The sequence below is a fragment of the Eleutherodactylus coqui genome, chromosome 1 (assembly GCF_035609145.1).
Source record: "Eleutherodactylus coqui strain aEleCoq1 chromosome 1, aEleCoq1.hap1, whole genome shotgun sequence".
Taxonomy (NCBI): domain Eukaryota; kingdom Metazoa; phylum Chordata; class Amphibia; order Anura; family Eleutherodactylidae; genus Eleutherodactylus; species Eleutherodactylus coqui.
The window spans coordinates 361283642-361403015 of NC_089837.1; the positions used below are offsets into that span (position 1 = coordinate 361283642).

Below are 119374 nucleotides of genomic sequence, written 5' to 3' on the forward strand. Positions count from 1 at the left end.
GGGTTGGACAGCAATGCCAGCATGTAACCCAGGAGAAAAGGGAGCGGTGTGACCCGCAGGCAGTGATTGTCCTTGTTTGCAGGTAGTGTGGTGCTTAGCTAAGGTGTGCCCTGCTAATGAGGATTTGTCCGAAGTTAAAAATTGTTAGGGGGGTGACGCCAGACTCTTGCCCCCATTTTGGCTTAATAGTGGGATTTGGGAGCCTGAGATGCAGCCATGCATGCTGCCCCTCCCCTTCCCTATCTGGTTCTGTGGTGTTTTCATGACTTTCTGAGGTTTTCCAGTGTTTCACAAGTCATGCAGAGCATCGGTCCCATACAAAAATGCTTACGTCGCCCATTGACTTCAATGGGGTTCGTTACTCGAAACGAGCTCTCGAGCATTGCGAAAAGTTCGACTCAAGCAACAAGCACCCGAGCATTTTGGTGCTCGTTCATCTCTAAATGCAACATAACTGAGTGTGCATATCTCAGAAGTATAATAGAGCTGTAAGAGAGTTCTAGACTGTGTTGCAGCATTCTAAACTGTGTGTTTAGTTCAAATGAATGTACTATTGTGTCCCATTAAATGACTGTATTACTGAATCAGCTACCAAGTAAAGTTATTAATTTTTGAATTCCCTGCTACCTCTTTTTTTTCACCTGCTTGTTGGAGTCACCCACAAGCTATCTAAGTTGACAGCTTTAAGCCTCCATAGCCCATTGTATTAAACTAGTGCTTCCCAAACTTTTTCAGCCATGGAGCCCTTTTTGAAGCAAAAGTTTCTTGTGGAGCCCCATGGAGGGTGTGGTCAAGGGAGGAGTTTAGAGGTGGGGCTTATCATGACATATCATTTTTTACCTCCGACATTATAAAAAGGTCAGGGTCGCTTAAAAAAAAGCAGGGAGGAACGCTGGAGCAATGGATGGGCAATTGATATACTTTATATTTTAAATAAACATTCTGTAGAATTAAATCCCATAGCACATGTCAATGTCCACACGAGTTTGTGCAGATTTTTTCCACGGCATGTGGATGAGATTTTCAAAATCTCATTCACTTTGCTGCTACAGCTACTGTAAACTCTGCAGCAAATCGACTCCGAGTAGTAATAGTGACCCTTTATGTTGGTGGCCCCGGTAGTAATAGCGTTCCCTATATTGATGGCTCCAGTAGTAATAGTGACTCCCCATATTGGTGGCCCCGGTAGTAATAGCGTTACCTATATTGGCCTCAGTAGTAATACAGTCCCCTGTATTGGCCCCAGTAGTAATAGTGAACCCCTATATTGGTGGCCCCAGTAGTAATAGCGTCTCCTATAATAGCCTCATTAGTAATAACGTCTCCTATATTGGCCTCAGTAGTAATAGCATCCCCATTATTGATAAATTCAAAAAAGGGATTCCACCAGCGATGATGTAGAAACTTTCAACTCTTTTCGATTAGTGTCACAGCTTCATTAGGCACAGCAAGGGATGCGTTTCGGTCGCAAGACCTTGGTCACTCAATAAACTATAGAGCACTGAGACTCCTTGTAACACAAGTGCAATTAAAAACAATTAATAGTGGTCCAGCTATCACGTCACTAAGTTCCCTTAGAACCCTTGGGTGTATTCCATCTGGGTCCGCCAATTTATCGATTTTAATCCTCTCTAACTGTTTTAGTGGTGGGTGCATTTTATTCCCCTGCATCTCATGTGACATTTTTTTTGTCATTCATGAATACATTTGAAAATAAACTATTTAATAGATTTGCCTTTCTCCCATCAACTTCTATGGTTTCTCCTGCATTATTTGTTAGAGGGCCAGTGCTCTCAATGCAAACCCTTTTACTGTTAATATAACTGAAGAATAGTTTAGGGTTGTTCTCTTTGGTGATCAGTCTTTCTGCCTCCTCCTTAGCAATCTTGATCTTTCCTTTACATATTTTGTTCTTTTCCCTGTATGATTTTAGCGCTTCTTCACTGCCTTCATGTTTTAGTAGTTTAACCCTTTCCCGCTCCAGGGCATAAGTTTATGTCTTGGCAGTGGGGTACTTCCTGCAACAGGGCGTAAACTTACCTCCTGGGGATAGCCGACCTCCCGCTGCAACAGCAGGGGTGCATCAGAGATTCGACCCCGCTGTTAACCCCTTCCCTGCCGCGATCTATGTAGATCGCGGCATAGGAGGGGTTCACAGAGGGAGCTCGCTCCCTCTGTGACATCACCGGGCTCTCGCGATATAATCCCAGAGAGCCCGGCTGGTTGCCATGGCAACAGGACACCAGACGCTCGCGTTCTGTATTGACATAGCCTGTGATCACAGCTTTCATCAGTTCTGTACTGTAAGTGCCCAAGAGGGACACAAATAGTGTAAAAAAAGAAAAAAAAATGAATAAAAAAGAAAAATGTAAAAAAAAAAAGTAAAAAACCCTATTTTATGCTTTTTCTCATATTAGCATAAAAAAAGGTTTAAAAAAATTAAAACCCCACATATTTGGTATTGCTGTGTCCGTAACGATGCATACAATAAGTTGCACATGCTTTTGACTGTGCAGAGAAAAAAATGTAAAAAAACAGCTAAAAAACTGAGGCAAAATGCTAATTTTTAGCATTTTGCCTCCCTAAAGATGCAAATACCCAAGCGAGTGCTGGCTCAGTGAGCAGCAAACTCCTTTCTATGTTGTCAGTGGATCCCAGTGTTTTCAGTTGCTCATTTAGATCCAGGATTTGGGCTTCCAAATGTGCGACGTGCATGCATCTTGCCCAACTGTATGCACCCTTGATTGGCTAATCAAGAACCACATACATTGCACAAGTAGCACACTACTCTAGCTCATCCTGGGGATCTACAATTTGCTTATGGAAGTAGTGAAGATTGACCAGATCACACTCCAAACATGCCTCTAGGTGCAGTGAAGTGGAAAAAAGTGCAATTCTGCCATCTTTGTAAATTCTGCAGCAAATAGTGTGTAAATTCTGCATGTATTGATAGAGACCCCCGATATTGGTGGCCTCAGTAGTAATAGCGTACCCTATATTGGCCCCAGCAGTAATAGTGACCCCCTATATTGGTGGCCCAAAATCTCCTATATTAGCCTCAGTAGTATTAGTGTCCCCTACATTTACCCCAGTAGTAATAGTGACCCCCCCTATATTGGTGGCCCCAGTAGTTATAGCGTCTCCTATATTAGCTTCAGTAGTAATAATGCACCCTATATAGACTGAAGTAGTAATAGTGACCTCCATTGTGGCACCAGTAGTAATGGACTCCCCCATTGCGGCCACAGTAGTGATAGTGCTCCCCATTGTTTCCCCATTAGTAATAGGGTCCAACATTGCTACCCCAATAGCGATAGGGTCCCCCGTTGCCACCGCAGTACTAATAGGGTCTCACATTGTGGCCTCAGTAGTATTAGGGTCCCTCATTGCTGCCCCAGTTATGATAGGGTCCCTCATTGCTGACCCAGTTATGATAGGGTCCCCCATTACTGCCCCAGTAGTACTAGCGTCCCCTATATTATCCCCAGAAGTGATAGTGAACACTATTGTGGCCCCAGTAGTAATGGGCTCCCCATTGTGGCCCCAGAAGTATTAGGGTTCCACATTGCGACTCTAGTAGTAATAGAATCCCCTTTAGTGGCTCCAACAGTAATAGCATTCCCTATGTTGGCCCCAGTAGTAATAGTGACCCCTAGTCCGCATCTGGACTCTACAGCAAATACCACCCCAAAGCATGCAATGGCAAAACACCATTTCACCTCCACGAGCGGAAATTGATTGCGATTTACCGCTCGTGGAGAAGAAATCGCAGCATGAAGCTTGAAGTCAGTAGAAGCCGTCTGTCCCGCGGCACTTCCGCAGTGAGCACTGCAAAAGTATCGCAGGATCCGCGTCATCACAGAGCGTCGGAGCCTACTGCACATGCTCGACAGAGTGCCATCCGGCACATCTGCAGCGCTGAACACAAGACACCAGACAGGGGTCACCGGCCAGGCACCAGGTCGAACTCTGTTGTGGGAACCCCGTATGCGGGGTCCAACCCGCCCGTGTGCAGGAGGCCTCATAACATCATTTTCATTACATGTTTCTGTGTTATCCATTTGTTTACCATTACTAAGCAGTCTCTTGCTCTTGTACATAGTATCTTGACGATATTAGGCAACCTCCTATTGTTTTTAGTATGCTATTTTTATATAATATAAACTTACATATTTGCTTGACTATATTTGTTGTTATACCTTTTAGGTGTGAAATAGTATTACTTTATTTGCATAAATGGTTTTAGTTTTAATTATTTTTATGATCCAAACATCTTATTATTGTACAAATGCATTTGCGTATTATTTTGTACATACATAAAATTTTTAGCCTTGTATTTATATGTTTTTTTAGTCCTTGCAATAAATTTATTAGGAAATGCATCTTTTTAACTATGAATTAGGCCGCATGCACTTGGGCGGGTCGGATTCTGCATGCAGGAGCCCACAGCGGAATCGGACCCTGCGCCCAGCCGACATCCTGTTCTTCTTTTTCTGTACTGTGGATGGTCTGCTCTCCTCACCATCAGACATGCGCAGTACAGATTTTGTTTTAAACTCCTGCTTTTCCCATGGAATCCGCAATGGAGCATGCTGCAATTTTTCCTCTGCAAGCGGAAATCGCAAGTGATTTCCACCTCTACATAGGAAGCAGTGGCTCTCCATAGGAAGTAACGGGCAGTATTTGGTGTGGATTTGCGGTGCGGACGCCAATCGTGGATTCTGCAGCAAAAACCTACCCGTGTGCATTCAGCCTTAACGAGAGTGCTTGGTCCTGTAGAGGACACTAGCCCAGCCCCAAAACATATTGAAATTTCTACATCTAATAAAGGAAGGTTTATACTTTTCAAAAGAGTAATTGGACTAGAGGCAGAACAAATATCCCAGTTTTCTTTTAAATTGTGCGTGCCTTTAAATTTATTGAGAGGGGAATCAGCACTCCTTAAGGAGAGCACCTAGAAGGGGAGTGAGGAGACTTATAAAGCCATGCATGCTCCTCTAGGCAATATATGCAAATAGGGAAGATGGAACAATACCTCTGTAGCGCCACCTATTGGATGACAGCATTCCTGCAAATCAATGTCCGACCCTTTATACAGGTCTTTAGAACAATGATTGTTAATTGAAATCCTTGCCAATCATTGTTTAAAGAGCTGTATAAAAGGTCAGACATTGATTTGTAGCAATGCTGTCATCCAATAGGTGGCGCTGCAGAGGTATTGTTCATCTTCATTATTTGTTTAAATTTATTAGGATGCACTACATCTTGTTACCCTGTAGATGTCACTGTGGAAACACGTGTAAGTGAGCTCATATCAGCCAAGCCAGAGACTCCTATGGATGAGTTCCTCTTCCTTTTTGATGGGCTGCTGGCTTGGCTGACATGAACTAATTTACATACAATTTAATTATAATGCTTTGGTAAAACTGTATTAATAGTAACAAATGGGAAATTAGAGATGAATCACAGCATGGAATGAATACGTGTCATCTGCTACATTTCATCCTTGTTAGTAAAAGAAAAAAAATTCCCACAGTAAAAAAAAAAAAGAAAAAAAAAAGAAGCAGCAGTGGTTGTGTAATTGCTTCCTCATATGTAAATGTATGCTCTGTAGCTTGAGGTTGAACCCGGAAACCAATCTAACACCAGAGGAGGTTAAATGCCACAGTATAGTATTCTACCGGAATGACAGATCTCTGACAAGATCACGGACTCTGTTAGCGTGTAATATAATGTATAAAGGAAGAGTAGGCAGCTACTTTTTAGGTTTTACCTATTTGCTTAAATTGGGTAAGTCATGTTTATTTTTCTATTGTCACAGGAGTTGAGAATTATGGACTAACACAACAATGAAGCTTTCTTAAGTTGCTTATGTTACATTAACATATGCAGAGAAATGCTCTAAATATGTATCTGTTAGATAATTGTATAGCACCAACGTTTCTTTAATGCTCTCTTCTTCAAACAGCATTTTTATAAGTAAGAGCACTAACTTGAAAAGAGTAGGGAAAACAAAGTTTGGTGCTTTGTTTTCCCATTCATGTTTTTAAATCATGCAGAGTCCAGTAATAATTGAACATTAGTGACATTGTATATGAATGTAGATATAATATAACCGTAACACGTAAACCATTGCTAGGTGCTTATTGTATCTCTAATATGTTTGTTGCTGCTGTGTTTTATATCTCTGACCTTGTTATGAGGTTGCCTGTTGAATAAGGGCTTGGCCAGATCATAACCTTCAGTTATTAAAGGGATAAGGAATCAAGGGAGGCAGGAGGGGCGGGAGGGAGGGGTTTCATCTCCCGTAGAGTCACAATGTACAAAGTATTGTCAGCTTTACTAATGCGGAAATGTATTGGGAAATTAATATGTTTTGTGAAGGAAACCTGTAGTTTACCGTTGGCATCCAGACCCTCAGAAGTGTCTTGTGGCGGTGAAGGATTATTGATGGCAGTTTTTCGTTTATTATAAATACCAGTTTAGTCACCTTTTTATTTTCGAAATGTCCAAGGAGTCGATAAGAAAAAGAATGAGATCAATGTGCTTCATCCTGGAGCGATATTTGCAATTTTTTGATTTAATAAGGCTTCCCACTGATTTTTTTTGGATGTTGCAACCTGTAACTTATTGAGTAAATCATTGAGTAGACTCTTTTCCAAAGTCGTTTGACTCGGAGACAAGACTAACATATGTGTATCATGTCACCCGGAGACTGACAGCCGCAAACGCAATTCGATGGGTATCCCGGTACTGCATCAGCTATTTTGGTATGTACCAGTGGAATAGCCCTTTAAGGGAGGTTGCTAACATCAGCATATTGCAGGTGCTTTTATTAGTTGATTCCCAGATCTGAGACCAATCATCTTCGTTGAGTGTGTTTCCAATATCTGGTTCCCAGTGGGATATATATGATAATTGAGTGTGGTAAGAGGAGTGGACTTGTCTAGAGTAGATTTGAGAGATGAGACTTCTGGTATCAGGGTATTTTAGGCAAAAGATTTCGAAGGGCGTTGATGTCAATGGGGAGTCCATATTTTTCATGAAGTTTGGTGCTTTAGGTATACAATATATTCACACATAAAAGATTTGTTGCAGAAATTTCTCCAAGTGTCCCACACATCTGAATGGGGATGTCAGAAATCCATGTACATGCTACAAAAGCAACACATTCAAAAGTAGGAAAAAGATTTTCAGTTTCAGACATTTTTTCAACAAATCAGCAACATGTGATCCCATTTTGTAGATTCTCTGTGCAGAATTTTTTGCGGGGTAAATCCACTGTGCTTGCAGTAGATATGTAGTGGATTTAGCGCTGCAGAATAAGTTAACGCTATACAAATAAAGATTATCATTATTATTATAGTGGATTCAATTTTAAGAAATCTCATACATGCAGAAAATTGTGTAAAAATTCCATGATATGTCAATTTATTTAGGAGATTTTCAGCATGGATTTCACCCTTTGAAATTCCTGTACTGAAATCCATGACAAAATCCATGTCACTTCATATTTTCTGCAGATCCTATGGAAGATTGGCAGTGCATCTGCCTCATGTGGTTGTACATAATTTGATCTGCTTCAGTAACAGTATGATACCTGATCTGCTCTGTTTTCTGTATAGGGGTATACTTTATTCCAATCAGCAGGTGGATCATAACTATGTTCCAAGCATGCCAAAAGAACCCCCATGGTTTCAGCATTATGGATTACCATGAACATAAGGTCGTGGGCAAGAAGTGACCATAATGCTGGTCAAAACTGAATCATCGGCTTTATGTTTTATCAACCAATGTACACTTAGTACATGCATTTAAAGGTGTAAATATGGCTTCAAATGTTGCTACCATTTGGTACATTTTAAAGTGAACCTGGGACAGACATGTCCATTCGGCCCTTGTATGTTTTATTCTAAAATGTTGCTGTGTGTTAGAAAAAAACAGAAGTTTGACTCTGAGCTCTCAAAGAGTCGTTCAGCATTGGGCTCTCTCAAGACCTACAGACGTCTCCCTATACACAAGCAGGGTGAGAAGCTGTCACTCTTGATGCTAAGGCAGGGAGTCCCCACTGTGGTCCACCCCTTCATCTTGTGACCTCTGAGAGCTCTGAGTCCAAATTCTAAGTAATGCAGCAGAGTTTCAGTATAAAACATACATGGGCTGAATGGGTATATCTGTCCTGGGTTCATGCTGCCCGTGGTTTGGACAGCATGAACTTGGTGACAGGTTCCCTTTAAATATTTTCCTAATTAAAAAAATTATTTATCTTTAGGATCGCATAATTTGTAAATTACATCTCTATAAATTTTACTCATTTTATTACGTTTCTGTATAAGTTCACTACATTTTATATTTTTAGTATGTGTTTTGTATTTTTTAAAATATATATAATTTGAAAACTTGTTGGAAATTTTGGGGTCAACTTACCTCCAATCTGACCATAGTACTAATATTTTTCATCATCTAAACTTTGACCATTAAAGAAGTCTACACTAAAACATCTGCAATGATTTCCCAAATTTGACCTGTTCCCACTGTATCAAATATCATTCATGTGCATTGTTAATTGTACACTATAATCAAAGGTTTCATCTGTAAATATGTAATGTTCAAGAAAACTGACAATCTCCATTCTGCTCAACCGATGAAGCATGCATATAGTGAAAATATTTAAAGGGATCTTATCATCAGGATTCTGGAGCTTAAACTCTCACCACAGTGCTGACAATCACATTTACTACACTCCACAGATATCTTTGTATGAAACAGATGAATGCTCATCAGCCTAAAAACTTACAATTATAATGTGGCACCTAGTATGTAAATACCTTTTATTTCTAGTCATTTGAGTGGTCTGCTGGAGCCCCAAGTCATGGTGCCATTACGTTATGCACTCACCCTCCACTGGATGCCCCACATTCCCTTGGCGCTGATGTCAGTGCAAGTTGCACTGTGTGGCTCCCTGCCGGAAACGGACATCTATAGTGGGTTGAGGTGTCTACACCCAAAATTTACTGGCACATGGCACATATGCCTTGAGCAGAGTTAAGCAGATTCTTGAGTCTGGTGGCACACTGGCTCTGAGTTGACTGCAGGAGGATCCATTTACAATTGGCAAGGGTAACAGAGGAAAAACTGTGGAATAAAAGCAAACACTCTTTACTGGTCTTGAAAAAATTCTATCATCAGCCATATACATTTACAATCTCTATAAGCTCAGTGCATGTGTGTTGCTGGCTTAGAGAACTGCCTAACTGGGCTTCTGGTGCATGCACAATGCATAGTGAAGCCAAGCTCTAAACACCTTGACCCACTGCGCATGCCTGTTTCCGGTGGGGTCAGATGCAAACGTACGATTCAGTTTGCACTGAAGTCAGCAGCAGGGGAAGGCAACCATCTGGTGGAGAAGTGGAAAATGTAATGACGCCAAGAGTTAGACTTCGGAGGAACACACCTGCAACTTGAAATAATGGCATTTGCACACTAGGTGCCACATTATAAATGTAAGCTTTTAGGCTGACAAGTGCTCTTCTATTCCATACAAACATAATTCTGGGGTGCATTAAATGTGATTCTGCACTATGGTACCACTTTAACTCCTTAAAGATACAGGATGTACAGTTACGTCCTGCACATTCGGGGCATGTATGAAGGGAGATGGCAGGACGATCTCACTCCATACAATGCAGGTACCAGCTGTTTCTTACAGCCGACACCTGCCCGCAACAGCTCCAATAAACCACGCCGCTCATTGGAGCTGTTAACCCATTACATTCTGCCATCAATGCTGACAGTGGCATTTAAATTCTCCGACTGATGTTCCAGGGTACTATATGGCCCCCCGTGATCAGATCGCGGGTTGCCGTGTGGGTGTAATGGCAGCCAGGGGCCTTCTGAAAGCCATACCTGTGGTGTGGTTTAATAGAATGCCTGTCACATTGTGGTATAACATAATGCTATGGCATTACATCATACTGCAGGAGCGATCAAAGCATTGCATATTCTTGTCCCCTCTGGGGACAAAAAAAAAAAAAGTAAAAATGAGTTTTAAAAATTTTTATTAATTATTAGAGATGAGCGAGTATACTCGCTAAGACTAACTACTCGAGTGAGTAGTGCCTTAGTCGAGTATCTGCCCGCTCGTGTCTAAAGATTCGGCTGCCGGCGCGAGGGAGAGAGGGATCTCCCCTCCGTTCCTCCCCGCTCTCCCCTGCCACTCCCCCCTGCGCGCTGCCGGCACCTGAATCTTTACATACGAGTGGTTAGATACTCGACTAAGGCACTACTCGCTCATCTCTACTAATTATTTAAAAAAAAATAAAAGGTAATAAAAGTTTAAACCCCTTCCCCCTTTCACCATATTTCTAATAAAAAAATCGAAATCATAAAACAAAAAGACATATTTGGTATCGCTGCGTTCGTAAAAGTCTGATCTATCAAAATAATGCATTATTTACCCCACACAGTGAATGTAGTCAGAAAAAAAAACCTGCCAGAATTGCATTTTTTTTAGTCACCTCCATCTTCAAGGAAAAATGTAATAAAAAAAACTATCAAAAAGTTGCATATCTTTCCAGAATGGTACCAATGGAAACTACAGGATGTTGAGCCATCGCACAACTATGTCGACGTAAAAGTAAAAAAGTTATGGTGGAAAAAAATAATTTAAAAAAATGTAAATGTCTCTGAAAAAAAAAATAAAAGTAGTACAACAAAAAAACTAAAACACTATATAAATTTGGTATCTTAGCAATCGTACTGACCCATAGAATAAACATATTGGGTCATTTTTGTTGCAGTGTGTACGCCGCAGAAACAAAACGCACCCAAGGATGGCGGAATTTCGTTTTTTACACAGTTCTTTTTACAAAAACAGGATAACAAATAATATAAGATCAATTAAAGCACAGAAACAGGGAGGGCAGGAGCACCCCAGCTACACACAGACCTCAGCATTTGAGTGCTGTGATTGGCTGCAGCAGCCTGTGACATCCCACATACAGGCTGCAGCAGCCTCAAAGCTTTGTGTCACAGGGAAGACTGGAGCTGCAAGCGAGGAAGATGCTGGGACCCAGGATGGATGAGTATAAATTCGTGAGGAACCTGTTTTTTTTTTTAATGTATCTGACTACTCTCTTAACTGTGCAACCACCTACCCACCCATCTATATTCCTTACACTCCATACAGACTGCTGCTGAGAATGCTCATGCCATCCTAATAACACCTAATCTCTGATATTTTACTTGGCATGAATTCTGTAAATTAGCTTAACCCTGTTGTCCAAATCCCTTGAAATTTCATTTCACGTCTCACATTCATTTCTTTTGTGTTTATATCTTTCTAGCATCTCTGCATTGTTTTGAGGATGAGCATTGCATTTCTCATGGTCCCTGGAACAACAACATAAAAATGGATCCAACATTTTCAAAAGATCAAGCAAATATTTCTGATGACAAAAAACATATTAGGAAAAGAAATCTACCTGAATTATCACTGTTGTCATCAAATCATTCTGTCCAATATCTCTGCACAGCACTGTAAGTGAACCATTTGTTATCTTAAAGCGCCACTCGGGTGATTTTCTAAAATTAATTTCTTATGCAGCTATCTCCCCCAATATATATGTGAGCTCTTTATCCTCAGCCTTTCATTTGATCTCAATTCTGGCCAGCTCAGATCTACTTGGGGTTATGTATTCAGTTTCTAGTCAGATTCTCAGTTTGTGTGATGCTGTTACATGGATCTACCACTGAAACTGTGTGCAGGGGGACACAGGCAGTCCTGTCACAGTTACTGATGATGATCATACAGCTTCTGTCACACAACTATAATAAAGGAGATCACAGCTCATCCCATACTTATGTACTTTAGGATACATTGGTGAATACAGGTAAAAATAATTAAAGTGTCCCCCCAGCAGGCAGAATGTTTTTAGCTAATGCTGTGCTAATGTATCATGAGATAGATGTGAAACTGAAAGTAAAAAAATCTCAGTCTCGAGATGGTGGCTGGTAAGCATCAGACAGGGGGCTGCACAACATGGAAGTGGCTGGAATACACAGAGGAGACCTCCGGAATCAGATGAGGGGGCAGGCATAAAAAATGTGTTTAACTCATGTGGCTGTTTAATAGACTAGGTATGACCAATGCAACCATTATGTACATCTATGTTGTTGTCTGCACCATATAAAAGCAAAAAAATCCCCCGTGCTCGCAGACTCCAGGGATTCAGGAAAGGACGCAGCGGTCCTTACAATGTAATTTTATTATCAATATCAAATGCAACGCGTTTCGGCGATATTCGTTAATCACCCTTTCAAGCATAAAATTCTAATATCATTATCTTATATTTATATAAAATCTTTAACTCACAATTTCATACAGACGCTGCTGGCAGGGGCCATCTTTGAATGATGATGTTAGAATTTTATGCTTGAAAAGGATGATTAACGAATATCACCGAAACGCGTTGTATTTGATATTGCTAATAAAATTACATTTTACGGACCGCTGCGTCTTTTTCTGAATCCCTGGAGTCTGCGAGTGCGGGGATTTTTTTGCTTTTATATGGTGCTTCATATCACAGCCGGTTTGAAGGCTGTAAACCCACTGACGACTCTGTGGTGATCCGGATTCAAGACCCAGGGTGGTGTGATAGACGAACGTGAATAGAAGGTGCCGGTGGACTCTCGGGGCAGGGAGTTCCACTGGGCACCAGGTGAGTCCATTCTATATTCACCAATATTGAAACCATCGTGAAATAGTAGGCGCTGATTTTGTTTTTTCATATGTTGCTGTCTATTTGTGGCAATATGAGTTGCAAGCCACAAATGGGAGGGTCATTGTGGTTACCATTAAATGTCTTCCCCTGGCTAACATCTTGGTGGCTCTATAGCACTGTGTAAGGTTTATGAACAGAGGGTACAGCTCTATCCAAATGTTCGCTAAGTGAACAAAAAGTGTTTAGAAAAATTGTTGCAAATGTTTTAAGAACTGATTATTTTAATTGGCAAGGACTTCAGGATAAACTACATTTTCAGTGTTCCAACTTCCATCTGAGCGTACTCTTTGAACTGTTCGCCGCCCACGGCTTGGTCTTCCACGTTTTGGGGACATGGCAACAGTCAAACTGGTAAGCACTAGATATGAACTTCGCTTAGCAATTCTTGACTCTCCCTAGAAGCACTGCTGGCTGAAGCACAACAGCATCGCTAGACTTAACATAGGAACTTTTACCTTGCCTGACAGTCACTCAATATATCATACTCAAATTTTATGATTTTACGGTGGTGGTGAGGATGTCACAAATCTAATGACTCCAAAATCATCCACCAAAGGTGACGCAAAGGGGTCAAATTGTGGTTCAAGAAAAAGCCTGTAGGCTTTTTTATATTAGATTTACTATTTTTCAAAGTTAGCTCTTTTAGGTTGCAGTCAGAGGAGTGATTTCGTAGTGCATGTATAGGCGCACTAAAAAAATTCTTAGCTTAGCTCCGCCGCCCGTCCTGCCCCTTGTCCGCAGCCAGCAATGGGAGGAGGCGGGATAGGGTGACACTTAGCCCCGCCCTCTCCTATTGCAATCAGCTGGAAGGGAGGAGAGAAGAGGGAGGGAGTTTAGCAGTCACGCTGCTAAACTCCCTCCCACCTCTCTTCTCCAGACACTGTCATTAGCTCCCAAAGGAGCCCATGCAGCACCCGACTGATTCCGAACCAAAAGATAGTTCCAGGACTATCTTATAGGCCCGACCTAAAAGCACCCGGCGCTATATTGGCTGGCCAGGTGCTTTTACGTCGCAGGAATATGGCCATGTGATCTGATGCATATATTGTAATAACTATAACATTATCTCATTAGGTGTCATAGAGCATGGCATCACTGTGTACCTCCATTTCTATTTATTTTAATGTAGTAATTGTGATACTTTGTCAGCCATATGCTTTATCTAGGATTGGAGCTTTATAGTTTTCTAGAAAGCAATTTTTTTCCCCCAGTCTTTAACCCCTTTGACCTGGGGATTTCTTTTGTTACATTGACATACAGTAACTGTAACATACTTTAAAAGCAGGTATAGGAAGCTCAAAGCCTTGTACAATGAATAGATAAGGGGTGCATACATATGTATTTGTGGTACCTGATGCTCCATTTTCTCTTTTCATTGGTACCTCCTTTAAATACTGTTTTGTTTTGTTAGACAGGACAGAACATACGAAGCCATGAATTTGACACAGATAGAGAAGAGTGTTCTCCACTGTATTAACTCCTCCTCACCAGAATCATTAACAAAAACTTTGGGAGAATCTGTGACAATCTCTATACCTAATCTGTATAAAAGCTCTAACTACTCCACGAGTTGGTATAAGGTATGTAAACTATTATTCATGGCATACTGTAAAGTGTAACATAGCTCTAAACCAGTGATCTCCAACCTGTGGCTCTAGAGCTGTTAGTACATTACAGCTACCAGCTTTGGGTCCAGGTTTAACCCTTTCCAATCCACTGTCTGACGTCTAAAGACATTCTGATTGAAGGCTGTGCAGCTCCGATGTCGGAAGACGTCCGGCAAGGTATTCTTACTGTATATTACTGGCCGCTGTGTTGTCGGGGGCCTCTCAAGCATGTCCCATACCGCAGTACTGGCTCTAACCAGCAAATGGTGCTGTTGTATAATGGCAGAAAGAAACCCCTCTAGGAAACCCTGAATCCAAAATTGGATTGCAAAGGGTTAAGCATAGGGCAAATAGATCACTTGTATCGGGCCCGCTGGTGATGACTATGCATCGCTTTCAACTATGTTTGCGTCCTCTAGACAAAGTTGAAAATTTTAAGTAGTAAGGAGTCTTCCCTGCAGCAAAAAAGAAGCTTGCTAACTCCTTGTCCCTGCCAGCATTGAAGAGGAAGCCTTCAATGTGGGCAAGAGTATGCTGTTTGTAGACAGATCCAACCTATTGTAGAGACTGCAAATTCAGCCCATCGTAACTACCAGCTCTGTGTCTTTCGGGGATGCAGCTGTCGTGCCGCCACAAAGCGCTATGGTGAGCGCTAATTTTATCATCATTATTTGTGGCTGGCAATTAATTGTTATTTGCTTTGCTCGGACGCCAGCGCTCTTGGGCACAATTTGTAGTCGTGAGTGGTTAGGTGTGGAATAATACAGAGACACAGATATTTTGCTTAAATTGTTGCAACCACGATATTATTAAATAAGGCAGTGAGATGAGGTCGTTTTCTTCATCACATTAAGTGCATAATAACTGATACACAAATTGCAACAATGTAGACACCTTTGTCTAACTCATCCATATACTGTGAGCTTACTCTGGATTTCTTTTCTCTATACCTCTATGTATTTACATCTCTTTATTTCTTTATCTCCCTCTCTTCATATTTACATCTCTTTTACTTTTGTTTTTTAATTCACTGTCAAAGCTGTCTCTCCTCATGTATTTTTCTCTTGTTTCTCTCTTTCTCTCACTCTCACATCTGTTCTTTGTTTCTTTTCACTTCTCTCTCCTGCCTGGCACTTTCTTTTCTCCTGTAGGGAGCTTTTTTTCTGGCGCTCTCTCTGCCTGGCACTCCCCTCTTCTTGGCGCTCCTCTGCCTGTCACCTCTCTTTTCTCACTACTCTTTACTCTCTTTACTTATTGCTTAAACTTATTCCGCCTCTACTCTCTGGCACTTGCTTTGCCTGGTGCGTCTCACTCACTACTGTGACCGTTTCCCACTATTTATCACCTCTGTACCCTGACCAGTTTGTCTGCAGCCAATCACAACCTATCTGGTTGCTAGGCTACCTGCCTCATCTGAGTCTCTATTCATTTTTTCTATTTTGTGCAGCTGGCTAATAAACGTCCTAACTGGTTGCTTGGTTACCTGCATCCCTTGTGTAAACTGACTCAGCTTAACCCTTTCCAATCCAATTATTTTTTCTCAGCCATTCTCCCCAGCTCCAAATAAATTGGAGCTGGTGAGAATTGATGAGAAAAAATACATTTCCCTGCACCCTCCTGAACTGACAGAGTTCAGGAGGGTGCAGGTGCTCACTGCACCGTGGGGGGGAGCTGCTTACCTCTCCGGCGTCTTCCGCATTCTCCCTTCTGCTTCCCGTTTCGGCGATCATGTGACCGCTGGGGTCAGGTGGCACCCAGCGGTCACATGATCGCCGAGCCGGGAGACAGAAGGGAGAATGCGGAAGATGCTGGACAGGTAAGCAGCCCCCCCCCCCCCCCCCCCCACGGTGCAGGCTCCCGGCTCAGCGTTCATGTGACCGCTGGGGGACAGGTGACATCGGCGGTCGCATGATCGCCGGCGGAATCTCCTGCATTACATAGCGCTAATTGAGCGCTATGTAATGTGTAAAGGAGAAGGCAGAAAGGGTTAAAAACCCTTTCTGCCTTCTCCTCGGGGCTCCTCAGTGAGGACCAGTGCAGGAGTGTATCTGCACCCGATGTGTCTGACAATTGGGTGCAGATGCACTCCTGTACTGCACTGTCTGTGGAGGGAAATTATGATGTTGGTGGCAGGCCCGACATTGGATTGGAAAGGGTTAAACCATAGGGCCAGTTATTATATTACCGATCCCCATCACTAAACAGTGCTCTGTAGTGCCTGTTTTCCAGGTCACTACACGGCCACACTCACTCTTAAAAGGTTCTGGGCGGCTTGCAGCAGACCTCTACTTTTCTGGTAAAAGGAAGAATGATGTCAGCCCCTTAGGAGAAGAAAGACCGACTCCGCAGGACATTCAGAAGTAGTTATAAAAGAGACTAATGTGCACCCTGCAATGACCACCCAGCTGGACAAAGTGAGGACCTTGACCAGCGTTTCTTTCTAAAATTAAGTCCAACTGATCACATTTTGAGCATCTCCTATAGTAAGAACACCTGTGGCAATGTCTGGGGCACTGATATTAATTAGCTCTCCTGTGCAATCCTGAAAACATGAGCTGTTGGGGTGCCTTGGGGACTGGAGTTGGAAAACACTGGCCTCGACACACTGCTGCTGTCTTATACAGCAAGAAGTCTCTGAATGAGGTGAAATAGTGTTCAACCAAGGACCCTTTGTCTGTTCTTCCCAAAGAAATGCTAAATATAATTCAGTCATATTAATGAATGTCCTGAATTACCCATTACCATATATAAAAACATGTTAGGGCTCATTCACACCTACTTTTACTATTTTTATTTGAATTCTGTCTGGCTGTTCCATTTTGGGAGCAGAAAAATAGAACTGAAACGAAAAAACTGCATCAAACTATAGCGGCTCATGTAAAGTTACGGCTAAATTAAAGAACATGTATTTATGATAATTGCATTAAAAACAACTTGACTGCACTATCTGATTCAGGATTTGTAACTATGGGCCGCAGTCTAGGTTGGTACTGTAGGTTGATTGTTATTGAAGTGAATGAGACTCAGCCTGCAGTACCAACCTGAACCACTGAGCAATGTATGGAGTGGTTTGCTTCCTGCAGCCAAAACTGCTAGAAGTAGGGCAACGCAGTAAGGGCTCAGTAACACAGGCGCATCGGTGCCCGTGTTACTGCAGATAGCAGACGGCCGTACCTGAAGACGGACGTCTCTGCAGCGCCGGGAGAAAGAACATGTGTTCTTTCATCAGCGCTGCAGAGAGACGTCCGTCTTCAGGTACGGCTGTCTTCTAACTGTCAGTCACACGGGCGCATCGGCGCCGGTGTACGGGTGCCGATGCGCCGTGTGACTGAGCCCTTAAGGTAAAATTGAGAGTAGTCATTAGTTATCCAGGGAGTATTAAGAATCTTGTTATTTTTCTTAATAAAAATTATTCATTTTAATGATACAGTGCTTTTTTGGAAGAGGAGTTTTTCACTTTTTGTTGCATCCCTACATTCTCACAGCCATTCTTTTTTTACTTCTCAATTGACAAAGGAGTTTGATAGTTAATTTTTTGTGGAATGAGTGGAGGGATTACGGTACTTTCACACTTAGGGTGCGGGCAGACGAGCGTAGGCGTATTTACGTTCGCACGAGCGCAACGTATAATCGCCCGAGCGATCGTTTTTCACCGATCACGACCAGAGCTAGAAAGCGTATTTTCGTTTGTTCCTACTTTGCAAACGGTCTTTTCGGCGATCGAATATGCGTTGGCGCGTATTTCGGTCGCATATATTCCGTTTTTTTTCGAATTGCCGTTTTTACGCGCCGTAAAATTGCCCATGTGAATGAATACATTCGAAACCATTGCCTCAGATGGTCACGTATATACGTTTGGTCGCAAAAACGCGCCGTTTATGCGCTCGTCTGCCCGCACCCTTAGGGTGCGTTCACATGAACGTATATCGGCTCGGTTTTCACGCCAAGCCGATATACGTTGTCCTCATGTGCAGGGAGGGAGGCTGGAAGAGCCCAGGAGCAGAAACTCAGCTCCCGCCCCCTCTCTGCCTCCTCTCCACCCCTCTGCACTATTTCCAATGGGGAGAGGCGGGACGGGGGCAGGGCTAATTCACGGAACTTAGCCCCGCCCCCCACCTCCTCTCATTGCAAATAGTACAGAGGGGCGGAGAGGAGGCAGAGAGGGGGCGGGAGCTCAGTTCCTGCTCCTGGGCTCTTCCAGCCTCCCCCCCTGCACACGAGGACAACGTATATCGGCTCGGCGTGAAAACCGAGCCGATATACGTTCGTGTGAATGCACCCTTAGGTCCCGGCGGCCATCTTAGCAAGGTAAGTAAGAAGTCGCCACAGCGCGGGGATTCGGGTAAGTACTATCCGTTTTTTTTTTACCCCTGCATCGGGTTTGTCTCGCGCCGAACGGGGAGCCTATTGAAAAAAAAAACCCGTTTCGGCGCGGGACAACCCCCTTTAACCTGGGAATCCTCATGGTCAAACTGCGAACTGTTCCATCTCTGGACTAAATCGAACAGCGCCGGGCAGACCCCATTGAGTATAATGGCGTCTGCCTGCTTTCCACCCAGTTGCCTGGTTTTAGGGATGGAAGAAAAAGTGCTGCATGCTCCCGCTGTAGGTTCCAACGCAGATGTGAAACCACCCTTAGGACTCGGTCAGATGAGCGGTTTTTTTTTTTTGCGTGTCTATGTGTGCAAAAGAATGCGCTACACGGATGTGCGAAATGCGCGTGACCAAAGCTCTGTGCTTTTTTTTACACATGCCCAAAAGCAGGCTTTCAACGGGTAAAGTTACAGATCCCCTTTTACTTGAGCGGCTGTGCTTGCAAAAGTGCAGCTGCTCCACAAAGGTCACCTCATCATTGAACTCTGTGACAGCACTGCCACGGTGTACAGTGATGATGGGACTCCCTTCGGGCACAAAAGATTCCAGTGCCACAGCAGTGGCAGAGGACTGTGATGCTATCTCATTGCTTTTCAAAGCAATGGGAAGAAGGCAACCCCCTGCAGCGATGATTTTCAGGGGGTGATCATCCCTAACTGTTAAGAAAAAAATTGAACCCACCTAGAAGCGCTGTCCGGCTCTTCTCCCCCGTCCCCGGCAATCTTCATCTGTATTCTGGTGGCTGGGGACTGAAAAATGTGAGGGAGTGTGATAATTATATCAGGAAATTTTGTTAAATATCAATTCTTGAATAGAATCTCGTGAGACTACCATTAAACAGACTATCATCTACACCAGTGTTTCCCAACTGCAGTCCTCATGACTTCCAACAGGTCATGTTTTCAGGATTTCCTCAGTTTTGCACATGTGATGTAATTATTGCTGGTGCCTCAGACATTGCCATAGGTGTTCTTACTACAGGATATCCTGAAAACATGACCTGTTGGGGGCCGCTGAGGACTGGAGTTGAAAATCTCTGATCTAGGCTATGTTGGAAGGTTATTGGCAATATATTGCACATTTTAACAATCAATGTGATAAAATACATACTGTTTGTTTTTTAGGACTGTAAAGAATATGTAAAGAATAGAAGTGAAATATCATTCGAATCCCTAAAGCAAGCGGACTCAGCTGTATACATGTACACTATCACTCATATGTACAATGCAAAAAACTACAGTGCATGTGGAAAGAAAAGGCTTATAGTGAAAGGTAACCCAACTATTCTATACCATAGTATAATAACTTTCAAGATTTCATAATTTATGTAAATTCTGTTCCAGCAGCAGCAGTATGAAGGACATTATACAGCATTAACGAGCAGTGTTGCTGTTAATTTATCTCTGGGGTCAAACAGTAGAACAGTTATCAGAAGCTGCTGCAGTATCTCTATGTTCCTCTGCAGCTGCTCCCCCATCCCTCCACTCCTCTACTTTGACTTGTGTAGGAAACACTGTAACTGGCTCTTTCATTAAAAATAAATGCTACAAATCTGTCTCCTTCTGATCTGTCTCCTTTCCACTCCAAGTATAAATTTTATCAATTAATTGATTGATCAGTAGAAAAGGCAGTGGGCAGAGGAGTAAGTAAAGATAACAAAAAACAACATTTTTTCTGTGATAGGATATATAACCATGTTTCTTCATCCTGTTGTACAATTGGTGTATGAAAAAAAAGTTAAATAATCATCCTTAAATATCAACACTTTGATTTTGAGGGCTTATACCGATGTGCGTATATCGGTTGGGTTTTCACGCCCGGCCGATATACGCTGTTTCTCTCTGCAGGGGGAGGAGTTGGACCGGGCCGAAAGCAGTGCACTGAGCTCCTGCCCCCTCTGCCCTTCACCACTATTTGTAAGGGGAGGGGCGGAACCTAGCTCCGCCCCACCCCTCCCATTGCAAATCATGACAAGGGGCGGAGATGGGGCGGGAGCTCAGTGCACTGCTCCAGGCCTGTCTCCTCCCCCTGCAGAGAGGGACAGTATATATCGGCCGGGCGTGAAAACCCAACCGATATACGCACATAGGAATAAGCCCTCAACCTGTGCTGTACATATGACTGCTGGAATCTGATTGCTGTTATGGAAAGCTCCTCTAGTTTTGAGCTGTAGTAGCGTACATCATTTAGGGTGGATTCGCACATGGCAGATTTGTTGCAGAAATTTCTGCAACCATCCCAATTGTCCCATTCATCTGAAGGGTTCTTGCAGAAATCCCTGTACTTGCCACCAAAACAATCTGACAGGTTCCCCAAGCCATTATATGCACAGAAAGTCCTTGTTGTGTGGCTGCTGATGTCCCACTAGGCCAATGCGCAGTACCAGATGGTGTGTACAGGAGTGTAGTGGAAAGACTGGCTTGAATCAGTACTGGCAGCACAGGTGCATTAACTAATATGCATTTGTGGGATTCATACATTTACATTGATTACATTTGCAGATGTGGTCACTGCAGTAAATAAAAAACATTTTTTTCTAGTGAAATACAAATGAGCACAGCAAATATACTGTCACTAAATTCTCTTCTTAACAACTTTAAGAGTCACTGTCAGTTTTTCCTATAATAGTCATAAAAAATAATTTTTGTATAAAAATAAAAAATATTCATTTTTAGTATTTTACTGATTGAGCATCATTAAAATGACCCTCCAGGCCTGCAGGAGAAACAAAGATGGCCAAACCCGATGCACACTGTGCATATTATCGATCGGTAATCTAAGACACTACATTCTGCCCTGACTAGCCAGCACTGGGTAATTAAAGGAGGTGTAGAAGCTAAAGGCCCTTTTAGACGGGATGATATCGTTGGTAGTTGTTCACAATTCCATGCTGCTGTGGGATTTTGAACACTAGTCGTCCCATGTAAAAGCATTCAGAGACTGCAGAGAGTCCTCCAGTTTCAGCATGCTTGAAAACCAAACAACAAGCCATTCAGTGTTAAAGGAGATGTCCCGAGGCAGCAAGTGGGTCTATACACTTCTGTATGGCCATAATAATGCACTTTGTAATGTACATTGTGCATTAATTATGAGCCATACAGAAGTTATAAGAAGTTTTATACTTACCTGCTCCGTTGCTGGCGTCCTCGTCTCCATGGTGCCGACTAATTTTTGGCCTCCGATGGCCAAATTAGCCGCGCTTGCGCAGTCCGGGTCTTCAGCTTTCTTCTATGGAGCCGCTCGTGCCAGAGAGGGGCTCCGTGTAGCTCCGCCCCGTCACGTGCCGATTCCAGCCAATCAGGAGGCTGGAATCGGCAGTGGACCGCACAGAAGAGCTGCGGTCCACGAAGGTAGAAGATCCCGGCGGCCATCTTCAGCGGTAAGTATTGAAGTCACCGGACCGCCGGGATTCAGGTAAGCGCTGTGCGGGTGGTTTTTTTAACCCCTGCATCGGGGTTGTCTCGCGCCGAACGGGGGGGGGGGTTAAAAAAAAAAAAACCCGTTTCGGCGCGGGACATCTCCTTTAACAGCAGTCGTTCAGTACTTAACGGTCGCTGCTTACCGTGAATGGAGAGGGGCGGGGGAAAGTGGGGAAAGAACTCTCCTCCAGCCACTCCACCTCCATGGTGGCCGCACTGTGATCGATCTAGCGATACTTGTTCCTGTGTAACAGCACAGAAGCAAGTATACATGGAAACGAGTGTCAGGCATCGCTTGCCCGACACTTGCCCCGTGTAAATTGGCGCCTTTAGCCTAATGATGTACAGTGTGCATCAGGTAGTCAGAGAAGCTGGTGAAACAATCTTTGTTTTTGGACCAGAGGGTCGTTTTGACTCAAGCTGTGCTTGGGTAAAAGGAAAAAGCCCTTACCTGAGCACAGCTGTAAATTGAATGTGGGGAATGTGGCTTCCCCTGCAACTACCCCCTGCTGCGAGGACTGGGATTGGAGTTCTTAAGGAAATGTTTTTTTTATTTCATATTTTCTCTTCTCTGCTCTCAAAAAATCATGCCTTTTTTATTTTTCTGTGAACGTAGCTGTCCGAGTGCTTGTTTTTTGCAGGACAAGTTGTATTTCTCAGAGGTATCATATAATGTACTGAAAAACGTTTGCATATTTTGAAGAGGATTGAAATATAAAAAAATCACAATTATGCCATTTGGGGAGGGGGGGGTCTTATTTTTACAGCATACATATCTTGGTAAAAATGATATGATACATTTATTTAGTAGGTCACAATGAGGGCTTATTCACAGGAGCGTATATCGGCTGCCGTTTTCACAGTCGACCTATATACGCTACCATATGAGCTGTCTACCCCCTTCTCTCCCCCTCACCGGCTCTCTGCCTCTCTCCTCTCCTCCGGCTGTTTGAAATGGGAGGGGACGGGGCGGAGATAAATCCCACCCTGTCCCGCCCCCTCCCATTGCTGGCTGTAGGGAGGGGGTGGGAGGTTATCTCTGCCCCAGCCCCACCCCCTCCCATTGCAAATAGCTGGAGGGGAGGAGAGTGGCAGAGAGTGGGCGAGGGGGAGGGAAGGGGATAGACAGCTCAGATGGTAGCTTATATCGGCTGGTCGTGAAAACAGTGGCCGATTTACGCTCCTGTGAATAAGCCCTCACAAAGATACTAAATTTATTTAAACATTTTTTTTTGTTTTTATTAAAAATAAAATTCTATTGCTATCTTCTGAATACCATAACTTTTTTATTTTTCTGCCAATGTAGCGGTGTGAAGGCTTGGTTTTTGAGAAACCACCCATGGTTTCAGTTGGTATCATTTTGAGTTACATACGTCTTTTGGATGTTTTTTTTAAATTAAATTTTACATTGCAGATGAGATTACCAAAAATGCAATTCTGTTTTTATTTTGAACGGCGTTCAGCATGCAGACTAAATATGTTTATATTTTTTTTATTATAAATATAGGAAAAGTAAGATTTTTTTCTAAACATTTTAATATTTATTTTTAATAATAAAGAAACTTTATTTCACCTTTTTACATTGATGCTGCAAGGTAAAAATCCCTGCATGCTCTATTTTTTTGCGTCCCTCGGAACGCATCACCCATTATTTTCAATGGGACAGTCAAAAACATTGCATACTATACGATGTGCACGTGAGTGCAATGTGATGTTTACTATTGAATAAACTCGGACTCACTTGCCGATCCTCCAGTGCATGTGAAGCAAGAGGCGGAGGATTGGAATTTAGCTGAATTGATGCGGGGTGTTATTGTATCAAAAACATCTCATGCCCGTTGACTAGTGCGATATCGGGCTGTATTTCTCAACCCAATATTGCGCACACTCGTGTGAATGTAGCCTCACTAAGCAGGAAAAATAAGGCTCCTACATAATCAACTTTTCCTGGTTAATGGGACTATTATGGTTGTTACTTGTTTATTACTATTTGGCTAGTAAGGTATTTATTTACTAATATAATTCAGAATTACCTGTATTCTGTTTTTAACAATTATAGGTAATAGAGAAAATACAAGACCGATAATTCTAGGTGGTGAGATTGTAACAACAATAGTAGAACTTGGTAAGTATCATCTAATAACTTAGTGTGAATTTGAATAATATGGATGCAGTGCAGCATAATATTAAAACCTAGGGCTAACAAAACACACATAAATCCCACAAGGTCCCACCATGTAAGGTGTAGAGCCGTGGGTAGAGAGCAGAACACACTATAATAGAAGCATACTCCAAAGGTATCAACTAGGACAAGTGTCACTGCAGCCTGATTGTTCGTTTACAGACCCCAATGACTCGATCAAAAGTGTGCAATTAGCATCATCAATTAGATAATATTCTATTAGTTACATCACTACTACATTGACTACAGCATTCAAAGGGTTAATAGCTGCAATATGCTGTGGTGCTGACTGGAGCTGTTGCGGGCAGGTGTCGGCTGTAAGAGACAGCCAGCATCGGCATTGTATGGAGCGAGATTGCTCCTTGATCCTCCTCCATACAATCCCCGAACCTCAATGATGTAAATGTACATCCTTCAACCAGGAGATTGTTTCAGAAAACATTGACATATTTATGATAATCTAAAGTGGTAATCTAAAAAAAAAACAAGAAAAGAGGTGAAAGTGGAGTCATCACATTTCTGGGAAAAGGAGGAACCCAGCTAAATAGCTGTCCAATTGAAGTCAGGATTATACAGACTGAGCAAAGGCAGCACTCATAAAACTGTTTGGGTGGCAGATAGGGTGGCCATGTTTGTCACCGAAAAATCCCCGCCTGCTGAATGATCTGCCTCTGATTGGTCACAGCCCTGACCAATCAGAGGCAGGTTTCACTCACACACCCATTCATGAATTCATGAATGGGTGAGTGACTGCTGCCTCTCAGCGCTGAGCCAATCAGGGACAGGTCTGACTCACATCCATTCATGAATTCATGAATGGGTGTGAGTGAGACATGCCTCTGATTGGCTCAGCGCTGAGCCAATCAGGGGGCAGGTCTGACTCACACCCCCTTCACACCCACTGCAGGACGGCCGCGCGGAGCTCCGGCTGCCGGGAGAAGGTGAGTATATATATATTTTTTATTTTTACACATTTTAGGATGAATTGCAGGGAAGGGCTTATATATTTAAGCCCTTCCCGACAATTCATCCCGAGCTCGCCCGCAGCGCATTGCTTTCAATGGAGCCGGGTCTATTGCCGTCTCCATTGAATGCAATGCGCTGGACAGCTCCGGCCCGTTTCTAATGAAACGCGGCTAGAAGCAGATTTTAGGGCGATTTGCGGGCGATTTGTGCGCACCGATCACGCGATTTGCGGATGCGCATCCGTCATGCGATCCGCAAATCGCGTGAAAAAACGCCCGTGTGACTAAGGCCTTAGTGTTGCCTGCGTAGCCCCACAAAGTAATAGTGTCACCTCTTAGTAACAATGCCCTTCATGTGGCACTTCTTAGTAGCAGTGTTCCCTACATGGCCTCTCTTAGAAATAATGCCGCCTTCTGTGGTTCCACAAAGTAATAGGGCCCCACTTAGATATCATGGCCTCTTCTGTGGCCCCCTTCGGATATAGTGCCCCCCCTCCCTCATTTGCCTTCCATCAATATAGTGTTCTACCTCTATTGCCTCCCTTTAAATATAGTTCCCCCCTCTGTGGTTCTTCTTATATATAGTTCCTCATTCTGTCTTCCCCTTTTTACATATTGCTCCCTGCTTGCAAATCTCTGCCAGCAGTAGGAACTCCTCACTTTGTCACACACAAATCTGTTGCAGCCAGACCTCACTCTGTTCTGCACAACATAGCCAACTTCTCCCCTCAGTGTCTTACACACACTGTACTCTTAAAGAGGATAAATTAATATCGACACCAGCCTTTGGATCGAATTACCAGCCAAGCCGGAAACTTACCAGCCATGTGGCACCTGTATTGGCAGATGGTAGAGACAGAAACTAAACTTCATGATGCAAAAGATTAACCTGCAGCAGAACAGGTTGGGTGCAGAAGCATACAAGGCCTTCTTGAATAGGAGAGCTATTTGCAGACAGGCCTAAGGTGATCTCTCAGTCAAGCTTAGACTGGGGAGTTTCCTGGTCTAGAAAGAAAGATGAGACAATTCAGGTGGAGATGGTTCTTCTACCCCAGTAAAGGCATAGATCCTTAAGCAATGTCCTTGACCTCTCCTCTAAGGACAGAACAGTATTGCCTATTTGCATCAGAGATAGGCAGGGCGGTGGATACTGAAGGTATGGGTGAGCTGTTAAACACAGGTGGCAGATGTGGAAAGTGAAGGGAATCCTCTATCTCCTGGGCCCTTTACCTGAAATGGATATCAACCCAAGTGGCAAGAGTGATGATGTCATCCAAGAAACAGGGCATATCTGGTCAGTTTATTCTCAATATGGCCTGCCAGACGCTTCTAGCAGGCAGCCACTAAAGTTTGATTGTTCCAGGATAAATCTGAAGCCGCAACAAGAACTTGATGCCATATTGGCCTATGGAAGAATATCTTTACTTGAGGCAGAAAATTGCAGAAGTAGCTGTCGAAATGTGCACAGGATCCTTCAGAAGGTTATTGGGAAAATTTGTAATGAGAAGAATATAGGGTTATTCATAGCCAGAGAGGTGTTTCCAAGGGCTCTTCAGTGAGTAAGAAAACAGTGCAAGTGATTTTAGTCTGATCAGAGTTCGCAAAGTTCATGTGAATAGAACGCTGGTTCAGAAATCCTGAGTGTTTTAGAATCACCATCATATCTCTGGGGAGGTGAGGAGGAAGATGTGGGATGTGTCCCATAGCAGATGGAGCAGGTGCTTGCTGGAAGCCATCTAGGTTAAACATGATCCTTTGAAGGAATTCAATGATTTCTCTGTAACATTTTCCTTGTTGGACTAGGGAACTAGAGAGCAGTCAGACAGAGCTGTGGGCCAGAAATAGAATATCATTCAGGAATGACAAATCAAAATGGCACCACTGAGGCAAACTCAGAAAACCAGAGGGCAGAAGGTGACAAATGCACAAGACAAAAGGCAAGATACAGTCCAAAATAGGGTCAGGCAGACAGCTATAAGAATATGCAACCTAGAGGCAAGGGACTAATACTCCGGCAAAGATCAGGGGGCCTTGCCTTATCATGTTATTTTACCAAATGGTGAACGCTGTAAAAACAATGGTGGAATTTCTGGACGTTTTTTCCATCCCCTTTTCATTCCTGAAAAATGTAATAAAAGTTATACAACACATTATAGGTACACAACACTAGCATTTGTAATAAGAACACTAATATGTGTCCATATATTTCTCTCTCACCAGATAACTCTCAGTACGACCTTTACAATTCATCTTATTCAGTGTCAGAAAAAGAAAGTATCTTCAAAAGAAAGTCTGTTCATTAAATTATCTGCTTTCACCACCACAATTTGGCTTAGTTCATATATAACATATTAAGTTGAAAAAAACTGAAATGGAAATATTTTCTATTTCATTAATCACCATAGTGCTATTTCTCCAATGATATCAACACACTTCTTACATCGGTATTCCAAGTTCTGTAAGCCTTGCAAAAAGAAGGATTTTGGTTGTGTCTCAAACTAGTCATCCATAGCAGCCATGGCATCAGAAATGGTGTGAAATTTGGTACCCTTGAGGTGTTTCTTCAGGTTTAGAAACAGATGATAGTCAGAGGGAGCTAGATCTGGTGAATAAGGGTGGTCAACCAGCTGGAAGCCTAGCTCCACCAGTTTTGCCATAGTCGCTTGGGCAGTGTGAGCAGAGGCGTTGTCTTGCAGGAACAATATTCCTTTGGACAGCTTGCTGCGCCTTTTGGCCTTCAGAGGTGCCTTCAATTGATCCAAAAGTTCAATGTAATACCTTGCATTGATGGTGGAACTATTTTGAAGGTAGTCCACTAGCAGCATGCCCTCCTTATCCCGGAACACAGATGCCATCACCTTAGTGGCTGATTCTTGTACCCTGAACTACTTTGGGTGGGGAGAACCACTGTGCCTCCACTCTTTTGACTGCTCCTTGGTTTCAGGGTCATACAAATAAATCCAGGTCTCATCTATAGTGTCATGTCTCATCTGTGTCTTGCTTCTTCATGTCCGTTTGTACGTTTAAATTCTGTACACATGCGCGGTTTTCATATGTATGCTAGACACAGATCACACAGCAAGCTTGCAACAGACAAGGATTCATGACTGCTTACCCTTAACACTAGACACATACTGACCAGGAGCTGGGTTTATATGTGAGCACAGACCCAGGAGATTGGCTAGCAGGAAGTACCACACCCAGCCAGCTCAATTAACACTCAACCACCTGTAGCTGTGCTGCTAGGAAGCCTAGAACTACAGATCCCAGCAGCACACGTAACACAAACATTCGGGAACCCACTTTGCAGATAGCTTCTTCATGTTCAAATGTTCATGGATAATGACACAAACACGTTCATGAGAAATCCCCATGATGTCTGCTATTCCTTTAGCTGAAATTGGCCGATTCTCCAGTATGAGGTTGTGCACAGCATGGACGATCTCCGGAACAACAATCTCTCTCGGTCGTCCAGGACGTTCCTCATCATTGGTGCTGAAGTGGCTTGTTTTAAATTGGCAACCCAGTTCTTAACTGTAGAATATGAAGGGCATTGATCTCCCAATGTCTGTGACATATCACCATGAATATCCTTTCGCGGACTTTCCTTGCACAAACAAGAATTGTATCACTCCTCTGCTCTCATTTGCTGTGAATATCGCCTTAGACTCTGCCATTTTGTTTTCCCGCGTGCCTTGCCATAAGCTACAAACTCAAAATTTTGAAAACATATATTAGACAGATAAGGCTTTCATGTGATGTAACATTCATTACCATAGAAACAAAAAAAAACACAAAGCCAAAGACTTATCAGCAGCCCCTCGTAATAATAATAATCTTTATTTATCTTTTGTATAGTGCCAACGTATTCTGCAGCACCTAGTCCTTAAGGGGTTAAAGTAGACCACAGTTCTAAGCATAAGTAAAGTGGGAATGAATAGATTAACCTCTTAGTGACCACCCTATAGTGTTTTTACGTTCTGCCGATCTCCCTCCATACATCATAAATGTCAGCTGTTTATTACAGCTGACACATGTGGGCAACAGATCCCACAAGCCGCATGGTCGACTGGGGCTGTTAACCCTTTAAATGCCGCTGTAAATTCTTACAGCAGTATTTAAATCCCCTGACCGATGTCCGGGGGTCCCGTACAGTTCCCCCGTGATGAGATTTCAGGGAGATTGGAAAGGCCCCAGGGCTGTCTTGGCAGTATGCCTATCAAGCCATCCCCGTGGGGTGGCCTGATAGGCTGCCTGTCAGATTGTAGTATGATGTAATGCTGTGGCATTACATTATACTTTAGGAACGATCAAAGCATCGCAAGTTGTGATCCCCTTTAGGACTAAAATAAAAAGCAAAAATCATAACAATAAAGTTTTACTAATTAAAAAAAGTAATAAAAGTTAAAAAAAAAAATCTTTTGTTATATTTATAATAAAATTATCCAAATAATAAATGTTTTTTAGTAGATTATAAGGTACATTAAATAGTACCATTGAAAAATACAACTCATCCTGCGAAAAGCAAGCCCTCATACGGCTATGTCGATGGATAAAAAAGGGAGTTATGATTTTTTAAAATGGGGGAGAAAAAAACTAAAATGGAAAAAAACAAAAAAACTTGGTCACTAAGGGGTTAAAGTGATTAAACTTCACAGAAGAAAAGGGATTATATTATGGGTAACAGAAGACTATCCACTCATGAAATTAGGTTAATATGGACTGAACTGTACATACATGTCAGGAACTTTCCATACATGGTTGGGCAAATCATGGACAAAATGTAAATGAACAATACTTGATAAAGATAATAAGTAATCAAAATTACTGATATGAATACATTATCAGCATTTAGCGTGAGCTGTAAAATAAGTACATTCACAATAAGGCTCTGTTCATATCATGTTAGAGCCCTACATTTTCCATATATGCCAGAAAACACACCAGAACGTGCTCTCACACAGTAATGGTGTCTACTGTCTACCTTTGTGTCACATACAGTAATGCTGCCCGTTAGTACCACTGGTGACATATTGAAGTGTGGAGCTGTCAGCTCCGCACTTTACCATGTCACAGATTGCATTAAGGGGCACCATTACTGTATGTTGCATGAAGGAAGACACAATTACTGTGTGGGAGGCACAAAGGAGACCGGGTCAGATTGGGTGCAGTTAATATTAAAAAAATGTGCACACGATAAAAGGATTGTCCCTCTCTTCATTCTTTGAAAGTTGTGTATGGGTAGACAACTGGCAGTCTAGGTGATACAGGCCCATACCTCTACTCCCTTATCAGGGCTGATAGCTGTTGGTTTAACAATGGTCTTTTAAACAGCTATCATGCTAAGCATAGGGGTAATGGGGGGCTTATTCTGAAACCTTTATCTTGGAAACCAAAAGGACTGGATCATTCTTCAAACTAGCCATAATTGGCCATCCATAGAGGGCTTTTGATGTTTCAGGTTGATTGCTGCCATCTTCATTTCACACCTTCTAAAGACTGAAAGATTTAGCAGGCATATAGACAGCTAAAGCAGCTAACAGCATAAAGACCCCACTAAATAATTTCCAGAGCTCGGGCTCCAGGATCCCTGTGAGAATGACATTTAGATGAATAGGAGTTACCTACACGCCTGAATATTTTTTTAAGTGGGGTTGGGCTTTAAAACTGTATTGTAAAACTATCATCTTATATGACCTGAGCTATGTGCTACAACTCTGCATATTAACTACTAGCTTTGTTCCCATGTTTTCTTCGGGTTCATTCTAGCAGAATATCACTGTTAAAAAAATATGCTGAAAGTTTTGTATGGATTTCATTTTTCTTAGGAAAAAATTACACCTTAACATGTGAGGCTTTTGGTGATACGCGTTTCCCTTCACTTTACTGGATAAGAACAAACAAGAGTAACACTGAAGATCTTGATGACATTTTGGATCCATGCAATCCAGCCATGAACAAAACCTGCATGGGGAATATGTAAGTGCTAAGAGTTCAATAATTTCATACCTTCGTGAGTAATCCTCACTCATTTGTCTGTAAAAGGAAAATATATATATACTTTACAAACAAATCACTCTGTTTACTTGGAATGTCTAGCTATGCAATGCATAAATCAATATGTGTATATACATATACGCACAATATATTTATGTATTGCATAGCTAGACATTCAAGGTAAACAGAGTGTTTGCAACACATCCCTAACAAAACCACGTGGCTCAGCTTCATAATGGATTATTACCTGAATTAAAGTAAGGTTAAAGGCTAACATCATCTTGATCATCATATATACAGTAGGTCTTTTCTTAAAGTGGCAGCAGTGGCATTCCTTAGGCCTCATGTCCACAGGGAAAATCAGGCCCACCGGGGATTCTTCATGTAGAATCCACAGCGGGTCCCTCCTGCCCCGCGGACATGAGGCCTAAAAATCAGAATAAACTCACCTTCTCCGGACGATGCAGATCTTCCTTCCTTCGCGGCCGGATCTTCTTTCTTCGGCGTGGTGGATGTGCTCGACACGCCAGCAGCGTGCCGCGCGCATGCGCCGGGCACATCCGCCAGGCCGAAGAAAGAAGATCCGGCCGCGAAGTAAGGAAGATCTGCATCGTCTGGAGCAAGTAAGTTTAATTCTGGTACGGGTCTCCCGCGGATCCGGACTGCTTCTATAGGCTTCAATGGAAGCCTGCGGGAGCTGTCCCCGTGGGAGAACCGCACGAAAATGGAGCATGTCCTTTATCTTTCCCGTACGCGGATCTGCGCCTGACAGAAAAAATGACATCCGCAGGTATTGAACTCCCTGCTGGTGTCTAATGCATCCCTATGGGGCGCAGATCCGCGTGCGGGAAAAACGCTGCGGATTTAAAATAAAAATTATCCCGTGGCCATGAGGCCTTAAATTGTGCCCCATAAAAAATCAGTGACATAAAAATATCATAAAACTGCAGCATTTTTAAATCCTTTACTGTAACTAATGACCCGAAAAGTGCTCCATATAAAAATACGTCCCCAAAATACAATGTTTTAACAGTGCCCCACATAAACTGGCACAGTCCTGTGTGCACTAGTGCTCATCTGCCCTTGTCTCTGATTCCTCTGTATTGTGGCTGCAACCCCCCTAGGGCAGTACCAAGGCAATATATGGCTTTGCTGCAATCCTTTGTTTTAATCAGGCTTCCAGTGGTTTTCTGGGCTACCGTGTGCCTTTGAGACTGTCCCCATAACTTGCCTCCCACTTACTGCTGCACCAAGAATGAACTTCCCTGTACTATGAGGAGAGTTATGATGCCCTTGTTCGGCAGTAGTGTGACGCCCTTGCAGGGCGCTGGCTGTTATAGGGGTCTCTCCCCGTAATGGCAAAATAGAGCCTAGCTCAGTCGCACGCAGAGGCTGTTTGTTAATAAATTGTCGTTGATGTCAGTATTTTATCTGAAAACGCAAGATTTCTTGTATGTTGGTATATGAATACGAAAATGCAAGACTATGTCTTTAGCTACATTGTTAAATGAAAATATTTTGAATAAAAAGGGATTTAACAAATTGTCACGTGATGCCATTATATTTTGAGGGGTGAACCCGGATGGATGGTAGATAAATAATTGACACGAGTCCACGTAGCTTTTGTGGTAAACCGAAGGTACACAGTTTACTGAATGCTTATTGAACAAATGAGGAAATACAGTTCACTGTTTTGCAGATTTTCAGTTTGCATTCACAATTACTCTAGAAACATGAATAGCACATTTCTTTTTCTTCAACGCTCACTCTCTCTTTTGGTTACCAAAGATAAACCCACCAGTCTCAGTTATCTGGGGATTTTCCTAAGAATTACTTTCTAGAGGTAGAAGGTGATTAAGACCCAACCACCTGTGCTTTTACTGAATTGTTTCAGGGGGTAGATCACACTCACTGTTGTGAACACTGTAATTTAATCCTCGCTTCCACTCTGTGCTTATTCCAATTTGTTTTCTCTCAACTTCACTCTGGTAAACTTGTCCACCTCCCGATGATGACTCCTCTTAACTCCTCCTTCACTTCCCGTATTTTCCTGCACTTTTCCGCCTGACTCCAACTCATTTCCTACCTCACCCTGCTCACTTTCCTGGGCTTCTCACAACTCCTTCCCCTCAACCAATCAGGGCAATTACTGACAAGCAGCCAATCCAAAGCAAGCTGTTGTCGGGTAGAATAGCTTTAACCTGTGCATTAGGGAAAGACAGGGTCTCTCTCCTGTATGATACCTTCTATGTCTCCTGAGGAGCTCATAGACAGATATTCAATTTTCTGAGTGTCTGATTACCCTGTTGTACCCTCTGGGTCACTACATTAGGTGCTAATAATATGGATTGAAGAAGAGGTATTAATATGGCACTCACCAAGTCTTCTTGAGCATTTATTTGTATAGATTCAGGTAAACATATATAGTTATGATACTAAAGCTTTATCTGGATAAAGCATCATGTGTGAGGTAAATGTTTGCTATACCAATGCTTAAGAGAATGCACCCTGCTTCTGTCCTAGCACTGTCACAATATATGTCTACATGACATATATTGAATTTTGGTGAGTGCTATGTTGTTTTCTCATCTTTGATTCATATTGATTATATTCATCTATATCTGTGTTATACACACTGAGCTTTATTAAGTTCTGCACTGAATCAACTGAGATTCCATGTAATATAAAGTACAATGCTAATTGACATTCTCTGTATAGGTAAAGCTATTCTTGTTCCATTGACCTTACTAGCTCTACTATTGAGATGGTTTCCGAGTCCCAAAAGACCTCCTTACTGTCATCACAAAAGATACACTGTTGGTTTAGGAAGGCACAACAAGACTGCAGGATTGCATCTAAATTTTGTGTCTGAACTGCTTGATCTGGAATACACAGAAGGCCAGCATTTATGGACTGCAATTCTATTGCAGGAAGTAGTTGAATGCTGCCTGGCTTAAATTTTTATGCATCATTTTATGCACTTCATTTTTATACATTTTTCTTCACTCTCTAAACGCACGCCATTTATCGGATGCATTTAAAAAGTCTGGTAAATAAAATGAATATCATAGGAAGCCCAAGTAGTCAATTTTCAAGCATAGCAGAGTGACAAATCTTTATGTGCAATACTTTTATTTGGCACCTCTTGCACAGTTTGCACATATGGTGAGATCTTATAGTGGCTGTAAAGTGATAATAGCTTCCCATGAAAAAACTTATTTATTATTTAAATTTATAAAATTCTTAATATTACAAATTTATGGTTTCCCAATTTTCTTTAGTTCAAAAAAATGCAAAAATTCGAATCTGTGTAGAGATTTGCACTTAATAAATGTAAGTGACGACGATATCAAGTATCCATATAAGTGCCAACTTCGCACTGCTATCGGCAGCGACATCAAGCTATTTGTTCTGAAACTGAAAGGTAAGAAACTAAATTTTATCAAGCCAATGTATGCTATCAAAGTCCAAAGTGTAGCTTGTATCTGATATTCCCTTATTGCTAAGACAGAATGACAAGCAGAAGTGTAACTTTAACATTCGGGGCACCAATACAAAACTTGTAATGTGGCCCATAAGCATTTATAATATTGTACCATTGTGTAGCAGATCCATGCCTTCCTATTTAACAATGCTATTGTCATTTCAATATAGAGCACCGCTATTGAGTAAAATATAGTCCTGGATCAGTCTATTTGACTACATTCTGTATATAATTGTAGCCATACTATGAGAAATAATATGAAGTACAGATCCAGAATTTTCTAAATTAAATTTTGCAGCATGCTATGCCGTTAATGTAGCATGCCTTTACTGTTTTGCTATATTGCTAGTATGTCTGTTTTAGCCTAAAGATGAGTAGGCGAAGCTGTGTTAACCATCCAATTTTTTGCTACATTTGTGGTAAATATTAGAGATAAGCGAGCACACTCGTCCGAGCTTGATGCTTGTTCAAGCATTAGGGTGCTCAAGATGCTCGTTACTCGAGTCAATTCCATTTCCTTCCCTGCATGTTTAGCACCATTTTCTAGCCAATAGACATGCAGGGAAGGCATTACCACTTCCTCCTGTGACGTGCCAGCCCTATCCCACCCCCCTGCAGTAAGTGGCTGGCGAGATCAAGTGACTGCCGAGTATTTAAAGCGGTCCCGCCCGTGGCTCGCCTCAGACACACACTGGGAGAGTATAGTGCTGCTGCTTATTCGGGGATAGTGTAGGATCCTGTCTTCAAGAGCCCCAATGGTCCTTCTTAGGGCCACATCTAACCGTGTGCATTACTGTTGTGGCTGGCTGGGAGCAGTTTTGCACAATTTTTTTTTCCATCTCGGGCTGTGCAGGCCATTACAGCTATAGCATTTTCAGTCTGCAGTCTATCATACAGAGTATAGGAAAAAAACTGCTGCTGAGATAGGGAAAGTGGTAGTGGTAGTTCCTGTCTTCAAGAACTGCAACGGTCCTTCTTAGGGCTACATCTGACTGTGTGCATTTTACTGGGTGAATGCTGGGAGTTGTAGTGCTTCAGTATTACGCAGCTAGGACTGTTTGCAGCCTTCCGTAATTATTTTTTCTGTCTGGAGTTTGCATTACCATACCGCTCTCAGCGTGAAAGTGTATGCAAATAATTCCATAATTATTTACACCGGTCTGTGTCTGCAGTGTATTAGACGCACAGCGTAGGGCCAACACAGCCACTTTTAGAGGGAAAGTGATATACACTATACAGCCTGTATCCTCTGTTAAAAAAAACAAAAGCTCCTTCGTTGGACTACATCTGACCGTGTGTATTTTACTGGGTAGCTGCTGGGAGTTGTAGTGCTTCAGTATTATGCAGCTAGGCCTGTTTGCAGCCTTCCGTAATTTTTTTTTTCTGGCTGGAGTTTGCGTTAAAATACCGCTCTCAGCACGAAAGTGTACGCAAATAATTTCATACTTATTTATACCGTTCTCTGTCTGTAGTACATTAGACGCAGAGCGTTGGGGCCACAGCCACTTCTAGAGGGAAAGTGATATACACTATACAGCCTGTATCCTCTATCCAAAAAAAACAAAAGCTCCTTTGCTGGGCTACATCTGACCGTGTGCATTTTACTGGTTGGCTGCTGGGAGTTGTAGTGCTTCCATTATAGTATTACGCAGCTAGGCCTGTTTGCAGCCTTCCGTAATATTTTTTTCTGGCTGGAGTTTGTGTTAAAATACCGCTCTCAGCGTGAAAGTGTATGCAAATAATTCCATACTTATTTATACTGTTCTCTGTCTGGAGTAAATTAGACGCACAGCGTAGGGCCAGAGGCACTTCTAGAGGGAAAGTGATATACACTATACAGCCTGTATCCTCTGTCCAAAAAAAAAATAAAGCTCCTTCTTAGGGCAACATCTGAACGTGTGCATTTTACTGGGTGGCTGCTGGGAGTTGTAGTGCCTCTATTATATTATTACGCAGCTAGGCCTGCTTGCAGCCTTCCGTAATTTTTTTTTTCTTGCTGGAGTTTGCGTTAAAATACCGCTCAGCGTGAAAGTGCACGCAAATAATTCCATACTTATTTATACCGTTCTCTGTCTGCAGTGAATTAGACAGCGGTCTCACCGCTAAACAGTACTGTAATATTACTGGGGCCACTGCAAAGTATTTCAGCTCAGCCGCTGTGCAGAGCGTCTCACAATACCATTTCTGTTTTTGGGGTTGAGATCGCCGCAGTTACTAGCACTATCCACTGGCTTTACAGTCTTCTCCCACTCCACACAGCCTCTATAATCTACAAGTCTCTGCAAGCAGTAAATTACCCCTAGGTATCAGCGCAAGACAGTGGGTTACTTTTTTCCTGGTCACAGCATAAAGCCTCTGCTATCTACATGTCTCTGTGTGCGGTGAATTAAGGCTCAGTTGTCAGTGCTGTACAGTGGGGTAATTTATTTGGCCCCTGCTCTATTCGTAATCCGCCATGATGAGGAGTAGGGGTAAGGGTCAAGGACGTGGACGCGGACGTCCAAGTGAGGGTGTGGGCACAGGCCGAGTTCCTGGTCCAGGTGAATCACAGCTGACTGCTGCAGGATTAGGAGAGAGGCAAGTTTCTGGGGTCCCCAGCTTCATATCACAATTTATGGGTCCACGTGGCAGACCTTTATTACAAACAGAGCAGTGTGAGCAGGTCATGTCGTGGATGGCAGAAAATGCATCCAGCAATGCATCTGCCACCCAGTCTTCTACGCAGTCCACTACTCCCGGCCTAGGGACTGCAACTCTGAATCCTCTGGCTGCTGCTCCTCCTTCCTCCCAGCCTCCTCACTCCATGAAAATGACATATTCTGATGAGTAGGGAGACTCCCAGGAACTGTTCTCGGATCCCTGCCATGAGTGGGAAAAAATGGTTCCTCTCCCACCTGAGGAGTTTGTCGTGACTGATGCCCAACCTTTGAAAAGTTCCCGGGGTCCGGGTGATGAGGCTGGGGACTTCCAGCAACTGTCTCAAGAGCTTTCATTGGGTGAGGAGGATGATGATGATGGGACACAGTTGTCTATCAGTAAGGTAGTAGTAAGGGCAGTAAGTCCGAGGGAGGAACGCACAGAGGATTCAGAGGAAGAGCAGCTGGACGATGAAGTGACTGACCCCACCTGGTTAGCTAAGCCTACTGAGAACAGGGCTTCAGAGTGGGAGGCAAGTGCAGCAGTAGGACAGGTTGAAAGAGGCAGTGGGGTGGCCAGGGTTAGAGGCAGGGCCACAGCGAAGAATCTCCCAACTGTTTCCCAAAGCACCCCCTCGTGCCAAGCCTCCGTGCAGAGGGCTAGGCGTTCAAAGGTGTGGATATTTTTCAGTGAGAGCGCGGACGACCGACGAACAGTGGTGTGCAACCTGTGTTGCACCAAGATTAGCCAGGGAGTGACCACTACCAGCCTCACCACCACCAGCATGCACAGGCATATGATGGCCAAGCACCCCACAAGGTGGGATGAAGGCCGATCACCGCCTCCGGTCACACCACTGCCTCTTCCCCTGTGCCCCAACCTGCCACTCAGATCCAAACCCCCTCTCAGGACACAGGCATGAGCGCCTCCTGGCCTGCACCCACACCCTCACCTCCACTGTCCTCGACCCCATCCAGCAATGTTTCAGCTGTCGCTAGCACAAGCGTTGGAGCGAAAGTGCAAATAGGCCACCACGCACCCACACGCACAAGCTTTAAACATGCACATTGCCAAATTAATCAGCCTGGAGATGCTGCCGTACAGGCTTGTGGAAACGGAGGCTTTCCAGAAACATGATGGCAGCAGCGGTTCCGCGCTACTCGGTCCCCAGTCGCCACTATTTTTCCCGGTGTGCCATCCCAGCCTACACCAGCACGTCTCCCGCAACATAAATCGTGCCCTCACCAATGCGGTTACTGGGAAGGTCCACTTAACCACAGACACGTGGACAAGTACTGGCGGGCAGGGCCACTATATCTCCCTGACGGCACATTGGGTGAATTTGGTGGAGGCTGTGACCGAGTCAGAGCCTGGAACTGCTCACGTCCTACCCACACCCAGAATAGCGGGTCCTACCTCGGTGCTGGTATCTGCGAAGGTCTATGCAACCTCCTCTAAACCCTCCCCCTCTTCCTCCTCCTACGCAACCTCTACCTCTCAATTAAGAAGTGTGAGCAGCACATCGACAGCAGTCGGTGTGGCGTGGCGCGGCAACACAGCGGTGGGCAAGCGTCAGCAGGCCATGCTGAAACTACTCAGCTTAGGGGACAAGAGACACACGGCCCCCGAACTGTTGCAGGGTCTGACAGAGCAGACCGACCTCTGGCTTTCGCCGCTGAGCCTCCAACCGGGCATGGTCGTGTTTGACAAAGGCCGTAACCTGGTGATGGCTCTGCAGCTCGGCAGCCTCACACACGTGCCATGCCTGGCCCACGTCTTCAATCTGGTGGTTCAGCGGTTTCTGAAAAACCACCCGCACTTGTCTGACCTGCTCGGCAAGGTGCGCTGCGTTTGCACACATTTCCGCAAGTCCCCCACGGATGCTGCCACCCTGAGGACCCTGCAACATCGGTTTCAGCTGCCAGAGCACCGACTGCTGTGCAATGTGCCCACACGCTGGAATTCTACGCTGCACATGTTGGCCAGGCTCTATGAGCAGCGTAGAGCAATAGTGGAATACCAACTCCAACAGGGGCGGCGTAGTAGTAGTCAGCCTCCCCAATTCTTTACTGAGGAGTGGGCCTGTATGGCAGACATCTGCCAGGTCCTCGGAAACTTTGAGGAGTCTATCCAGATGGTGAGTGGCGATGTGGCAATCATTAGCGTTAACATCCTGCTGCTATGCCTGCTGAGAAGCTCCCTGCAAGGCATAAAGGCCAACGCTTTGTGGTTGAAACAGGAGACGGGGGATGACAGTATGTCGCTTGATAGCCAGACCACCCTTATGTCTATATCTCAGCGCGTTTTGGAGGAGGAGGAGGAAGGGGAGGAGCAGGAGGAGGAGGAGGGGGAAGAGACAGCTGGGCACACTGCAGAGGGTACCCACGCTGCTTGCCTCCCATCTGTTCAGCGTGTATTGGCTGTGGAGGAGGAGAAGAAGGAGGAGGATCCTGAAAGTCATCTTCCTAGTGAGGACAGCCATGTCTTGCGTACTGGTACCTTGGCACACATGGCTGACTTCATTTTAGGCTGCCTTTCTCGTGACCCTCACGTTAGACGCATTCTGGCCAACACGGATTACTGGGTGTACACCCTTCTCGACCCACGGTACAAGGAGAACCTTTCCACTCTCATTCCTGAAGAGGAAAGGGGTACAAGAGTGATGCAATACCACAGGGCCCTGGTGGAAAAAGTGATGCTAAACTTCCCATCTGACAGCGCTAGCAGCAGAAGGCGCAGTTCCAAGGGCCAAGTAGCAGGGGAGGCGCGGAGATAACGCAGCATGTACAGCGCAGGCAGGGGAACACTCTCCAAGGCCTTTGCCAGATTTATGGCTCCCCAGCAAGACTGTGTCACCACTCCCCTGTCAAGGCTAAGTCAGAGGGAGCACTGTAAAAAGAAGGTGAGGGAGTACGTAGCCGATCATACCACCGGCGTACGTGATGCCTCTGCTCTAACAACTATTGGGTGTCAAAGCTGGACACGTGGCACGAACTTGTGCTGTATGTCCTGGAGGTGCTGGTTTGCCCTGCCGCTAGCGTTTTGTCAGAGAGGGTGTTTAGTGCAGCTGGGGGAATCATAACGGATAAGCGTACCCGCCTGTCAACTGCCAGTGCCAACATGCTTACACTCATAAAGATAAATGAAGCCTGGATTTCCCCAGACTTCTCTTCTCCACCGGCGGAAAGCAGCGGTACCTAAAGATTCTTTTCGCTGCAACCGGATAAATAAGCATTCTCTATCACCGGAAAAAAAGGGGGAATTAGCTTTGTCAATCACTATCTGATATTAGTCCTCCACCTACTCCTCCTGAAACAACATGTCATCACGCTGAACTGCCAATTTTTCTGCAGCCCAAAAGGCTCCATTAAAAATTTTTTTACAATTTTTCAAAGTTTCAAAAGTGTTGATACTTTACCAGAAACCAATTTTTTTCACTGGGCTGCCTCCAGGCTCTGTTGCAAATTAAGGCACAGCAAGCTGTATCTTTAAGAAATATTTCTGGGTTTCACCTGCCCTCTCGGTTGATACATTTTTCACAAGTACACTTGTACTCTTGGTACACTAATTTTTCTGGCCCTCGCCTATACTGTTATCTAACTAATTTTTCCAGACTTCACCTACACTAATGGTACACCAATGTTTCAGGGGTTCGCATATACTCTTGCTACAGAAATGTTACAGGGGTCTGCCTATACTTGTGCTACAGAAATGTTACAGGGGTCTGCCTATATTCTGCTACAGAAATGTTACAGGGGTCTGGTTATACTTCTACTACAGAAATGGTACTGGGGTCTGCCTATACTGCTGCTACAGAAATGTTACAGGGGTCTGCCAATACTGCTGCTACAGAAATGTTACAGGGGTCTGCCTATACTGCTGCTACAGAAATGTTACAGGGGTCTGCCTATACTGCTGCTACAAAGATGTTACAGGGGTCTGCCTATACTGCTGCTTCAGAAATGTTACAGGGGTCTGCCTATACTTCTGCTACAGAAATGTTACAGGGGTCTGCCTATACTTCTACTACACAAATGGTACTGGGGTCTGCCTATACTGCTGCTACAGAAATGTTACAGGGGTCTGCCTATACTTCTACTACAGAAATGGTACTGGGGTCTGCCTATACTGCTGCTACAGAAATGTTACAGGGGTCTGCCTATACTTCTACTACAGAAATGGTACTGGGGTCTGCCTATACTTCTACTACAAAAATGGTACTGGGGTGTGTCTATACTGCTGCTACAGAAATGTTACAGGGCTCTGCCTATACTTCTGCTACAGAAATGTTACAGGGGTCTGCCTATACTTCTACTACACAAATGGTACTGGGGTCTGCCTATACTGCTGCTACAGAAATGTTACAGGGGTCTGCCTATACTGCTGCTACAGAAATGGTACTGGGGTGTGCCTATACTGCTGCTACAGAAATGTTACAGGGCTCTGCCTATACTTCTGCTACAGAAATGTTACAGGGGTCTGCCTATACTTCTACTACACAAATGGTACTGGGGTCTGACTGTACTGCTGCTACAGAGATGTTACAGTGGTCTGCCTCTACTGCTGCTGCAGAAATGTTACAGGGGTCTGCCTATACTGCTGCTACAGAAATGTCACAGGGGTCTGCCTATACTGCTGCTACAGAAATGTTACAGGGGTCTGCCTGTACTTTTACAACAGAAATGTCACTGGGGTCTGCCTATACTTCTACTACAGAAATGTTACCTGGGTCTGCCTATACTGCTCCTACAGAAATGCTACAGGGGTCTGCCTATACGTCTGCTGCAGAAATGTTACAGGGGTCTGCCTATACTTCTACTACAGAAATAGTGCTGGGGTCTGCCTATACTGCTGCTACAGTAACGTTACAGGGGTCAGCCTATACTGCTGCTACAGAAATGTTACAGGGGTCTGCCTGTACTTTTACAACAGAAATGTTACTGGGGTCTGCCTATACTTCTGCTACAGAAATGTTTCAGGGGTCTGCCTATACTTGTGCTACAGAAATGTTACAGGGGCTCTGCCTATACTTCTGCTACGGAAATGTTACTGGGGTCTGCTTATACCTTTACTACTGGAATGTTACAGGGGTCTGTCTGTACTATGGGTGCACAAAGTCTTACCAACGCGGTGTTTTACCTATCTGGCCCAAAAACACTGACTGACTAGGACATGAATTGTGGGCCGAGGCCAACATGTATTTTCTCTCGCGTTACCACAGTTATCCGCGCCACTGGTTTGGGCCAAACAAGAGGAGCGATACTGCAGAAATGAGACGTTCATAGCTGCACTAGCATCGGAGTCCGCTCTATGCCCGCGATTGCTGAGGGTTTGTGCAGAGGCCTATGTCCTCACCACAGTGAAAGTCTGCCATGTTTGGGCACTCTGATTTCTTTATGGTTCATGTCATGGGTTGCCTAGGACCCACCTATGCTGTGGGTGCACACAGACTTCCCATCACGGTGTTTTACCTATCTGGGCCAAAAACACTGACTGACCAAGGCATGAATTGTGGGCCGAGGCCAACATGTATTTTCTCTCGTGCTATCACAGTTATGCGCGGCACTGGTTTGGGCCAGACAAGAGGAGCGATACTGCAGAAATGAGACGTTCATAGCTGCACTAGCATCGGAGTCTGCTCTATGCCCCCGATTGCTGAGGGTTTGTGCAGAGGCCTATGTCTTTGGCGCAGTGAAAGTCTGCCATGTTTGGGCATCTGATTACTTTGTGGTTCATGTCTTGGGTTGCCTAGGACCCACCTATGCTGTGGGTGCACACAGACTTCCCATCGCGGTGTTTTACCTGTCTGGCACAAATACACTGACTGACTTGGGTAGAGTGCAGAGTGCAGATGGCTTTCCCCTTGCGTTGTCGATGAGGTATACGGCACCCAAATAGAATGAGTAGTGTGTGGACACATGAATTCCCCATTGCTATGTCTCTCACGGCACCTTGGCCCACACAAGGTGTTTGCTGGGACCAAGCCTGACCCAGGGCCCGCTCACATACTTCCCACACAGACTACAGCGGGTCCTGGTCATGGTTTCTTGGCCTTGTAATGCCACCTCCTCCTCCAGCTTGGGGTCATGGGATCAGCACTGGGCAACATGCATTTTCTGTTGTGTTACCACAGTTATCTGAGACACTAGTTTGGGCCAAACAAGAGGAGCATTACTGCATTCATGAGACAGTCACAGTTGTACTAGCATCGTAGTCTGCTCTATGCCCGCGATTTCTAAGGGTGTGGGCAGAGGCCTATGTCCTCAGCGCAGTGAAAGTCTGCCATGTTTGGGCACTGTGCTTTCTTCATGTTTAATGTCTTTGGGTTCTTTGTTGGACCCGCCTATGCTGTGGGTGCACACAGACTTCCCATCACAGTGTTTTACCTGTCTGGCACAAAGTCACTGACTGACTTGGGAAGGGTGCAGATGGCTTTCCCCTTTGCATTGTCGATGAGGTATCCGGCACCCAAACAGAATGAGTAGTGTGTGGACACATGGATTCCCCATTGCTATGTCACTCGCAGCACCTTGGGCCACACAAGGTGTTTGCTGGGACCGAGCCTGACCCAGGGCCCACTCACATACTTCCCACACAGAGTCTTGCTATATTGTGGAGATGTGTAGAAGTGCTGGGCTGGCACCTGAGTCCCCTTTATGCCCATGTTTGCGGCTCCTGGCAATTTTGCGACGGAGGTGCCATGGGATTGGAATGATGATCGTAAGTCAATTTATCATCGATTCTCAACAGCATTGTGGGCTATCGCCCCCACCTTTCAAAGAGGGTTGCTGCCTGGCCCTGCCAACCCTCTGCAGTGTGTGCCTCTGGTTCCTCCTCATCACAGACGCACTTAGAAATAGACATGAGGGTGGTGTAGCTATGAAGCGAGCGTGTGGCATGAGGGCAGCTGAAGGCTGCGCAGGGAAACCTTTGTGTGCGCTGTGAACGCAGGGTCGTGCGGGGGGGGGGGGGGTTGGGCAGCATGTAACATATGGAGAAGAGGCAGCAGTGTGACCCGCAGGCAGTGATTGTGCTTGGTTGCAGGTAGTGTGGTGCTTAGCTAAGGTGTGCCTTGCTAATGAGGGTTTGTCCGAAGTTAAAATTGTTAGGGGGGGGGGGGGGCAGACTGTTGCCCCTATTGTGGCTTAATAGTGGGACCTGGGAGCCTAAGATGCAGCCCTGCATGCTGCCCCTGCCCTTCCCTATCCGTTTCTGTGGTGTTTCCATGACTTTCGGATGTTTTCCAGAGTTTCACAAGTGAAGACCTATGCGGAGCATCGGTCATATACAAAAATGCTCGAGTCCCCCATTCAATGGGGTTTGTTACTCAAAACAAGCTCTCGAGCATTGCGAAAAGTTTGAGTTGAGCAACAAGCACCCGAGCATTTTGGTGCTCGCTCATCTCTAGTAAATATGTAGTGAACTGGACTGGCACTACAGAATAGATGTATTTTATTTGCAAGATAAGAGCAACTGTTCTAACTACCAGTTCGTTTACCAAAGGGTAGTTATGCTGGACTTCATTTAATAAGAAAAGAGAGTCAGGATAGGAACTAAGGATGTAAGGTTGTTTAGGCAGTTCCCCATTGTAAATACCGTAAGAGCTGAGCTCTGACAAGCCCCCTCCGGAGAGAGGGAAAAAAAAAGGAGGGGGCTTCTTCCGTCTCATTTCATATTGCCCAGATAGAAATTGATAACAGTGTTAGAAGACAGAAGTCAAGGGGGAGTATGGAGTGAGGCAGTGAGTAGTTCAGTTGAAGGAGAGGGATGAGGTGAGATGGACAGGGAGGAAACTGACAGTCATGAAGAACCCAGCTTCTCCTTCCTCTCTGTCCTGCTGTAATTAGAGATGGTGTTATGTAAAATTTAGAGCAATCTTGTGTGCAGCAGCTAATAAATTACACAGAAGCTGAGAAGCTGCTTGCTTTCCCAAACCCAAGTCCATTCAAGCCAGCGTTGCTTTCTATCGGACAGAAAGACAGACTCAAAGCTTCAGACAAGCAGTAGAGAATCTTCATAGGAATTTTGTGAGTACTGAAGGAAACCTGAGCACAGTGTTTCATGGTGGGAAATTTAATGTTAATTGGAAGAAAGGGGTATTTTCTCATCAGTTCTCTCTCTATATATAGCTCCTCCTTTAGCTCAGATGCACCTGAGCTAAGGGGGAAGGTTTGTTTATCTGCGCTTAAACTGTGTATATGCAAGGTGTATATTTGCTGGTGCCTGAAAGTAAATAGTGTGCTTGTCATTTGCTTAAATACATGGGTACATCTTATTTAGCTACCAAGCGCTTTTAATCCAGGCACTGGCGTCACGATCACCTAATTCCATTTGTCATCCAGATCCTGGTGTATACCTTCAATGGTGTGCGAGATTACAAAGAGCGTGCGGCATGCATTGCCACTGTGACATGGCTCCTCAGCCACATGTTAGAAACCACTCAGCAAGTGCAGGCCTCTTTCCGCTTGTCACACGTTGCAAAAATACCACATGTGTTCAGTGCAAAAAACAGACAGAGAGTGAAGATTCCTTACAAATATTATTTTAGATGTAAAGTTGGAGATAAAGACATAAGATGGTCACCTCACATCTGCTGCACCATGTTCTACTCTGACCTCAGACACAGTGGCTCAATGGCAATGGCAAGAGGAAGGCAATGCCGTTTGCTGTGCCTATGACATGAACAGAAATAGCAGTCATTACTTGGACTGCTATTTCTCGATTTTCAAATAAGAACAAGTAAAAAATTGTTTCTCCTGATTGTGAGCAATTATTACAAAGTGACCCAGTGGCCATCCAGAGTTGAGCATGCTGTTGACAGATACAATGTGTTACATGTATCACTAGTTGATCCAATGTCAGTGTACCTTCCACCACTTCACGTTAAGCTGGGCATGATGAAAACCTGTTGTTGCTATGGATCATAATGGAAATGGTTTCCTGTATCGGGAGGACAAGTTAGGAAAAGCCAAAACTAAAAGCAGGAATTTTGTTTTTGTCCTGAAATCCACAAATTAATGCATTATGACACATTCAGATCTAAATTGAACACGCTTGAACTCTCTGTTTGGGATGCATATGTGCAAGTTGTGCAAAACTTTATTGGCAACCATCGGGCTGACAACCATGCTGAACTTGTAAGCAACACATTAGTTTTTACATTAGTGTATCAGCAACTCGGCTGCCAAATGTCGCTCAAAGTTCATTTCTTACATTCTCATCTGGATTTGTTGGGTGACGTGAGTGATGAACATGGCGAAAGATTCCACCAGGATATTGCCACCATGGAAAAACAATATCAAGGCCATTTCAACCCCAACATGATGGGCGACTACACCTGGCTTCTGCAGTGGTCAACAACAAACACTCACAAGCACAAAAGCAAGTACCTAAAGTACTTTTGGACTATGTATGTGCATTGTGTAAAGACTCAAGTAAACTTTTTATTTACATGTTTGTTAACGCGAACAAGTTTTGTAATCTCTCACAGTTTTGAAGGACAATTTAGTTACGTATTGTGGCTGTATAATCAACATAAAATCAGTTCCTCGCATCTGTATGAATAGCCAATGATACCGTGTATAACTTTAGAATCTGACGTCCGAGGCACAATCCGACCACAACATTGGACTTTACACACTCGGTTTAGTATAATACACATGAAATACCTCAAGTAGCAGTCAATTTCTTTTTCTGTGATCCAGTGATATTGCTCAAAATTCATTCAAATGAATAAAATTGAGCAATAATTATCTGTGTAAATGCAAAAAAAAATCATTTACTATTCGTTCACTTCTCTTTATCACTGACTTTCAGTAAGCATTAAAAACATTGCTGGATCGTGGGATTCTGGCTGAGTATAAATGCTCCCCGCTCAGCACTTTACATAGAACTGTGCCTGTCCAAATGCTCTGCATGAGCGCTAATGACCTTGGTGGTGACGTTGGCGCTCGTGCAGTTGTTGAAGATTATATAAACTGATCCTAACCTTCTCTTTTCTATGCTAGAATGGCACAATAAAAAAGTTGTCCAAACTGAGCCAGTTTTGGTCAGATTAGGCAACTGTTGAATGTATATGAGGGCGTCACAACTTTCTACTACAAATGACATCGGGGAGGAAAAAAATGATCAACCACAATAAATTTCAGTGCACAATCCTTTTGTTCTTCCTGGAGATAAGCTGCCAGCTGAGCAGTCTGGCTGTGGCTTTTTCCACTTTCCCTGTATAAAGGACGTTAATACTCATGCACCATGCAGAAGGAGACCTTTGGATGTCATGTATCTGGGTAACACGTTGGGATGTGGTTTATTTATGCTAGGGTGCAACAGGGATCTGTGTAGGTGACAGCTGCCATGGAGTGGGGATGCCCTTATCAGGGCGAGTGTCCCACAGATAGGAGTTTAACAGCAGACAGACCAGGGATACCGTTTTCCTGACCTCTTGCCTCTTTATTATGAGATGCCATCCTAATATACTGTCATATGGCAACTCCATGGTATAACAGTATTTGTGTAACAGAACTCTACTGGCTGTCTTGTCATCATAACTTTGGTTGTGAGGTTTTACAGTACAAACTGTAAGTTACACTGGTCTGCATATGATGTTTTTTTTTTGTGCTGACCTAACTGTACTGATCCTATACAATTTGAAGGTGCTGATTCCAAATATGATGCCAGAAATGATGCATCAGGTTAAAATTTTTTACAAATGAGAAATATTTGTTTACACATACCTCAGTATCATGTTGCATATTAGCATGTAAGACATACCCATATGTATGACGAGATGGTACGTTAGTGTCAGAATGTGTAGCAATGAACTTACAACTATTAAAAAAATAGTATTTGGTATCTAGTCTAATCAATCAAACGTTATTGTTACAGTACTAGTAGTGTGCACAGGTACGCACGGCCCGGAGCTCCCTGACCCTCACCCACGCCAATGTCCCATCCTGGAGATAGCCGCAAAGGTAGACAGGTCCAGGTCGCCAACACTGACCCTACGCTGCCTAGTGGCAGGACAGGAAGGAACCGCCGTACTTATGCAGATGACAACTTACTAGTATGGACAGGTTAGGCTGATAGAATAAACCAACACAACAGGAAGACCCCAGAACACAGGCAGAGCTGGATCGAGACAAGGTAACTTTCACTGGAGCAGGACCGAAGTCAGACACACAGGGAATGGAACCAATAACTGGCAACTGCTATCAGCAGCTGCCAGACTATATTCAGGAGTCTCCCCCCCTTGGGTGGAGACCAATCAGGCTAGCTGACTGGAGCTCCCAGCCAGCCACTAGAACTCACAGAGGTAGAGAGTGCACGCCTCTAATAGCAGGCACGCACGCGCACGGATGCGCGCTCCTCACACTGCGCCAGCACACCGGTGCACGGTGCTGTCACTTGCCAACCCGAATGTGGGCGCAACACCATCCCAGAACGCTGCAGCGAACTGCACCACTGCCACCCGTGGTCCGTGACCGGCCTCATGGTAACAGTTATTGAATGGTGTAAAGTGAAAAGTGTCACATAGCATTTACCGCTGGTTTCTTCTTTGCATAATGATGATCTCGTGTAGAAACTCAATGCAGTCCATGACTTAAATCTGCAGGCTTCTACTTTGTAGGACTATTTATATTGTCCAGTTTCTTGCACTCCCTCCTCGCACCTTCTTTCACAAGTAATGTCTGTTGAATTAATTGGATGTTAACTGTCTATTGACGTAATTATATTGCAATAAGATTAATGTATAATACCTCATTTATTCATATGCTGGAATCATGAAAGATAACAATATTATTTATCAGTTCTAGCTCTGTTTATGTAATGTTGTTTGAAGGGATCCATCATGGATATCTCTTTTAGTCAATCTTCAGATTCTAGCTCATGTATTTAATATGTCAATCATATAGATATGTGATATGTGTTTAATAGACACATGATGAACAGTAGACCTAGTTGGAATAAACAAATGTGATATTTGAATTCAGCACATATAAATCTACAAAGATCAAATATTATCATGCAGTCAGCAAATTTGATGTAGAGTCAACAGTTTGCGTCATCTGCGCCTCACAGTATAAAATCCTCAAGCACGTCTTCATGTAGTAAAAAATACTGTAGCAAAAATTTTTTGACTGTGATGAAGAGACATCTATCTGCTGGTTTGACAGGCAGAGTATCAGTAAGAAAGCCCCTGCTAAGATCCCCACAAGAAAAAAAAAAAAAAAGATTTGCTTGGCCGAGCAGCACCTCCAGCAAACTACTGATGGACTGATGAATCTAAATTTGACATCTTTGATACATCATGCAGAGTTTTTGTACATCATTGAGTAGGTGAGAGGATGGTTCCTGAGTGTGTGACACCAACTGTCAAACATGGAGGAGGATGTGCGATGGTCTGGGCCTCTCTTGTTGGATCCAGAGTTGGCAACTCACACAGGGTGACTGGCACACTGGACAAAAAAGCTAACACAGCCTTTTGATATGCCGTGCAATACCCTCTGGTGTGCACCTAGTTGGTCAGAGGTTCACATTAAAACAAGACAGTGATCCAAAACATACTTCTAGGTTATGTCAGAACTATGTAAGATGACAAGAAGAAGCCAATAGCTTCAAAAATGGAATGGCCTGCGCAGTCTCCAGACAAACCCCACTGAGCTTGTTTGGGATGAACTGGACAATAAGGTGAAATCAAAGCAACCTACAAGTACAGCACATTTGTGCGAACCTCTGAAACAATGTTGGGAAGAATTTTCTAAACAATACCTGAATTGTAGAAAGAATGCTTGATTGTGTAAAGCTGTTGCATCAACTAGAGGTAGCTACTTTGAAGAGTCAAAAATCTAGATTTAATTTGGTGAAATATAGTTAATTTATTATTTTTATTAATCTTATTCATTCCCAATGTACTGCAGCAGAAGATTTGAGCCCTAAAATGTGGAAAAAGGAGGGGAAAAGAATGATAAAACATCGGATTCAGCAGGTCAGCTACTTTCAGCCCATAAACTTAGTTTATAGGGCTAAAACTAGTTGACAGATTCCCTTTAATTTGTTTATTTGCTCTATGCTTTCATTTCAAAGTACCGTATATACCGGCGTATAAGGCGACGGGGCGTATAAGACGACCCCCCAACTGTCACCTTATACGCCGGTATTCAGTGGAGAAAAAAAAAAAATTTTATTACTCACCTCCCACGGCGTTCTGTCGCGCTCCGGCAGGATGTCGCTCGCTCCGGCAGGCTGTCGCTCGCTCCTTGTCCCCGCCGCAGCATAGCTTTCTGAATGTGGGGCTTGAAATCCCCGCTTCCAGAAAGCTAATACACACGCCGGCAGCCATGACATCATTGAATGGCTGTGATTGGCTAAAGCACACGTGGCTTCAGCCAATCACACTATTCAATGACATCATTGAATGGGTGTGATTGCTAACACGTGCGCCTTCAGCCAATCACAGCCATTCAATGATGTCATTGAATAGTGTGATTGGCTGAAGCCACGTGTGCTTTAGCCAATCACAGCCATTCAATGCTGTCATGGCTGCCGGCGTGTGTATTAGCTTTCTGGAAGCGGGGATTTCAAGCCCCGCATTCAGAAAGCTATGCTGCGGCGGGGACGAGGAGCGAGCGACAGCCTGCCGGAGCGAGCGACATCCTGCCGGAGCGCGACAGAACGCCGTGGGAGGTGAGTAATAAATTTTTTTTCTTTTACACTTTTTTTTTTTTTGTATTACCGGCGCATAAGACGACCCCCGACTGCAGAGCAGATTTTTCGGGGTTCAAAAGTCGTCTTATACGCCGGTATATACGGTACATGTGGGACATTAAACTGTGTAATTATTAATAAAAACTGAAAAAATTGAGGTGTTCTAAAACTTTTTACTGGTAGTATATGTTGTTAAGCCATTTTGTAATATTTACTTAATCAGATGATTTTGATTAGTTTTTTCTATCAATTGCTTCTGAACTTTCCTCGGGATCTGAGTTATAAATGTACATCAACAGGAGGCAATGCATTCTGTTGTTACTACATTGTAGAAAAGTGGTTCTGAAAATAAATTTAGTCTTCAAATAAATCTGACAATTCTTACAAACTTATGAAAGGCTCCCAGGGTCCAATATTACATGTAGTTTAAATATTTAAAAAGTCGATGAAAGGCTGTTAAATCACTGTAATCTCTTTATTTCTCCACCAGAAAAAAGTCAAGATATTTCTAGAACAGTTTTCACAACATCAATTATCGCATCTGTCACTTGCTCTGTCTCAGTTGTATTTCTGATTGGCTTGTGCATACTGTTCAGGATACGAATTGTTCTCTTATACCGTAGTATAACTGGAGTAGATGAAACCATTGGAGGTAAGTGTCATATCTTTCTATTTCATCAGTTACAGTGTATGAATGAACAGCAATATTAGAGTATCCTTAGACTATTATGACATTCAGAATCCAAAAGAAAAGAGTGATGTGAAATAATTCTGTAAGAGAATTGGAACTGAAGAGAATCTAAAGCTTAAGTTCACATTAGCTTCAAAGTTTCTGTTTCTAATAGAAGTCATGACACTGTGTGGGAACCTTCATACACTAGATCCAAATTGTGATCAGTGGACCACATAGATTCTTTTACCCCATCACAAAAAAAAAGATATTACCAAGGCTGCCTGTCCACGGGCGAGTTTGCATTGCATTGCCCGTGGCCATAATCCAGCCGCGGGGAACGCAGTGAAGACTCTTCATAGCATTGCTATAGAGAGTGCAGCCGCCCTGTCCACGAGCGGAGAATCTTTGCGATCCTCCACTCGAGGTCAGCAAATGGGAGCATTCTTCGCGGTCCTCCGCGGTTAGCCTATCTGTCAGATAGGCTGGCCGGCGAAGATCCATCTGTCGTTTCCTGTTCCCAGGTGGCGGAGATCCGCCGCAGGATACTACAACGCCCGTGGACAGGCAGCCTTAGAAACATCTCATATGTTGTATACACTGTATGTACTGTACATAAGACATATAACTACTGTTACTATTTTTTTTTTATCATTGGACATTAGGGGTGTAATAAGGAATTCACTTTTTAGTTTAAAAAAGATGAAAGTTTACAAAATTATAACATAAAGGAGAAACTTAATCCCTACATGGTCAATGCTAATATGATTGTCGTGTGACAACAAACTTTATAAACATGAAATTGGTCTTAAAAACTCAGGTTTACTGCAGTTTAACCATACTATTTTCTAGGTCATCATTATAGATGTCTAAGAAGATGATATGTACTTTAGGTCTGTTGTACAATTTAAACTCCAGAGATGCTAGATGAAAACCGTTGACACCGAAGATTTTATTCAGCCCGATTACCAAAAAATAAAATTCTCAATATAGTTGGGAAAGCAGAGCTAACCCATGATTCTGATTTAACTTGATGTCACAGGCAGACCGGGATATGTTAGGCAGTTCTTCAAAATGAGAGCCTCAACATATATCCTTGTATATTAACTTCATTCTGTAATGTAAGTCAGGGGCGTACATAGCAACCATGGGGCTACATAGCAAAACGTAGAATTCGGAGCACCCCATAAAAAATTATATTAGACTCAGCATATCTACAACACGGTGGGTTTAGAAACAGCGACTCAGCTCTAGAATACTTCTATATAGTGCAGTCATTATATCAAAGTCATATAGCAGTTCTACACAGTGATAGTGATTACAGGACAGTTGCCTCCAGTGATCACAGGTAGTGTCTTCTCTGATTAGTGATGCGCATTTTTGGTTTTGCTCTTTATCTGGGCCTAGATGACCATCCTGCCCCAATGAACCTCTCAGTAACCCCCATAATACTAGTCTCTCCTCTATGGCTTCACCATAGTACTAGACTAGTGTATGTTCTGTTACCCCACAAAGCACTGGTGTCCCTCTGTGTGGTTCCACAAGCTAATGGAGTCCCCTCTGTGTGGCCTCAGAAGAGGTTCACAGGCTACAGTCCCCAGAATAATTACAGTGGGCAGCCAGATGCAGCAGTGATGACAGGACAGGAATAAGACCAGACAGGAGTGTGGAAATAGGACCGGGGAGATCAGACATTGAATGTTGAACATGAACACCAGAATCAGACCATAGAACAACAACTATGGTTGTTTTGAACAACTGCTATCCATTACCATAGCCCTGTAAAGACATTTAGCTAATCACTATTGAGATACATATGATCAATCTTCTGTGCAGATGATAATATGCATTTTTTTCTTCACTCAGATGGGAAAGAATTTGATGCTTATCTGTCTTTTGAAAGTTCTTCAACCTATGAATCCAATGAAAGACATTTTGCATTTCACACTCTTGCTCCAATCTTGGAAAATTGTTTTGGTTACAAATTGTTCATCTTCGAAAGAGATGTAATTCCTGGAGGAGGTAAAGATTAATTGATTTTTTTCAGTTGAATTCAATGAATGGCTGAGCGCTGCCTCTGATTGGCTGAGCACTGTGACCAATCACAGGTATTACTCAGCTGTCATTCAATGAATGGCTGAGCGCTCAGCCAATCAGACGCAGCACTTTCAGGAGGCAGGGATTTTTAAATCCCCAGCCAGGGGAAAGTGCTTTAAAACAGTGCTGGGGAGCCAGCGAGAAGATGGGACGGAGCCCCGACAGTGGTGGAGAGTAGAGATGAGCGAACGCGTTCGTCCGAGCTTGATATTCGTGCGAATATTAGGGTGTTCGGGATGTTCGTTATTCGTAACGAACACCATGCGGTGTTCTGGTTACTTTCACTTCCTTCCCTGAGACGTTAGCGCGCTTTTCTGGCCAATTGAAAGACAGGGAAGGCATTACAACTTCCCCCTGCAACGTTTAAGCCCTATACCACCCCCCTGCTGTGAGTGGCTGGCGAGATCAGGTGTTCGCCTAATATAAAAGTCGGCCCCTCCCGCGGCTCGCCTCAGATGCGGTGTGAGTTAGATGAGGGACAGTGCTGTTTATACCGGAGCTGCTGTAGGGAAAGAATTGGTAGTTAGTGTAGGCTTCAAGACCCCCCAAAGGTCCTTATTAGGGCCACTGATAGCTGTGTGTTGGCTGCTGTTAGCAGTGGGATTTTTTTTTCTCTCAAAATCGCCTCTGCAGACCGTTGCACCTGGCATTAGGGACAGAAGTGCTGCATAGGCAGGGAGAGTGTTAGGAGTGCGTGTAGCCTTCAAGAACCTCAACGGTCCTTTCTAGGGCCATATTTATCCGTGTGCAGTACTGTCCAGGCTGCTGTTAGCTGTGCTGCATTTTTTTTGGGCTTCTCAAAATCGCCTCTGCAGAGCATTCCACCCTCCATTGATACTGCAGGGAAAGAATTGTATAGGCAGGGCCACAACACAGTTATTATTCATAGAATATACGCAGTGCTGCCTTTTGGTGGAAAAACAAGTGGAAACAAATCTATTTGTCCAGCCTGTGTCCGTCCTTACGGGCGGTGGACACGTGTGAGCTGCGTGAAAAACATTGCTAAATCATACGCAGCCAGCTACGCTTTACTGCTGGCTTCGCCATTTGCTTTCCTTAATTGGGAAAAAAAATACCTGCTCTGCCAGAGTTATAATAACTCTGCTACCCTCACGTTCTGTGACACATAAGCAGGGACACAGCACAGTTATTACACTTCTCATGTTCATTGAATATACGCAGTGCTGCCTTTTGGTGGGAAAAAACTGAAAACAAATCTATTTGTCCAGCCTCTGTCCGTCCTAACGCCTGTGGACACGTGTGAGCTGCGTGAAAAACATTGCTAAATCATACGCACCCAGCTACGCTTTACTGCTGGCTTCGCCATTTGCTTTCCTTAATTGGGAAAAAAAATACCTGCTCTGCCAGAGTTATAATAACTCTGCTACCCTCACGTTCTGTGACACATAAGCAGGGACACAGCACAGTTATTAAACTTCTCATGTTCATTGAATATACGCAGTGCTGCCTTTTGGTGGGAAAAAACTGAAAACAAATCTATTTGTCCAGCCTCTGTCCGTCCTAACGCCTGTGGACACGTGTGAGCTGCGTGAAAAACATTGCTAAATCATACGCACCCAGCTACGCTTTACTGCTGGCTTCGCCATTTGCTTTCCTTAATTGGGAAAAAAAATACCTGCTCTGCCAGAGTTATAATAACTCTGCTACCCTCACGTTCTGTGACACATAAGCAGGGACACAGCACAGTTATTAAACTTAGATTATTCATTCACTAGAGGCAGTGGGGCCTTTCGTTTTCCCAAAAGGGCAAAAATTATATTTGGCCTGCAGTCTTGCGCCAATTTATTTCCTGCCTGTTAAATCAAATCACTGGTAATACAGCATGCTGAGGGGTAGGGGTAGGCCTAGAGGACGTGGACGCGGCCGAGGACGCGGAGGGCCAAGTCAGGGTGTGGGCACAGCCCGAGCTCCTGATCCCGGTGTGTCGCAGCCGACTGCTGCGCGATTAGGAGAGAGGCACGTTTCTGGCGTCCCCACATTCATCGCCCAATTAATGGGTCCACGCGGGAGACGGTTATTAGAAAATGAGCAGTGTGAGCAGGTCCTGTCCTGGATGGCAGAAAGTGCTTCGAGCAACCTATCGTCAACACGCAGTTCTGCGCCGTCCACTGCTGCAAATCCGAATCCTCTGTCTGCTGCTCCTCCTTCCTCCCAGCCTCCTCACTCCACTACAATGACACCTGCTCAGGAGCGGGAACACTCCCAGGAACTGTTCTCGGGCCCCTGCTCAGATTGGGCAGCAGCGGTTCCTCTCCCACCAGAGGAGTTTATAGTCACTGATGCCCAACCATTCGAAAGTTCCCGGGGTCCGGGGGATGAGGCTGGGGACTTCCGCCAACTGTCTCAACAACTTTCTGTGGGTGAGGAGGACGATGACGATCATACACAGTTGTCTTGCAGTGAGGTAGTAGTAAGGGCAGTAAGTCCGAGGGAGCAGCGCACAGAGGATTCGGAGGAAGAGCAGCAGGACGATGAGGTGACTGACCCCACCTGGTGTGCAACGCTTACTCAGGAGGACAGGTCTTCAGAGGGGGAGTCAAGGGCATCAGCAGGGCAGGTTGCAAGAGGCAGTGCGGTGGCCAGGGCCAGGGGTAGAGGCAGGGCCAGACCGAATAATCCACCAAGTGTTTCCCAAAGCGCCCCCTCGCGCCATGCCACCCTGCAGAGGCCGAGGTGCTCTAAGGTCTGGCAGTTTTTCACAGAGACGCCTGACGACCGACGAACAGTGGTGTGCAACCTTTGTTGCGCAAAGCTCAGCCGGGGAGCCAACACCAACAGCCTCACCACCACCACCATGCGCAGGCATATGATGGCCAAGCACCCCACAAGGTGGGACGAAGGCCGTTCACCGCCTCCGGTTTGCACCCCTGCCTCTCCCCCTGTGCCCCAACCTGCCACTGAGATGCAACCCCCCTCTCAGGACACAGGCACGACCGTCTCATGGCCTGCACCCACACCCTCACCACCGCTGTCCTCGGCCCCATCCACCAATGTCTCGCACCGCACAGTCCAGCCGTCGCTAGCGCAACTGTTGGAGCGCAAGCGCAAGTACGCCGCCACGCACCCGCACGCTCAAACGTTAACCGTCCGCATCGCAAAATTCATCAGCCTTGAGATGCTGCCGTATAGGGTTGTGGAAACGGAGTCCTTCAAAAGTATCATGGAGGCGGCGGCCCCGCGCTACTCAGTTCCCAGTCGCCACTACTTTTCCCGATGTGCCGTCCCAGCCCTGCACGACCACGTCTCCCGCAACATTGTACGCGCCCTCACCAACGCGGTTACTGCCACGGTCCACTTAACTACGGACACGTGGACAAGCACAGGCGGGCAGGGCCACTACATCTCCCTGACGGCACATTGGGTGAATTTAGTGGAGGCTGGGACAGAGTCAGAGCCTGGGACCGCTCACGTCCTACCCACCCCCAGAATTGCGGGCCCCAGCTCGGTGCTGGTATCTGCGGAGGTGTATGCTTCCTCCACTAAAGCACCCTCCTCCTCCTCCTCCTCCTCCTCTGTCTCGCAATCAAGATGTGTTAGCAGCAGCATGTCGCCAGCAGTCGGTGTCGCGCGGTGTGGCAGCACAGCGGTGGGCAAGCGTCAGCAGGCCGTGCTGAAACTACTCAGCTTAGGCGATAAGAGGCACACGGCCCACGAACTGCTGCAGGGTCTGACACAGCAGACCGACCGCTGGCTTGCGCCGCTGAGCCTCCAACCGGGCATGGTCGTGTGTGACAACGGCCGTAACCTGGTGGCGGCTCTGCAGCTCGGCAGCCTCACGCACGTGCCATGCCTGGCCCACGTCTTTAATTTGGTGGTTCAGCGCTTTCTGAAAAGCTACCCACGCTTGTCAGACCTGCTCGTAAAGGCGCGCCGGCTCTGCGCACATTTCCGCAAGTCCCACACGGACGCTGCCACCCTGCGCACCCTGCAACATCACTTTAAGCTGCCAGTGCACCGACTGCTGTGCGACGTGCCCACACGGTGGAACTCTACGCTCCACATGTTGGCCAGGCTCTATGAACAACGTAGAGCTATAGTCGAATACCAACTCCAACATGGGCGGCGCAGTGGGAGTCAGCCTCCTCAATTCCTTTCAGAAGAGTGGGCCTGGTTGGCAGACATCTGCCATGTCCTTGGTAATTTTGAGGAGTCTACCCAGGTGGTGAGCGGTGATGCTACAATCATTAGCGTCACCATTCCTCTGCTATGCATCTTGAGAAATTCCCTGCAAACCATAAAGGCAGCTGCTTTGCGCTCGGAAACGGGGGCGGGGGAAGACAGTATGCCGCTGGATAGTCAGGGCACCCTCCTGTCTATTTCTCAGCGCGTACAGGAGGAGGAGGAGGAGCATGAGGAGGATGAGGGGGAAGAGACAGCTTGGGCCGCTGCTGACGGTACACCGGCTGATTGCCTGTCATCCTTTCAGCGTGTATGGCCTGAGGAGGAGGAGGAGGAGGAGGAGGAGGAGGATCCTGAAAGTGATCTTCCTAGTGAGGACAGCCATGTGTTGCGTACTGGTACCCTGGCACACATGGCTGACTTCATGTTAGGATGCCTTTCTCGTGACCCTCGCGTTGCACGCATTCTGGCCACGACGGATTACTGGGTGTACACACTGCTCGATCCACGGTATAAGGAGAACCTGCCCACTCTGATTCCCGAAGAGGAAAGGGGTTCGAGAGTGTTGCTATACCACAGGACCCTTGCGGACAAGCTGATGGTAAAATTCCCAGCCGACAGCGCTAGTGGCAGAAGGCGCAGTTCCGAGGGCCATGTTGCAGGGGATGTGCGTAGATCGAGCAGCATGTACATCCCAGGCAGTGCAACAGTCTTTAAGGGCCTGGCCAGCTTTATGGCTCCCCACCAAGACTGTGTCACCGCTCCCCAGTCACGGCTGAGTCGGCGGGAGCACTGCAAAAGGATGGTGAGGGAGTACGTAGCGGATCGCACGACCATCCTTGGTGACGCCTCTGCCCCCTACAACTACTGGGTGTCGAAGCTGGACACGTGGCCTGAACTAGCCCTGTATGCCCTTGAGGTGCTTGCTTGTCCTGCGGCTAGCGTCTTGTCGGAAAGGGTGTTTAGTGCGGCTGGGGGAATCATCACAGATAAGCGTAGCCGCTTGTCAACCGACAGTGCCGACAGGCTAACACTCATCAAGATGAACAAAGGCTGGATTTCCCCAGATTTCTGTTCTCCACCAGCGGACAGCAGCGATACCTAAGCAATACGTAGGCTGCACCCGCGGATGGAAGCTACGTTCTTTCTCACCATCCAAAACGGGGACATTTCTGCTTCATCAATCTGTGTCTAATATTCCTCCTCCTCCTCCTCCTGCTCCTCCTCCTGAAACCTCACGTAATCACGCTGAACGGGCAATTTTTCTTAGGGCCACAAGGCTCACTCAAATAATTTTTCAGAACAATTTTTATAAGTTTCAATTAGCTTAAAAGCGTTGGAACTTTAACTTGAACCAATTTTTCGTTACACTGGGCTGCCTCCAGGCCTAGTTACCACTTAAGCCACATTAACCAAAGCGATTCACCTGCCATCTTGGTTGGGCATGGCCAATTTTTACTGAGGTACATTAGTACTGTTGGTACACCAATTTTTTGGGGCCCTCACCTACAGTGTAATCATAGTAATTTCTATGTTCTTCGCCTGCACTCATGGTACAGAAAGGTGTGTGGGGTTGGCCTACACTTTAGCTACATAAATGTCACTTGTGCCTTGGCTATACTAAGGCTACTGAAATGGAACTAAGACTGCGCTCCCGCTATACTGCTGCTTCAGAATTGTTACTGGGGCCTGTCTTGAGTGCTACTATTGCTTACATGGAACGAAGACTGCGCTCCCGCTATACTGCTGCTTCAGAATTGTTACTGGGGCCTGTCTTGAGTGCTACTATTGCTTACATGGAACGAAGACTGCGCTCCCGCTATACTGCTGCTTCAGAATTGTTACTGGGGCCTGTCTTGAGTGCTACTATTGCTTACATGGAACGAAGACTGCGCTCCCGCTATACTGCTGCTTCAGAATTGTTACTGGGGCCTGTCTTGAGTGCTACTATTGCTTACATGGAACGAAGACTGCGCTCCCGCTATACTGCTGCTTCAGAATTGTTACTGGGGCCTGTCTTGAGTGCTACTATTGCTTACATGGAACGGACACGTGGAGAGGACACGTAGTGCCTCAAAAACATCCCCCTCCTCCTCCAACAGGGAAAACATTGTTGGCAAATGCCTTTGCATTGGTTCGTCTGGTGGCAGTCCAAGAATTTCACCTTTACCGACACTACAAGAGAGCCCCCCCACCATCCCCCCGCCACGGCCCACTTAATCCTGGCCACATTCCGAAAACCAACAAAATACAACCGTGGTACTAGGTCCGCAGTCACCACCACATTACCACCAACGCGGTTACTGTTAAGGTGCATATAACCACGGACACGTGGAGAGGACACGTAGTGCCTCAAAAACATCCCCCATCTCCTCCAACAGGGAAAACATTGTTGGCAAATGCCTTTGCATTGGTTCGTCTGGTGGCAGTCCAAGAATTTCACCTTTACCGACACTACAAGAGAGCCCCCCCACCATCCCCCCGCCACGGCCCACTTAATCCTGGCCACATTCTGAAAACCAACAAAATACAACCGTGGTACTAGGTCCGCAGTCACCACCACATTACCACCAACGCGGTTACTGTTAAGGTGCATATAACCAGTCTGACTGGGGCATGCAGACACCTTGACAGAATGAATAGTGTGTGGCACATAGGTTCCCCATTGCTATGCCCACGTGTGCAGCTCCTGATGGCGGTGGCACAGGATTATATTTCTCATTGCTTCTGTACAGCATTGTGGGCTATCGCCCCGCCCCTATTAAAGAGGGTCGCTACCTAGCCGTGCCAACCCTGTGCAGTGTGTGCCTGCGGTCCCTCGTCGTGGCAGACGCACTTCTAAATAGACATGAGGGTGGTGTGGCATGAGGGCAGCTGAAGGCTGCGCAGGGACAGTTTGGTGTGCGCTGTGGGGGGGGAGGGGGTACGGTTGGGCAGCATGTAACACAGGAGAAGTGGCAGTGGAGTGTCATGCAGGCGGTGATTGTGCTTTGTTGGAGGTAGTGTGGTGCTTAGCAAAGGTATGCCATGCTAATGAGGGCTTTTCAGAAGTAAAAGTTGTTGGGGGGGGGGGCCCACTCTTGCCGCTATTGTGGCTTAATAGTGGGACCTGTGAACTTGAGATGCAGCCCAACATGTAGCCCCTTGCCTGCCCTATCCGTCACTGTGTCATTCCCATCACTTTCCTGAATTGCCCAGATTTTCACACATGAAAACCTTAGCGAGCATCGGCGAAATACAAAAATGTTCTGGTCGCCCATTGACTTCAATGGGGTTCGTTGTTCGAAACGAACCCTCGAGCATCACGGGAAGTTCGTTCCGAATAACGAACACCCGAACATTTTGGTGTTCGCTCATCTCTAGTGGAGAGGTGATGTATATATATTTTTTATTTTATACAGCAGGTAGGGATAATTTTCAGGGAAGGGCTTATATTTCAAGCCCTTCCCTGAGAATCACTGTGGGGGTTGCCTGAATTCCATTCAAAGCAATGGGAAACAATGGGAGAAAATTGCGATCCTCTGCCACAGCTATCCCCGTGGGCATTCCTCTCATCACTGAACACTATGACGGTGCTGTCACAGTGTTCAGTGATAAGGGGACTCCCCACAGGGAATCTTTAAGCGCAGCACGGACCTTCCCAGCGCACAGCTGTCCTATCTTTTGCAGGTGCAAAAATTTTGCACCTGCAAAATCGAACATGTGAATACTACATAGGAAACCAATGGTTCTAATGGATGCACTTTTTTTGCACACATAGGCGCACGCAAAAAAACCGCTTGTCTGACTTCGCCCTAAAAAGAAAAAAAGGTAAAAATTAGAGATGAGCGAGCATACTCGCTAAGGACAATTACTTGATCGAGCATTGTCCTTAGCGAGTACCTGCCCGCTCGGAAGAAAAGGTTCCGCTGCCGGCGCGGGTGAGAGGTGAGTTGCGGCAGTGAGCAGGGGGGAGCAGGGGGGAGAGAGGAAGCCGAATCTTTTCTTCCGAGCAGGCAGGTACTCGCTAAGGGCAATGCTCGATCGATTGTCCTTAGCGAGTATGCTCGCTCATCTCTAGTAAAGATATAATTTTTAAAGGTTGGGAAAACTATTCCAAAACATTTAACCCAAAAATAATCTCAGCCACTCCTGAAGTATTATAATGTGTAAATAGCTGAAGGCCAACAGATTTGAAAGATGTAATTATTAGCTCTGAACTCATTTTCACTCTCCCTACTGTAAGCCTAGAAACAGCCTGAGTTCTGTATGCTAATCAAGCATCTAGGAGTCCTGCTCTACTATTTCTATGAGCTAAGGAGTTATTTGGATACATTACAGTACATAACACAGACCATTTACTGACTTTTATGGGGAGTGCACATGAGTTCAGAGATAACAGCAGTTTTGGAACCAGGGTCTTTTCGACTATTCACACTGTTCAAAAGGGTTTTTCATGACAGATTCTCTTTAAATAAAAAGTAATAGGCATATGTCACCATTATAATAAATCATACCTATCATAATAACCTAAGTAATCAATTTAGTGTTATTTTTTAATTTGCAGTAGAACTTTAAAAAAAAAAATAGCAAAGCATTTGTACAGGAAATATCATGACCGGGATAGGTCGGAGTCTCTCTGCTGTGACATCCCCCCAACCCATACCTGAAATAAACACTACTCACGGTTTGGATTTTAATTGGCCACAGCAGCCTTTTATTTAACAGTGCATAACAACAATTCTTTAAACATTTTAACCTACGAGTGGAGGGTCCTTGGAGCCACCCAATCTGGTGCATAACACATTTCCACTATTGTCCCCAACCGTAACTACCGGCTCGGGGAACCCCAGCCATCTTAACTGGCTGGTATTGCATAAACCCCAAAAGGCTTGGAGGGACTCCCCCCCCCCCCCCATAGGCCGTATCCCCAGCACCAGATAACCAGATACCATAATAGGAGGGAATACTAAAGGTGGGGCCGTACCCACCAGACTCCCCCCTCAAACACCATAAATCCGACTCCAAGGACCCCCCACCCGCCACCGCCATTGCTGCCATGACAAGCATTCTAGGTTACACATTCCTTACTAACCTAAAGGGAGGGTGGGTGGGACTCCTAAAACTTCTCACCTAAAATGGTGCCCTACTAACCCCTCCTACCCTTCTTATAGCCCCTAATTAGCCCTCCCCCTTCTTCTGCCTCCCCCCTGTATACTTTCAAATCCACCTATCCATATCCTGCCTCCCTTAACTATTTCCACCCCAATTAACCCTTTCCTTTCCCGCGTTCCCCTACCACCCCTGTCATGTGGGGCCTTTACTTATGGAACCTGCGGTTCCCGCTCCGGCCCCCTACTTGACCGGGATAGGTCGGAGTCTCTCTGCTGTGACATCCCCCCAACCCATACCTGAAATAAACACTACTCACGGTTTGGATTTTAATTGGCCACAGCAGCCTTTTATTTAACAGTGCACAACAACAATTCTTTAAACATTTTAACCTACGAGTGGAGGGTCCTTGGAGCCACCCAATCTGGTGCATAACACATTTCCACTATTGTCCCCAACCGTAACTACCGGCTCGGGGAACCCCAGCCATCTTAACTGGCTGGTATTGCATAAACCCCAAAAGGCTTGGAGGGACTCCCCCCCCCCCCCCCATAGGCCGTATCCCCAGCACCAGATAACCAGATACCATAATAGGAGGGAATACTAAAGGTGGGGCCGTACCCACCAGACTCCCCCCTCAACCACCATAAATCCGACTCCAAGGACCCCCCACCCGCCACAGCCAGCACGGCTTACCCCCTAAGCCTGCGCAGCCCCCACCATAAGGAGAGCCCTTTCAATGCCTTCCTGCACTGCCAATGCCCACATGTCAATGCCAATTTCGTTAAGGTGCACACCGTCTGACAACCAATAACCCCCTTCACCTGACTCTAAATCTACATGACGGACACTTACTCCCCCATTCCTTGTTACAAAGGCCGAAATATGTCTATTGAGTTTAATTCTGGCCTTGTTCAACCTCTCCACCGAACGGGCTCCCCTCCAACATTTACGCGGTATGATTTCCGACCAGACTATGACTAGTTTAGGACAAAGCTTGTTTAGCCTCAACATGTCATATTGAATGTCCCTCCGCAGCTCCCTTGCTGGGCGGCTGCCGAGGTCATTCCCCCCCGCGTGAATCACTAGAATATCTGGTACTCTATCCCTCTCCACGAACCCGTTGACCTCAGGTAAAATCCTACACCAATTCAAACCCCTGAAACCCAACCAGCGAATTACGGCCTTCTCCGTTTGGATTCCGAGCTGTCGTCCAGTCTCTCGCATCCTCGCTCTTCTCTCTGCCCAGAACACAAAGGAGTGGCCTAGTATCCATACCAAGGCTGGTTCTCTGCCTCCTAATGTAACAAAATTACAAAATTAAAAACGCTTTAATTAGTCCACCGCCCCCCACCTCCATCCGCCCGGCAAAACCCCCCAGTCCTGTTATCAACCCCCCCCCCCCATCACTACTCAAGTCAATACCGGGCGCACATACGACCTGTACCTCTCCGATGTCCATCTCCCGATCTTCTTCACCACACTCGGACTCAGCCCCCTATCCACTGCTTCAGTTGCTGCACCTATGCGAAAAGAGTGCGAAGACAACCCTGCCCCTTTTAACCCTAAGTCTGCCACTACCAGGTCAAGTACCCTTCTAAACTGAAACATAGACAAAAAGGAACCATTGCAATGCTTAAGCAAAGGGCCCCCCTCCTGGTTACTGGCGATCTGATATTCCCGTAAACATTTTACTGGACACATGTGCGAGCCTCGTACCTCATACAAATGTATCCTCATTCCTCTTCCCGACCGATCTGTCTTTGAGTGGCGCAACCAAATCTCAATTTTGCCGTCCCCCAACAAAACGTCGCTCGATAAAAGCCCGCCTTCCCTTGTCGTACTAGGTGCGACCAGCTCGGACAGGCGAAAAGCTCCAAAAAACGCTAAAGAAAAAGCACAGCGAAACAACCGAGCCTCAGATCCGTCTGTGCAAATCCGCCCCAACACCTCTCCCATCCGCAATAATAACTGAAATGTAACCGGCCGCCGCCTGTCCCCGCTCACCTCTTTACTCCGCAAACCCTTCATTGCTTGTCTCACCAAAAAATTCTTGGTGATGTCCAAAAATCCTCTTCTTTTAAAACCAAAACTTAAACCCGCAAATAGCCGACAAATCTTTGATCTTGACCAACCTAAAACAGACGCCTCCCCCAGCAGCCCCAACAATGCTTCCACCTGCCCCTCCTCCGAACACACTCCCCCTCTACTGGATAACCAACACTGCCACTCCTCCCATGCCGCCTCGTAACTCCTCCAAGTGCCCCGTGCCAGCGAAGCTCTGATCAATTTTTCCGCCGCAAGTGTACCACGTTCCATAGATGAGGCGGGCATGGACAACCCTCTTCGTCCGCGTCCGGAACCAGTGAGCGAAAACGATCCCACTGGAGGCGAGATAGAGAGTCTGCTATATCATTCTTTACTCCTGGCACATGTACAGCCACAACCCACGCATTTAACTGCAAGCAGGATAAAACTAAAAAAACGCAATAAATCCACCACTGGAGGGGAATGCGCCGAAACAGAATTAATGGCCTGAACCACTCCTAAATTATCACAATGAAACCTGACTTTTTTATTTCTGAACCACTCTGCCCAAATTGTCACGGCTACTACAATTGGGAACAATTCTAACAACACTAAATTTTTAACAAACCCCGCTTCCACCCACGTAAGCGGCCAACACTCCACGCACCAGTGACCCTGAAAAAAGGCCCCAAATCCCAAACTGCCCGCTGCGTCCGTAAACAATTCGCAATCAAAACTGTCCACCACCTCCTCCATAAACAACGACCTCCCGTTATAATGCTGCAGGAACGATAACCAAACCTGTAAGTCCGCCTTCGTGTCTACCGAAACACGAATGAAATGATGTGGAGCCTTTGCCCCCGCCGTCGCACCCGCCAGTCTCCTGCAGAAAACCCTCCCCATCGGCATAATTCTGCATGCAAAATTGAGTTTCCCCAATAATGACTGAATGTCTTTTAGGGGCATCTTCTTTGCCCCTTTTGCCGCCATCAGATCCTTCCGTAGTGACTGCAATTTGCTCTCAGGAAGCCGACACTCCATTCTCTGTGTATCAATCGTGATACCCAGAAAATCGAGACAAGTCGCCGGTCCTTCCGTTTTATCGGATGCCAGTGGAACGCCAAAATGCTGAAACACCCACTGAACTGTGGCTAACAGCGACGCGCAGACTCCCGAGTTTGCTGGGCCTACACACAGGAAGTCATCCAAATAATGAATCACCGACTTCGAGCATGAAACCTCGCAAACCACCCATTCTAAAAAAGTGCTAAAAGCCTCAAAGTATGCGCATGAGATAGCGCATCCCATTGGCAAGCACAAGTCAACGTAAAACCCCCCTTCCCAAAAACATCCTAACAATTTCACACTCTCCGGATGAACAGGGAGTAATCGGAAAGCCGACTCAATGTCGGTCTTAGCCAATAACGCCCCGCTTCCACAGCGACGCACTAGCTTGATTGCCGCGTCAAACGAAGTATAGACCACTGAGCATAGCTCAGGATCGATACCATCGTTTACTGACCGCCCTTTGGGGTATGATAAATGGTGAATGAGCCGAAACTTGTTCGGCTCCTTCTTCGGGACCACCCCCAAAGGTGACACAACCAAATCAGGCATGGGTAAGGAACTAAAAGGACCCGCCATGCGTCCCGCGCCTACCTCCTTTTCCAGCTTCTCACTAACTATCTTTGGATAAAGGCGCGCTGACTGCAGATTTTTTACCGAGAATGGGACCTGGTGCACCGGAGCGGGGATCCAAAACCCCTCCGTGAACCCTAACAATAAAAACTGCGCTTGAGCCGTGTCCGTGTATCTACTTAGATAGGGCTCCATCTCTTGCACTTTCACCGGCGTCCTCCCTCTGCCCAGCAGTAGCTGGACCTTTACCTTTTCCGAGTTTGAAGCACCTAGACGCGCCGTGTGATCCCCCATTACAGATGGAGCAGCTGTGCTTAAACTTGCACCCTGCCCCAAACTTGCATGCTCCCTCATTAAATTGCCAGCATAAACCTGTTTTCTAGCCCGTCGATGTTCCGGAAGATCCTGCTGCGCTCGATCCACTAAACGAGCCGGCATTGCCGGCTCCCCCCTGAAAGGGCTGGCCATAGCGTGAAGGCGCCATCACTTTCAACCAGAGACCAATATCCTTATGGTCCCATCGGATATTAGGCCGCACAGCTTTTCTCTGTCGGAATTGCTCATCATACCTAAGCCAGGACTGCCCGCCGTATGTTCTGTATGCCTCACCAATGGAGTCCAAGTAACAGAACAACGCCGAGCAGTTCTCTGGCGCCTTCTCCCCCACTACCCCCGCTAAGATCGCAAACGCTTGCAACCAGTTTGAAAAGGTCTGCGGTATCAGCCGCCAGCGCCGCTTCTCTTCCTCCTCTTTTTTGTAATCCGTCCTTTTCCCCTTGTCAAGGTTAAATTTCTCAAGGGGGAGGAGGGAAAAGATTTCGACGTATTCGTCCTTCCAAATCTTTTCCCTGACCTCTTTCTTTAAATGCGCCCCCAGCGGTCCCTCAAAACAAACATAGACCTCTCCCTTCGCTTTATCATCCAACCTCACCGCCTCGCCGTCCTTCTCCGTCTGTACCCCCACCGTTACGCCTGCGGTACGCTGCCCTTCGCCACTACCCAACCCGCACGCTGCCACTGCCGGTGCAACCCCCTGCGTCGCTGGCGCAATCCATGCTGTAGCTGGGGATGGAGCTGTACCTCCATCCCTGCCCCTACCCTGTTCGCAGCGCTGTAACAACTGTCTAACGTTCCCTAAAAGTAACTGTAAATCATCCTGCAATCCCCCAATACTATTACATACAGCACCTCCCCCTCCCCCTCCAACACCCACATTAGACATGTCCCACAGTAAATTGTGCTCACCAAGCTGCCTGGGTGCTGTGTCCCCACCAGCCGTGCCCGATGGATCCTGGCGTTCCTCCTCGCTGTCGGTCTCCAGCTCTCCTGGCTCCAACGCGATGCTCTGCGCCTCCGTCCGTTGGTTTCTTCTGCCACACACCGGGCCATGCTGCTGTCCGTCCCGACCTGGAACATGAACTACTGATCGCAGCCGTGGGGGCCCGCGCCCCCCCTCCATCTGCTGCCCTGCCAGCCCGCTGGTACCCTCTCCAGGGGATCCCGTGGCTCTGCTTCCCCGCTGTCCTGGTCTCCTGGCACGCCCCCCGGCTGGACTAGCCTCAGGGGACACCGCCGTGTCCGCGCTGGTCCCCGGTCTGCTTGCCTCCACCTCCCTGGACTCCTCCGCTGTCCTCTGCTGCCGATCGCGCCGACAAGACCGTTCCCCGGCCGGTTCATCGCCAGGGGAACGTGCTGTCTGCCTCCTCTGTGTTCCGACGCCCGGTGCGGTAAGCCCCGCCCCCCGCTCGGCACGGGGCTCACCGCTTACCGTCGCACCCAGCGGCCTGCGCGGACTCCTTCTGCTCTGCCTTCCCCTGCTCCGAGGTGTAGAGCTGGGGGGACAAAGCAGAGGGTCCCCGGAGGGACTCCTCAGGCGGCGCCGGGTGCAAGGAATGGATTCCTCCGCTATTAAGCGTGTGGGTGGCCTGCTCCTCCACGGCGGGCGACCCCTCCCCACTCCTACAGACGCTTCACCTGGGGGATCGATGAGCGCTCCTGCCGCAATACTCCTCAGCCAGCCGGCTCCATGTATTCCAGCAGCCGCCCGCAGCTCCTCCAACACCCGCTCAGTTTGGTTTTCTTTAATTTTTCTTCTCCTACACTGTCTGTGACTCCTAAAACTTCTCACCTAAAATGGTGCCCTACTAACCCCTCCTACCCTTCTTATAGCCCCTAATTAGCCCTCCCCCTTCTTCTGCCTCCCCCCTGTATACTTTCAAATCCACCTATCCATATCCTGCCTCCCTTAACTATTTCCACCCCAATTAACCCTTTCCTTTCCCGCGATCCCCTACCACCCCTGTCATGTGGGGCCTTTACTTATGGAACCTGCGGTTCCCGCTCTGGCCCCCTACTCATACACAACTTTATTAGGTATAGGTAGTATAACACCGGGAGATTCACCCATCTTTGCATGTCAGCTAGTGTTCTGTAGTATCAGCTACTTTCCTACCTGGGAACACTGGGGGAGTTACATGCAGGCGCTCAGGTGTGGTAACTAAGCTCAATTAAAATTCACTAGGCTTCCTGTTACAGCTGAATGAAGGTTTACTGACATTTTAACTTTGTCATTGTAACTTTGAGGATGTGGCAATTAGCATGGCTATAGCTCTTGTATCTCCATGACAAAATTACTAGTTAACACAGGAAGTTCTATTGATCAACATCTTCATCATTGTCTCTCTCCTCCTCATGCAATTTACAAATGGGAGACTATACATCTCTGAGATGAAATACTGCTATCGATCAAACAAGGAATTAGTAACTAAAATTTGTACATTAACCCAGCAGGCCTCTCCCTGATGTCATTAGGGGAGGTTGGGGGTGGGGGTGCAGTTTGGACATGCTTTTAAAACTGAGGACACACACATTCCAAAATTGTCAGACCAAGGAGCTTTGTCTGATACCAGACTCTCCATATTTCCATGTGCTCCTCGTAGTATTTGAACTGACTTCATAAAAACTGGTATTTCTATTATTATATCCCTTTTATTTTCATAACTGTTTTGTGTGTATATTGTATGTCCCTTACCCTTTTGTATATTATTCCTTTTGTATATGCTTTATATAAACATTGCTATTAGAGATGAACGAGCGTACTCGCTAAGGGCAAATACTCGAGATTCGGGTGCTGGCGGGGGTGAGTGGTGAGTTGCAGGAGTGAGCAGGGGGGAGCGTGGGGAGAGAGAGATATCTCCCCCCAGTTCCTCCCCTCTCCCCCCCCACCTCTCCCCGCCGGCACCCGAATCTTTTGAGACGAGTGGGCAGGTACTAGCAAAAGGCAATACTTGCTCGAGTATTTGCCGTTAGTATGCTCGCTCATATCTAATTGCTACCTTTTTAGAATAAAGACTTAAACTTTATTAGTCAGTCCTTGTGGCTCTTAAATAATCCATTGACCCCAAAGGTATTGTAATTATGTTTGAGCTGCTGGAAACCAGGGAGGCTTGTTCCCAGACAGTGAGCAGAAGCCCCGTGGCTGACCTACTTGCTGGGAAACAGTCAGTTGTGGCAGCAAAGTGTTTTAGGGCATACTAGACTGTGTCTGGCTGTAACTTGGGCTCCATATTCTAGGAGTGCAGGATGTGAGGATCCAGGAATGGTCTGCCTAAGTGCTGTATTACAAACTTCAGTGTATAAAACAAAGGTATTGGATATTCCAAGGAAGGACATACAAACCATTGTGTTATAATACAGTACAAGTAGAAGTTCCTGAACTTAAATATGGCAGTAAGCTGAAATAAAGACCAGCAGGCAATGGTCCACAGGATATTAACCCCCTCCCTCCCCATGACGTACCGGTACGTCATGGGAGCTGGGTACTTCACACAACATGACGTACCGGTACGTCATGTCGTTTATGTGTCGCCGCGACGACAATCGCGGCGACACAGAATGATGTCTGCTGACATAGTCAGCAGACAAGTGCTGCATCCGGGCTGGGGACCAATCACAGCGGTCCCTCCCCCACGATCGCTGTTATTGGTCAGGGAAAAACTCCCTGACCAATCACACCGCGGCAGCGGAGTTCGCGCTGTTTACAGTACGGGCTCTGTCTGCAAGCACCTCAGTGTGTTTCCGGTGCTTGTAGAGAGAGCACCTACTGTGTATTCTGTGAATATAAAGTGCGATTAGAGTGTAGATTAGGCAGGGAGTGAGTGTAGTGTAGTGTAGTGTAGTGTAGTGATCAGCAGTGTAGTGAGTGATCAGTAGTGTAGTGAGTGATCAAAAGTGTAGTGTAGTGTATGTAGTGTAGTGTAGTGATCAGCAGTATAGTGAGTGAGTGATCAGAAGTGTAGTGTAGTGTAGCTGTGACCTGTAGTGTGCTGTAGTGTAGTGATCAGAAGTGTAGTGTAGTGTAATGAGTGACCTGTAGTGTGTGAGGTATCTGTAGTGTGCTGTAGTGTAGTGATCAGTAGTGTAGTGAGTGAGGGATCAGAAGTGTAGTGTAGTGAGTGACCTGTAGTGTGCGATCAGCAGTGTAGTGTAGCGCAGCGTGTAGTGTCAGTGTATCCCTTTTAGAAAAAAAAAAAAAGTTCAGTTTCTACCCATTTCGTTACCTATCCCGTCACTTGTCATTAGTTAGTGTACCGTGTAGTTAGTCCGTCTAGTGTGTAGCGTGTATTTAGTCTGTGTAGTGTCAGTGTATTTGTCTGTGTAAAAAAAAAAATACAAAAAAATAAAAAAAGTTCCTGTTGTTCCCATTTCGTTACCTGTCCCGTCACCCGTCATTAGTCAGTGTAGTGTGTAGTTAGTCCGTCTAGTGTGTAGCGTGTAGTTAGTCCGTCTAGTGTGTTGTGTGTAGTTAGTCAGTGTAGCATGTTGCGTGTAGTTATTCAGTGTAGCGTTTAGTCTGTCAGTATAAAAAAAAAACAACAGTGTGTGCTCAGTGCCATATTGTTCAGTGTGAAATACACCACATACGTTTCCGCTGTCTTTCTGACCCCGTCCCGAGGTCACCCCATCCCGCAGTGTCCTATCCAATAAAACTTTTTACCCGTGTGCCCAATTCTATATTACTATGGCCCGCAGGAGGTACACTGCAGAGGAAGCGTATGCAATCATTGCATCAGACTCGGACTCAGGTAGTGGCGATGACCCCACTTTTCTGGCATTTTCTGACTCCTCCTCATCATCATCATCATCATCATTATCAAGCGAGTCTGATCTCCCTGCACCCCCGAGAAGGCGTCCAAGGACTGCGGCTGACCCCAATATATCTGATGCTCACTGGAGTACCCCTGAAGATTTCAGACCCCAGATCCCTGACTTTATTGGGAACCCAGGGATTCAATTTAATACGGAAGGGTTCAGAGGAAAGGACTTCTTCAAGTTTTTTTTTTTCAGAAGAGTTTATTGCCCATATTGTTACCCAGACTAATTTGTATGCCCAGAATTTTATAGAAGAAAACCCCAATTCCAGCTACGCCAGACCCGATAGATGGACTCCAGTGGATGCACCAGAGATAAAAAAAATTTGGGGGGCTTATACTAACTATGGGGCTAGTAAAGAATCCAACGATCAGGGCGTACTGGAGTACCGATATTTTGTACCATATGGCGATGTCGAGGACGCACTTTGAAAGTATTTTAAAATTTTTGCACTATAATGACAACCAGCAGTGCCCCCCCAACGATCACCCCAATTACGATCGGTTGTATAAAATCAGGCTCGTAATAGAATATATTAACTCCAAGTTTGCGCTGGCGTATAGCCCAGAGATAAATATAGCTGTAGATGAGTCCCTGGTACACTTCAAGGCGAGGCTAAAATTCCGCCAGTACCTGCCCAGTAAGCGGGCACGTTATGACGTGAAGTTGTACAAGGTGTGCAAAAGTACATCAGGGTACACCCACAAGTTCCGCATTTATGAAGGGAAGGACACTAAAATTGAGCCCCCAGAGTGCCCCCCCCCCCCCCCCCCCGTGCTGGGAGTAACAGGAAAAATAGTGTGGGAACTGGTGCACCCACTATTAGACCAGGGTTACCATCTGTACCTGGATAACTTTTATACCAGTGTTCCCGTGTCAGTGCCTCGATTCCAGAGGAACAGTAGCATGTGGCACTGTTTTCAAAAATCAAAAAAGCCTCCCTAAGACGCTGCTTGGGCAACTGCTCAGAAGGGGTGAGAGCCGGGCCCAATACAGCGACAATGTATTGTGCGTTAAATATAAGGACAAGAGGGATGTCCTTATGTTGACAACAATACACGGCCACAGCAGTACCCCCTGCCGAGAACGAGGTACCAATGCAGAGACCCCCAAACCAGACTGCGTCCTCGACTATAATAAGTACATGGGAGGGGTAGCTCTATCAGACCAGGTACTGGAGCCGTATAAAGCCATGCAGAAAACACGGGTGTGGTACAAAAAAACTGGCCGTGCACCTCGTACAGATGGCAATGTATAATGCCTACGTGCTGTTCTGAGGTGCAGGCCATAGGGGGACATTCCTTGAATTGCAGGAAGAAGTAATCAAGGACCTAATATTTGGGGACCAGGAGGTGGGGGAGAGGCTCAGTACTTCTTGAAGCGAGGCCATGAGGATTGTACCAGGGCAGCATTTTCCCAGTGAAATTCCCTCCACTGTGAGAAAGGCAAGGATCCAAAAGAGGTGCAGAGTCTGCTATAAATAGGGGATAAAAAAAGACACCGTATACCAGTGTGAAACGTTACCTGTTGGGTAACATCATGGGGTACTTTATCTCCTTCTGCCCCTGGTAAAAAAATAAAAATCATGGCCTAAAGCTAAACATTATGTAAAAAAAAATTGATTTTTTTGCATTAAACTCAAACTGTTAAAAAAAAAATCCTCAAACACCTGTGGGTTCAAACCGCTCACTACACCCCTTAAAAAATTCCCTGAGGGGTGTAGTTTCCAAAATGGGGTCAGCTGTTGGGGGCTTCAAATGTACTGGTACCTCATGGGCACTGCAAACACTACATGGGGTCTGAAAATTATTACAGCAAAATCGGCATTCAAAAAGCCAAGAAGCGCTCCTTTCCTTCTGAGTCCTGCCATGTGCCCATACAACAGGCTACGTCCACATATGGGGCATTTCTGAAAACTGCAGAATCTGGGTAATACATTCCAAGTTTCTTTGCTAGCTCGTGCTGTTTTATAGAAAAAAAGATTTTATATTAAAAATTGAACTGTTCTAATTTTTGATGCACTTTCCTTTAATTCCTGTAAAATATCGAAAGGGTTAATAAACTTTCTAAATGCCATTTTGAATACTTTGAAGGGTGCAGATTTTAAAATGCGACAATTCATGTGGGATTCTCATATACAGGCTCTTAAAATCCATGTCAGAACTGTATTGGTCCTTAAAAAATTCAGATTTTGAAATTTGCTAGTGCCGGCCGGAGACACAGAGGGAGCCGCGCTCCTTCTGTGAACTCTTTCCCTGCCGCGATCTACTTAGATCGCGGCAGGGAAGGGGTTAACAGCGGGGGACGCATCTCCGATGCCCCCCCCCCGCTGTTGCAGCGGGACGCCGGCTGTGAATGACAGCCTGCTCCCGCTGCGGGATCGCGCGGGATCATATGTGATCCCGCGCTATCTCCAGGACGTAAGTTTACATCCTGTTGCGGGAAGTAGCAGGCTGCCAGGACGTAAACTTACGCCCTGCAGCGGGAAGGGGTTAAAGGGGTTGTCCCGTGGCAGCAAGTGGGGTTATACACTTCTGTATGGCCATATTAATGCACTTTGTAATATACATCGTGTATTAAATATGAGCCATACAGAAGTTATACACTTACCTCCTCCGGTGCTGGCGTCCCCGTCTCCATGGCGCCGACTAAAGCTGCCTCCTCCTTCCATTAGACGCGCTTGCGCGGTCCGGTCTTCTGCTCTGTTGAAAGGGGCCGCTCCGGCATGCTCGCGACGGAGAGCTGGTCTGCGCATGCCGGAGCAGCCCCATTCAACAGAGCAGAAGACCGGACAGCGCAAGCGCGTCTAATGGAAGGAGAAGGCAGCTTTAGTCAGCGCCATGGAGACGGGGACGCCAGCACCGAAGGAGGTAAGTGTATAACTTCTGTATGGCTCATATTTAATGCACGATGTATATTACAAAGTGCATTAATATGGCCATACAGAAGTGTATAACCCCACTTGCTGCCGCGGGACAACCCCTTTAAGCCCAAAATAGGCTATGTCCTTAAGGGGTTAAAAGGAAGCTAACTGGAAAAAAAAGACAACAATATTCTATAAACATACCAAAGATAAAGTCATAGCCCGGGTGTATTCATCATGAACATGTATCCGATCCATCAGCTAACCATTGCATATGGATATGTTAGTGCAATTGAGATGAGAACCCAGCACCAGTACTATAACTACACATATGTGAGGGAAGGTAGTATTTAAATTTATGTCATTTGACTGTAATAAAATTGAAGAAAAACTAACAAACGTACACTTTTTCTTCTCTGCAATAACTAGTATGTAAATGATTTTGTGCCTCAAAGTGTTATTGAAAAAACGTATGACCTCTCTAAAGAGAAGTCATAAAAGACATTAAGACAATTTGGGCATTGGTCAAGTTGTAAAACCCCAAAATAGCCATATCCTTAAAGGGCTTAAACAGAAAATCCTAAATTGTTAAATTTGGCTTTAAAGGACAGAGGGCAATTTTTGTGTTTAAGTCTAATATTCTAATAACATGCATTACCTTGTATAGAAAAAAATTCTGATAGTCTAGAAATGTAGTCAAGCAAGGAAAGTTATGTAAAACTGCTAAATCTTCATAATCAGTCATAGCCCACAAACCTGTTTCAGAGATTTTTCAAGATTTCTTAAAAATAGGAAACACTTAAAAACCATTTTATATGTACTACTGTATATGAACCTTCGTACTCAAGGTATATTCAAATACCCACTAACCTACTTTTTTCTCTGTTGCAGCTCTGGTTGATGACATGAACTCATTTCTAGAAAAGAGCAGAAGATTAATCGTCATCTTAAACAAAAGCTTCACTTCCTGCAAAGCAATGTATGAACTTGAGAGTGGGTTACACAAAGCAATGGTGGAGAGGAAGATTAAAGTCATTTTGATTGAATTTACTCCTTTAAGTGAACAAGGCTTCCAACTAGAATCTCTGCAACTTCTTAAGATGAAAAATAGAGTCAAATGGAAAGGAAATAGGTCAAGCCCTCTAAATTCAGAATTTTGGAAAAAAATGCAGTATTTAATGCCAGTAAAGCCAATCAAGTTAAGAGACAGTTCACTAGAACTAAAAGCAATGCAGACCACAGATAATCAAAAAGTCTAATTTTGAATGGCTGAATGGACCTGACTCACATTTAAAAGGGGCATTAGCTTAAAGGGGTTGTCCCGCGGCAGCAAGTGGGTCTATACACTTCTGTATGGCCATATTAATGCACTTTGTAATGTACATTGTGCATTAATTATGAGCCATACAGAAGTTATTAAAAGTTATTCACTTACCTGTTCCGTTGCTGGCGTCCTCGTCTCCATGGTTGCCGTCTAATTTTCGCCGTCTAATGGCCAAATTAGACGCGCTTGCGCAGTCCGGGTCTTCTCCTCTTCTCAATGGGGCTCCGTGTAGCTCCGTGTAGCTCCGCCCCGTCACGTGCCGATTCCAGCCAATCAGGAGGCTGGAATCGGCAATGGACCGCACAGAAGCCTTGCGGTCCACCGAGGGAGAAGATGCCGGCGGCCATCTTCAGCAGGTAAGTAAGAAGTCACCGGAGCGCGGGGATTCAGGTAAGCGCTGTCAGGTGTTCTTTTTTAACCCCTGCATCGGGGGCTGTCTCGCGCCGAACAGGGGGGGGGGGGGTGGTTGAAAAAAAAAAACCCGTTTCGGCGCGGGACAACCCCTTTAAAGTGAGAACAATCTATATGGTTTTTGCCGCTCTCTACAAAAAAACTGTGAAATGATTGTCAACAGGATTACATTGAGTAGCTTAAAATGCTCTTCAAAATTGTTCTAGATAACCAGAGGCACTAGAGACTTCTTTTCTGAATCATCAGTGATTTTAAAAATTAGTAGCTACCTTTCTTCCCACAGAGTAATATGAAAATCACAAGCAAATCTATTGATTGTTCATTAAAGTTTGGATTACGCTACAGAAAAAATGTTTTCGCCTTCCTGGGACAGCTTAATGGAGTTTACTGAAATATAGATTTTTGCTTTTTTAAGAAGCTGCCCTTGTTAAAAAATAAAATAGCTCATATTTATCTGTCCTGGGTTCCTGCAGCTCCAGCACAGCATCTTCATTCACTCTGCTACAGAGTCAGCCTGTTTATGGAATGTCACAGGTTGCTGCAGCCAATCAGAGACCTCAGTAGTCAACGGCTGAGGTCTATGATTGGCTGCAGAGCCAATGACTTTCTGTTCACAGGCTGACTCTGCAGCATATAAACAGACTTGGTTGGGTGAATGGAGATGTGGCCTGGAGCTGTGGGGACCCAGGACAGATGATTTTCATTTTTTTAAACACAGGTAACCTCTTAAAAAAGAAAAACAATGATTTCGGAAAACTCCTTTAACTCAAAACCATATTGAACTTATAATATCATCAACAGTGCTGGTCTGCATTAAGTGCAGTTGGCCTGAAGACTCAGTCAATTGTGTAGCAATTTTACAGATAAAATTATTGAAAATTGTAGAGCTAGATTTCAACTGGTTAGAGGATGTATACACACTGTGACAGATTCGGTTTCATTGTTTACTGAAGTTTTTGTGTTAATGTGAAGAATTTTCATATATGTTTTTATACCTCAATATAAATTAAAAGATGTATAATTTGTGAAATGCTAAGTTTCCCTTATATTCTACTGATTTGCAAATCGATTTGTTGGGCCACTGTTGAGCCTTGTGGCAAGTTTTCGCATCTATTGTAGATACTAAACACTACATTACTTTCTGGTGTACCAAAAGTGCATGACCACTGCTGCAAACATCTACTCTTAACACCGTATGGATGCAGCCATATTACATCTCTGTTTTATATGAATTTGTACCTTTTAGTGCATCGGGCATCTACTGTAAATACGGATGACTCCGATTTAATATGCACAGTGTCAGACTGTGATATATTAGGCCGTCCATTGGAATTGATTCTGAATTGCAACTTTCCATCTAGCCAACAAATGTAACAAAAAATAATACTATACAAAAAAAATGATTATACTGAATACCATAAACTGTACAAATAAATAATGCTGCTATGCAATGTATATATATATATATATATATATATATATATATATATATATATATATACCATCATATACTGTGCAAACAATACAACATGCTGTAGATATAAAGAATACTTCCTGAATATATAAACTTGCACATATACACAAGACATACACAGTGTATATTGCATACAGACAAATGCATATTACACAAATACATTCGCACTGCTCCCACATCTATGTATTAGACTACTTGCACGCGGCAGAGACGGATTTTGCATTAGGGGGCCCGCAGTGGAGTCCGATTCTCACAGCAGCGTTGTCCATGCGCACCTATCATTTTCGCTTCTTCATCTGTACTGTGGATGGACCCGACGGCTAGCCATCAGACATTTGCAGTACAGATTTTTGTTTCACTTCTTTATCCTGAGCTGTCACTATGCGATCATGCGGAATCCGCGACCTGTCCGAAATGTTAATTGTGGATGTGTCGCGGGTTGGATGTCTTCCATTCACTTCAATGGAAGCAGTCTGCGCAAAATTGGAGCATGCTGTGATTTTTCCTCCACTTGCAGAAACTGCAATTGTTTTCCACAAATGTGCAGGAAAAAGCGTTTTTCTATAGCATACTATGGACGATATTTGCTGCGGAACCGGTGTGCAGACGCCCGCCACGGATACTGTAGCAAACATCCTCCCATGTGCGGACAGCTTTACACACATATTTACATATCATACACTTTACACACAGGTATATTATATGTACATATTTGCACATTATACACATATGGTACGTACAAATCACACACACACATATATATATAAAAATACATTACTCACACACACATACATATATACCCATTACACACATACAGACACATTAAAAATACATATAGACACATTACACACCTATATATGAGCATGCATTGGGCTGGGCTCAGATAGATGTAATTTGCTGCGTGCCGCCCCGTGGGAGTCACACATACAGCATGCAGTGAGTATGCAATGACATACTTGCATTGCCATGCACTATCTTGCCCTTCATTGCATCTAACATGCCGTTTTTTTGTGCAATAACTCCTTCTATGAAAAATGATGTACTATATTCTTAGGTCTATTAGGAGGCCACATCAGGTATCCTCTACTGGCAAGATTTCAACACGTTTGTTTCTCAATCCTTACATAATCTTCCTGTTGATAGCAGCTGCCTTTGAATCTAATTATTTCAACAGGGATATTTTCTATTACCTGAGATAATGTGACCAGTATTGAATTAGATACAGAGGGCTTGAGAAAAAGAGAAATTTACACAATTTTTTAAATTGGAATACAACCAGTAGAGATGAGCGAGCACCAAAATGCTCGGGTGCTCGTTGCTCGAGTCGAACTTTCCGCGATGCTCGAGGGTTCGTTTCGAGTAACGAACCCCATTAAAGTCAATGGGCGACTCAAGCATTTTTGTATATCGCCGATGCTCGCTAAGGTTTTCATTGGTGAAAATCTGCAAAACCCAAGAAAGTGCTGGAAATGACACAGAAACGGATAGGGCAGGCGATGGGCAACATGCTGGGCTGCATTTCAGGTTCCCAGGTCCCACTATTCAGCCACAATAGCGGCAAGAGTGGGCCCCACCCCTAACAATTTTTACTTTGGACAAACCCTCATTAGTAAGCCACACCTTAGCTAAGCACCACACTACCTCCAACTAAGCACAAGCACTGCCTGCGGGACACACCCCTGCCTCTTCTCCTGGGTTACATGCTGCCCAACCCCCCCCCCCCCCGCACGACCCAGTGTCCACAGCGCACACCAAAGTGTCCCTGCGCAGCCTTCAGCTGCCCTCATGCCACACGCTGGCCTCATAACCACACCACCCTCATGTCTATTTATAAGTGCGCCTGTCATGAGGAGGAAACGGAGGCACACACTGCAGAGGGTTGGCATGGCCAGGCAGCGACCCTCTTTAAAAGGGGCGGGGCGATAGCCCACAATGCTGTACATAAGCAATGAGACATCCAATCCTGTTCCACCTCCGGCAGGAGCTGCAAAGGTGGGCATAGCAATGGGGAATCCATGTGCCACATAGTATTCATTCTGTCAAGGTGTCGCATAGCTCAATCCTCACTGCAAGGGGAAAGCCGTCAGCGCTCTGCCCTCTACCCAAGTTAGTCAGTGTCTTTGTGCCAGACAGGTCAAACACCGCAATGGGAACTAAGTTTGCACTAACAGCATAGGGGGGTCCTAGGAAGACCAAGACATGAACAAAAAATTGATCTGAGCGGCCAAACATGGCAGACTTGCACCGCGCCCACGACATAGACCTCAGCCCACAGCTTCTGCAATCGTAGGCAGGAAGCAGACTTTCACTGCACCAAGGACATAGGCCTCTGCACAAACCCTCAGCAATCGCGGGCCTACAGGGAACTCCTATGCTAGCGTAGCTGTGCACGTCTCATTAGCGCTGTATTGCTCCTGTAGTTTGTCCCAATGCAGTGCACCGGATAGTAGAGCTAACGTCAGATTAAATGCAGGTGATCTTCGGCCCACACTGCATTCCCCAGTCAGATGGGGGTTTTTAATACATAGACACAGGCAGGTACAACTCACTAATGTGAAGTCCGTGTGGACCGACAGCATGGGTGGCTCCCTGGAACCCACCGGCGGTACATAAATATATCCCATTGCAGTGCCCAGCACAGCTGAGGTAACGTCAGATTTAATGCAGGTGAGCTTCGGCCCACACTGCATGCCCCAGTGAGACTGGGGTTCTTTATAAGTAGACACATGCAGTTACAACTCCGTGTGGACCGACAGCATGGGTGGGTCCCAGGAAGCCACCGGCGGTACATAAATATATCCCATTGCAGTGCCCTGGACAGCAAAGCTAACGTCAGATTACATGCAGGTGGGCTTCGGCCAAGAATGTTTCATAGTTGGAGGAGGAGGACGGGAAAGTTTTTGAGGCAGTACGTGTCCTGTCCCCGTGTCCGTGGTTATATGCACCTTCCCAGTGACTGTGTCGCTGAAAAGTTGTCGCGCCTGTGGAACCTGGTAGCGTGGCCTCGCCACAATCATGTCTTTGGGAAGCCTCTGTTTCCACAACCCTGTAACATTGCAGTAGCAGCAGTATAGGCAGAGCCGAGAATTAGTAACATTTCAGCGGTAAGAGTATGCACAAACCCCTGTAACATTTCATTGGCAGCAGTGAGGACAGACCCCACTAACATTTCATTTGCAGCAATATACACAGACCCCAGTAACATTTCAGTAGTATCAGTATAGACAGACCCCAGTAACAGCAACGTAGAAGCAGTAGGGACAAAGCAGCAGATTCACATTTCCCTGGCAGCAGTGTAGGGAGAGCGTAGTATTGGTAAGATTTCAGTAGTAGGAGTATAGTCAGGCCCCAGCAACAGTAATGTAGAAGCAGTAGAGACAAAGCAGCAGATTCACATTTCCCTGGCAGCAGTGTAGGGAGAGCGTAGTATTGGTAAGATTTCAGTAGTAGGAGTATAGTCAGGCCCCAGTAACAGTAACGTAGAAGCAGTATGGGCAAAGCCCACTATTAGTTACATTTCTGTTATAGCAGTATAGACCTGCCCCAGTAACATTTCCGTTGAAGCATTATGGGCAGAGCCCAGTATTAGTAAAATTACAGTAGTAACAGTATACACCAACCAAGGTAACATTTCAGGAGCAGAAGTATCGGCAGACCGAAGTAACATTTCTGTTGCTGAAGTATAGTCAGACCCCTGTAGCATTGCTGTTGCAGAAGTATAGGTAGGCAGAACAGAGTAACATTTCTGTAGCAAATGTGTAGGCCAACCCCAGACACAGTGGTGTACCATGAGTGCAGGCGAAGCCCATAAAAATTACTTGGATTACATTGTAGGCGAGAGCCCGAAAAATTGTTGTACCGACAGTACAAATGTACCCCAGAAAAATTTCCCATGCCCAACCCAGAGGGCAGGTGAAACCCATTAATCGCTTAGCCTATTGTGGCTTAATTTTTAACTAGGCCTGGAGGCAGCCCAGTCTAAAAAACAATAGGTTCAGGTGGAAGTTTCAATGCTTTAATGAGAATTGAAACAGATAAATATTATTTAGAAAAGTTATATGAGCCATTTGGCCCACAGAAAAATTGCCCATTCGCGGTGATTACGAGAGGTTTCAGGAGGAGGAGCCGGAGGAGGACGAATACCATACACAGATTGACAAAGTTCTTTAGGTAGCGCTACTGTCCGCTGATGGAGAAGAGAAGTCTGGGGAAATCCAGGCTTTGTTCATCGCAGGGCACGCCAACACCTCCAGGGCATACGGCGCGAGTTCGGGCCACGAGTCCAGCTTTGACACCCAGTAGTTGTACGGAGCAGAGGCGTCACGGAGGATGGTGGTACGATCGGCTGCGTACTCCCTCACCATCTTCTTACAGTGCTCCCTCCGACTCAGCCTGCACTGGGGAGGTGTGAGACAGTCTTGCTGGGGAGCCATAAAGCTGGCAAAGGCCTTGGAGATTGTGCCCCCTGCCTGCGCTGAACATGCTGCCTGATCTCCATGCCTCCCCTTCTATGTGGCCCTCGGAACTGCGCCTTCTGCCACTAGCGCTGTCAGATGGGAAGTTTACCATCAGTTTGTCCACCAGGGCCCTGTGGTATTGCATCACTGTCAAACCCCTTTCCTCTTCAAGAATGAGAGTGGAAAGTTTCTCCTTATACCGTGGGTCAAGCAGTGTGTACACCCAGTAATCCGTAGTGGCCAGAATGCGTCTAACACGAGGGTCACGAGAAAGGCATGCTAACATAAAGTCAGCCATGTGTGCCAGGGTACCTGTACGCAACATATGGCTGTCCTCACTAGTAAGATCACTTTGAGTATCCTCCTCCTCCTCCTCCTCCTCAGGCCCTACACACTGAATGGATGAGAGGCAAGCTGCATGGGCACCCTCTGCAGTGGGCCCAGCTGTCTCTTCCTCCTCAGGCTCCTCCCCCTCCTCCTCCTCCACGCGCTGAGATATAGACATGAGGGTGCGCTGACTATCCAGCGACATACTGTCTTCCCCCGCCTCCGTTTCCGCCCGCAAAGCATCAGCCTTTATGCTTTGCAGGGACCTTCTCAACAGGCATAGCAGGGGAATGGTGATGCTAATGATTGCAGCATCGCCGCTCACCATCAGGGTGGACTCAACGTTTCCAAGGACCTGGCAGATATCTGCCATCCAGGCCCACTCCTCTATAAAGAATTGAGGAGGCTGACTCCCACGTTGGAGTTGGTATTCCACTATAGCTCTACGCTGTTCATACAGCCGGGACAACATGGGGAGCATAGAGTTACACCGTGTGGGCACGTCGCAAAGCAGTCAGTGCACTGGCAGATTAAACCGATGTTGCAGGGTGCGCAGGGTGGCAGCGTCCGTGTTGGACTTGCGGAAATGTGCGCTGACCCGGCGCACCTTGCCGAGCAGGTCTGACAAGTGTGGGTAGCCTTTCAGAAACCGCTGAACCACCAAATTAAAGACGTGGGCCAGGCATGGCACGTGCGTGAGGCTGCCGAGCTGCAGAGCCGCCACCAGGTTACGGCCGTTGTCACACACGACCATGCCCGGTTGGAGGCTTAGTGGCGAAAGCCAGCGGTCGGTCTGCTCTGTCAGACCGTGCAACAGTTCGTGGGCCATGTGCTTCTTCTCTCCTAAGCTGAGTAGCTTTAGCACGGCCTGCTGACGCTTGCCCACCGCTGTGCTGCCGCGCCGCGCGACACGGACTGCTGGCGACGTACTGCTGCTGACAAGTCTTGATTGCGAGGTAGAGGTTGCGTTGGAGGAGGAGGAAGGTTTAGTGGAGGTGGCATACACCGCCGCAGATACCAGCACCGATCTGGGGCCCACAATTCTGGGGGTGGGTAGTACATGAGCGGTCCCAGGCTCTGACTTGGTCCCAGCCTCCACTAAATTCACCCAATGTGCCGTCAGGGAGATATAGTGGCCCTTCCCGCCTGTGCTTGTCCACGTGTCTGTTGTTAAGTGGACCTTGGCAGTAACCGAATTGGTGAGGGCGTGTACGATGCTGCGTGAGACGTGGTCGTGCAGGGCTGGGACGGCACACCGTGAAAAATAGTGGCGACTGGGGACAGAGTAGCGCGGGGCTGCCGCCGCCATCATGTATTTGAACGCCTCAGTTTCCACCAGCCTGTAGGGGAGCATCTCCAGGCTGATCAATTTGGATATGTTGACATTTAAAGCTTGAGCGTGCGGGTGCGTGATGGCGTATTTGCGCTTTCGCTCCAATGATTCTCTTAGCGACAGGTGGATGCTGCGCTGAGAGACATTGCTGGATGGGGCCGAGGACAGCGGAGGTGTGGGTGTGGGTCCAGGCCAGGAGATGGTCGTGCCTGTGTCGTGAGAGGTGGGTTGGATCTCAGTGGCAGGTTGGGGCGAGAGGCAGTGGCACAAGCTGGAGGCACCTTGTGGGGTGCTTGGCCATCATATGCCTGCGCATACTGGTGGTGGCTCCCCGACTGATCTTGGCGCAACAAAGGTTGCACACCACTGTTCGTCGGTCGTCCGCCGTCTCAGTGAAAAACTGCCACACCTTAGAGCACCTTGGCCTCTGCACGGTGGCTTGGCATGAGGGGGTGCTTTGGGAAACAGTTGGTGGATTATTCGCTCTTGCCCTGCCTCTACCCCTGGCCACCCCACTGCCTCTTCCAACCTGTCCTGCGGCTGCAATTGCCTCCCCCTCTGAAGACCTGTCCTCAGTTGGCTTATCACACCAGGTGGAATGAGTCACCTCATCGTCCAGCGGCCCTTCCTCCGAATCCTCTGTGCGCTCCTCCCTTGGACTTACTGTCCTCACTACTACCTCACTGATAGACAACTGTGTCTCATCGTCATCGTCCTCCTCACCCACTGAAAGCTCTTGAGACAGTTGCCGGAAGTCCCCAGCCTCATCCCCCGGACCCCGGGAACTTTCCAAAGGTTGGGCATCGGTCACGACAAACTCCTCCGGTGGTAGAGGAACCATTGTTGCCCAATCTGGGTAGGGGCCCGAGAACAGTTCCTGGGAGTCTGCCTGCTCCTCAGAATGTGTCATTTTCATGGAGTGAGGAGGCTGGGAGGAAGGAGGAGCAGCAGCCAGAGGATTCAGAGTTGCAGCAGTGGACGGCGTAGAAGACTGGGTGGTCGATAGATTGCTGGATGCACTTTCTGCCATCCACAACAGGACCTGCTCACACTGCTCATTTTTTAATAAAGGTCTACGACGTGGACCCAAAAATTGCGATATGAAGCTGGGGACCCCAGAAACTGTCCTCTCTTACTCCCGCAGCAGCCGGCTGCGATACACCTGGACCAGGAACTCGTCCTATGCCCACACCCTCACTTGGGACTCCACGTCCTAGACCGCGTCCACGTCCTCTGCCCCTACCCCTCAGCATGCTGGATTAAGAATCGAGCAGAGACAGAGCGGTATAAAAATGTTTGTGAATTATTGCTGCGCAGTTGGTGGCTGCCAGCGGTAATATAACGCAAAATGAAGCCAGAGATAAATTATAAGGAAGGCTGCACTTAGGCCTTGCTGTGAACTATGCAGTTTGAATGGACGTGAAGTTTTACAGGCCACGCACGCAAATGCACTGGGTCTCCGGTAGCCGTAAAAAGGAATTTTTTTTTAAATCTCCTTATTTTTCTATGCAATGCAGGCTGAGGCTATGCAGTGTGTATTGCACTTTCAATCTATGGGCGTTGGGCACACCGTGCACTTGTGAGACAGCACACGTATAACACAGAGCGTTGTAGAAAATGTGTGGTTTCTTGGCGTACACTTAGAGGCAGACTGCAGTGAGGCAACGCAAAGTGCGAACAGAAATATGTTTAAATGAAGGCTGCACGCAGGCTCTGCTGTGCAATACAGAGGTACTACAACTCCCAGCAACCACGGAGTTAAATGCACACGGTCGCAGGTTGCCCTAAGAAGAACCGTTGGGGTACTTGTAGACAGGATTCTACACTACCACTGTCCCTGCCTGACCAATAGTGCCCCTATGAAGTACAGACTGCAGCCTGAGAACGCTGCAGCCTGCAAGCCCAATATACATTTAAAAAAAATAGTGCAAAAGTGCTCACAGCAGCCACTACAGGTACTACAACTCCCAGCAACCACAGAGTTAAATGCACACGGTCACAGGTTGCCCTAAGAAGAACCGTTGGGGTTCTTGTAGACAGGATTCTACACTACCACTGTCCCTGCCTGACCAATACTGCCCCTATACTCAAGTACAGACTGCAGCCTGAGAACGCTACAGCCTGCACGCCCGATATACATTAAAAAAAAAATTGTGCAAAACTGCTCACAGCAGCCACAACAGTAATGCACTAGGTGAGCTGTGGCCCTAAGAAGGGCCGTTGTGGTTCTTGAAGACGCTAACACTGTGCATCAGCAGCACTTTCCATGATCTCTCTTAGCTTGTGTCTGTGGCGAACCGCGGGCGGGGCAGATATAAATACTCTAGGGTCACTTGATCTCGCCAGCCACTCACTGCAGCGGGGGTGGGATAGGGCTGGAACGTCACAGGAGGAAATTGTAATGCCTTCCCTGTGCTTCTATTGGCCAGAAAAGGGCGCAAATTTCTCAGGGAAGGAAATGTAATGGAGTCGAGTGCCGCATGGTGCTCGTCTCGAGTAACAAGCATCTCGAACACCCTAATGCTCGAACGAGCATCAAGCTCGAACGAGTGCGCTCGCTCGTCTCTAGAGATAGGGTATAGCTATTGAAACAAAGGGTAAAAAAGTTAAATATAGTAGACTGCTCAGGAAGCTGCATTGACCACAGTAAGTAATCAGTGAGCCCAGTTAGGGGACAGAGGAAAAGCGAAATAGGTGCTCTAGGGGAGATTGTAACCAGTTATCCAAGAGGTTTATTAGGATGATTCCTATGCTGTTACAGCTATTTCTTATGTGGCGATATGTGGTTCAAAGCTGACAGCCATTCTGATAACGAGAGGTTACGACTATCCCAAGGATTTAATTGATGTTTGCACAAAGCCGAAGCTGAATGCTATCCCCAGACAAACGGTTCTATATGAAAAAATAGCATCTTACCTTGAAAATGTGTCTGAAATTTCGTGGGAATAGTAGTGACCGCAATACGCCTTTAGTGACTGCAATACGTCTTTTTACTGACCTCACTAATGGACTTTAAACTGCACATACATCTGTTTAAGGCAGTGGCTTGCCTGACTATTGACGGCCAGGTTCCTGCTCTAACAGCCAGGAATGGAGAAACCTCAGTTCCTGGCAGTTTAACTACTTGCATGGTAAAGTGAAAATCAACAGAGCATGTAAGTAGATTACAGGGAAAGAGGGCTCACTCATTGGCACCCTGAAGTGCGATTTCAAGGTACCAATACATAGCAACATTGTTACATAGCATGCTAGGCTGAAAAAAGACAAATGTCCACTCAGCCTCCCTCTTGTTGATCCAGAGAAAGGCCAAAAAAAAACCCCAGTGAGGTAGAAGCCAATGTACCTCCATTTTGGGGGGAAAATTCCTTCCCAATTCCATACTGACAGTCAGAATAATCCCTGGATCAACATTTGAGATAAACAAACCTTCTGGTTATTTAGTGTCAATATCCTGTAATAGCGTAGTGCTCTAAAAAGACGTCTGGTACCCTTTTAAACTTTTCTATCAGTTTTGCCACAGGCAGAGAGTTCCACAGACTCACTGCTCTTACAGTAAATAACCCTCTTCTGTGTTGATGATAAAACCTTATTTCCTCTAACTGTAGAGGATGCCAGTGCAAACTCCAGGCAGTTTGGAAAGCCCTCCAACACGTGGGGGACTCAGTAAAAAACAGCACATAAAGGTTCTATCAGACAACACCACGGCAGTCGCCCACATTCGGCACCAGGGGGGCACGAGGTCGCCAGCCCTGCGGAGCATCTCACAAAAAATCTTCCTCTGAGCAGAAGGCCGCATCCTCTCAATCTCAGCAATACACTTGAAAAGATCCCTGAATCAGGGGGCACACTTTCTCAGCCAGAAACATATAGACCCAGGGGAATGGTCTCTATCCCAGGAGGCATTCCGAATCATGACGGACAGGTGGGGTCTCCCACAGCTAGACCTATTCACAACCAAACAAAATGCCAAGGTAAAAAAATTCTTCTCCCTCAGACCGGAGGACCGGCCAACAGCGGTGGACGCCCTGAGCCAGGATTGGGGAAGAAAACTGGTGTACGCCTTTCCCCCAATTCCGTTAATCCCAAGAGTGTTGCAGCACTTCAGGTCACAGACATGCACACTGATCCTAGTGGCTCCCTTCTGGCCAAGGAGAAGCTGGTTCGGCCTTCTGAGAATCCTGAGCATCCAGGACCAAGTCACCTTTCCTGCTCCGGCGGATCTACTGACACAGGGGTCTCTGAACTACTCCAATATAGGCAGACTCCACTTAACAGCCTGGATCTTGAAGAATCCACACTGAGGGAAAGGGGGTTCTCCGACAGAGTAGTCAGGACTCTAATGTCAAGTAGAAAGAAAACAACTAACCTCATCTACCAAAAGATCTGGAAGACAAGGAAAGGATTCCTTGAGCCCAGGCACAGACATCCCCTTAATCCTGGATTTCTTACAGGAGGGCCTGGACATGGGCCTCTCCCCGAGCACCCTAAGAGTCCAGGCTGCAGCCCTTAGTGCCCTATTTGACACCAAGCTATCAGAGAACAAGTGGATGAGAAGATTCCTGACAGCGGCGGATAGGTTACAGCCTAGACCCACAAATATATGCCCAGACTGGAATTTAAACTGGGTCCTGAGGAATATGTCAGCAGAACCTTTTGAACCAATGGAGGGGTTCTCAATAAGAATGCTGACAATTAAAACAATTTTCCTAGTAGCCATTTCCTCAGCGAGACGGGTTAGCGAGCAACAGGCCCTATCTATCCGCCACCGATTCCTCAAAATTACTGACACAAAGTTAGTCTTCAAAACAGACCCAGCCTTGGGGGGCGTGGCTTGGAGAGACACCGAGACAGCTGTGTTTGCTTAGGCTCCGCTTGGTAGGACACCCAGCAACTATTCACAGCGACCAGCGGTTATCCCCACTCACCATACTGTTGGGGGAAACATCCAGGATGGAAACCATGTCCAGAAGGAGAGTCTCCAAGGCGAAGCCGATGAGACTGGAGGAGTTCTTTGTGCCGCGCGGCTCTCTCCCTGCAATGGCGGCGGAGGACGCTTCAGCAGCTGCTCCCACAGTAAGAGATCATCGGGACTCCCCAGACCCTCTGCTCATAAGTGAAGGAGAGAATGCCAGCGATCATGATATGGACGCAGGGTCCGGACAGGCAGAGGGGGGAGCGGCAGGGGAGAGCACACAGATGTCGGGAGACTCCTCAGCGCAGCATTCTGACAAAAAGATGGCACAGACCACGCTGGGGAAAAGCTCCTCTGCAGTCAGCAGCACACCCAAGCAGAGCAGAAACTGTCTGTAGAAGCAGAGGCATATATCGCTGAGCCTCTCGGCTCTGACAGTGAAAGTGAAAGTGGCTTGGCCAGCCTCTCTGCATCTAACAAGCCAGCCTCAGAATGCTATATTAAAGAAGCAATAATGGCACTTAGAAACACCATCCAGGCTGACCTAAAAAGTCTAACACACCATGTGAATACTTCTGTTCTGGAGGTCAATAACAGATTAAATAATACAGAAAGCAAAATAGAGGAGCTGGTTAAGTCACATAACGAACGTATTGATGCACACTACGAGCTGGAGGGGACGGTCACCAAATTACAAAATAAATTAACAGATCGAGGATAGGAACAGACGCAACAATATTAAAATCCGCGGTGTTCCCGAAAAAGTCTCCAACACTCAAATCTCTGATTATGTCACTCGCCTTATTCAAAAAATCCTCCCGAATCTTCCTGAACAAGATCTCAAAATAGATAGGGCTCATAGACTTCCTCTCCCTCCTTAAAGAAAACAGCCCCCGTGACACCATAGTGCGTATCCACTATTACAGCACCAAGGAAGCCCTAATGAATACGGCAAGGAAGTTGAAAACGCTACCGAGTCCTCACACTGACATACGTCTTTTCATCGACCTCTCTCAGGCCACCATGGAGGCGAGATGCGGTTTTGCAGGTGTAACCTCTGCTCTGAGAGAGGCGAACATACCCTATAGGTGGGGCTTCCCCACAAAAATTATTGAAACAAGAGAAAACTCATGTCTTCCAAAACCCGGCTTCGGCATTGGACACTTTGAGATCCTGGGGAGTAAAGCTGCAAGACCCCACCCTTGGCTATGCCGGAACGGGCCCCAGGAGCTCTTGAGACAAACAGTCCCAAAAAAAAATTGAAGTAAAAAAAAATAAATTAATTAAAAAAAAAGAAGACACAAGTTTTCCTGTAATGAAGCTGTAGACCATACCATTCTGGTCCCGCTGTATCACAGACATTGCTTGATAGAGTGTCCACACACTCCTGCGAACTTTCGTACCCCAAACGAGAATACAAGCATCAGCTTTTCCTGCTTATGTTTTAGGGTCTTGCTATTTTTTTTGCAGCAAGACTCTCACACTTGGTTTATTGCTCCAATCACTTGAGATATCCAGCATGTTTCATGTTTGTCTTTGTTGTAGTTTTCTGTTAACAGGCATCGTCTTCTACTCCTGCTCTTCTGCTCTCCGAATCCGATCGCTGTCACCACAGAAATGGCTACGAAATTACTATCTCTGAACGCCAATGGTCTGAACTCTCCATACAAGAGAAGATCCGTCTGGAAAGAAGCATCATATAGTAGTAACGCCGATATGGTATGTATCCAGGAGACACACTTGCTAGACACAGACATGGCCTGCATGACACGTACAAAATATCCTCAGATAGTGTTTGCCTGTGCACCCAAAAAGCAAGCAGGAGTCATGGTAGCATTTAAAGGGGTTGTCCCGCGCCGAAACGGGTTTTTTTTTTCAACCCCCCCCCCCCCCCGTTCGGCGCGAGACAACCCCGATGCAGGGACTTAAAAAAAAAAACGCACAGCGCTTACCTGAATCCCCGCGCTCCGGTGACTTCTTACTTACCGGTTGAAGATGGCCGCCGGGATCTTCTCCCTCAGTGGACCGCAGGGCTTCTGACGGTCCATTGCCGATTCCAGCCTCCTGATTGGCTGGAATCGGCACGTGACGGGGCGGAGCTACACAGAGCCGGCATCCTGCACGAGCGGCCCCATTGAGAAAAGAAGAAGACCCGGACTGCGCAAGCGTGGCTAATTTGGCCATTAGACGCCGAAAATTAGTCGGCTCCATGGAAACGAGGACGCTAGCAACGGAGCAGGTAAGTGAAAAACTTCTTATAACTTCTGTATGGCTCATAATTAATGCACAATGTACATTACAAAGTGCATTAATATGGCCATACAGAAGTGTATAGACCCACTTGCTGCCGCGGGACAACCCCTTTAAGGATACTTCACCATTCACTGTAAAGAAGCAAATCTGCGACCCTAAAGGCCGTTATATAGTCCTGGTTGGGTCTTTAAGAGACACATTGGTTACAATAATCAACACCTATGTCCCAAACCAAAAACAAATTCACTTCCTAAATAAACTAAAAAAGAAAATAACCCGGGTGGCAAAAGGTTCTCTGATTTTTTGCGGGGACTTCAATTTAGTTCCAGATAGACTTACCGACTCCACACAACAAACCGCAAAAAAAGGCACTTCACTGGGCGGGTGGCTGCGGAGTGTGGCACTATATGACACCTTCCGCTGTCTCAATGCATCTGCAAGGGAGTACACGTTCTATTCCTCACGTCATAGAACATTCTCCCGAATAGATCTTTGCCTGGTAGATAAACACTTAATAACTTCAGTAGTTAAAGCTGAAATTGGTATAGCCACCTGGTCGGACCATGCTCCGACATTGACAACAATTGCACTAGGCAGCCATCGCCAAAAAACTAGACCATGGAGAAATAACACCTACCTGATGAAAATCCCCGACTACAAGAAAGAAATACAAAAAAACCTGGACGAATTTTTTGCTTTTAATAATACTCCAGATATAGACCCAGTGACACTTTGGAGTGCCCATAAGGCTTATATAAGAGGAGTTCTTATAAAGCTAGGTGCCAGATATAAAAAAAGTAAACTCAACAAAACTGAATCCCTCGTGGCTAGCATCCAACTTCTAGAAAATGAGCTACAAAAAAACCCCTCCCAGTCCACCCATGATAAATTATTCAAAGCAAGACTGGAACTCCGTAAGGTGCTACACAGCGACTATGACAAAGAAGTTAACGCACACCGAGCTAACATATATTCCTCACTAAACAAACTGTCTAAATGGATGGCCAACCTAGTAAAAAAGACGACAATTAAAGCTAGCATTCCCTATGTGTGGAACTCAAGAAACAAAGAGTTTAAAATCACCCACCCGAAACAAATCGCGGACTCATTCTGCTCTTATTACAGCAAACTGTATAACCTAAAAAATGACACCCACTTAGAATAGCCCCACAGTGCTACGATAGAAGAATTTTTAAACAAATTAAACCTTCCAAAAATAAACAATTCACAGATAGAGGCGCTAGATAGGCAAATGACAATTCCCGAAATTACGGACACAATCTCAGACATGAAAACCCAAAAAGCCCCAGGACCTGACGGGTTCTCAACTGATTATTAGCTATTTCTAGGGTCATTGTCCCCACATTTAATAAAAATTTTTAATGTAGCTATGCAGCGAGGCTCTTTCCCGAAGGAAGCGCTTCAGGCCACCATTGTAGTTCTACCTAAACAAGGGAAAGAACCGGACAACCCAGCAAATTTTAGACCAATTTCGTTACTCAATACTGACATTAAAATATACTCAAAAACGCTGGCCCATAGATTACACAGTATTCTCCCCGAAATAATTCATTCAGATCAGGTCAGTTTTGTTAAGGGGAGGCAGGCCTCGGATGGCACGAGAAAAATCATGAACCTCCTGCATTCTCTGAAAATGTCCCGCTCTCCGCCTGTTATGCTAGCCTTAGACGCTGAGAAAGCTTTCGACCGCGTCCATTGGGACTATGCATTTAAAACCCTATCTAGGTATGGACTGGGAGAGGGGGTGCTACGTGCCATCCGGGCCCTGTATTCTTCACCTTCGGCCAAAATACTGATAGATGGAGTACTCTCAGAGCCCTTTAAATAACAAATGGCACGAGACAGGGCTGCCCGCTTTCTCCTATCTTATACGTTCTTACAATAGAACCATTAGCAGAAGCAATCAGGTCGTCACTCGAGATAGAAGGAGTGCCCCTGAATCTCCGTCAACATAAAATTGGCCTTTTTGCCGATGATATTATCCTTACTCTGACTCATCCACTAAACTCCCTGCGAGCTGCCCAACGAACTCTATCACAATTCAGTAGCATATCACTATATAAACTCAACGTCGGGAAATCAATGATTTTGGGAATAAACGTTTCAAAAGACTTAAAGATGGCGATCCAACGAGAATTTCCTTTCAAGCGGAAAGAAAAAGACTTACCATACCTGGGAGTTCATATGACACCTGACTTAAGAGACTTAGAAAAAAATAACTACATCGTATCACTGCTAGATTCCACTCAGAGGGAGATAGAGCGCCTATCCAAACTGAGCCTTATGTGGCTAGGAAGAATCATGACTTACAAAATGAAGATCCTGCCCAAAGTCCTTTACTTCTTCAGAGTCCTGCCAGTTCTGATCTCAAAGACCACATTGCGAAAATTTCAAAAACAATTATCAGACTTTGTTTGGGGGGGGGGGGGGTAAAAAGCCTCGCCTAGTGCTGTCAATTTTAGCCTTGCGTCGCACTAGGGGAGGGGCGGACATACCCAACATAGAAAAATATTTTAAAGCCACTCTTCTGAACCAAACTGGTAGTTGGCTACACCAAGGAGATAAACTGAGCTGGGTGGGCATGGAGAACAGCTTCACCAAGCTTTCTTTGAGCGAGCCACTCTTATACGCAGCTTCCCTGGAGGCTCTATCAGGTCTCCATGACCTAAATAAAAATTGAAACGCTGCCCTCCCCCCCTACATTGGCCTCTCTTGAGGTCTGGAAGGAGCTAACTCAGAAAGTAGCCACATACGACACTCTTAAGACTCCTCTTCTGCCTCTTGAAATTTTAAATGTATACATACCTGAATTGGAACTAAAAGAATGGAAGAAAAAAGGCATGAGAGAACTAAATGACCCTATATCAGGAAATACAGTCAAACCCTTTGAAGAGCTCAGAGCCACCTACAATTTACTGCAACAGGATATATTTAAGTACTCTAGAGCCAAACATTTCCTAAAAAAGTCTCAAATACACAGAATGAAGATCCCAACCGAAATTATTAACAGAATAATTTCAAAACCTAAGTTAGGGAAATCCGACACCAGGGTATTTTATGATACTTTGACAGGTCATAATAACTTGACAAAAAAAACACAAATGCTGAATTGGGAGAAAGAATTGGGGACAGTTATTCCTATTGAAGCATGGGACAAAGCTTATAGACTGGCGGGAAAATTAACCAAGGGACTAGGTATACTTGAGGTACAAATGAAAATTAACATGAGATGGTACTATACCCCCACACAGCTAACGAGTAGGCTCTATAGGGGTGACGGCACTTGCTGGAGGAACTGTGGCCACAAAGGCTCTCTCTCACATATATTTTGGTCATGTCCTAAATTAAACCGCTACTGGCAAAAAATACTGAATCTGATTGACGAAATCTTGCAAATTCATATTCACAGAGAAGCAAAATTGATTTTGCTGTTGGTGGACTTAGATAAATACCCACCACCATCCAGATACCTAATTGGCCACGCTTTAATGACCTCAAAGACTATAATTGCAAAACACTGGAGAGGGCCTGACCCCCCCCCCCCCCCCCACCCTTTAGAGAGTTCAAAGACCGCATGGATGAGCAGAATGTATTCGAGAGATGGCTGGCGTTCAGGGACAATGCCTTAGAGAGACATGAGGAGAAGTGGAGCGCTTGGAGAGAATACACAAAATCTTGCAAAGATTAAGTATTTTGCGATGCCAAGTTTGATGTTATCTTTAGTTTAAACAATTATATATTGCAGACTATTCTTAGAAAGTCAGTACGACAACAAGAAAGTTCATGTCCTTATACAAAATAGACGTGTTTCTCTGTAATAGTGTTTAAAAAAAAAAAAGGGAAAATACTGAGGATGTAAAGATATGCTCTGTATTTGTTACTCAACGTTCTTGTATGATTATGTTTGTAATGCATATCAACAACTGTACTGTACTACTTTCTTTTCCTCAATAAAAAAAATCTAATGCTAAAAAAAAAACAAAAAAAACAAAACAGACCCAGCCTTTATGCCAAAGGAGGTGTCTAGAGATGAGCGAGCACCAAAATGCTCGGGTGCTCGTTACTCAGGACGAAATTATCGCGATGCTCGAGGGTTCGTTTCGAGTAACGAACTCCATTGAAGTCAATGGGCGACCCGAGCATTTTTGTATATCGCCAATCCTCGCTAAGGTTTCCATTTGTGAAAATCTGGGCAATTCAAGAAAGTGATGGGAACGACACAGCAACGGATAGGGCAGGCGAGGGGCTACATGTTGGGCTGCATCTCAAGTTCACAGGTCCCACTATTAAGCCACAATAGCGGCAAGAGTGGGCCCCCCCCTCCCAACAACTTTTACTTCTGAAAAGCCCTCATTAGCAATGCATACCTTAGCTAAGCACCACACTACCTCCAACAAAGCACAATCACTGTCTGCATGACACTCCGCTGCCACTTCTCCTGGGTTACATGCTGCCCCCCCCCCCCCCCCCCGCACGACGCAGTGTCCACAGCGCACACCAAATTGTCCCTGCGCAGCCTTCAGCTGCCCTCATGCCACGCCACACTCATGTCTATTTATAAGTGCGTCTGCCATGAGGAGGAACCACAGGCACACACTGCAGAGGGTTGGCATGGCTAGGCAGCGACCGTCTTTAAAAGGGGCGGGGCGATAGCCCACAATGCTGTACAGAAGCAATGAGAAATATAATACTGTGCCACCGCCATCAGGAGCTGCACACGTGGGCATAGCAATGGGGAACCTATGTGCCACACACTATTCATTCTGTCAAGGTGTCTGCATGCCCCAGTCAGACCGCGGTTTTTTATAAATAGTCACAGGCAGGTACAACTGGGAATCCCCAACTCCGCAATGGGAATTCTGTGTGCACCCACAGCATGGGTGGCTCCCTGGAACCCACCCGCTGTACATAAATGTATCCCATTGCAGTGCCCTGGACAGCAGAGCTAACATCAGATTAAATGCAGGTGGGCTTCGGCCCACACTGCATGCCCCAGTCAGACTGGGGTTCTTTAGAAGTGGACACATGTAGTTACAACTCCGTGTGGACCGACAGCATGGGTGGCTCCCTGGAACCCACCGGCGGTACATAAATATATCCCATTGCAGTGCCCAGCACAGCTGATGTAACGTCAGCTGTAATGCAGGTGGGCAAAAAATTAATTGGATTACACTGTAGGCGAGGGCCCCAAAAAATTGGTGTACCAACAGTACTAATGTACGTCAGAAAAATTGCCCATGCCCAACCAAGAGGGCAGGTGAAACCCATTAATCGCTTTGGTTAATGTGGCTTACTTTGTAACTAGGCCTGGAGGCAGCCCAGTTAAAATAAAAATTGGTTCAGGTGAAAGTTTCAACGCTTTAATGAGCATTGAAACGTATAAAAATTGTTTACAAAAATTATATGACTGAGCCTTGTGGGCCTAAGAAAAATTGCCCGTTCGACGTGATTACGTCAGGTTTCAGGAGGAGGAGGAGGAATATTATACACAGATTGATGAAGCTAAAAGGTCCACGTTTTTGATGGTGATAGAAAACAATGCTTCCATCCGCGGGTGCAGCCTACGTATTGTTTAGGTATCGCTGCTGACCACTGGTGGAGAAGAGAAATCTGGGGAAATCCAGGCTTTGTTCACCTTGATGAGTGTAAGCCTGTCGGCACTGTCAGTTGACAGGCGGGTACGCTTATCCGTGATGATTCCCCCAGCCGCACTAAACACCCTCTCTGACAAGACGCTAGCTGCAGGACAAGCAAGCACCTCCAGGGCATACAACGCGAGTTCAGGCCACGTGTCCAGCTTCGACACCCAGTAGTTGTAGGGGGCAGAGGCGTCACGGAGGATGGTCGTGCGATCGGCTACGTACTCCCTCACCATCCTTTTACAGTGCTCCCGCCGACTCAGCCTTGACTGGGCAGCGGTGACACAGTCTTGCTGGGGAGCCAGAAAGCTGTCAAAGGCCTTAGAGAGTGTTCCCCTGCCTGTGCTGTACATGCTGCCTGATCTCTGCGCCTCCCCTGCTACCTGGCCCTCGGAACTGCGCCTTCGGCCACTAGCGCTGTCGGATGTGAATTTTACCATCAGTTTGTCTGCCAGGGTCCTGTGGTATAGCATCCCTCTCGAACCCCTTTCCTCTTCGGGTATGAGAGTGGAAAGGTTCTCCTTATACCGTGGGTCGAGCAGTGTGTACACCCAGTAATCCGTAGTGGCCAGAATGCGTGTAACGCGAGGGTCACAAGAAAGGCATCCTAACATGAAGTCAGCCATGTGTGCCAGGGTACCTGTACGTAACACATGGCTGTACTCACTAGGAAGATCACTTTCAGGATTCTCCTCCTCCTCCTCAGGCCATACACGCTGAAAGGATGACAGGCAAGCAGCATGGGTACCCTCAGCAGTGGGCCAAGCTGTCTCTTCCCCCTCCTCCTCATCCTCCTCATGCTCCTCCTCCTCCTCAACGCGCTGAGATATAGACAGGAGGGTGCTCTGACTATCCAGCGACATACTGTCTTCCCCCGCCTCCGTTTCCAAGCGCAAAGCGTCTGCCTTTATGCTTTGCAGGGAACTTCTCAAGAGGCATAGAAGAGGAATGGTGACGCTAATGATTGCAGCATCGCCGCTCACCATCTGGGTAGACTCCTCAAAGTTTCCAAGGACCTGGCAGATGTCTGCCAACCAGGCCCACTCTTCTGTAAAGAATTGAGGAGGCTGACTCCCACTGCGTCGCCCATGTTGGAGTTGGTATTCCACTATAGCTCTACGCTGCTCATAGAGCCTGGCCAACATGTGGAGCGTAGAGTTCCACCGTGTGGGCACGTCGCACAGCAGTCGGTGCACTGGCAGATTAAACCGATGTTGCAGGGTGCGCAGGGTGGCAGCGTCCATGTGGGACTTGCGGAAATGTGCGCAGAGCCGGCGCACCTTTCCGAGCAGGTCTGACAAGCGTGGGTAGCTTTTCAGAAAGCGCTGAACCACCAAATTAAAGACGTGGGCCAGGCATGGCACGTGCGTGAGGCTGCCGAGCTGCAGAGCCGCCACCAGGTTACGGCCGTTGTCACACACGACCATGCTCGGTTGGAGGCTCAGCGGCGCAAGCCAGCGGTCGGTCTGCTCTGTCAGACCCTGCAGCAGTTTGTGGGCTGTGTGCCTCTTATCTCCTAAGCTGAGTACTTTCAGCACGGCCTGCTGACGCTTGCCCACCGCTGTGCTGCCACGCCGCGCGACACCGACTGCTGCCGACGTGCTGCTGCAGACACATCTTGATTGCGAGACAGAGGTTGCGGAGGAGGAGGAGGGTGGTTTAGTGGAGGAAGCATACACCGCCGCAGATACCACCACTGAGCTGGTGCCCGCAATTCTGGGGATGGGTAGGACGTGAGCAGGCTCTGACTCTGTCCCAGCCTCCACTAAATTCACCCAATGTGCCGTCAGGGAGATATAGTGGCCCTGCCCGCCTGTGCTTGTCCACGTGTCTGTTGTTAAGTGGACCTTGGCAGTAACCGCATTGGTGAGGGCGCGTACAATGTTGCGGGAGACGTGGTCGTGCAGGGCTGGGACGGCACATCGGAAAAAGTAGTGGCGACTGGGAACTGAGTAGCGCGGGGCTGCCGCCGCCATCATAGTTTTGAGAGCCTCCGTTTCCACAACCCTATACGGCAGCATCTCCAGGCTGATAAATTTGGCTATGTGCACGTTTAACGCTTGAGCGTTCGGGTGCGTGGCGGCGTACTTGCGCTTGCGCTCCAACACTTCCGCTAGCGACGGCTGGACGGTGCGCTGAGAGACATTGGTGGATGGGGCCGAGGACAGCGGAGGTGAGGGTGTGGGTTCAGGCCAGGAGACGGTAGTGCCTGTGTCCTCAGAGCGGGGTTGGATCTCAGTGGCAGGTTGGGGCACAGGGGGAGAGGCAGCGGTGCAAACCGGAGGCAGTGAACGGCCTTCGTCCCACCTTGTGGGGTGCTTGGCCATCATATGTCTGCGCATGCTGGTGGTGGTGAGGCTGGTGGTGGTGGCTCCCCGGCTGATCTTGGCGCGACTCAGGTTGCACACCACTGTTCGTCGGTCGTCTGCACTCTCAGTGAAAAACTGCCAGACCTTTGAGCACCTCGGCCTCTGCAGGGTGGCATGGCGCGAGGGCGCGCTTTGGGAAACAGTTGGTGGATTATTCGGTCTGGCCCTGCCTCTGCCCCTGGCCACCGCACTGCCTCTTGCAACCTGCCCTGCTGCTGCCCTTGCCTCCCCCTCTGAAGACCTGTCCTCAGTAGGCGTAGCAAACCAGGTGGGGTCAGTCACCTCATCGTCCTGCTGCTCTTCCTCCGAATCCTCTGTGCGCTCCTCCCTCGGACTTACTGCCCTTACTACTACCTCACTGATAGACAACTGTGTCTCATCGTCCTCCTCACCAACTGAAAGCTCTTGAGACAGTTGCCGGAAGTCCCCAGCCTCATCCCCCGGATCCCGGGAACTTTCAAAAGGTTGGGCATCGGTCACGACAAACTGCTCCAGTGGGAGAGGATTCGGAACCCTTGCTGCCCATTCTGGGCAGGGGCCCGGGAACAGTTCCTGGGAGTCTGCCTGCTCCTCAGAATGTGTCATTGTAATGGAGTGAGGAGGCTGGGAGGAAGGAGGAGCAGCAGCCAGAGGATTCAGAGTTGCAGCAGTGGACGGCACAGAACTCTGGGTGTTCGATAGATTGCTGGATGCACTTTCTGCCATCCACGACAGGACCTGCTCACACTGCTCATTTTCTAATAAAGGTCTACCGCGTGGACCCATTAATTGTGAGATGAATGTGGGGACGCCAGAAACGTGCCTCTCTCCTAATCCCGCAGCAGTCGGCTGCGATACACCTGGATCAGGAGCTCGGCCTGTGCCCACACCCTGACTTGGGCTTCCGCGTCCTCACCCGCGTCCACGTCCTCTAGGCCTACCCCTACCCCTCAGCATGGTGTATTACCAGTAGTGCAGAAACAGAACGCTGTAATTAAATGTGCCGCTTATTGGCCTGTGGTTGGAGGCTGACTTCGCTTACGGAACGCACAGCAGAGCCAGGAAAGAATTTTGCGCAAGCCTGCTGTAACACTTAGCTGGCTGCGTATGAATTAGGAGGACAACTACCCCCAGCACAGACCCAGTACACTGAGGACAGTCACAGGCAGCCCAAATACATTTTTTTTCCCAAATGTTTTTGGAAAGGCCCACTGCCTATATTCAATAAATATGTATACTGTCCCTGCCTCACCACTACTGGCCCTGGAGTATGTAAAATAACTGCAGACTGTTGCACTGTGGACTGAATACAGCGGTGATGTAACAGCCAAGACAGAGCCAGTAAAGAATTTTGCGCAAGCCTGCTGTAACACTTAGCTGGCTGCGTATGAATTAGGAGGACAACTACCCCCAGCACAGACCCAGTACACTGAGGACAGTCACAGGCAGCCCAAATAGATTTTTTTTCCAAAATGTTTTTGGAAAGGCCCACTGCCTATATTCAATAAATATGTCTTCTGTCCCTGCCTCACCACTACTGGCCCTGGAGTATGTAAAATAACTGCAGACTGTTGCACTGTGGACTGAATACAGCGGTGATGTAACAGCCAACACAGAGCCAGGAAAGAATTTTGCACAAGCCTGCTGTAACACTTAGCTGGCTGCGTATGAATTAGGAGGACAACTACCCCCAGCACAGACCCAGTACACTGAGGACAGTCACAGGCAGCCCAAATAGATTTTTTTCCCCAAATGTTTTTGGAAAGGCCCACTGCCTATATTCAATAAATATGTCTTCTGTCCCTGCCTCACCACTACTGGCCCTGGAGTATGTATAATTACTGCAGGGCGCAATGCTCTGCATGGCCGATATACAAAAAAAAAAAGTGCAACACTGCAAAAAGCAGCCTCCACACTACTGCACACGGTTAGATGTGGCCCTAAGAAGGACCGTTGGGGTTCTTGAAGCCTAAAATACTCCTAACACTCTCCCTATAGCAACTCCAGCAAGACAGCACTTTCCCTGATCTCTGTGAGAACACATCTGTGGCGAGCCGCGGGAGGGGCCGATTTATATACTCGGGTGACACCTGATCTCGCCAGCCACTCACTGCAGGGGGGTGGTATAGGGCTTGAACGTCGCAGGGGGAAGTTGTAATGCCTTCCCTGTCTTTCTATTGGCCAGAAAAGCGCGCTAACGTCTCAGAGATGAAAGTGAAAGTAACTTGAACATCGCGTGGTACTCGTCACGAGTAACGAGCATCTCGAACACGCTAATACTCGAACGAGTATCAAGCTCAGACGAGTACGTTCGCTCATTTCTAGTGGTGTCACCATTCCACAGGGCTCAGAATGTAATAATCCCCTCGTTCTTTAATAAACCTAAAAACGAGAGAGAACCCTAAATTGCTTAGACGTCAGAAGAGCGGTCCTGAGTTATATTGACACCCCAAGTCACTGGAGGTGGGACGACTACCTGTTGATCCAGTTCTCAAGCCCTAACAGGAGGAGCAAAGCAGCTAAAAGCTCCATAGCCAGATGGATCTGTCTGGCCATTACAGAATTGTATAAGGCCCTGGGGAGGGAGGTCCTATCGGTTCTTAAAGCCCACTGCACGAGGGCAGTAGCGTCTTCATGGGCTGAGCATAGTTCAGCGTCCATTGAGCAGATATGCAAGGCTGCAGTTTGGAAGAAGTCGCACACTTTTGTTAAACATTATAGGGTAAAAGTGCAGCTGGATGATGACATGACCTTTGGTCGCAAAGTCCTCTCGGCGGCAATCCCAACCTAGATAACCTTTAGTTGGTACGTCTCAGGTGGTGCTGTCGTGGAGACGACTCGGGAAAAAGGTGATTATACCTACCCGATAATCGGGTTTCCAGGAGTCTCCACGACAGCACCCGTACATTCCCTCCCGAAAAAGATAAATATAAATAAATAGGAGGTGCTAGAAAAAATTATGAAATAAATTTCCCTTAATAAAAAAGAAGAAAAAAAAAAAAATATATATATATATATATATATATATATATATATATGTTAAAAATACCAGCTAGGCAAAAATTTAAATTAAGCTCATACCCTGGCAGTTTGTTATAATCCCCTGAGGAAGGTGGGGAAGGGGGGAGTTTTTAACCTCTCAATGTTTTCCTGTTCTATCAGGAGGAGGCTATCTCAGGTGGTGCTGTCATGGAGACTCCTGGAAACCCGATTATTGGGTAGGTATAATCACCTTTTTTAAGGACATTGTCCCATTTAACCCCATAAGGACATGGCCCTTTTTTTCTATTTTCCGTTTTTCTCCCCCCTTTTAAAAAAGTGTTACTCTTTTGTTTATCCATCGACATAGCTATATGAGGGCTTGTTTTTTGTGGGAGGAGTTGTATCTTTCAATAGTACTATTTAATGAACCATATAAAATACTGAAAAACTTTTAAAAAATTCTAAGTGGAGTAAAATGAAAAAAAAAACTAATTCCACCATCTTTTGGTGCATCTTGTTTCTCTAGTGCATGAACTGCAACTAAAATGACATGCTAACCTTATTCTATGGGACAGTACAATTACTACAATACCAAAAACGTAAATATTTTTTTTTTTTGCTGTACTACTTTTATTTTTTTTTCAAAGATATTTATTGCGAATCTTCTGATCGCAATACATTTTTTATTTTCCCATCGACATAGTTGTGCAGGGATCATTTTTTGCAGGATGACCTGTAGTTTGTATTGGTACCATATTGGAATACATACATCTTTTTGGTTGCTTCTAATTGCATTTTTTTTCTCTGTGACCAAAAAAGCATATTTCCGGCGTTCTTTACTTTTTTTTTAAGACGTTTTACTAATTATTAAAAAAAGTAACAAAAGTTTTAAAAAAAGACCTTTTGCCGTATTTATAATAAAATAATCTAAATCATAAAACAGAAATACATAATTGGTATGTATAAAAAATGGTTTTAAATGGACAAAATAAAAATAACACCTTATAGGTATTACTATGTTTGGAATGACCCAGATAAATACTGAGAAGATCAAGTACAGGTAATATACCTCCTGCACCCCCCCATTCGCAGGATAAAATTTAGCCCTGAAACCAGAGAGTCGATTTAAAAACAGGCCGGTCACTAATGGGTTAAATACTGAAGATAAGGGATCATTCACATGGGTGTGAATAACAAACTGATGTGCATGTTGCATGAATTTATGCATGCATAACCATCAAAGTTTTTATTGTGTTTGAATTACCAAATGTATGATCATATGCACAAATACTTGCCTACCGAGTGTAAATAGTAACGTTACAGGTGTTCTCATTGGGCTCTTGTTACTATTAAAGCAGCACATCCTGTCACAACTGATGATATCATAAAATTTACCAGTAAAAATGTTCACTCGTACTTCTTGTGGTTTCCACTTTACATGCCTGTGTTTCATATATTCACTACACCAATGCTAAATTGGCAGCCACTATAAGTACTGCACTAGTAAGACCAAAAGATAAACTTTGATCTTGCAGAAAAACATATATTGAACTGGAAATGATCTGTAATGATTTCACATTTAGACTCCTTTATGGGGAAGGAGGAGGTAGTCTTGTGGTTTAGTGGTTAGTATTGTTGCCCTGAAGTGCTGTGGCCCTAGTCTCAAACCCAACAACATCTGCAAAGAGTTTACATGTTAACCCTGTGCTTCCTAATAATCTCCTTTATTTATACAACGCTTACAAACTCCTTGCAGATGTTGCCCTTGGTCAGATCTGAATTCAAGACCCCAACACTGCAAGGCAACAGCGCTAACCCTGAGTCCCAGGGATCGACCTTCTGTATTCCAGTCAGTAGCTCTCCCCGCTGAGCCATCCAGGCCTTTGGACAATTCCCCTGCATACCTTAGCCTTGCAGATGCTGCAACCCAGTCTCTGTTCTAGCTCTTCCAGGTTTCAGATTAGACTCACTATAAAAGCCTGGCCCTGCCACTCCTTCAGTGTGTAATTATTGTGCTTCACAGCCTTAGTCAAGCTCCTCACCTGCCTGCTCCTCTACAAACTATCTGAGACCACCTGTTACCAACCTCTGGCTTTTCTCCTGACCCCAATAGCCGCCTCCTCCTTTCTACTGCAACCTGAGACCACCTGATACAAACCCCTGGCTCGCCCTGACTACTCTCTGGACATGCCCGGTTGCTACACCTGCGGCTCCAAACCTAGCACCTGAGAATCACTTGCAATTGGTGGTGTATTGGGGTGTCTGTGCACTGTGCAATGCGAGTTGTGCCCTAGGATCCTGTAAATACGGCCTTAGTGTCCCAGTAATAGTGCTCTGATTAGTGGCCTCAATAGTAATAGTGCCCCCCATTAGTGGCCCCAGTAGAAATGGTGTCCCAGTCACCTCACCTTTTTTTCTGTCTTTCTGCTGGCTGTCTCCCTGGATCCTGCTGATCTTCTCTGGCCTCAGTCCTGCCAACCAGTCGATGGCACATGACAGCTGCAATCAATCACTGGCCTCAGTCATGCTAATGATGCCTCACACATCATACTTTGATGATGCAAACATAACACTTTAGTAGCTGGCCTGCACAAATAACACCGGAAAAGAATCTTACATTCTTTGCACCACATCAAAGGAGGTTTCAGACGGCCATAGGCAAAACTACGCTTGCCGCTATGGAGTACTACTATAATACTACGTGTGGGAAAGATGGGGCATGTCCTTTCTTTTCTTGGTCGTCGTATTAATGGTCGAGAATCTTAATTGTGAAAACCAAACCACTGAAATCCTATTGAAATCATATTGGGATAATTAACGTGCAATTATTCAGGATAACGGGATAATACAGAAATCATAACGGGAGAAATACATGTTCATCTGAAACTGTCCTTACGGACAGGTTTTTTTGACTTGTCTGAGAAAAGGGGCATGTCCTAAATTGTGCCAAATTCCTGTGAATTTGGACAAATTTATCCTTCAGCAATGCTACTGTGATAAATGTAGTACAATTTTAAGACTGTCTTGTCTAAGAACGCTCTCACACGAGCGGTTTTTACATCATTTAGCAAGGCGTTATACCCGCTTGAAACACCGTAATATGCCTCCAATGCTCCACAGAGGAGTTTCTCGAATGCTGTCTGTTCTATTTGAGTACGTTTAAGTGATTTTTTAATCACTTCATTGAAAATGCCATTCAAAAACGTTCTAAAATGCTGTGATTTTACTGATGCCTGTGTGAGTGGCCCAACTTTTAGACAGTATTAGTAAATAAGCCACACTGTTTTTATATACTATTTGTTGGCAACTCATATAGCTATACATGTGAACAACATATAGTAAGCAAATAAATAGATAGATGCAGAAAACCTGGAGAACATGTACAGTAGGTGGCTAAACTTTCATGCATATGTACCATTTAAAAATTTAAGGGCTCCCACACACTTGCGATTGCGTTTTCTGTTAACGCGATTGTCAATGGGACTTTCTAATGTTAAAAACGCAACGCAAAGCACCAAAAACGCAGTTGCGTGTGTTGTGTTTTTTTACAATAGAAAGTCCCATTGACAATCGCATTAACAAAAAACGCAATCGTAAGTGTTTGGGACCCCTAAGGGCTCCTTTCCACTGGCGAGGTAATCTCACGTTTTCAGTGCGATGCGAGAGTGCGAGGTCTCGAAAGAAAGTCCCGCACATGTTGTTCTATGACAACCTTTCCACTAGCGATGTTTAAGGGCAAGCTGCGATGTGAGGATTAAAAATCGCAGCAGGAGGATTGTTTCAGCGTTTTGCATTTTTCTGTCGCCCATACAGTGCAATGGCAAAACAGATTCTCGCAACGCAACGCAAAAGTTTGCGGTTTTGCAGCGTTGCGATGCGATTTTAACATTGCGATTTTCTCGCAGCGATATCGCTATCGCCAGTGGAAAGGAGCCCTAATGGTGAGAAATATTTGCATTTTTAGTGCAAGGGAAAAAATTTAGAGCAGTGAGATATTTCCGAGCATATCTATGTTCATCTTCCATCTGTTAATGGAAATACCCTTCATACTCTTTCTACACTTGTGCATATAAGATTTGCACCGAGTTGTATAAATATGTTTTTCCATTACCGTACAGTTTAAGCAGATAAATGTGAAGATTGTTTTTCATTTGAGACCTTTAGCCTACCCAGTGCAGTCATATATGCACATCTGCTGCTTATACTATGAAATTGCCTCCAAATCCTTGTTCTTCCACAAATGCTCCCCTTTACCAGTCTAACAAAACCCCTTGCCCACATGACCAGCTTTTTCTCCCCTATCTGCATTCCAATGCACTAGTTCAAACACATGGCCTCTCAATAAAGTCATTTGAAACCATCTCCCATATCTGTTTCTGGCTGTGGCTGAGGAAAGAAGATTCTGTTACTGCTGCTGGTCGCTACTCTGCTTGGACCTAGTGCCCATGGCTGTGACGGGCTCCGCAAACAGAATTCCGCAGCGGAATCCGTCACAGCGCCCCCCCAGAGACCCCATACTCACCTCCGGATCCGCTGCCCGATGTCTCGCATCCTGTGCCGGTGTGCATGCGCAGTACAGCGCATAACGCACTTGCAGCGTCATATGACACGCCTACATCATCATTTGATGCGTCTGTGGGCGGGGAAGCATTTTCACGCTATCTACCGCTGTGCTACAGCGGAAGATAGTGTGACAGACAGCTTCCATTGACTGCAATGGAAGCCGTCCGTGCGTACTCCCGCGGCAAATAGAATATGCCGCGGGTGATTACGGGTGATTTCACGGGGCGGAATTCCATGGTGGAATTCCGCACCATGAGCATTGCGCTATTAGGTTCAGTAGAACCTAATAGCTGCGAAGCAATGCCGCGGATTTCCTCCGCGTGATACGAGGCGGAAATCTGCCCGTGGGAATTAGGCCTTATTAGGGGGGAGTGTTCGGGGCAAATAGGCTAAGGCCACTGCATGTGTTGACTGATGTTGATGAATGCCCTACATTGCATGTAGTATTTTTGTCTGTGATCACTTATGACAATAGTCCATGCTACAATCACTGTCAGTGTGATTAGCCTCATTAGCTTTTATGGGTCCATATACTTTCTTTTGAAATAGATGAACAGCACACAAATGTGAATGACACAAATCTGAATAGGGTATCAAAGGGGTTTCATTTATTTTTACAGTTAATCCCCTAAAACACTAATTTATTAATCACCATTTTGCGCTCCAGCTTTTCGTCATGTGACCTGTGACATCACCGGGTCTTCTGGCTCCAATGACTTCCCATAAACAGCTTAATAGAGAGGCCAAAATCTGTTTACAGAATGTCCCATAGATTAACAAGCACATCACTGAAATGCAAACAGAGCCTGGTCTGGGATGGGTGCAATGGTGGGGCAGCAGCAGGTGAGTAGAGGTGAGAGTTACCTTTTTTTTTAATTCATTTTTTTAATATAATTCACTGATATAATTGGGTTTTTTTTCCATTGGGCAACCCCCTGAATGTAATATATTGGTGTCTGTCGATGACTGAGATGTAACATTGAAAACGTCACAATATAGTTTTTAATTAGGAATGATCAGAGGGTCATTAACAGTCATCATGGCTAAATGTGCCGTGAGCAGAAGATACAATGACTCATCTGCTTTGTTACTGACATCGAAGAAAACATACGTAAGACGTCATCTACTTCCCAAAAGTTAGAGCTTTTTCTAGTATGTCTTAGTTAATAGCCAGGAAATGACAAGGAAGTAGAGTCATGATGATGAAGATAAAATTTAACTTTTTCATCCATTGCACTATAATATACATACTCATTTGTAAGCTTACTGTTACAGTCTGATGCCGGGCTCGTATGAGCGTGTTGTAAACGCTGTGTCTATAACGCACCATTTTAGGGCAGGCTCACAAGAGCATATGTGTAGAACGTACCTTGCGCACGTAATACTTGATTAAATTACGCACATGTGAGCCTACCCTTACTGCTATGTGAGCTGATTTTTCACTGCGCTTGACTGCATATCTCACACACATTGTCATGCGCAGTCAGGGAGCTTCAACAGATGAGCATGTTTTTGTGCATGGAAAAATCCCGCCTGCAAAATGCGGAAAATAGAACCCATTCTCATTTCTTTGCTGCTATTTTCACGGGTGCAAAACATAGGACCTGCTCTGTTAGCCCACCAAAAAGCCCCATAGAGGTCAATGGGAGGTGCCAACTCACACAACTGCACATGAAAGTATGTGCTAAATGCTGCGCATACACGCAATCATCAGCACCTCGTTAGTGAGCATCTGAGTGCACAGGAAGGTTTGAGCAGGGGAGCACCGCTGAGGGAGCAGAGAGTCGGCGAGGTCAGGTGGCACAAACCTGACTGCCGAGTGCTGGGAGCACTGAGCGTGGGAACGCATACGCACCGTTGACCGAGAGACCGCCACTGAGGGAGCAGAGATGCGGCGAGGTCGCCTGCCACCGAACTGACAGCCGGCTACTCAGAGAGAGGACTGAAGCGGCAGCCACCCGCCTCTCCCAGCTGCCACAGCAAAAGCACCGTCTGCTGCAGCAATGCTATCGGAGGAGCGCAAGTCAGGGAGCACAGATTTCTGCTCCGGTGACCCTTATCGCTGCAGCGTGTGCATTGATATGTGTCAGTGCTGCAGCCTTAGGGTTAGGGTTTCTGTTCTTCTTAGATGTACATTATTACATGCTCATGATTCCATGTTACCACTGTTACATGGCAGCATTTACACCTCATAATGTACACCTAAGGAGAACAGAAAGCCTCACCCTAAGGCTGCAGCGCGGGCACACATCAATGCACACTGTGCTGCTCGGACCTTCGTCGCTTGACCCTATCAGGAGCTAGGGGTGTGACAGGGGCGTTCCTTATATAAAAACCCCTAGCTTTCAGTGGCATCAAGGTACAATAATACCATGCAGACCCTCTGTTTTAAATGGCCCAATTCTTAGGAGAATGGACGCATGCGCGATTACACTCTGGAGACGTCAAATTTCTATTTAACTTGTAGCTGCGGATTCCGGGAAGGCAGGAAAGATGTAAATAAAATGTATCTTAATTATGGGCACTGGCTTGATTAAAAGTTCTTCTTTAGCCGCTGTGAGTGTTCCCTCTGAGTACAGTAGTATAATATGCTTATGTAAGTAAGCCGCCTATTTTTTATGTAAGTTCCTCTATTGTTTCAGACCTGGATGTTCTTATGTCTTTAAATGCTAACTTGTTTTATATTACACCTGTGAGTTTCCCTTTGGTTGTTAAGGGTGTTTCCCTATGCGTACATGTATAAAGCATCCATATATAGTAACAGGTTTTATACCCTGCCTCTATTAGCTAATTAGGTACATTTTTTGCTTATTTTCAGATGTCCAAATTAATTTATAATGACTAATGAAAGTGGCAAAAATGTATAGGCTTTGTAAATTGCTTTTTCAACAATTGCTTGGTGAACTGGGAGCAGATAGTTGTGAAAATTGTTCTGGAAGTCCAGATCAGATGTCACAATTTCTTGCTTTGGTTAATGAATGCAATGATTTCTATATTTTGAGATGCTAGATCAAGTATGTTGAACAATGCTAATCCTGTTGTTGTTGATGACGTTAAGGGCATGTAAATCGTGCAGAAGTTAGCTGCGGCAAATCGCAAATTGTGGCTAACTGTGCACAAAATTGTGTGATCGGGCGTGTTTTCCGTGCAGAAGTCCTAAGCTTAATTAGCGTGAAAATCACACATTCACATGATCTGGAGCAGCATATTGCTAAAAAAAAAGTGCTGCTCTTCTGGGAGGAGAGATGAAGTCCCTTGGAGCTTTGGGATTTCCCCATAGAGGGGAGAGGGAGAGAGAGAAAAGGCCTAGAGGGGATCCCCGAAAGATTCCCCCATAGCGGGGAGAGACCGAGGGCAGGGCTAGAGGGGTTCTTCCAGGGATTCCCCCATAGCAAGGAGAGAGAGGGTGGGGTTAGAGGGGCAGGGCTAGAGGGTGGAAGCCCTCTAGCCATTTCCCCCTCTCTCTCCCTGCTACAGGGATTCCCTCATTCTTCCCTGCAGTGGAATTCCTTCTCTACTCTCTATGGGGAATTTCTGCTGTTCAAAGTTTGAGACAGCTGAACAGCTATTTTAAAATGTCCCTCTGTAAACTCCTGTTAGTCCCCGCTGGGAAGAAGGGAATCCCCGGGGCAATAAAGGGAACCACAGGGAGTCCCCTCATCCCTGCGGGGACTAGCAGGAGTTAAAATGTGCTTCTGTGTTTAGCGGCGCAGCAGCACTCCCACCCCCCATTAGCTCTCTTCCTCTCCCATTCCCATTGTTTAGAAGTTTAAACGAAACATTCGGAATGTTTACCTAATTACCTTCTCCCCTCCCTTGTTATCCAGCTCCCATAGGAGTCTACGGAAACTCCTGCGCATCATGCCCCAAAGATAGGTCAGGTCCTATTTTTGCATGCAGCAGGGATTTTCAGTTGCTCATGTCCTATTTTTTCAGGTGTGTGTTATTTGCGCTGTTAAAATTCCTGTGTCTGAATGTTCCCATAGGAACACTAATGTATAACTCTGACTCAGAACCATTAAAGCCCTATATAATACTCTGAGAGGCTTTTAAGACCATGCTATACACCAGTTTTAGAGCTTTTGGTGAACATCTGACTCAGTTCAAGCTAATTCAGACCGAACCAAACTTTTTGTAAAAGTTTAGCAAACCAGCTACACTGAACTTTTCAAAAGTTTGCTTATCACTAGTCTTTAGACATGTCATGTTCTTCTGATCAATTGGGTGATGAACCTTCAGAGAATGATTATTTATTTCAGAAGGAGATGGCTTTAAAACTAGTCAAGGTAAGGAAAAGCTGCTTGTAGACAGAAAGGAGTATTGCTGAGAAGGCTACAGATAATCTATTTTACTTCCCCAGGAACGGAGTGAATATCTCTCCATCCCATCCTGTTTTAACCCCTTAACGACCAGGCCATAGTGTTTTTACGTCCTCCCGAAGTGGGCTTTATTCTCTGAGGACGAAAAAACATGCGTCCTACAGAGAATAAAGCCCCTCGGGCTCTGGACGTGACAGCTCCATGCTGTCGGTGCCCGCAGGTAGCCTCCCCCCGGCAATACGATCGGTGCTATCCAATTGATAGCGCCAATCGCATAAAAGTTAAAAAAAGTTTTTAAAAAGTTAAAGATTCAGCTGCCCTGATGGATCGGTTCCATCAGGGCAGCTGAAATTACTCACCCGGGTCCGCCGCACTGCTCCCCGCTGTCCTGGTCCTCCGGGCCCCGAAGCCATCCTGCACCAGGCGGCATTACGTCAGCCGCAGAAGGCCCTGAAGGCCCGACCGCGCGGGAAATTTAAAATCTCCTGGCTCCTGTAGGTAGCCGGGAGGCAAGAGATGTCAGCGGAGACCGCGGTGAGCGGTCTCCGGTACCGCGATCGCCGTTATCCAATTGGAAAAGTGAAGATGTTAAAAAAAGAAAAGTTTCACCTCCCCTCAAGGATCGGATCCATGAGGGGAGGTGAAAATACTCACCCCGCTTCCTCCATGTCCTCTGGCCAGTGTCAGGACCCTCCGCTGGCTTCTGCGCATGCGCCAAAGTGGCGCGCATGTGCAGAAGGCCGGCGAGCCCGGCAAATTCAAAATCTCCCTGCACCCGGCTGTCACAGATAGCCGAGTGCAGGGAGATATGACTGGGGACCGCTGTATGTGGTTTCCAATCATATGATCACCATTATCCATCGGATAACGGTGATCATATAAAATTAAAAAGTAAAATAAAGTTAAAAGTTAAAAAGTTAAAGTTTCATCTTCCCTTACAGATCGTATCCATAAGAGGGGGATGAAATTACGTACCCAAGGTCCCCGGATTTGTTCCCTGATGGGATGTTGATCCGCGGACCTTACTCCAGCTTCAGCACATGCGCCCGTCAGCATGATGGCGGACGCATGCGCAAAAGTGAAATATTGCCCAAGAAATTTAAAATCTCCCTGCTCCTGGCTACCAAAGGTAGCCAAGAGCCTGGAGATGTCACGGGGAGCCGCTATATGTGGTTACTGGTCATGTGATCGCCGTTATCCAATGCATAATGGCGATCACGTAAAAGTTCTTTAAAAAGTGGCAGTTTCATCTCCACTCACCGATGCGATCAGTAGGGGGAGATGAAATATCTTCTCAGAGGCTTCCGCATTTGAATCCAGATGCGATTATCCTCCATGGACCCTTTCGGCTGCTGCCCATGCGCCCGCCGGCAGAATGCCGGACACATTTGCAGGAACCGGGGAGCCCAGGAAATTTTAAATCTCCTTGCTCCCAGCGACCAACGGTCGCTGAGTGCTTGGAGCAGTGACCGGAGGCCTCGTTGAGCAGTCCCCGGTCACGTGATAAATTAGCAATATAACATTAGGCCGGTCACACATGACCGGAGAGGAATTACGGGTTCTGCATGCGCTTGATCAGCGGTAATCCACGGATCAATCGCATGCATTGGATTACACAATTCCCCCCAATTAGCGGGTCGGAATTACGGAATCCACTCGCAGAAACAGAACACGGCATGCTATATTTTATCGCGGGTATCCACGACCTAGAGCCCATTGTGCTCTATGACTGCAGATATACTCGCAGCCCATGTGCAAATACATTGTGTACGGGCTGCGGGTACCCAGGTCATCTCTAAGCGACGGCGCGGGAAATATAAACAAACAACGGTGTACTGCGCATGACCGCCTGTGTGAATAGGCAGTTATACGCAGTACATTACGTGGCCATACACAGGGTCACGGCCGTCTCACAGCTGGAATCTGCTGCAGGCCTCCGCTACCTGTAATCCGTAATTTACAAGAAGCCCCGGGAATGCTCGCCTTCATGCAGTTCCAGGAGCAGCTTGTTGAGCGCCTTCTCTGTGAGACCGCTGCACCTCAGCAAGATTACAAAGCCTCATAGAGTGCCACTTTTTACACCCCATACCTTCCGCTAAGGTTACGAAATACCCCCCAAAAAGCATGAGAGGAGAGGGAATACCCGGTTTTCTTCCCCATGTGCCCAACCCAACCATCCTCCGTAATTACCCCTGTCTTCGGACATAAAACGCAGTTTATATTATTACCTTTATCTAATATTTAGGGAATGCCAAAAAATGGGGATGGCGGGGGGATTATTTTTAGGAAGTCAATTTTTTTTCCGTATAAGTGGGCAATGGGGCCTGGAATTTATTCAGTTCTGCCCTGAAATCCAGCGGGCATTCCCTCCATTATGGGCCTAGCCATGTGTCCTGTAAATAGATTAGGGCCACAATGGGTATGTTTTTGAACACAAGACAAACGGGGGTATCCATTTGGGGGTGAACGTCTTCATTCCTATGTACACTGTACAAAAAAAAACAGTTTTTAAATTGACAAAATTGACAAAAAAATGAAAATCGTAACTTTTTCCTTCTGCTTTGCTTAGATTCATTCACATACATGTGGCATCAAAATACGCAGTACACCCCTAGATGAATTTGTTAAGGGGTCTAGTTTTCAAAATGGGGTCATTTGTGGGGGTTCTCTATTGTTTTGGCCGCTCGATGGCTCTACAAGTGGCAATGGGGCCTGGAACTTATTCCGTTGTACCCTGAAATCCAACGGGTGCTCCTTACATTATAGGCCTAGCCTATCCATTTTGGGGTGAACGTCTTCATTCCTATATACACTGTACAAAAAAACCTGTTTTTAAATTGACACAATTGCCAAAAAAATGAAAATCATAAATTTTTTCCTTCTGCTTGGCTTAGATTCATTCAAAAACTGTGAAGTCAAAAAAGTCATCGTACCCCTAGATAAATTCGTTAAGGGGTCTACTTTTCAAAATGGGGTCACTTGTTGGGGTTCTCCATCGTTTTGGTCACTCAATGGCTCTACAAGTGGGCAATGGGGACTAAATCTCCTTCAAGCAAAATTTCTGTTCCGAAAGCCACCGGTTGCTCCTTTCATTTTGGGCCCCATTGTGCATCCAGATATAAGATTAGGCCACAATGAGTATGTTTCTGAGCACAGGACAAATAGGGGTATCCATTTTGGGGTGCAAGTCTTCATTCATATATGTGCTGTACAAAACAACTGCTTTTAAAATGACAGAATTACCAAAAAAATGAAAATCATAATTTTTTTCCTTCGGCTTGGCTTAGATTCATTCAAAAACTGTGAAGTCAAAAAAGTCATCGTACCCCTAGATAAATTCGTTAAGGGGTCTACTTTTCAAAATGGGGTCACTTGTTGGGGTTCTCCATCGTTTTGGTCACTCAATGGCTCTACAAGTGTGCAATAGGGCCTAAATCTCCTTCAAGCAAAATTTCTGTTCCGAAAGCCACCGGTTGCTCCTTTCATTTTGGGCCCAATTGTGCATAAAGACGTAATATTAGGGCCACAATGGGTATGTTTCTAAGCACAGGACAAACAGGGGTATCCATTCTGGGGTGCAAATCCTCATTTTCATGTACTATAGAAAAAAGTCTTGTCTTTAAAATGACATATTTGCAAAAATTTGAAATTTTAGTTTTTCTCTTCTAAATTGCATTGACTCCTAAAGAAAAAACTGTGGGGTTAAAATACTCATGACACCCCTCAGTGAATACGTTAAGGGGTGTAGTTTTTAAAATGGGGTCACTTGTGGAGGTATCTATCATTTTGACTCCTATGAGCCTTTCCAATCTTGGCTTGGTGTAGGAAAACAAAGTGTTCCTCAAAATGCTGAAAAGTAATGTTAAATTTGTATGTCTCCTAAATGGTTAAAAGAAAAAACTAAAGTTTTTCCAATGTGCGCCCAAAATAAAGTAAACGGATGGAAGTATATATCTTAGCAAAAATTTCTACATTATGTTTGTATATATTTGAGATATTGCAGTTGGAAATGTGAAAAAATGACGACTTTTTCAAAATGTTCCCAATTTTGGCGCGTTTAATAAATAAACACAAATTCTATCGGTCTTTTTTTTCCGCCTAAATGAAGTACAACATGTGGCGAAAAAACAATGTCAGAATCGCTTGGATATGCAAAACCTTTCTGGTGTTTTTCCATGCTAAAGTGACACGTGTCAGATTTGCAAAATTTGGCCTGGTCATTAAGGCGCAAACAGGCTTGGTCACTAAGGGGTTAAAATAAATTAATGCAATATCAGTGATCTTATCCAGATAGGAGAATGGATGTAGATTTCTGTTTTAAAACAATTTATTTTACTAACCCAGCAGATAGAAAGGCATGGGAGCAGGTTGAAAAGGTTAATTTGGTAGTAGCTTAAAGCCCATTGACACATAACGATTATCACTGAAAATTTGTTCAAACGAGTGAAAGTGAGTGATAATCATTACATATAAAAGCAAAGCCATCAAGCACTATTCGTTCACTTGTCGTTTATCACTGATTTTCAACCTGCATAAAAATAGTAGTTAGTTTGTTCGCTCGTTAGGTCATTCTTTCAAAGGACTTGAGGGGAGGGGTAATTGTCTGACCAGTTAAAAATAATGACTCATGCCTCAGTAAACAATGGCTTTTCTTCGCACTAATTAAAAATCTCCCACCAAGCAATTCTTTGCATATACACACGCCCATTTGAGCAGACAACATATACAGTATTTACATAGCTAACGAGGGAAATGGCAAGGATTTCAAAAGATTATCTTTACATGTAAACGCTCAACATTTGAAGCAAAAAAGTTGTTGAGTCATTCATTCCTTCGTTCAAACAACAATCGTGTGAAAATGGGGCTCAGGTTATCTAGAAAGGCTCGTTTTTTTAGCTGAGGATAGTTCTGTGCATAAAGAGCCTTTGGACATAGAAACTTATTTAGCCTTGCAAAGAGTTCATACCGTATTCTCAGCTTTGTGTAAAGCAGCAATTAGGGAGGGTTTTTAGTTCCCTCCTGGTCTGGGTTCTGTGCTGGTCAATTTCAGTGCAGTCTTCTCCTGCTGTGGAGTGAGTACCTTTCTGGATCTGGCTTTTGTGGTTCTTTCAGCGGCTCTTCAAATAAGTTCTGAGATTTATTCTTGGAGGTTTTGGTTTATTCTTATGGTGGTTTTGCCTTTGTCATTTTTGAGGGTTAGTGAATGATACAAACACAAGGGTAAATGCGTCCTTATCAGGGCGGCTATCCACTAGTAGGCAGGGGTTGTCACCCTCTAGTTCCCCTTAGGAAAAGTTTACCTCCTTTGTTTACTTTTCCCTTGTACTGGTAGTGTGGTGTGAAGATTGCAGTTATTGCTCACATGAAGTGGACATGATATTGTGTCAAGGCAAATGTTTTAGAAAAAGTCCTAGTTTATCATAAACATTTTGGAGATCTTCCCACATCCTTCTAGTTACATTCTAGTTAGCCCTAGATTTTTGATTTCTCAATCAGTTTTTCAAGAAGCGTTCCTGCAAAATGAAAACCCTAATGTTGGCCATATATGTATTAGGAATAAAACGCACTTTTCAGGATCTATCAATCAAGTATCAGAGCTTTCAAATCTCCTTATGCAAGTCACAAAATGGGAGTCTGAGCCGCAGACTCCTATACACAGTCTATCAAGAACAAGGGAAGTGACAGCATTCCAGGCGTATGGAAATTCAAATCAGAATTTATTCCTCCATAGACACGATGTTTCGACCCGCTCTGGGTCTTTGTCAAGCAGGGCTTTACATATAATGTTAAAAAAAAAATTATATATATATATACACACACATATATACACACATATATATATATATATATATATATATATATATACACTTACCTGTCCGTCACTGCCGTGACCCCCACGGGGATGAAGAGTACATCTGCCGCATGTGGCAGATGTTTCCTTCATCCCTGCTAGTATAAAGAATTACCTGCTGCTACATCTGCCACATCTGTGACAGATGCAGCAGAGGAATTCTTCAATTCTCTACCGCAGCTGTCACACATGACAGCTGCGGTAGAGGATTCTGCTGGCACCCGTCAATTGATTTCAGGGAAGGGCTTTAAATATAAGCCCTTCCCTGAAAATCCAGTAAAAGTGGTTTAAAAAACAAACAAAAAAAAAACATACTTACCTCCCTTCATTGCCGGGGCTCAGCCGTGTCTTCTCCTCGTTGTCCCCAGATCTCTAGTGCTGATCTATCAGCAGGTGGGGATTTAAAATCCCCGCCTGCTGAAAGAGCTGTTGGTGATTGGCTGACGTGCTCAGCCAATCACAGGCAGCTCTTGCCAAATGAATGGCGGGTGAGAGCACGTCAGCCAATCACAAACAGCTCTTTCAGCAGGCGGGGATTGTAAAATCCCCGACTTCTGATAGATCAGCACTATAGAGATGGGGACAGCGAGGAGAAGACGCGGCTGAGTCCTGGCAGCTGAAAGGAGGTAAGTATGTTTTTTTGTTTTTTAAACAATTTTTACTGGATTTTCAGGGAAGGGCTTATATTTGAAGCCCTTCCCTGAAATCACTTGCCGGCAGCAGAATCCTCTACCGCAGCTGTCATGTGTCATAGCTGCGGTAGAGAATTGAAGAATTCATCTGCTGCATCTGTCACAGATGTGGCAGATGTAGCAACAGGGAATTCTTTATACTAGCAGGGACGAAGGAAACATCTGCTGCATGCGGCAGATGTGTTCTTCATCCCCGCATGGGTCACAGCAGCGGCAGACAGATAAGTATATATATAGATTTTTTTTTTACACTAAAATGTTTCTTTTTCAGGAAAGGGCTTATATGTAAAGCCCCTTCCTGAAAAAGAATGCAGGGGTGCTGGCAGACCATTGTTTTCAATGGAGCCTCGGGCATCAATGGGGCTCCATTGAAAACAATGCGTGCATTCCCTATGGTGCACGCATGTTCTATCCTTGCAGGCACATGCCTGTAAAGCACAGATATGTGCACACACCATAGGGAATGCATTGTGGCTAATAGAAGCGTTTTTTTGTGCGTGTGTATGCCATATTGACACTGCAGGAGGACATGGGCGAGACAGGGAATGGTGGCGCGTGCAGAGCTAGAGGTGCCAGAGGACAGCGGCCACTGCTAATCTGAGATGGCAGGAAGACAGTGGTGACCCTGGGAGTGGCGGTAGAGGCACAGGTGCCAGAAGAGACCAGCGAGGCTGGGAGCGGCGGCCTATTGAATCCCCCAAGTGCTGTTCTGACACGGCGGGAGGACCGCGCCAAGACTGGGAGCAGCAGCGGCGGCGCCAGCAGAGGCGGCGGCTAAGGCAGAGGGACAGCGGACCCCATCAGTGAGTGACCAGGGCAATTGGCGGCCAGGACGGAGCTTACAGCCGGCACAGTGTCTGCAAAAAAGTGGCCGCATGGACCACTGAGGCAGCGCAGGGACAGCAGCAGGGTGTAGATTGATTTTTGTTCCCGTGCTGAAAGGGTTAGGGTTAGTTTTTAGCATTTACAATTAATAATGTAAGGCTAACAGAAAAACTCCTCCCTAACCCTTCAGAACGGGCACAAAATCAATCTACACACTGCTGCTAGGACCTTAAGGAATTCAACCAATCAGGATCTTGGGGCATGCCTGGGGCATTCCTCCATGCAAGCCCTGTCAAACCCCTTGCTTTTGGGTGGTGACAAAATGCAATAATACCCAAAACTCCATGCTCGGGAAACTTCCATTTGTACTTCATTCTCAGTAGGTATGTAATAAAACAAAGGAAAAAAAGGGGCCCCGCGCTCCAATAAACAATCCAAACGGAAAAAGCCAAAGATCAATTAACGATCTTTAATCTTTGGCTTTTTCCGTTTGGATTGTTTCTTGGAGCACCGGGCCCTTTTTTCCTTTGTTTTATTACATACTATCTGTTCTGTGGTCGGATCCCTACCCAGGCTGTGGCTAGCTCCCCCCTTTAAGCGCAGGGAGAAAGAAACCAAGACGTGGACTTCCACTGGTTGGATTTATTTATACGCATCCCGGGACATGGAGGTGTTGGGTGGGTGGTCAACGTCTGGACTATCCCACCCTCACCGGGTAAGTCCTATTTGCACAATTGTTTTTACTCTGATTATTATCAGATTTCTAGTGGGTTGGAGTGCTGTCCTTTACATTGTGTTTCTCATTCTCAGTAGG

General features: G+C 45.8%; 1 protein-coding gene across 3 annotated transcripts; it reads left to right on the top strand.

Annotated features, from left to right (window-relative positions):
- Window positions 1-5642: 5642 nt before the first annotated feature.
- Window positions 5643-77609, top strand: LOC136577858 (interleukin-18 receptor 1-like). Of its 3 annotated transcripts, XM_066577783.1 has the most exons (11): window positions 5643-5790; window positions 11346-11538; window positions 14194-14362; window positions 19888-20035; window positions 24242-24307; window positions 31158-31308; window positions 34608-34750; window positions 51642-51803; window positions 53688-53843; window positions 75721-76136; window positions 76659-77609. In XM_066577783.1, exons 1-10 carry the CDS (start codon window positions 5733-5735, stop codon window positions 76086-76088), a joined length of 1614 nt encoding a protein of 537 aa, XP_066433880.1. In that variant the 5' UTR covers window positions 5643-5732; the 3' UTR covers window positions 76089-76136; window positions 76659-77609. The 3 variants fall into 3 exon arrangements, with proteins under 3 accessions (XP_066433880.1, XP_066433877.1, XP_066433887.1); XM_066577780.1 differs by lacking the exon at window positions 76659-77609 and having other exon boundaries at window positions 75721-76631; XM_066577790.1 differs by lacking the exons at window positions 5643-5790; window positions 76659-77609 and having other exon boundaries at window positions 11410-11538; window positions 14198-14362; window positions 75721-76632.
- The last annotated feature ends 41765 nt before the right edge of the window (window positions 77610-119374 follow it).

Coding starts and splice junctions, on each gene's coding strand:
- LOC136577858 (XM_066577783.1), top strand. CDS start 5,733: ATGTATAAAGGAAGAGTAGGCAGCTACTTTTTAGGTTTTACCTATTTG. Junction 14,363..19,887: donor ACTCCACGAGTTGGTATAAG/GTATGTAAACTA, acceptor TTTGTTTTTTAG/GACTGTAAAGAATATGTAAA. Junction 31,309..34,607: donor AAAACCTGCATGGGGAATAT/GTAAGTGCTAAG, acceptor AATTTTCTTTAG/TTCAAAAAAATGCAAAAATT.